Source organism: Coffea eugenioides, chromosome 4 (genome assembly GCF_003713205.1).
Source record: "Coffea eugenioides isolate CCC68of chromosome 4, Ceug_1.0, whole genome shotgun sequence".
NCBI lineage: Eukaryota > Viridiplantae > Streptophyta > Magnoliopsida > Gentianales > Rubiaceae > Coffea > Coffea eugenioides.
In genome coordinates, this window is record NC_040038.1 from 1,057,280 (window position 1) to 1,196,180 (window position 138,901).

Genomic DNA, 138,901 nt, shown 5'->3' on the forward strand with positions numbered 1-138,901 from the left:
CTGGTCCTCGCAACAGTAACCAATCAGCTTCACTAGATGGGGATGTCTCAATTGCCCAAGGAAGATGACTTCAGTCTATACATGAAAGATTCAGACAAGGGAGTCATGAGAAAACTTTCATGGTGATCAATAAATTATAGCCGAAGACAACAATCGTGAAGATAATCACAGCATTGCTAAGAAAGAACGGGACGGGAGTACAAAACTTCATCAACACTTACCAGCCATTCTCTATAGCCCTGAGTGCCTTCCAAATCCAGCAACTTGACAGCAACTGGTTGAGCCTTAAGCCCAGGTCTAGTCCTGTCATCCACGAAACCCTTATACACGGGTCCAAAACCGCCTTCACCAAGAAAATTACTTGACGAGAAATCGTGAGTAATCACTCTGAGCTCTGCCAGTGTGAAAATATGAAGATTTGATCCAATGAGAGAATTAGAGATGTCATCCGCAGAGAGTGGAGAACCAGGGTCACTTATATCAGAGAGTGATAACCTTTGAGCGGAGGAATGTTGGTTGGGAACATGCTTTTTGGACTCTAAGGGATGGCTTTTGGACATGAAACAACTAGGCAATATAGCTCTCAATTTCTTTTTGAGAGCCATTTTCTTTCTGTTGTTGAATGATAGCTTCTTCTAGTAAGCCTTGTATGGTTCTTTCTTCTTGAAGTTTATGGGCAGGAGTACAAACCACAAAAAATAAATCAATAAATAATGTGTATAGGCTATAAATAATCAGTAATATATCAATATATATATGTATGTATGACTCTGTTGTTTCTTGGAAGACCTAGCCCTTAGTTGTATGGAACAGACTGATGAAGAAAACAAGGGAGATTAGTGCTATTATATATGGAGATGAGCGGGGCGAAGGTTCATGTCCAAGCCCTTCATGATTACGAACCACCCCACTTCCTTCGCTTCAAAATATTAAAAAAGTAGGTGCGACGTGGAAATCTTCAAGCTCCAGAAAGATGATTCACATTCTGTTGCTTTAGTTCTATTCTATGTATAGCGTCCGCTTTCTTTGTGTAGACACGAGACAAATAGTTTATGGAGTCTTTTGGTCTCTCCCCAAGTTACAAGCGAACAGGGAAGTCCGTGTCTTGACTTTGAAAAGGCTAAGTAGAAATTATATAATCCCCCAAAAAGTAAGGTTGGTAACTGTGGAATATCAGGCTCCTCATTTTGGGACTGGAGTCTGTTTCCTTTTTCTTTTTCTTTTTTTTTTTGGATAATGGGGTCTGTACTTTCGTGACAGTTTCTTGTGACACGGATAAGACACTGAAAATGAAGGTGGGGGTGTAGAACCCTTCTTATCTCAAGTCGTAGCAGAAAAGCTAATTGATCAAATTCTGAAATATAGAGGCAAGAGTCATGCCTACTTAGTAGTACTAAAGCATCTCTCGCACTCTTGCTTTCTTTCCTACGATAGATATTTACGTAATGGGTTTTTTTTTTTTTTTGGGGTCAATTGATCACTTGTTTATCCTATACCTAGTCTAATTCATTTTAGGGTTAAATGCAAAAAATCCCCACAAACTATATACCCAGTTGCAGTTTACCCCCTAAACTATAATAATAGGCATTTTGCCCCTTTGAATGATATGTTTGGACAAATCTACCCCTTTTATTTTAAGCATTGTTATTTTTCTTTTTGCCTATCATTTTCTTTTTAAATTCTTCCTTTTTTTTCTTTAAGCATTGTTTAAATAAGTAGACTAGATTAGTCAAAATTTGTTTATTTCTTAATTTCGTATGTCAATATTTTATATATAAAAAAAATCTTTTACAATATTAAAATAACGGCAGTTGGTTTCCATGTTTAGTGTCGTTTTTTTCCTTGAGAACAGCTTTTACCACTAAACAACAAATTATTGATTTCTTTTTTTCGTCATTGGTCCAAAATATATAAAAAGTCACCAATAGACATTTGCCACATAGCCTACTAGCAGCATTATTTTTAAAATACCAGTAATAGATACGCCGACAATATATATATTCGAAATCATTTTCTTATCACAGTAATAGAAAAGAGAGAAAATTAAACATCAACAAGTTTATCGTTGATGATGCAATTAAATCTCTTAACCTTTTGAATAAAATTTGTTGCAAATATTATTATCTATGTACTCAATAAGAATCTAAATGCCATGTCATCATAAATTTCTCTAATTTTTTTCCAATGGAACTATTTCTTTAGGTTTTATAGCCATTCAAGAAATATGTTATTGTATTTCACACTTTCTTTGATTTATACATTTCAGCTATAAGCATCGTACAGCTTTAGGAAGCACCTTTATAAGATAAGGAAAAAAAAATATTATAATATCAAACTAATATATATATAACGTGATAGGTGATTTTTTATTCAATTCAATCTACCCCCTAATCTATCCTTACGAAACGTTTTGTCCCACCCAAATTCTGAATATATACACATCTTGCCCTTCTGAATATTTTGTAATAACAAAGAGTTTATGACAAATTATTAAGAATGAATTTAACAAATAAACAAATTAAAAAAGCAGTTTAAAAATGTTAAAATTTTTGATGTAAGTCTTTTCACATTGGAGAAAGACGTTGGCTAGTTCCATGAGAGAAGGAGAACAAAAAGAAAATAAAAGGAAAAAATGAAAAAAGCTAATAGAGAAAAAAAAGAAGAAAGGATTTAAGATAGTAGGGGTAGTATTGTCCAAACATATTATTCAAGGGGGCAAAATGCCTATTATTATAATTTAGGGGGTAAACTGCAACTGGTTATATAGTTTGTGGGGTTTTTTGCATTTAACCCTTCATTTTATAATGGGTTTGGTTTACATCAAAACTTTAAGGTGATTTTTTTTTTTTTTTGCAGTCATTGGTTGAATTGATTGAACAAAAAGTATGTCTGCCCGGCGGTCAACAGCACAAACAAATTGAAGTAGGAAGTAGAAAGAAACAATCAACAACCACCCACAAAGCCACAAAGCCACAAAGCAAAGGCAGTAAATAGTCGGAATTCACTGCCTGGCTTGAAATGAACTTAGATTTAGAATTGACTGCACTACTCCATACAATTGGACCAGTTAATTTGTAGTAGGACGTAATGCACAACAACCTCAGAAAAAAGTGGAAAATCTGTGGGGGATGCTCCAGAGACTTGAGGGGCTGCAGCCAGGAAAAAAATGGTCCTGATACTCGATTCAGGATGTAATGGCATGTGAGAAATTAGAGAAAATTTTCCCATTCCATTTCCAAAGTTTCAAATGTAAATGGACCCCGGCGCCTAATAATTACCAAGACTTGGTGAAATGTGACAGCTTACAATAGCTGCGCCAACCCTTTCTTCTTCGCTACAATCCTACTCTGATTGTATATTTTTCTTGCGTCATGTGGAATGGATTAGCAAGCAAGAAATCGATTGAAGTTGAAACAGGCGAAGAACGAAAAATTCCCCTGTTTCTTTTGTCATTTGTCAAATTTCCAGAATCCTATGCGTGTCTAATTTCCTTCAGTTCTTGCACCAGCATATCCTGATCAAGGATTCTCAAATGCGACCAAAAAAAATTAAAAAATAGAGGTTTCACACAGTGTCCCTGTAGCTTTAACCGTCTGTCATCTTCTTAATGAGCGACTAAGCATGAGTTCATTAAACCTCACAGGGTGCAAGATAAAATGCTTCATATGTTTCACTTTTTCAAAGCTTTGTCAAGTATCTTGATTCTGCATGATATCTTCAAAGATTTCATTATGAAGACGTATTCAGAATTTACTTTCACAGTTAAAAATTTCAGGTGCGCACGGCAGATACTTCTGACTAGATTGTTTAGCCCAGGTACAAAACCAAGACAAGAGAAAGCATCATGATTAATTTAGACATTGACCTTTTTTTGAAGATGATTCTTCTCCCTGTCTCACATGTAGACCTTCATGCATAATATATTCCCAAAATCCATTCCATTCCTCCGCTTTTTTTCCTGTATGTTCTTACTATGTCTCAAGATGGATGCATGTATGTTCCTCCCTCTGGTTGTACGTACATATATATATATATACTCTGCCTATGTTTTTGTCTACTGGTATTAGGTTCAAATTATTCTTTGCCTTTCCGGACAGGAGGCCATAGTTGTCAAACTTCCAATCATTATACCAAGATTTTAAGACGAAATCTGTTGCGTTGCATGGTCTGGTGGGTTGGTTGGTCTGTCGGTCGGAGGGAAATTGGCAATCAACAGACTTTGGCACCTGTAATATTATTCCCCATATCTTTTACAGCAATCTGAAGCTGCAATACTTTGCTTTTCGACCTTCCTCTATCACTTCCCAAAAAAAAAAAAAAAATTTATTCAAGTGCTGAATTGGGGTGGTGGAGGAAAGATTTAGCTATTTTATTAAAGATTTTTTCTCGTGAAGCCATTAACCACACAAGTAGAGTTCTAAGTTCTGACGGGGAATCTCTTCAGGTTGACAAAAGTAAATAGGATCATCTATTAAAGAAAGAAAAGATAAAAATTAATACTTATGGAATATTTTTATTTTAAAAAAAAAAAAAACTCGTACAGCAGCATGAAAGAATGTTATACAGTAAGTAAGGTACAATTTTTAGAATAAACTAAAGATGGCCAGAAATCGATCTTGAATTTTGTAGATGGCGACATGATACAGTAGTTCAATTTTAAACACGAACGTGGTCCTTCGCTTTGGCTGCAAGCTGATATAGTACTATAAATTATTAAGCTAATAATAGAGAGTAACTAAACCTACAAAAATTTACACGACGTCAACTCAACAGGAGAGGACACTGCAGCTTTCGACTTTTCGTTCTGTGCACCGCTAGGGGTGCAAACGAGCCAAACTCGAGTCGAGCCAAACTCGAGTCGAGCTTTGGCTAATCGAGCCGAGTTCGAGTTAATTTTGTGAAACTCGAACTCGAACTCGACGAACTCAAAATATCAAGTTCGAGCTCGAGCTTAAAAAAAAAATAAAAATAAAAATATTTTTATTTTTAAAAAATAAATATAATTATTTATTTTTAAAAATGAATAAAATAATAATTTTTTAACAAATAATAAAATATTAGGGATATATATATGTAATTTTACTATTAAAATAAAAAATATATATATAATTGAGCTCGCGAGCTAACGAGTTTAATGTTTTTGAGCTCGAGCTCGTGAGCGGCTCGATTCGCCAAACACCCCTATGCACCGCCCACCGGCCACCATGTCTATTTTTAATCTTTCCCATCTATAGGACATTAACAACATTTTTTACGAGAAATGAGTCAGTGCGGTTGGGTTTCATATACTTTTTTATACTATTTAGTGTATAACTATATTACATTATTGTACTCGTGAAAAAAAATGACGTGTATGAATGAAACATTTATTAGTTTATATTCAATACAATATGTAGTTGTACATCACAAATCTAAATGTGTACAACAACTCACTAAACTATATAAATCACAGCCTCTAGTCCGTTTTTCACCACCCTTCTGGCAACATTTTGTTTCTTTTTTTTTTTTTTTTGGAGGTTAGCAAATCCTTCTTGCAACTCGTATTCTCTCACCACCTTGTCCTCCAATATTTGTCTTCAACCAAATTTGAAAATCATAGGTGATATTTCTTCCTTCATCCAAATCAACCGTTGCTTTTCCCTTGGAGAAAACCCCAGGTCTAAGCAGAGCATGTTTGAATAAAATTCAAGGATACATCCTTGGGAGTCCATTTTTCAGGTGGGGCCAACAAATAGTTTTCGCAGGAAACACAACCGCAGTTCGGCAAATATCCATTAATGGTTGTTTTGTACACGCTACGCTGCAAACCTTTCGCAGAAAACAATTCCTACTCCCACCAGTGAATATTTCTTCCCCTCCCTTGAGAAGTTGGGTAACCATTTCAAACTGTTTTTGCCAGGATCAACTTTGGCATGAAGAATAAATGCATTTTTCTCATCAAATACATCATTTAGACCCAGGCTAACTAATTTCATTTTATAAAATAAAAAATGCATCTGGGCATGCTACATGCCATGATGAAATAGATCTTATACTAACTCAAGGCAGAAAGAGCAACCGAACACGCCAATAGACATCTCAAATATGTACTGTGAGAATCACCTGCAAATCCAAAAGTCGGAGGCTAATCCATTGACCAACAAATGTGAATCCCTTAACATCCCTCCCCAATGCTCCAAAAAAAAAAAAACAACAACAAAAAATTTCTCTTTCTATACCACAATTTAGTTTCTTTTACATCTTAGAGCAGCTGCAAAAATCCTTCAGATGTAAACACCCGGGGCAAGTCTCTCGATCTTATCAGGGAACTGTCAAAACTGATGCACAAACAAAATACTGCTGCTGACTGTTGCTTCATACACTCAGCACTGGGAAGCAATAATAACGTTTCTCTCTCTCTCCTCAAAATTTACACCTATTTACCATATGCAACAAAAATTTATTAGCCACTTTGAAGGAGGCACAAACTCATACTCCATTAGGTATGTTATTAGACCAAATTCTCAAGAGCTCGTACCTCGCGTTTTATGAACGGCAAACAAATCATATTTACAACAAAAGAACCCTGCAATATGCATTGACACAAACAAGTCAATAGAAAGGGGAGAATAAGGCTCCAGTGCAAATCAACATTAGTAAAACTGCAGCAAGGATGCAAAATCATCATGTACCTCTGGTCGGTTATCTTGGACCAGAAGTACTGCATCCAACAATAGGAAGCGTGTAGTGAGGATACGCCGATAGATTTGTAATTTGATGGCAATGTTATCTAAAGACCAAGCTGCCATTATGTTGGACTCTCAAATTCTCAATCACTGTCTGGTAAAATGATTTCAGAGCCTTGATGTCATTACCCTGACCCAAAAAAAAAAAAGGATGAGCAAGGAGAAAGTTGAAATTATACTACCAAGGATAACAGAAACAGCAAATCAGCTTTTTCCAATTTCAAATAAGCTGCTTGTAGCTTAACTAAGAACCAGCCCAAAACACTAAAGACCACAAATGCTCTATAGATATAACATGAGGTTACCCCATTTATGGAACTAATTTGATATCTGTGTCAATATTTTATTTTAACTACAAATCCATCTGCAGAAAATTTCGAAGCTGAATAAATCCACGAGACTGCATTGAGGTTCAGTTCCTATTCACTTGCTTGTCATTTAGTCCACAAGCGACCTCAATCTACATTTGCTACAGAACCAGAAGGCCCCATGGGACTAGCAAATCCCTGACCAAATTAAGCTAATAATCCTGTGATTTTATACCTGCAACTTTTGACAATACTGCTGAGCCAAATCTTGAGGGCAATGGGCAGCTGGGAACCCTTTTGATACAAAATGGACAAGGAAATCATTGCCATATTTCTCATACATAACCTTCTGAGCCAATACTATCTCACCAAAAAGAATAAGCTGCCAAAGGAACGAAGTAAAGAGCTTCAAGTTGGTAAGAGATCATTATAATAATAGAAAGCTTCTATTGAGCAAATTTATTTCCTGAGAAAATGTAAATTCTTCCACATTACAGCATCTCATCATTAAGAAGCAGAAGAAGAAAAAGACAAGGTTTGGTGGATAAGCCATAAAATTCTTTATATAGTATCCAAAAGGAAGCTATGCATTTACTTGTCCTTTTCAGGGGTGACTGTGAGTGAGATAAACATTGTAGATCTTAAGTGTTATAAAAAACATCTAAAGAAATCCAAAAAACACTAAAGTCTAGTAATATGAAAGCAAGAATGTTAATGACCGCAGCTTACATCATATCCATATGCAATACAAACATAATTGTGCTGGTCAAAACAATACTTCCATTTCAAGTGCATTAACTTACAGTATTTGCATCACGGAACTCAAAGGATTTGTCAAGCACACTGTACAAACAACAGTTTATTGCAAATGCCTCAATTACAAACTTCTTGAAACCAGGTACCTACAAAAGAATTGTACCTCAGCACAAGAAAATAATTCTAAAGGCTGCAATAATACTTTCAGGGCAATGTTACCTTTTCTTCACCATATGGTCTGGCACTCCAATCTTTAATTAGTCTGATAAATATTTGCACACATGCCTGAATAAGAGGAAATGCAACCAAGTAAGCATATCTTGGAGGAAAACAGACCTTCAAATTGACGGTTTAATCAGCACAAACCTTTCTGACAAGGATATCCTTGTGGCCACACGAGGTAGATAATAGCAATTGCATCATTGGGTCCAGATAGACCCTACTTTTAGGGGAAAGGAACACTGATGATAGATCATGTGTAGCAATCACGTGAAGCAATGTATAAAATGTTCGCTGAAGCTCCTGTAATTCACGGATTTCCTGGACATTCAAAAGCGAAACTTATCATCTTGAATGCACTTGGGAAGGTAACAGTGGGGGTACTTGACTAAGCACTCTTTCAACTAAAACATCCAAAGCTGATACCAATAAGGGAGGAGCCCAATATTGATTTAACTGCAGGCCATTTCTAATACCAGGCCAGAGCAAACTCTAAATGAATGAATAAATCTTGTCATTAAGCAACAATTAGCTTCATCTCCAGCAGTTGTTCTTCCCAGTTCCCTAGGTTAAATCCACACACCCCCACCCCCCCCCCCCACCCCCAAAAAAAAAAACATCTAACAAATGAAAAAGTTGATCTGGCCCCTATAAGTTATTCTTAATGTGTAGTACACGTAACCTACCACCAACCCCAAACCCCTAAACCTCCCTGGCTGAATTTGATCATACTCCAGAAAAGACACAAAAAACTTTGAAAGGTTCAAGTACCTCATTATTTCCACCAGGTCCTAATGAAAGGGGCTCCCTTGGAAGAATATTAAACACCCTACCAGCAATAGCAGGGTAAACTTCATCCATTATGTCCCCAACTGCAGTGTTGAATTTGCATATGAGCTGATTCAGCAAAAGCATAAAGCCTAAAAGTTCTTTTGGCTGCAAGGCAAGCATGAGGAGAATCATGAAAGTTGGTCATGCTACAAACAAAAAACGGTATCATAGATACTAAACTTCACAGAAAGACCCGAGGAGGACAATATCAATGCCATCACAACTGTCAACGAGGCAAATGATAAATTTCTCCAGCAATAATCTAAAAAAGGACTATGGGAATGTCAAGTGCAAGAAGTATTCACCATTCACATATAATTATGTTACAATTAGGAAAGCTAAGTTTGGGTCTGATAGCTACAGCTTCATATTCAATTCCACTCAGTCACAAAGATAAATTAGCACAATCAGGTATCACACAATTCAATTAAGTAACAACATAATACTCATGTATCAACATAGCAAAAATAGTGTGGCAACACAAACTTTTTTGACGTCTCAACAGGTGAAATTTAGTAGGCATCCTATACCTCGCTTTCAGCAAGCAACTGTTCCAAAGCCTTTGGAAGATAAGGGAATACAGATGATCCTAAGGTGTCCACCATGCGATGAATGAATGATGTAACCTGACAAAGAGCTGGATTAGCAAAGGAAAATATAATTCAGCAATAAAGCAAGCGCTCCAAATCAAACCTTGCTCCGCAGGGGCTCTGTTTTTGGAAATACAACAAGAATTTGCAGAAGAACATCCAAAGTCTGAAGAAAACAGAAATACAACAAAAAATCAGTGCAGTTAAGAAAACCAAACACATTACTGCCAAAATGCAAAAGAATTTGATTGCATTATCACGACCAATAAATACCATCACCGAGTTGGGCATAATCAGAATGCTCACTGTACTACAAATCTTAACTAAAGCAGAAGCAAATTTATAATGACAAGCTTCTCCTATGAAAATGAAAAATTTTTGTACCAAAAGAAATAAGAACAAACTTCTCCTAAGAAAATGAAAATTTTGTGCACCAAAGAAATAAGAAAACAGGAGGAACAAAAGGAAGAAAGATAAAGATGAACATATTCAAAGCACAGTCAAATAACAGCAAAACCCCAACTGGAGGAACTAAAAATGGTTGTTCACCAATCGGTGACCCAGACCAGCAGGTAACATACAGCCACAATCCATCAGTACTTTTTAGCTAAATAATTTTAGATAGCTGGAAACAGAAGCTTTTACTTTTGGCATAGGTATGCAGACACAGAAGTACACTAGATAGATGTAGAGCAGACAGAAACATAAAGGTCATCAATCAAACACTGGCCTATCAGCTTCTTAGATATCTACTATAAAAGTTGAGCATAACAAAAGGTTCAAAAGCACAACTGAATCATAATTAGAAAGTGATTATTTGCGTTAAAAATTGGTTCAAAATTGACTTAGAGAATAAACCTGCTTGAACATTGCGCCAATCCCAGGGCGACTAGCAGTTACAAGACGCTCGCTGAAGCCCTGAAACCCAAAGACACCACAAATGACCAACTATTGCATATAACCTCAATCATTAGCAGATCATGAAGATGAACCTTAGCAAGAAGCCTAGGATGGCAAGCAAGTTAGATAAAACCACAAGAAGAATTTTGTTTTTGTGTTTTTTGTGTGTGTGTGTGTGTGGGGGGGGGGGGGGGAGTGAATCTCGCAAGCAGCAGCTTCTAAGTTCCACCCAAGAAACAACAAACTGAAGTCAAAATGTAACTGCTGACCCACAGAAAAAGATGGAACAGAAAGAAGCAGTAAAATACATAAACACTAACTCAAAAGCAGAAAAGGTAAATGCAAATAGCACATAAATTCAAACCACAAAGACAATTCAGATGATAAATGAATACCTTGCTGAGGGCATTAATGGCCATAATTATCTGTTGAATAATTGCAATCTTCGTCGGAGATTCTTCTTCATTTCGAACTTTAGCATTCAAGAGAGCCTCCTCTACCTGCTCAAAATGCATCACTTTCAGTTACTGAAGTCTTAAAAAGGAAATGATGCTTCATGCCAATCTTATACCAGACAAAAATAACACAGAATAGTCGAGATAGGGAACTAATTTATAGTTTCCATAAAGGGCAAAACACAGTCGCTCTGACCCCATTTTGTTCTATAATACTAGTGTAGCCTTGACCCTGCAACATTGTGAAATTTTCTGCCCATTGAAACCCATGTAGGCCATAATAAATCAAGTTTATGATTGGACCAACAAATGTCTGTGTAGAGCACATGTGTGAGGAACAAAACAAAAAAGCATGGGAACTATATAATTAACATCCTTAAAACAACGTGAAAACCTCACCTGGTGACAAAGAGGAGTGAGCAAAGCAGAAAGATAGTCAGATTGCTTTCCCAATGGTACTTCTTCCATTCCGATTAATAAGCCGATTGCCTGCAAAGAGTTGAGGAAAGAAATCAGAATGGCAAAACACAGCTTTTTCAAACAGAAAAAGAAGTATGAACCGTCACTAAGGTAACAAATCTCTAGCGCAGATCAGACAAAGAATTTACCTCAAAAATGTGACTTCCATCTTCACATGATGAGAGTTCTGTGGATGCAAAGCCCATGCTCGTAAACTGAGCAACTTTGTCTTGCAGACTCTGTAATGTGTGTAAAATTATTACAGAAAGCAAATTAAATAAATTCCAAATAAAAATGAGAATGATTTATAAAGGTGAGAAGCATGATTTTCAATCATCAAATGCCAAATAAGAATGGCAGATGACCTATAAGGATCAGATGCTCGAGAACTATCAAATTTGAAATACCTGCAATATTGTCTCAATGTAGGGCAAAAGTTTTGCTTTCAGCAATTTCACAACCCTCATGAAAAGGTAACTAGCCCTGCGACCTACATTTATATTTGGATGGTGTATGCCTCTTTCATCAAGAAAGGCACCCAACACCAAAGGTATATACTGTGTATTTTCCTGAACAAACTTCAAATACCTAGTTATGGTTTCCAAATACACAAGGGCGACAAGCCGATTAGAATGGCAAGGAAACCTTGTAGATAAAAGCATCGGCACCAGTTCTCTCAAAAGACCACTTCCAGTTCTGATCATCTCATCAGTCAATGATTCACCTAGAGCATAAAACAGTGAAAGTGCAGCTTCTACCTCTTCAACATTTCTTTCGTCAGGAGATGCAACAGCACCAGCAATTGAGTTCCTAATAAAAACCTGAGTCACATCAGGTGCTACACGTCCTATACTACGCAGCAGCACAAGTAGATCTTTTCTAAATTCCATCATCCTGTCTTCCTCTTCCCTCCCAATTTTGTCCCATATATCAAGATTATTACGATAAACAGGATCAAAACACATATGAACACGAATTACTTCCAGCATCTGACCCACATGAAGAAGCTGAGCGTTTGTCAGCAAAGATAGGTTCTTCATTGTGCCAACATAGCCAGAAAGAAACTGCAGGATGCTGAAAGTTGCATCTACCTCACAATTCTGCATTACATAGAAAACAGAAGGCATAACCTCATTTAAAATCTCCACTGAGATGCCCTTACCATCCTCAGAGTTCAACCGCTTAGAACATTCCAAGACCTCAGTGGCATACCCGGTCAGCAAAGAAGCAACTCTAGAAACCAAATCAGAGTCATTATCCTCTGTAGCTACCAAACCAAAAACCCTACTCATGTGTAAGCTCTGCAAAAGGTTAAGCTTGGATTTTGGATCCATACGCTTAGAAACAACTGCAATAACACAAGAGGCAGAAGCTCCACGGACTTGATCCGACAATCCATTAGACAGAATTAATTCAAACAACAATTGAAGAAAGGCATCATTTGCTATCAGCCCGATGTCAATCCAAGTAACATATCTCCGAATACAATCTAAAGCGCTAATACACAAGTCAGGATCCGAAGCCCTGTACATTGACACAATGTCATACCACACCCTAACAATCTGCGGTATACACTGCTGCCTCATGGCATCCTTGATACGCCCCGCAACAGCCACCTCATCCGAACTACGCGGATAGTCCATACTAATTAATTCATCATCCAGTGCATTTAAAACGCGACAAAACATATCAATAACCACTGGCCCTTTCCTAAGATTTGGCAAATAATCGATAAATACTGAAGCCCAAATCAAGGGGTACTCGAAATAAATTAGACTAACAACTACCTGAGCAAGCTTATTCTTAATAAATGCTGGACCCTCCAAAACCCTAACTGAGTTCTTATCATCAATAGTCTCATAACAAGCCATGGAAAACACCGATTTTCGAATAAAAGACTTCTCTTCAAGGCTCATTGATGAGTATCGAACCTGAAGGGCACCGTGCAGGCATTGCAAACACCAAAACTGAACTTGAACTAGTTTACTAAAACACAAACGCTCTATACATATGCTACAAAGTGAGGGGGACTCCTTAATTTGCTGACAAAAGGCAACAGCTTGTGATTTTAGCCCAGAATCAACGCTTCCAGATTCGTCAAAACTAATTAATATTGCTTTCTCGAGATCATCCATTAAGAGTCTTTAGAAACGCTAAACCCTAAACCCTAAAACTTCAGCCTTTGATCACTCGTCCCCAAAGAATTTCAATCCAAGGCTTTTAACCTTTTCTTTTCTTTATCAATCTTCCTGTTTAATGTTTGAATTTCTTTGTCCAAACCAATGCGAAAAGACAAATACAAATTGAATAGAACCCAATGCAACGAATTAGTGAAGGCTTACCTGTAAAAAGACTCTGTTTTCTGGTGAGAATGATTTGAAACGATAAGGGTTTGAGGAGATGAATGAAGAGAGTCTAGGGTTTCTGGTGTTTTTTTGTATTTATTTAATGTATATGGTCTCTCCTTTTTAATCAAATTTTATATATTTATTTGGACTGGGGCGAGGAAGTCTGTGACTTTGGTCCTCAGAGGAGAAGACTGCGAAGAAAGGGCTGTGAATGAATGTGATCGAGGAATGAAGAAAGGAGAAGACGGAAGCTTTTCAATAATTCATCTTATATAGTGCTCTAAACTAATTTTGACCTGTAGAAATAATGCTAAGGGCAAAACAAATAACTATTTTTATATGAAAGAATTTAGTGTAAAACCTTCATTTAAAAATCATCTCAATCATTAGTAGCTTTTTGAATACATTTTTCAAATTAACTTGGTGGTTTTTAATGCTTATTAGTGGTTATGCAGGTAACATGTGCTTATAAAGAAATTCGACAATTCCTTTTATGCTTTTAAAGGAACCACTCTATCAATCCAAGTCTAATACACAGGGATGGCAATGGGGGCAGGTGACCGGGGTGGGTGCGGTCACCCGCCCCGCGGGGGGCTAATGGGAAGGGGGTTGGGGCAGGGGTGGGGCGGGGACGGGGGGAAAAATTTTCCCCCCGCTTAGAAACGGGACGGGGGCGGGGCGGGGGTACATACCCCCGCCCCGCCACCCGCTTTAAAAAAATAAATATATAAAATATATATGTATATAATTATATATATAATATATAATTTAATTAGTTACAAACTTATGATAATGATATTATTAGTTATATGTATTATATAATGTCTATTAGTATATATAATATAATTGATATTATTAATTATACTAATAATTATATATGTGTACTAATACAAATTATTAATTGGTTATACTAAATTTACTAATACATTTATACTAAATCCCTAATTACACTTAATACAATAACATTTTTTTCTTAAAAAAAGCACAAGCACAATAATGAATTAGTGATTGTATTTGTGCCAAAAGTGAAAACTTGACTACTTTAGTTATATTTATTTCATCATGTTGGATTGTATTCAAATAATTTTTATTTGATTGTTTTTATAAGTTTCAATTGTAAAATTACAATGAATAATAATTTGATGATGTGTTGATATTTTAGTACTTGATTATTTGCTAAAATTTAATCATAATAAAATTATATAACAATTTGGGGCGGGGACGGGGCCGGGGGAGCGGGGGGAGTTTGTAGGCAGCGGGGCGGGGGATGGGGGAGGGGTTCCCCGCCCCAACCCCGCCCCGTTGTCATCCCTACTAATACATCATTGTCGCATCGTTTTTATATTTTTAAATAAATGAATCATTCCCTCGATGCATCGCTTAATAATTATAGAGTTTAGTACATGATAAACTTAATAATTATAGTTGTCGTCTTGACATATTCATATATTTTATGAGATATCAAATTGACAAAATCAACTACTAATTTGTATTTTCAAGAAAATATTATACTTTTTAATACCATGATACCTCTCAATACAGAGGGAAGTACTACAAGAGATCCATACAAGACTTATTATCTCATTTGCAAAATAATACAAGCAACTTTATATACTTAAAATGAAATTTAGTTGTGATTTTGTTTGTTGACAATATGGGCTCATGGATAGTTACATGATTAAATTAGAAAGATAAGATTGAGTTTTATTGCGATAATAAAATTGGACATTTAAAAAAGTGACAAAAAAGTTTACGCCAAAATTCATGACTCTTGTTTCATGTATAGCAACATATAATTTTAAAAAAAATTGCAAGATGCAGTAAAACACATCCAAAGTGAAATCATTCTTCTCAACGAATCACTAGTCTATCATTGTCAGTTGTAATGATGATACCCATGCATGATGGGTCGCGGTTTAGTAATTGTGATGTAGATATGGTTCCGTTTGGCAAACAAATTTTTTAAGTGTTTGTTTAAAATTTTATTATAACTTATTATAGACATTTTTTTTCCTTTTTCTTTCTTTCTTTTTCTTTTTCTTTCCTCTTCACTTCTTCTCCCTCACCTCACCACTTGCCAACGGCTGCAGAAGTTTTTTTTTTCTTCTCCATTTCCCTCTCCTCCTTCCTCTTCTCTCCTTCTCTCTTCCCCTCTTCCCCCTAACTCTCCCTCCCCGGCACACTGGCTATGTGACCAGATTTGGTCGCACAATCTAGGAGAGGGTGGCAAGGAAGAGGGGAGAGAGGAGAAAGAAGGAGAGAGAGAAGAGAAAAAAAAAAACTTTTGTCAGTGCTGGTGCCGACGCCGACAAGAAATGACCGGCGCCAAATGTGACGATGGATTTGATATGGTGGAGAAAGAAGAAAAAAGGAAATAACGATTTTTTTTTTGTATTTTTTAATATTTTTGAAATGTGTATTTTAAAAGTTTTACGAATTTTTTTGAGATTAATGTAATTAAAATTATTAAAAAACTTGTAAGACAAAAACTTGTCTTGCCAAATAGCACAATGGTTATGGAATATACCCTACACAGTATAAAGAAAGGTACAAGAAGGGGTGTAAGATATAGAATCTTTATTGGAGCTCTTAAAAACCTTCACTAATTGCAAAATATAACATTCTTTGGAAATATCGTTCAAAACATCACTTACATTTTACAAAATAAATTTTTTTATTTCTCACTTTTAAAAGTGTAATTTTACGTCATTTACAAATTTATATTGGTCAAATTTGATTCTTATCTAAGTTTTCGATTAGTTTTTGGTTGAAATCCACCGAGTGTTTTGCACGTGATCATTTTTAAGGGCAAAATTGTCAAATCAAATTTTATATAATCCGATTCATAGTTTCTCACAATTTCACAAATGAGTTTTTTCGTCCCTCGCATTTTATAAAATGAATTTTTTCATTATTCACATTTTTCAAAATGAATTTTTTATCGCTCACTGATTATGTGTGTGAATAATTTTTTAAAATCCATGTATATATCCATTTGATTTCAGGTGAAATTAAATACAGATATATTACATGCTATTTGTACTGTCCAATTGAAATCAAATAGATATATACATAGATTTTAAAAAATTGTTAGTTTTTTACTCATATTTATTTTCTTTTACTCAAAAATTGAAAACAAATAAGACATTTAATCGTAAACATTATCTAATATTTATATCAAATTAAATTTGGATAAAAAATAAACAAAGAAAAAGTATGACAAAAATGAGTAAGTAATTGACACTTTCAAATTGAAGATAATCATAAGACAAATAATTTAACTGTTAGTCTTAAAAGTGACGAGTAGAAATTTTAAATTTAAATTATAATTTGTTAGTACAACTATAGAATTCGAATTATAACCCATTAATTATATGGTCTTATTATACAATTCAATAAATAAATTATTATCAAAAGAGAAAGTCACAAAATATTGAATAGATTCATATGGTGAAATTATATAGATATATACATGGGGTTAAAATAAAATTATTAGTTTTAAACCCCTGTTTATATCTATTGAATAGCATGTGTATAATTACGATTAGCTTGTTTAGGTGAAATCAAATAGATATATATTACGTGCTATTTGTACTATTCAGGTAAAATCAAATAGATATATACATGGATTTAAAGAAAAAAAATTATTCATACACATGATCAACGAGGGATGAAAAATCCATAGTGAAAAATACGAGAGATGCAACAATTTATTTTATAAAATGTTAGGAACGAAAAAATTCATTTTGTGAAATGTGAGAAACTATAAATCGGATTATGTAATATTTGATTTGATAATTTTGCTCTTAAAAAATAATCACGTGCAAGGCACATGGTAGATTTCGATCAAAAACTAATCGAAAATTTAGATAAGAATCAAATTTGAAGGGAAAAATATAGGATTGGACACGTGTTCATCCATTGTGAGCAAAGAAGGGAAAAAGATATATACCTGACACCTTTTGGCTTCAATGTATTGGTTTCGAACAGGATAAAAGTAGCACGGGAAAGCGGAAAATAGAATAGAAGACAAACCATCCATATTAGATAACTAGGAGAGGATCACCGCGCTATGCGCGGTGTTTAATTGCAGAGTCTGCTCGATGATGCCCAGTAGTGTATAATGAAAGATAAATAACAAAATAAATAACAGAAAAGTCACATTGAAATTGGCTCTATGAATGTAAATTTCAATCTTGTCCAAAGGAAATAAGATATAGAACTAAAGTTATATTGATCCAAAAGTACATTAGTAATGTAAATTTCAATCATGTTTGGAGGAAACAAGATATACAATAAAAGTTACATTGATCCAAAAGTACTCTATTACCTATACTTTGAACAGCTAACTATACTCTTGTTCCGTAGTGCTTTTTGGACACCTCAAATTCTCAAATAACTTCTTCTGCCAGAAGGTTTTCGCCACAAAATACTCCAATATCAACATGCAATCAACAATACTCCAATGAAACTAAGAGACTAAACTTCGCCTGTAATCCTTAGTTCTGATCAAGTCAGATACAAGAAGAAAAAGAACTTCCAGAGAACATTGTGCAAGTTTCTAGTCTGGGGAATTGAAAAGTTAAAACATATATGAAATAAATGTAGAAAGCAATTACGGAGAACCAGAAACAAAAAATCCCAGGGGAAAAAGGAACAGTTAAAATTCATTAAAAAAAAAACAGCTGACAAAACCAGAAAAAAAGGGAAAGGGAAAAGAATTTAGATTTTCATCAAAGCAAAATTATTATCAAAATCTGCTGATGGCAGTCAAGCATTATCCTACATCCATGATAATCCCATCAAATGAGAACTTATTAAAACAAACCACTATGATTGCATACTCTATCCAAACAAATTGCCATTTAGGCATTTTATTTGTCTCCAACAATTTCAGCCACATGGTTAATAATCTTCTATGCCATGTATGCCTTGAATATCAAGAAATTGACTGGCAAAGCATGAGACAACGAATTCAGAAAATGTGAAAGAAAAGAAAAAATGAACTACATGAAGAAGATTTTTCACATTTAGCTATTTATGAAAGAACAAAAAAATTTGAAAGAAAGGAAAAATCTGCTTTCACTGTGTATGTTGACAAAATTATATATCTTAGATTAAACAATCAAATCTAAACATGTTACCTCTTGCTGTTCAATTCGAACCCATTTTGAGTGGCGTAAATAAATCTTAAAGTTTCTAGCAGAATTACCATCACCAATGCTTCAAGCTTCATCACGATCCATTTCGATTAACCTAAAAGGGAATAATATTAAATAGGTTAGTCGAGCAAAAACACAACTTGAAAACAAAAACAAAACCATTTCTTATACAGATACATAAATATAAAAGGTTATTTAAAGTTTTTAAACAAAATGACAATTCACTCCCCAATTCTAAAATGTGCTCAGAATCTAGTAGCCAAGACGTCTTATTCTTGGGCAAACGTCTTTTTACCTAGAAAAACTAAAACCATTTAAATTAAGGACCATTATGTAACGTTCATGTTCTTCAATTGGTGTTCTTTCACATAAATAGAATGAAACACTTGTTCTATTTTTTCGTTATGAAAGAAACAGAAATGATACATAGATATAGTTTTAAGAATAATTAAACATAAACATTTTTTATTGCATAAAACATTTTGCTCTTGTTTAAAAAAAATTTTCTTCCATCCCTCCCAAATTAACATTCTTCGCTCTCTCCTACCTTCCTTGAAGAAAAACTCAATTAACTGAATGCTTATCAGTGAATACTGAATTACCACAATAAATATAACACTTCAGTACTACTATCACTCATTATATCCACCTACTATCAATATCACCAATTTATTAAAAATTTCTCTAGACTAACACATCAGCACTACTACCACTCATTATATCCACCTATTATCAATATCACCAATTTATTAAAAATTTCTCTAGACTGAGCACTGAAATTAATGCAATTAATCGAATAATTAACCAAAACTCAGCTACTCTATCTACCAAATTTAAACATTTCAACGGGTGAAAAATAATAACTTCTATCAATAGAGATAGACAGAAAACTTCAAGCATTCTAAATATAAGGACTGTAACCTCATGGAATATAGCATTTTGAAACCAAAAGGATAAGAAGATGCCTTAGAAGAAACAACACAACCAATATAATAGAATATCCTGCAAAGCAAGTTCATGCATCAAACATCCAAAAAAAAAAATCAAAGAACCGTTAGAAGCAACCCAAAATAAGGATCCATAGTAACTGCGAATAAGGGGGGAAAATATCATCAACTTAACATAAAAACTTAAAAGGACTCGGAAAGAAATATAGACATTAACATTTGAAAAAGAACCAAAGAATCCATACCTTTACATTTCGTTGTAACTCTCAACTCTGGAATCCAAGGCAGAATAATCCGAGAAAATGAACAAAATTAAATCAAATAGACAAAAACACCAAGGGTGTAACACTCGAAAAGGAAAACTAACAAAGAACAGTATAAGGAAAATATAGTCAATATTTTAGGCACAAAGTTTTGTACAATTGTAAAATCCGAATGTTTGGTTATTGGTTTTGCGGGACAAGAGATATACAAAGGACAAATTATTGCTGACGATGACAAGAAAATAAGGAGCTGAACAAGGGGAAAAAACCCACAATAATAAACTGAAAAATAAACATTTGAAAAAAATACAGCATCTATGGAAGTGCATAATTGAGCTTTCTCTTCGTCATTTTACTTTATTCACCTCTTCTTGGTTCTAACGAGAAGAGTTTTGAGAGAATTATCGGTGGAGAATGGAAGAGGAGCAGTCCTGATCAGAGAAGAAAAAAGAAAGGAAGTGATCATAGCCTCATAGGACTCCTCGAGCCACTCGATTGATAAGAGTAGATAGGTGAGCTGTCGATTTCTAATGGAAGCAGCAGGACAACAGATGACATAAGCAGCAGCAACTCTTGTATTACTTTCCCAGTAGTCCCCGAGAAATGATGTTGGGGGTCGAAAAAAACCAAAAGAAACAAAGCAAAGCCAACCAAAGCCACGTGGGACCAGAATTTAGCTGCAGACTTCCAAGCCAGACGTCCAAGCAAAACAAAGAAAAAAAGAAACAATCGGCTGGATGACAACCAATTCACGCGAGCGAATTCACACGAAGCAGACGACCATCAATTGGCCAATGGAAGCCTGCCACGTCAGCAATCAGAACTCAATTGAAAAGCTCCCCATTCCCGCATAGACTAGATATAGATATGTTAATGATGAGAGAATGTCATAATGACGGGAACAATTATCATATCATATTAGATTATTACCTTTTCTGCTCGTATACCACATATTTTTCTTTTCTTTTCTTTTTTCGGGATAACATCTGATTTGCATGCAACTAGGTTTATGGATTAGCATCTACTGTACATTATTTAATAAAAATTGTTTAAAACATGTCTTACAGTAATTTTTTCATCATTCAATCTTAAAATACTCCCTCCCTTTTTTTATAACTGTCGTTTAAGGAATTTGCTCTTAAGTACTTTTATCTGTCGTTTTACTATCCCCATGCAGCATTTATTATTTTTTCACAATTTTACCCTTTTATCTCTCTTACAGGATTCTTAATTACTACTCCTAGTAATTATTGCTTCCAATTCCTTAAAAAAGGGAATGGGGAGTAGTATTTTTGTGTCTTTAATAAGGTCAAGTCGGTAAAATTTTATTTTAACCTAAATTTTCGACAACCTTTTATCACGAATTCAATAACTGATCCACACATGATCATTTTTACATGGACAAAATGGTTAAATCCCATTTATAGTTAAACAAATAACTTGATCTACATCCATTTTTTGCCTTTAAAAATGTAAAATATAACTCGAGCTATTTTTCCCTTAAAAAAAAGGAATTGGACACAATCCATCTTCATTTTTGCTACCAAAAAAAGGTAGAAAGTGACCTTTTTTACGCAAAAATAACTGGACGTGGGCCATGCGATGATTTCTAGAAGTGGTTAAAAACTTATGTTGAAACCAAATTTTAGTAAATTAAATTTATAAAAGACGTAAAATTAATATTTTAAAAATAAATAATAAAAATTTCATTTAATAAAACAATAGATATTTTGAACGATTTTCTTCGTGTTTTACAAGTATAAGAGGAGTGACAGTGAACTTGTAAAGTTTTTAAAAGGCCTGCTTGAAGTTGAACTCTGGCTTGAGGCCCAATAGTGGAATAGTGCAACTGGTCGAACGTTTCAGCTGAAAGACCAATATTTCTTCCATTATCCACGAACCCCGCAAAAAAGGATAGCAGTCATCAGGATTGTATGCCAAAAAATAAGGAAATACATGGGAACATGTGATAAGAGGCTACTTATAGTTACTTGACCTACCAATGTATCATTAACTTCCATTAGTTGACTACTTCGATGGATGTTGTTCGTGCAGAAATATTGCAGAACAAATTCTTTACGATGGACTTGTTACTAGTATGAGATGAAACGGAAAACATGATGATTTTGTGAAATGAAATTATGTCTCGGAAGATTTATTCTAATAAGCAACTATTTCTGCAGACTCATATTAATACCGACGAACTAAATCTTGAATCCTGAGAACTAACATTAAGGAGCGTCAAATATTTGTCAAAAACAAACCCATTTTACAAGTTTCCTAATGGTGATTGCCCGAGCCGTACTTACCACTTCCTCCGTCCCACTTTGATAGTACTGTTTCTTTTTTCACACAGTTTAATAAAAAGTAGTTAACTTTGTTGGAACAATCAATTTAGGTAACTATTTTCCTAAAATACCCTCACATTAATTAGAGTACAACTTTATGGGAACTTGAATTGATGGTAAAAAAAGAATCAACTCTCATTAAATGACGGTATTTACTAAAATTTTTGAATAATGAAGTTTTGATTACTCATCTATCAATAGTATGTTTCGTGAATTATGCAGATTAATGAAGTTTTGATTACTCATCTATCAATAGTATGTTTCGTGAATTATGCAGATTCTTAGATCCGATAGAATTAACGGTGAAATCAGACGCAATAACCCAATACATACACTTTTCATATTTTAGCGGGTAAAAACTTACTAGCATTTTAGTTAACTTGTACGGTGGTAAGCAGTAGAAATGCATAGGGCTTATGTTTTGATTGTGGTAGTAAAGCTACTAGAATATGTTTTGGGTCATTTCAACTATATGTCGATAGTAAAGCTACTCGATTCTTCCTTCAAAAAAAAAAATAAAAAAAGCTACTAGATTATCAAAATTTGTAAAATGTTATTATTCTATATTTGTAAAATTTGTAATATTTTTTTAAAATGTGATGTTTGTAAAATAAAAAATTATTTATAAATTATGTTTGTGATGCAAGTGAAATATTATTGAGGATAGATAAAAATGCCATTTAAACGCATTACTTACTGCTTTAAAAAAAAAATGTCAATGTTCAAATGCGTTCAAACTTGAATTCAATTTTTAACCCGAGATGATCGGTCTTAACTACATAAAAATGGATTGGTTTTGTCGAATTATTCGTGTTCTGATAACGAGGCATTGGTTTATACTACTTTATACTGGTGGAGGGGAGAGTTGCGTGGCAGAGAAGCTTAGGCCTGCCCAGGTCCCCGGACGGACTCCACACACATGGTAAATAGCTTGCACGTTTTGCAACCATTGGGTCTACGCAACGCAATTGGATCTCCACACGCATTCACGTGGACTTTGGCATCATCCATCATTTTCCAAATACGATCTAAAACCTCATATACCCAAAAAAAAAAATGTAAAACGAGAAATTTAGGCTAAGTTTGGGAGTTTAGGATAGAAAAGAAAAGAAGGGAAAACTTAAGTTATGAGAGAAGAGAAGAGAAACGAAACGGGGTGAGTTAGAAGCTCAATGAGGTACCAAAAATATAACAGTAGAAATCATGAGAAAACATTTATAGGACACATATCCGCATCAAGTAAAAGAAATGAACGAACATCACAATTTAAAGGATACAGGTGGCTCTCAGGAGCCAAATCCCCGTTGCAATACTTGATCCAGCCTTGTTGACCCTCCGTCAACGTTCAAATAAAGGAACCAGTCCAGTAGATCACCACCTTAATGCCAAGATCCCGTTCACCAAACATACCCCTTACCGGGCTCGAACGCCAAACAGGAACAGGAATGGTAATACTCGAGTATACCGGAATCAAGAGTCTCAATACCCAAAGATTCCCCCAGCAGCAGGCACCCATGGAATGTCAATTATCTTGACCAAGCCCTCGCTGGCTCGATTTAATTAACTCCCCATGAGGTTGAGCTCAGGTTTAACAGGAAGGTCGTTGGATACTCTTCCAAACGACATCATAACAAGTGCAAGTAACAAGTTCAAGTACAAGTAATAGATTCCAGTTTGTTCAGTACGAGTGTGATAAAGTACACCCTCGTCTCATACAAGATAAATAGTTGGGCATATGTGTATTAAATGAATTATTAACACATGTCCAAATGTAAATAGTTGGGCATATGTGTATTAAATCTTGTATTTATTATTTCAAATTATTTTTAAACAAGTTGGGTATTGGGTACCCAAATAAAAAACCCAACCCGCCCAATGAATAAGTTGGGTTGTTCTTACCCAACCCAATAAAACCCATAACCCAATTGACCCAACCCATCCCTTAAAATTAATGGGCGGGTTGGGCGGGTTGTTGGGTTTTGGGCTTTTTTGCCAGCTCTATGGCCAGCCGTTAATTGCGTGTGATGACGGAACATTCCTCCCCCGCCCGGCTTCCTTTAGTCATCATGTAGGACACGCCGACACGGTCAGCGAAAAAAGGCGCTTAGAGTCCATTGTCAATTTAATCATGGAATCTGTATCGTTGATCTGCTACCGTTGGTTTCCACTTTGTACGTACACCAAAAGTTTAAAAGAAAAAACAAGGCATGGCGCGACTCAAGGAAAGTAGGCAACCAATCTACTAGTTTTTGGTTCTTGCCCTTGTCTAATGCACTAATATATCGAGGAAAAAAAAAGAAACCCCAAAAGCCTTTTTTTTTTTTTGACATGAGAAACTCCAAAAGTCTACAATGTCAGGATGAGTAAGTCAATTAGCAGTAGGATTTATAGATTTAGCAGTAGGTTAAGCAACTTTTGTTAGTACCTTCCAGTCCAGTAAGACGCATGCTTAGATCCATTAGATGTGATGTGCTTAGATACATATGATTCGATGGTGATTAATTTCTCATCGATTTTCTGTGATTCTATTGGATCACCTCCCTCTAATATAAGCAAAATTAGGAGTACGAGTAGAAATAGATATAGAATGACGAAAATAGATAAAAAAAAAAAAAAAAAAAAAGTGTATCAAGACTCAAGAGAAGTCCCTCCGGTAGCTCAGATTAGATTCCTATGCGTGCGGTCCCCCGCCCTCGCCCCCACATCACTGTCAAGTGCCATCCGTTAACATACAAAATAGCAGTACAGCAAAGGAGCGGAACATTTGTTTGCCGCCAAAGCTGACCACGTAGTACGCCACGTGCTTCCTTCAACTGCGAAATTCCCGCAATGCCACGAAACCCAATTAGTACTTGTATAATCGAAGTAGTAGTAGTAAAAATAGTACTGGTACAATTGCCCCAAGCGCCGGCCAATGGAGCCGTGCCCGGGCGAAGTCTCCTTGTACAAGAAAAATAAGTACCGTTTTCGTAGCATTAAGAAGTAGTGCAATTAAAGAAACGAGACGTCGATGTTCATGCTAGTAATAACCCTCACGAATCTGCTCTCTGGCCTTAGTGCCTTTGCTTCAAATTCTCTCAGATTCCAGCCAACCCTTTTCTTCCTTATTCTGTTTTCTAATAAAAAAGGATTCTCGCAAATCTTAACTTGTAATGGGAGGGAGGGAGGGAACAAATATATCAATTATGCAGACCCTCAAAGCCAGCTTGGGAGCTTCAAACATGAAACGTTCAACTCCAATGCTTCGTGGACAGGACTGATGCGATTAACAATTGTCTAAGCTTTCCAAATAATATCAAATTTGAAGATTACATAATTCCCCTTATACACGAGTTACGTTGATTAATTTTTTTTTTTAACGGTTGTTAATTTGAGGGTCTAATATATGAATATATTTTTTTTATATATACTGTCAGTATATAATTTTTTTTTACACTAACAAATTTATATCATATTACATAATATAAATTCAAATTATACATACGTGATATGTATTTAAAATTGTCAGTGTAAAAAATTTATTATATTATTAATACATAAAAAATTAATCCCTTACATATATATATATATGTATATATGTTAGGTCTAATGTTGTTACGTTACATCCACCTATTCAATAATTTTATTTTGTTGTCGCGGTTCGTCATTCACATTTTCGCAAATAACAGCCATATTCCACTCAGGCATTAAATTATGCAATTCCAGTCACACCCAAGTCATATTATAATGCTCCATCCTTATCCAAATCGCTACTGTTTTAATTATTATTATTTTTCTATCCATTTCAATGTACATTATTCAATCATTACTGCCACTGCTTCGACGAAGGCAGAAACGCTGCTGCACTGTAGACTTGATCGGGATCGAAGGTTCGATGAATTATTTATTGTCAACCACTACAAAAAAGCGTCAAGGTAAGTAACCTTTTTGTCATACATTTTAATCATGATAAAATTTGAAATTTACTTCGACAAAAAAGAAACCTAAGACTAATTAACTCTTAGAACACACACATATATATACATAAATTAAAAAAATCTTTATGAACATCGAGAACATTTTTTAGAATAAAGGCACGAGTTCATAATAATAATCGTAATTCTAATAACATTAATCAATTGTGTGATATACATTTAAATGTATAGATTTAGTATATAATAATTTAATAGATTTAAATTTCAACTTTTAATTTTTAAATGCATCCGCTCTTATGAATTTTTGTTTGATTTTGTCAAAAATACTACAAAAAATAGAATTACATGCAGTAAAATGATACGTAAAATGTCTTTTTTAATTTAGTGATTAAAGCAGAGACATCATGAATTAAAGGTCCCGGCTCCTCAAATATCATCTCCTCCTAAAAGGGGGAAAAGAAAAGAAAAGAAAAGAAAAGAAAAAGGTGATACTTAAAGATGCCAAGATTAACGAGATTGCGTTCCATTCGGCCAGCACTTGCAGAAAATTTCCCACGCATCGGAGTGTCATCAACCGCGGCAAAATTCAGTTATTATTTCGGGTATTCCTGAAGGCTATTCTCGTCCTTCCACAAAGCATTTCCCCCGGTCAGAGACCCAGAAAAGACAATACCGAATTTTCCAATTTCCCCGAATTAAATCACGTTACAAAAAATCATCCCGTCCGTCACAGTCGAACGAGAAGGAGAAGAAGAAGAAGAGAAACAGAAACTACGCGAGAGTCGAGAAGCGAGAGGAATCACGCCCCACCCCCCACCAACCCAAAAACGTCTCCGACTTTCTTTCTTCGCCAAACGAAATTAGGGTTCCGAATTCCTCTTTGAAACTTCCAAACTTCGCTATCTTGACTCTTGTTTTGTTCCATTCCAGCCCGCCCTTCAATCAACAGATCTCTATAAAATTGCTTGTAAATACTGTATAATCGACTCACAATCTCTCCAATTACATTTATTAGGCTCTTTTTCTATCTTCTTTTCTTTTTTTAATTGCATTAGTCGTTTGTAGATTTGACGATTCTTTTATTTATTTAAATAAATAAGAAGCTGAAAAAATTACAGTAAATAAATTCTAGGGTTAGTATTAGGAGATTTGAAATTAAGCTTCAATTATGCCTGTTCCGACAATTGCTCTGTACGCAAGTCCACCCAGCAGTGTCTGCTCGACGCCACATCCTTGCCAGATCAACTCGCATGCCTCCTATGAGTTTGATTTGAACAGTCGATCATCTCCGCCGCCGTCGTCCACGGCGTCTCCGTCGCCGTCGCAGAAGCCGATCGTCGGAGGACTTTCCCTGCTGCTATCGTCTCAACCGGCGGTAAAACACGCGACTTATTCGACTACTGCGGACGAATTGTCGTCCTCCTTGTGGCATGATAGAGGGGGTGAAGAGTTGAGCTGCGGTTCATTTCGGTACTCGTCGTTGAGCTCGTCCATGAAGCGAGATCAGTGTTATCAGAGCCCTGTGTCCGTGCTTCAGGGTCCCGTCTCTTGCTGTAGTAGTGGCAGTGGAATTGGGTCCGCTTCGACGTCAAGGAGTCCTCCCATGAGAATGGGGGATAATATGAGCTCCATTCGATCCGGTAGTGGGGGTTTGTTTCATCGGTTTGTCCGGCATGCTTTAGGGTCCTGCGTCGATTATGATTCGCCGTCTTTTCAACTTCATGACAGCGTTGGTTCTACATCATCTGGTTTGGTAGATGAGCTGACATTTAATATGGAGGATAATTTCACAGAATCTAGTGTAGATCCTCGTGCTAAAGATATGCTTTTGAACGCACAGTACAGGCATAAGATATTTTATGACGATTTCGTCGTAAACGCTTTTTATGAAGCTGAGAAAGCTCATAGAGGACAGGTATATACATTACATGTGAATACTAGATTCGGTAGTCGAAAAAATGCTTTCTTTATGGAATCACTGGATTGAGAAACTGTGTCTCTGATTTTGCAGGTGCGGGCAAGTGGAGATCCTTATTTACAGCATTGTGTGGAAACGGCGGTTTTGCTGGCAATGATTGGTGCTAATTCCACAGTTGTTGCTGCAGGGTTGCTGCATGACACACTTGATGATGCTTTTGTCACGTATGAGTATATTTTCCAGACATTTGGTGCTGGGGTGGCAGATTTAGTTGAAGGGGTATGAACTTTTCTTTTTTATGGACTTCTTGCTATTGAAATGCTTATCAAATCGCTACACCTCTTGGATTGCGATTTTCCTCAGAAAAAATATTTCGTTTTCATGAACACATTTCCGTATCACCTTTTTACCTCACATATATCAAATCGCTATAGTAATTTTTCTACAGAAAATCCAAAAAAATGCAATCCAAACGGGGCCTATTCTTTTGGTTCCCTCAAATTTTGCTTTCCCAATGAGTAGTGCATGTTTCTTTACCATTCTACTGGTAATGTTTACAAAATGACAACTTCTCTTGGAAGGTTTCTTTGCTTGGGACGCTTTGAATAGATTTATGGACCCAGGGTTGTTGTTGAATTCCACTTCAACCTCTATGAATTTCCAGGTAGCCACAGTCCTTAGGTTCTGTTGTCATTGGTTATGAAATGAGTGTCACCATCTATTAGCAGTCAAAGAAAATGTTTTGAGGTGAATAAGAAAAATGGAAGGAGCTTTCTTAAACGCTAACTACATGCTGATCAACTCAAGTTAATGCAGGAATTTTGTAGTTCTAGAAATTTAAGTTTATCATGTATGAGGCAAAATTAATAGTTTCATAAGGTAGTCGGTGTCTGTTTCTTTGTTGTCTTGGGAATTATGCAGAATGATGCTAGATATTGACTTTATATTAGATATTTTTGGCTTGCGCACTCATCTAGCTTTGGTCTCTTATAGGTGTCTAAACTGAGCCAATTGAGCAAGCTCGCACGTGAGAACAATACTGCTTGTAAAACTGTTGAGGCTGATCGATTGCATACAATGTTCCTTGCAATGGCAGATGCTAGGGCTGTTCTCATTAAATTGGCTGATCGGTTGCATAATATGATGACGTTGAATGTGTTACCTTTAGTTAAGCAGCAGAGATTTGCTAAGGAAACCTTGGAAATATTTGTTCCTCTGGCGAACCGTTTAGGAATCTCTACATGGAAAGAGCAGCTAGAGAACCTTTGTTTTAAGTACTTATATCCAGATCACCACAAAGAATTGTCCTCTAGACTTTTGAAGACCTTTGACGAGGCAATGATAGCCTCCAATGTGGAGAAATTGGAGCAAGCTCTTAAGGAGGGAGCCATTTCTTTTCATGATCTATCCGGGAGGCATAAAAGCTTGTATAGCATCTATTCCAAAATGCTAAAGTATGCTCTCTCTCTGTCTTTCTATCTCGCACACACACGTATTCCCCTTATATTCAATGTTTTGGCATATTGTTGTTCATATCATTTAATACATGGTGATGATATAACTATGTCCAGGAAAAAGCTAAATATGGATGAAATTCATGACATTCATGGTTTAAGGTTAATTGTGGAGGATAAAGATGAGTGTTATAAAGCTTTGGATATTGTTCACCAACTATGGCATGAAGTACCTGGAAGGTTCAAGGACTACATAGCCCACCCGAAGTTTAATGGGTAATTTGATTTGGTGATGAGATGTCACTTTTTTAAGTTTTTTCATGGTGCATGTGCTAACCTGGATTATGATTTGTAGGTATCAATCCCTGCACACTGTAGTTATTGGTGAGGGAATGGTTCCTCTGGAAGTTCAGATTAGAACAAAGGAAATGCACTTGCAGGCTGAGTACGGGTTTGCTGCTCACTGGAGATACAAGGAAGGAGATTGTAAACTCTCTTCCTTTGTTCTTCAGATGGTTGAGTGGGCACGCTGGGTTGTTGCTTGGCAGTGTGAGACAATGAGCAAGGACTGCTCCTCCATTGGTTACGCTGATTCTTTGAAGCCACCTTGCAAATTTCCTTCTCATTCAGAAGATTGCCCTTACTCTTGCAGACCTTATTGTGGCCCAGATGGACCTGTTTTTGTGATTATGATTGAGAATGATAAGGTTCATTGTTGATGCTTTCAGTAGTTTGTATATCTAATTTAGTTGTCAATGATTGCAAAAGAATTAATTTAGAAGCAAAGGATTTAGGTGGCTAATTTCTGGTGTTTTAGTGGCATTTTTGGGTGATTTAGCTTTTCCTAGAATTTATTCGTATCTTTCATCCTTTGGCCCCCTCTTTGGTTGCTGTTTAGGTGTTTCACTTAGGAAACTTTGGTTTTGAAATTTTAGTCCTACTCCTGTGATGGTACAAATGTCATGACTAATCTGGTTTTGGGTGTTACAGATGTCGGTACAGGAGTTTTCAGCGAACTCGACCATCAAGGACATGCTTGAGAGAACAGGTTGGGGGAGCTCTAGATGGACGCACTGTGGATTTCCTCTGAAGGAGGAGCTTAGGCCCCGGTTGAACCATGCAACTATCAGTGACCCCATGTGCAAGCTAAAAATGGGAGACGTTGTGGAATTAACTCCAGCAATACCAGATAAATCATTGATGGAGTACAGAGAGGAGATTCAGCGCATGTACGACAGGGGGCTCCCCGTATCAAGTACGGTGTCTTCTGGTAGTTCAATGATTGGCTTGAGAAGCTGACCCGTTCTGGTACTTTGCCCGTAGTAATAGGGTACCATGGACAAATTGCTCATTCTTGTATATGAACCATAACATTTGTACAGAACCGCTTCAGATAAATGGCTAACTGAATTTGATGGAACGTGCTGCCTTGTCTTTTAGATACCAGCATTAGTTGCTAATCATGGTGCCTTCCAGTTTTGTTAGTCGACACGACTTGTTAAACCAAATGCCAAACTTGTTAACCAATAACCAAAACTAATAAGAAGATGATGCGACTTTTGCAAACATTCACATGTATCATGTATGTAGACAAACAAGGTAAAGATTATTTATCCTGTAAGAATTCTCTGGTTCTGTTTGGGCTCAGGGTGGCCATAGGAAAATTTTTTGCAGCACATGGATTAAAAGGAAAATCAGCACTAGCCGGTAATTTGTTATCTCCTGATAAGTCTCGCATGCGGCCAGCGTTGTGATGGTTGAAGTTGCTTGATATGGAACTGTGAAATTACCATAGCCATGCGGTGGTTGAAGTTACTTGAAATGGAGCTGTGAAATTACCACAGCTGGGTTTTCCATCCCAAGGGAAGGCAGCTGCGGTGGTTGAAGTTAGGCAGCCACCCGTTTGCAATGGAACATGGATGTAGCAACTTCGAGGTGTGAGGCAGCTCTTGTCGCTGCTCGAGACCAAAATTGGTACGACCGTGGCCGTGAGCGCCTTCTCACATATTGGTTTCCACTTGTATCCTGGCTTGAATTTCCCATGGAACTTTTTCATTTTGCCAGGGACTCTTTTAAACTTGAAAACCACCATAGAAATCATCATTTCTAGTCAAATATAGAGCTTGTCAAAACTAAAGCAGAGTCAACCAATCAGCCCAAAGCAGTGCCGATGATTAAGAACACAAATTCTGGAAATTGTTTGGACAGCAATTTTTCAAAAAAAAAAAAAATTGTTACGTTTTGCATAAACACATTTTCCATTCACCTTTTTACCTCACATATATTTTTTTACCTTACAAATATTAAATCGCTACAGTATTTTTTTTACAAAAAATCCAGAAAAATACAATCCAAACAAGGATGCAAGCAAGTTCACTAGTGTTAATAACGTTAAAAGCATATCATTTAACAAATACAAGGAAACAATCCTGCATCCGGGATACATAGAATTCTCCAGTTGACTTTTCCAAGTACCGAGTACATTTTGGAGTCTCAATTCAGGGATGAATTTTACAGGTCAATACTCCCCCCAGATTGCATCAACAACGGTCAGCCACTCAAGCCCAGCTTACAGGAAAGGAGTCAAGAGATAGACATGACAAATGTTAATCTTCCTGGGAACTTTTGTGGTGGGAAGAAAAATATATACACCCCAACACACAATGGGGTACCGTGTGATTTTTAGCAACCGCTATTGAGACTGAAAAGCTCATCTTGATCGTTTAGGTCCAATTGGAAAAGACACACCCTGAGGAGCGCCTTGTGAAGCATCTATCCTTTGCTCTTGAGAAGGGTTTGGATTAAGATCAGCAGCCTCTTCATCATCCTCTGCTTCCTCAATTGCTTGCTTGCTTTGTTTCTTTGTAATAGCAAATTGGTAGTTGGGATTGATCAGGGTATCCTGTTCAGGAGGAAGTGGAATTCCAGGCCTGGTAATTGATTTTGGTAAAGGGATCTTGTTTCTATTCCTAGCTAACTCTAGTAGGACCTGAACAGTAACCAATACAAATATGTCATAAGTACACTGCAAGGACACAAGATTGGTACAATGACATATTATTTGCATGTCAGTTGGAAGAGGAGTTTTCCTAATATTACAATTTTAAATACTGCAACTTCACTTCAAAACTCACATGTCATCTTCCAGGTTCCATAAAGAGAATAAATTGCTAATGACAACAACAACAACCACCAAATAAAAGAAAAATTCAGACGAATTAACAACTCAAACAAGTAGAGCTGGTAAAAGCAGCAAATCCCAAGAAATTGATATTGTTCCTTCGGCAGTGTGGTGCTATATAAATTCCTCAGGCAGTGTGGTGCTTCTGAATAATAGTTAGGTTGGAATCAGGAGGATTTCAAGCTTGTTTTTTCATTTTTCAATTTAAATTTAACTCTAATTTTCAGTAACAAACTTGAATTGTGCTTGATCTTATTCAATCTGAGCTCCAATCAGCATTGATCGAGTGGCTTAACAAGCACAGAACTTGAATTCTCAGCAATCAATTAAAATCCTCACACAAGAAAAAGAGGAGAGAAAATTACTGCAGCTGCTACTAGTACTAATAGTTATTATGATGCTGACCGAGTTGTGGACTAACTTAATGAATATACCTCACGTGGAGGAGGTTGTGAGAAGCTGAAATTGACTTTGGACTGAATGGCAAGCTTGACATCATCGGAATCGATCACAGATTTGTCAGCGTGGTCTGAGTAAATCTGCGCATCCGTCAGCACATCCACCGCGTACCTGTACCAAAGTTCCAAGAATTGGTGGATAACACGGGGCTCATAGTCTTCCACACCCATTGATTTCAGCAGAGATTTCACGATCTTTGCATCTCTCGGCATGTCCTCCTCTCCTGCTCCCTCTCCCATTTTCTGCAATCAAACTAAAACCTCTGCTCAAGCCTACCTTAGTATTACTGTCGTCAGAATTTGGCTTTCCAACCTTATAAAGTTGCAATGGAGAATTATATAGAGCTTAAGTTTCTTCTATCCTAGCTGACCGTTCGACTCTTAAATATTAAAGAAGCTGTAATTCGTTAAAACTTTTGGGGACATAACAACCAAATTATGAAAGTCTAGATCACATTCTAAATATATCAGCTTTATGAAATAGCTTTTACAGGGGCATAACAACTGCATAATGAAACTGTAGCAATTTTTTACTAGCTAAGCTGTCCAATGGGAATTGGGAAATATTTAGCAGCTGCAGTTCCCAATTTCCTCTAGAAAATGAAAGGAACCTACGTATTCTTTAAACCTCAGATTTAGCAACTAATGTCATCAACTGAAGAGCCATACCTTAAACCTAAACCTATCTCAAAAGACAAATTTTTTTTTTTTTTTTTTTTGTTGGGGTGGGGGAGATTACAACAACAACCCTGATCAAGTGGAAGAAACGATTGCATAAAATTATTTCAAAACCCACATAATCCTTTAAATGAGAAAACATGTGGAGTTCCACTTCTTTGAATAAGGACATTAAAAGGCCTAACAAGCTTTTAAGTCCCAAAATAAGCATACACCTTTTAGCAAGCTAAACATTCTCTACGCATTTAGCAATTCAAAACGCCCCCAAAGTATCGCAATTAAGGCAAGTCCTAATATACAACTACTAACATACCTCCGCGAACCTGGATTGCGAACTTATTGAATTGCGCTACGTCTTATAGTCCCTTTCTTCCTCCTGCAAATGAAGGGAGAGCGACAAATATTTTCAGCGACGGGGACAGAATGGGGCCGAAGGCGGTGGTTTGCGAGGCGGTGGTCGAGGTGCGAATCGACGACGGGGACAGAATTTCTCGAGTTCCTTGAAAGATTTATTTGGGTTTGTGGGAATAAGGCGGTGGGCTTTCTTGATGTGCCGCGGCTTTTGGGCCGACTGGTAGCGGGAAGCTTGTTAGACGCAGTTAGTTTGGAGAAATTGTGATAGAACCTGGTCTCTTTGTGGACCACAACCCTTTTCTTTGTTTGACTTTTAGATGGTGAATAAAATTCTCCATTACATAGTGAATTAAGTGTTTTTTTTTTTTATAAAATTTTTTTTTTTAAAGATTGTTAGAGTTTTAGTCATTTAGAATATAGACCATTGTCATCATTGAGTATACAAATCGGATTATCTAAAAAGACCATAAAAATTTTAAAAAAGTTTTTTAAAAATTATTTTGAAATTGGGTACTGACACTAAAAGGTTCAAGCCCTCCAACATAATCGGTTGGATTTGACCAAGCCTAAATACGTGATTTAGTTAACTTATTTGGGCCCCGAGACGACAGGGAATTGTTAAACATGCTTCCTCTTGCATTCAAGGCGGAGTACAATTATGATTTGACATACATTAACTTGTATTATTAGGTAACTAGTTACAGAGATTCAAGGGGCAGAACCAGCTGAAAAAGAAGCAAAATAACGACCAAATATAACAGCTGGACGAATTCTTCGAGTCCTCTATCTCCAGAAGAAATGTTGCACCGAGGATTGCCATGATAGAACGAGCATTAGCATGACCAAAATGCCAGCAAGTCCCCAAGAGGAACTCCCAATTTTGAGCACAGACGAAGGCTCTGAAGACGGAAACAACGGAGCTGATCTTGTCCCTCCCCGTGAAGTTGAAGTAGATGATGATGCGGTAGTCTTAATGGCGACAATTAATCCTGCAACAACCACAGGCAACACAAACCCTGAACTCCATTTCGTTTCATATCGGTATTCACTTCCTCTTCGATCGATGTACAATGGCGAAAGCACGATTGCAGATACCAAAGCCAATACCATTGCTACTGCTCTTTGAGAAGATGAATTATGGAATGCATAAGCATTTGATGTTGCCATTGGACTCGATCGCAAGTTAATATAACGAGTATCAGAGGTTGGTTTCTTGATATAAGAGAACCAACTTGATACGAAAGATTCGCGTTTTACTCTAGGTTGTCACGAGGGATCTGATCAATTTATGGTGACGAGAAAATGGTGGTGGTAAAGGAATCTATAGGTGGAAAGTTTGACAGATTGGGTGGAAAAAAGAAGACAGATAGCCGTCCAAAAAGCAAAAGGGATTAGCTGATGATGAAAGCTTATAGAAGATAGGGAAAAGAAAGGAAAGAAAGAAGGAAAGTTATTATGACATCCAGACGTGGGAAGTAAGGTATTTCTTTACTTTTACGTGGGTTCATACTTAACCCTTGACCTCAAGAATCTATTTTTGTTTTTTTTTTTTTAGACTTTTTCTAACGGGTGCTTTTTGAGGTTTAGTGTCAAGTGTGCTTCGATCGAATTTTACGCGGATCACAGCTTGAAAGTTGAATCTCACAAGTGCGTGTTTGCATGCGGGAAGACGTAAAAGTAGCTCAAACTTAAATTTATGGAGCATTGTCTTCGGTTTTCCTCTGTGGCCCATATCGTTCATATAAACATCCAGAAGATGCAGATGCAAGGACAAGAGACTCTTGTAATCTTAGATCACCATCATCAATATTACGGGCAATGGCAATCATTGGAACTAAAATTTATGGGCAAAATAGTTAACAAAGTCTGAATAGCCAACATAAAAGACGACGTCGTCTCACAAAACGATTAAGGAGATGTCTGAATTTTTCGCAGGTCAACAATATCTGACGAATGGTCTATCCCAACCCTCTGGAGAGGTCTGACGGGACGGCGAGTAAACTTCTCCCACGGGGGAATAAGAACCGGTCCAGGAGGAAAACAGCAAAGCAAGTTGGCTTCAAAGTGAAGAGAAATAGTTAAAAATGTGGTCTAATACGAGCCCAGTCGAGAACGCACGAGCTCCCCCGCCAAAAATTAAGTAGCTGGGGTCTTGTTCTCCAATCTCACTCCGATACTTAACTTAAGCTAGTTATGGTTCGGGAGTTTAATATGCAAGTTGGATTGTCTCCTTATTTTGAGAATATTAGATGAGTATTTATAATACTTGTACCTAAGGAAGGACTGATGAGGTCTACTTTCTATATGACATCAAAATGTAGCCTATGACGGTGGTGTCAGATATAAGTCTGATTAGTAGAGTGACTGGCAGTCAAATCGCTCCATCAATTATCAGTTAATCAAATGGTCGAGGTGTTGGTAGTCCTGAGCAAGGGAGTAGACGAGGTGGGACGCCTCTCCAGTGTAACCTCGTTGATCACCTTGTTTGGGGTGATTACGAGATGAGGTGTCCGTTGTCGACAGGGAGTGAACGGGCTAATGGAGGACTCAAGCAGACCGAGGTATCCACATGGTCCAAGATGATGGCCCATTGCAACAGCCTAAAGAAGGCAAGCTCGATCCGTGTGGAGGTTCAATTCACTGACTGGCGCTGTTAGGACTATTATCAATAGGCCCTGCAAATTGAGAAATAGTTCTTATAAATCAGATCAAGTTAAAGAGGCTATTAGTCAGTCTAACTGCAATTCATGTTCTTCGAGAATCTTTGATGGAGCATAATGTTCATGAAGTTGAAGTGATGATTTAGCTTAATTTGGAAACCGAAAGAGCTTACAAAAGAGATTGATTCAGCCACTAAGATGATAGGAGCGGGGACGGAAATTATGCAATGAGAGAAGAAATCCAGATGACAAGCGTAACCGCCAGCTAGCAAAGGAGTCAGCAATGATGGCAGCAGCAATTTGAAGTATTATTGTGGTGCAACCATTAACAGCATTGAAAATGTTTAGCTGCACCAATTAATGCTTCTAATGTTGAATTCTTGAATAAGAATTCAAGAGCAAGTGCTATAGCTGCCGCGGTAGCTGCGGCATGGAAACGGCTCTGTGTTAGTAGGTGTACACAATAAATTATGCTACTAGTGAGGTTGTACTAATATGCATTACTAGTCTTCCACACGATCGCAACTTCTATGTTCCTGTGATATATTTGGAAGTATATAGCAACTTCGAAATAGTTTTCTGGAGATCAATCTTTAGCTTAACACTGGTGAATTGATATGTGCATCATGGGCAATTTCTCAGCACAGCATAGCATAGCTTCTATGTTGTTTAAGTTGGAGTTTCTCCAGGTACACGTTTAGCAGGCAACGAAAGTAGCCGCCCATAAGTCACAAAATTCAGGAAATTGAAAACCAGGAAAGGCAGCAAGGTTATACCATCTATCTTGTTCTTGTGCATTGTGATCCTCCTGATTTTATTCTTCCTGTGAATGAGGCGCATTATGATCCTCAAAACTGTCTACAATTGTGTAGTCTGTGGCTGAGTTTCTAATCATGGATCTTCAGTCTACTATTAATGTTAGGATCCAAGTGCGGAATAAACAATTATTGAGATATCAAGTGCACAACAATTTAATGAGGAACAAGCCACAAGCATGAAAGATAGACGACACACAATATTTAACGTGGTTCGGCTCCACCATTGAGCCTACGTCCACGGAGAGAAAACCCCTTTCTTTATTATGAGAGGAAAACCCTATACAAGAATACAACTTGAACCCAAACCCAACCCTTGTATACCATCTCTCATCTCCCAAGAACTCTCTCTCACACCCCATGTATAAGACTACATGATGCCCTTGTGTATCTCTTGTGTGTCTCTTGTGTAGTTTGCCAACCCACCTATTTATAGAGAACATTACTGTCAAAAAACCAAATAACAATTGGAAACCAATATTATTTCCTAAACACATATAGAAATAGCATCTAATTCCTGCTAAATAGGGCTTTACTTGACTACTATTTCAAGTAACTAAATCCAATTAGGAAACTAGTTACTTCCCACACCAAATAAAAAACTTAACTAAAAAAAATTAAACCAATTTTCTAACAATTAATGACGCTAGCATACTTCAGTTTCGCAAGTAGTCGATTAGTAGTGTATATAATCTTTCAGCCAAATAAGAAGGGGGAGGGGCCACTGGCCATTTGGTCCAGTGGTCATCACCCTCTTTGGTGGTGCTGGAAGTCAGAGGTTCAACCCCTGCCTCCTTTAAATTTGTCACAATATGTGGCTGGTCTTAGTTGACCATCTCCCCTTGCCCCTTTCCCTTAGATTAGGCTAATTTAGGTTATAGGACATTTATCGTTGCAGATAAAAAATAAGAAGGGCCGGGGGGGTTTAAGTCTGATTAGTTGGGAGATTGGGATCAAAAAACACAGTAGCATGCACATGGTGGGGGCGTCCCGTTTGTGGTCGTACTTTGTCTTTGAGAGACAATGACAAGCCATTGCAAATTCAGATTTGTTGTTTTGAATGAATGTGGTATTTTTTTAAACGATTCCGGCCAGCCAAAACAATCAAACGATTGGTCGTTGATTCTTGCAGAGTTGGATGCCGTTAAGCAAAGGGTGTCGTACTTGATTTATGTTGGTTCAAACTCTTTTTCCTAGAGTTGGCTAAGCACGTTGCTTAGCCTACTCTTCCTCCCTTGCCGTCCTTGAAAATTTTCGACCAAATATATAAAGCACGCATCTCTTATTCGAACCTAAACACGTGGGGTTTAGTTCATTTATGTGATCACGAGGCATGTAGGATATAAAATTACTAATAGAACTAAATCAAACACAATAATAAAACCACAGCATAATCTGATGTGACAATAGATTTTGTCAGCAAAATATGGCTTTGTTTGGATAGAGTATTATTCCAAATAATTATTTGGAATGGTTACTGTAGTACTTTTTTGTGATTTGATGTATGTGAGATAAAAAGGTGGTTGGAAATATAAAAAGATAGATTGGGAAATGTGTTTATGATGCAAGCGAAATTTTTTTTTGAAAAAATTATCTATCCAAACTTTCTCTATATTATTTTGACTATATTATTCTGACGTGACAAATTATAGTTTTTTTAAACACGAAGAGTATATATTTTCATTAAAGAACTATATCGATCAATTTATAAAATTTAAGTAATAATTTTGGTGTATTATGACAATTAAGAAATCATAAGAAAAGGACAAATTTGAAATGAAATTATTGTATTCTTTCTCCCAAAATGAGATTTTTAATATTATATTTTGAAATGGATTTTAAATATTACAAAAAGTTTAAAGTAGGAGAATGCTAAGTGACATTTTTTTAAATTTGAGAATGCTAAGTGAAAATTATCCTATAAAAATTTCCAGCTTTGACCATTTGGTATTGAAAGCAAGGTAATTGTACTTTTGGGGGCAGCAGAATGTTAGGAAGGTTTCTGATTGGTTTCCGGAATTAGTGTGGTCGGCAGCCCCACAATTTAATTTAATTTTTTTTTTTCAAGCGGCTATAAACAATGAAATTAGCCCTACTACTGCAACTGCACCAGAGGATTAATAATAATTTTATGAGCTTAATATTCCATCTTAATTTACGTCTGATGAAAATAGGAGGCTGCACTGCATGGGTTTGGATTGTTGGGCCACAAAGGCTCGAAGTACAATGTCGCGCACCTTTCGAGAAAGACTCGACAACGGCTCGAATGTCCCGCACCATTCGTTTCGACACCAAACGCAACATTGGAAAAAGACAAAAATTGAAAAACGTGGTGTTACTATTTATTGAGCGCCGTTTGCTTCCGAATCCGGAATGCCCTCATAAAATTAAATGATAAAACCTCTCGGTCTCGGCCAATTGTTCTGTTCTCCTCAAGCACCGACTGTCAAAGCATAAACCACCCCTTTTATCGCCATGGAGAACTTATTGGGTTGTTGGTTTCACCAGCTCCTCTCCTTCTACATATCCATCAACGCCACCATTCTTCGAAACATTTTTAACCCCCTCATCCACTTCAAATGGCAACCAATCTTCGTCCCCTTGCTCGATTCAATCTTATCCGTCTATTTTCGCTATTGCCATCTCCAACCCTGCACCCTGGACCTGGATATGCAAACCACCCTGCACTTTTGGACCCCTGCTCACCGGAAAATCAACAAGCCCAATCTGGTTTTAGTCCACGGCTTCGGGGGCAACTCAAAGTTTCAGTTCCTATTCCAAATCGGCACATTGGCCCGATCCTTCAACCTCTACATACCCGACCTCCTGTTCTTCGGGAAATCCTACACCCGCAGCCCCGACCGGACGGACGCTTTCCAGGCGAAGTGCTTAAGTGAAGGCTTGAGAAGATTGGGTGTGGACAGGTACTCCATTTACGGGATCAGTTACGGGGGCTATGTGGCTTATCGGACGGCTGCCATGTCTTCTGAAGCTGTGGATAAAGTCGTTATACTGAGCAGCGGAATCGGGATGACGGAAGATCAAAAGGAGGAGCATCTCAGGAATATAGGAAGGAATGCTGTGGACATACTCCTGCCTCGGAAACCGGCGGATCTACGGTTGTTAGTGACTCTGTCTTTATGCAACTGCAATTTTATCAACTGGGTCCCAGATTATTTCCTCCGGGAGTTCATCACCGTAAGTTCAGCACTAGCCCATGCTTCTTCTTTATTCTTTTTAATTAATAATTAATGATGCTTCATCGGTTGCCGTGATAGCAAGAGTTAAAATAAAATGTCGAATTTGGAAGTTTTACTGACTAGTAGTGTCATTAATTAATTAATTAAGTACCCGTTCCTTCCCACCCCCACACCAACAACAACGACAACAACAAAAAAAAAAAAAAAGAAAGAAAACTCATTTCTTCTGCAAATCCTGTCACCATTCCAGACCGCAAGCTAGCTTGTAGCCGAAGCAATTGGACGGACAAGTTGATAAAAAGTTCCACGTTTCTGGCGTGTGTTCTTCTGGATAACGCTGCTAGCTAATAGTCTAATAGCCTGATACATGCGAAAATCCAGTTCCGTCCAATGTGCGGTTACGTAGCAGTCATAAATTGTAAAATCATGCTTCCACTGGGTCCACCACTTTGTCACTTAATTTTCGATATCAACTTAAAAGTAACATACAATAAAATTGTACTAGTACCATAAAAAAAAAATAAAAATAAGGCGAGCCATTCTTGTGGATCCATCTGTTTTCTTAAAAGGAAAGAAAACGCCTTCTTAAGAATCAAGATACCCATTTCTTCAAGATTTGTTAATATGAGAGATGATCATCTTAATTTCCATCCTCCTCTTGTAAGGTGATGTGCAACACCATCAGGAAAGAGAAAAGTGAGCTAGTGGAACACTTGTTAGCAAAGAAAGCAGATAGCAGTCTTCCAATTTTAGATCAGGTGAGTAATGTTGCATTCATTCATGCTGGCAGATAACAGTAGTGGATTCTGATATCTCTCACTCCCACTATATATATATCTCAGATTAGGTGTGTGTGTGTTTCCAGAGAAATTAAGAACAGTGATATATCCGCTAGCTTGTCAAGCATGCATTACATTTTAGGATGAGAGGCGATCACATATGATATGATCTCTTTCTTCGTGATTAAGGGAACATTGCTTATCTGGGGTGACAAGGACATGGTTTTCCCTCTTGTTTGCGGACGTGAATTGCATAGGTACCCTTATATTTGCTCCTTAATTTTCCTGACCTACAACCTTGGTACGATTCATCGATCCAAGGACCGTGACTATATATATATATATATGTATCGACAATTTTGGATTAATTTTGCAGACATTTGGGGTCAAAGGCAAAGATGGAAATACTTGAGAACGCCGGGCATGCAGCAAACCTGGAATCCTCGTACTTGGTGAATGAATCCATCAAAGCATTTCTATTGAATTGCTCCGCAAAACGAGGAGGTTGTACGCTAGTAGAAAGACAGAGATCCTCGACGAATGGCTTGCATTTACTAAATGCACATTTCACGGGTGCATAGTACAGTATTAAATTTGACAGAGATCACAGAACAAGTGCCTTATTTATTGGAGTAGCATATATATAGTCAGTAGTGATTGTCGCTGCGAAGTACCCTTTCCCTTTGGCTGGCCAATTACTCAGGTTCAATCAAGGATTTAAACTGTAACACTAGTACTATTCAGCTCATCGTTGTGTCACAACCCCCCAATGAAACTCATTACTATTTGCGTTTCTTACAAGACTATATATGTTAAATGCCGCATATCGGGGAGATTATAGATATTTCTATTATAACTGGTATGATCAGCAGCTTATACACGAGATTGGGAGTAAATGATCTTCTGATCAGATTGAGAGACATGCATGCATGTCCCAGATAGAGTCGAACGCTATATATATCAATATTGTACGCACAAAAGATGCATTGTTGCTCCGCCAACTTACCTCACAACATAATCTTCCAACCACAAAATAAAGAAGTCTCTCTGAGTAAAATAGAGTTGATCATTGTTTGGCAAAATTTCCACAAAACTGACTATTGTAATTGTTATGTGGCAATTAGATCTCTCTTTATGGTCTGTAAGAGAGACACGGTCTAACAGTAGCGCAGATGCACTTTGTTGGTAAATGCTTAGTGTAAAGAAAAAGTTTGTTTGACATTTTGAACAACATAAAGAAAAAAAAGGAACAACAGAGAAAAGGACAATCCCTTATCCCAAAAAAAAACAAGAAAAAAAAAAGTGGTGCTTCCTGCGGTCGTTCGAGTTGAGTGCTTTTGCAAAATTTGCAATGGTTCACAAGCAAAAGCAACCTCAGCCTTGATCTTCTTCCGACTGGCCGCTTCCCTCTGTTCCCTAGAGTGCACAACTTAAGGTCTAGGGTTCAGCCCAACTGCTTTTGCTTTATTCTGATAGTAGCTAGACTCAAAGATGTGACCGATTCAGTGGGGGGTTTTTGGTTCAACCACTAATTGAGCAGTTCAATCACGGGTTGGGCAATAGCTATATTATATGATATAACGATATATTTTAAATTATAAAGTTAATAAAATTTTTAAGTCAGCAGTTCAATAGGCAGTTTTTTCTAATCCGCTGATTGAATCGTCGGATTATTGACTGGTTAATGAGTTTGTTACTTGTCCGATCTAATTGGTGACATAGTTCGGTCCTATAGCCGATTCACTGGTTTGACTAGCTCAACCGCTAGGTCGAGCCGAATTTTATAACTATGCATGCTAAACCTACTCACAAAATGCAACTTTCATCCTCTTACCTTTGGTTCAATCTTATCCCTTGAATTATCACTCTCTCTAATTGCATTAGTATTACACTGCAAGCCACAATAATTAAACTAGTGTTAAGAGCGTACCCAATGTATGTACAATTAGAGAATAATTAAAATAAACAAAATTTGTATAAATTGTGTTTGTTACATACAAAAAATTTATATAAAATTTTCATGAAAAAACTTTTGTTTATATGATTATGGTAATTTGATAGTTATAATATTTTTCGGTACTTATGAGTGCTTATATTGGCAAAATGTAATTAAATGACTAGGATAAAAATTAATTTTAATAAAGATAAAATTGTAAGTTCAAAAGATGGCAAAAGGTATTTATACTAACGACACATTTTTGTATATTGTAACAAGCCCAATTCCAAATAAACCGCTTGGCCCAAACCCTCAATGAGTGCTTACCGATCCCTTGTTTTTTCCCGGAAATCCAACTATCACGGGCTACGGCCCCTCTTAAATAAACTGCAAAAAGAAAACAAGTTGGTTCAAATTTTGCATGACTTTTTTTTTTTTTTTTGGCATGATTATTAGATAGTAATCAAACTAAAACAGCCAATATGTATAACTGAGTTCAAGTAACTTGATCTACACGTATCTCAAACTTTTATTTAATTATTATTGTTGATTCAAACTGCTAAAATTTAACTTATTTATCGTGAATCTCATTCTAATTAGGACATTAGCTAGTTGCTCAAGCCCTTGTCGCTGTAAGTCTTTAAAGGTTGTTTTCAAACCCAAAAAGCTGTTAATATTTGGTGTAAAGTTAAAAAAAAAAAAAATTTTAATCTAATAGGGGAGTCCAAAACCTTCTAGAATCTCATGTTGATAAACTGAAACATCCCAAAAAAAAAAAGAGAAAGAAAAAACTTCCCTAATTTGCCCAGAATACCCTCATCTAATTCCTTTTATTAACCTTAATAAATCATTAACGACCTCCTCCCTTCCTTCTTTGATTCTTCCGTCATTTGCTCAATTGGATGGGAAAAAGAAAATACTTAAATCCTCACGGAACGTAAGCTTGATTTAAAAGAAAAAGGGGGCAAAAAAAAAAAAAGGGGATCAGACGATGATGAACCACTTCTGAATTTTACGGCCATGTCCGTACACGACCAGGCGGCAGCTGCGGTGCTGTCGCAGCTCGCTTTGGCGGCTGACGGTGCGGTGCTAGGATTAGGCCTAGCATACGTTGCGGTGCGGAGTATTCTCAAATTCACCTCGAATTCCTCTGCCCTACGCAAAATTGAGCAGGCACCTTCAATTCGCGTCTCCGATCTCCGCTCCGTCCTCACTTTACCCTCAGATAACGATGATAGTGCTAACGAACAATCCGAGAGCGGAAAGCTCGTGATCGTCCGCGGCTGCGTCGAGGCAAAATCGGCTCTTGATACCAACTGGAAGAGCCTTAGGCCCACACCCTCCGGTGTCCTCGTCTCTCAGGAGTCTGGCGATAAAGGCGTTATTTTGCAGCGAACTCAAACGGTAAAATTTGTTCAATCATGAGATTTCATGCCACTGTTCCTTTCTGAGTTTGTGTGTGTTACTGTTGAATGTTGAGGTTAGCATCTGATAAGCCCTATTTATTAATTGGACGAGATTAGGTTTATAATGTATAATCTTCATGAGGAGACTTGGTTAACTTTAAATTTGAGTTACGTATCTGAGAAGAAGATATTGGAAGTACATAATTTAGTGATAGATATAGTGGATTAAAGAGAACTTATCTCTGTGTGTGTATTTATATATATATATATATATATATATATTGTGGTAAAGAGTTTAATTCATGATTAACCAGAGCTTTTCTTCAAGTTGCTAATCTGTTTTTTTTTTTGGCAGTACTGGTTATAACTTGAGTTTTATTTGCACTGCAGTGTATATACAATGAGTGGAGGGGATTTTTTGGATGGACTTCTGACTTACGCTCTTTATTTGTTAGATCATGGAAAGAGCAAGAGTCATCGACAGTTAGAATGGTATCATCATTAGTAATTTTATTTCCCCTTTTGATTTTTTTTTTTAAGTCAGTCATGTGCTTCGGTCATGTTACATGCTGCGTTTTTTTATGTTATCAGATTTTGTACAGAGAGTACTTATTCGTTGTCAATGTATAGTTTCCAATATGATAATGCTAGTAATAATTGATCTAGACACTTCTTTTTTGCTCTCATTCAAAGCCCTAAGCTATGCGTATTGCATCTCACAAACAATACATAATACGTAAATGCATTTGATGATTCAATATTGGTATTGGTCAGACTCTTTTTGTTTTAAAGCTCTATCATCAAAGTTCGTTTCTGAATATTTAGTTTTAGATTGATTGTGAGCAAAACTGGTTCAAGGAACTATCAGCATTTGGAGCTACCTTGTACATTCTCGATGGCAATTATTTGACTCTCACTTGTATTTACCAATACAAGCACTTCCATGTACAGGGATAATAATGGTAGATGTTTGGAGATAATAATGGACTTAGGTTTGAATTTCCCAAGACTAATGGGATTGACCTTGAAGTATGACGTTTAACCAAGGAGATAAGTTGGATAGAATCCAAGCTACCTGTTCAAATTCAGAAGTTCTGAAATGGCAAAAAAAGTTTTGAAAAAGGTTGTTTATTTATCCGTATATTTGAAGAGTTTCCTGATTCAGTACACCAAGGAGATAGAGATATATAGTGTCCTTGTAATTGATCGAAAACTCGAATTTGTTCCCTCTTAACTTCCAAAGGAACCCAGCCATAGTGTCCTTGCACTAAGTAGTTGTATAATCTCATTTTCCTGCCACTTTACTTTTGGAGATCCAAGTACCCTGGAGTTGAATTATGTAAGAAAGCTCCAGATACTTGCTCATGGGGTTAAAAGTTGCTATATGGTTGATATTCTGCTCACTGCAAGTTTATTTGCTGGAATTTGTAACCTTAATAACGATTTCTTGCTTATTTACTTGTGAAGTTCAGCATATTCATTATGTTGGTTTACATTACATCTTCTGATCAGGTGCCTTTTATTCTTGTTGAAACTGGAAGGTGGCCTCAATCTGATTATGTCGTCGTGAACATGGAAGGATCAAGACATCCACTACCTCTTACAACAGTTTATCACCGCTTGCAGCCCATCCATGCTTCTCCTTATACTTTTCTCCAGGCACTTTTTGGCCATGAATATCCTGTAAGTACAATATAAAGAAGTATGGAGGGCTTCTGATTGGTTTTGATGGGAAAAATCCATCTTGTAATGCTTTAATTTCAATTTTAAATGCAATTTTTTTAAAGAGTTATTTTTAATGTTTTTAATCTTGAAGGTTGGTCTGCTTGATGAAGAGAAACTTCTCCCAACTGGAAAGGAAATAACTGCAGTTGGCATTTGCAGTTTGAAAGATGGAAGTCCTGTAATTAAATCATACAAGGATCTTCCTTTTTTCTTGTAAGAAAACCAGTATAAATAGCATATTCAATTGCTGGTAGACAACCTGATTAGCTTTCCTTGTATTTAAAATTACTTGATTTGCTTACCTTGTGAGTCCTTTTCTTTATGTTCTTCTTATTCCAGGTATTAGTTGTGTGTTTTAGTTTTACATAAAAAGGAAAAAAATGTTGAGTAAACTGTGTGTTGTTTAGGTAGGATAGATGAGTCACCATATTAATTGTTCCAGGCGGGCTGACAACCTTGTGTTGGACTTATTAGTTTTTGATCGACAGGTAGGGTGTACTGGCCAAACGTGTGGTGCAATTATTTGGCACAGCATTGAGAAGTTTTTGAGATGCTCTGTCTTCTATTCCCCTTGGAAAATTTCTCTCGTAAACTGCTTTCACTGGGTGGACCTGTCTGACGTTTCATTTAGTAGCCAATTTTACTTTCTGACCGCTGTGCATAAACAGGAACAGAAAATAATGCTAATACATAGCTGCTGGTTCTCTTTAAGGTTGGTTTATTTCAAATCATTGAAGGGGTGATAGTGAATTAGCCATTGGTAATCTGGCAGCAGTCACAATAACAATTTGGTGTTATATTTTTGGAAGAGTAACATTATCTTCAAGATGGAAGATCATTCTATCGGAGGGTTTAAGAAATGATAATTTTTACCTCTTTGGATGCAAAATGGGCCGTAGGGCCTACTTGTGGGTTTCTGGAATGTGCTTTGTTGGCGAAAACTGCGAATTTTTATCTTTGCTAACTTATGTTACATCGATTGATCGCTTTGAAAGTTATTCTTCAGTCTGAATCTGCATCTCTTTTGCAGGTCTGACTTGACTAAGGATCAGATACTGGTGGATCTTGACTTCAAGACCAAAGTTCTATTCTGGAGTGGGGTTGTGCTTGGTTCACTGGCAGTTGGTATCCTTGGTTATGCTGTAGTAAGGTACTAGACCTTTTGAGACTGCGACGGCTTGTTTCTGTGCTTAATTGAGTGTCGAATGACAATATAACACGCAATCAATTCTTTTCTGTGATCTTGTATTTCTTGTTCCCCCCATTAATATGTCATGAATAGAAAGGTATGATACTTTTACCATTGTTTATATCGGATCAACTTTGGTGTGTATTTTCCAGGAACTGGAACAGATGGAAAGAGTGGAGACAGCAGAGACGGGACCAGCAACAAAGCTCCGCTCGTAGCAATCAGGCGAATGATCAGGGTGCATCTGATGAGGAGCATGGAGATGTTCCAGATGGAGAATTGTGTGTGATATGCCTAATGAGAAGGCGGCGATCTGCATTTGTCCCATGTGGACATCTTGTCTGTTGCCAAAGCTGTGCTTTATCAGTTGAACGTGATTTATCACCGAAGTGCCCTGTATGTAGGCAGACAATCCGGAATTCAGTGAGGATTTACGACTCATGATCAACTGATAATTTTATTTCCGGAACCGCACAAAGCGATCTGGCTTTCTTATTTTTAGAAACTTCATTTGTGTGATGGTAGTACTGGATGACCGAATCACCTTTTCTCAAATAGCAATGAAGTGACTAAACTGAACCGATTTGTAGGGTGAATGGTCTGCCTTTACTGATGTAATAGGAAACATTTTGTTCCTGGGGACAGGACCCGTTCTACTGTAAATATGATTTATTTTTGTCTAGCTGGTTTGAAGTCCGAAACATGAGTGGCAAAAAAAAATAAATAAATAAAAATACAGTGATTCAGTTAATGCTAAACCATTGTGGCTATGTAGTACATGATCGGTGTCGAATGTTCAAACATTTTCGGCCCCTTGATTATGGTTCAAATTGATGCTACGAGATTTTCTTTTTCTGTGTTTGCCTTGCGACCAGAAGCAAGAGGTGTTAGGTGGGATTTTTTCAAACTAATATCGTCTCCCGGTGGCTTTTTGTTCCAAAGGGAAGAAAAATGATAAGAGAAGAAATGCAGAAATCTGTTGCGGTGCTCGTTAGCTAAACTATTGGCTTGGTTAATGGCAAATGCTGAAGATGTAACGCGCATTTGCGTAATTTCTCTTTTGAATTTAGTTGATGAAAGATGAATAAAATGGGTATGTATAAGATTGATGAGTTTGCTCATATGTTTGTTAACTTTGACAAAATTATATTACAGAGGATCCCGGAATCTACTACTAATCACTTGATCTACGAAATGCCTGCGTTTGTTTCGCTCCTTCCTATTCTTTAACTAGAGAGAGAGCTTCACATTCGATCATGGTAGTGTTGGGTAGCTGGTTAAAGATAGAAGGATGGCACTGAAGCTGGCGACAAGATAAGAAGCTGAAAGATTTCACTTAGTACAATTCCTTCACAGATGAGACTGAACAACAATGAGAAACCCACTGGATCAGTCTTGTCTCTATTTGGTATCTGGAGCTATTTTCCACAATGAGCAAAAAGATACAGGCTGCCCTTTCCACCACAAACCCACGCAGCCATCTCTGTCTTCTACTCTGATCTCCCAATTACTGTCGTATTTCCTCAATAATGCCCGAGCGCCGTCAACTGCGTCCTCTCCAAACACCTGCCTGCTGAAACCAACACTGGCCATTCTCTCATACCATTTCTCCTTCCTCTCGTTCATCTCTCCTGCATTCGTCAAAGCCTTCGCAGCCTCTCCTTCCATCATCCTTCTTTCGTCGCTCTCACGTCCTTTATATGCAACGCTTGCCGAGTCCAGGAATCTCCACAAGTACTCCACTCTTCTAGAGAACCCTGTTGCAAAGTCTACGCAGTTGTGACAGCTGCAGTCCGCGTTATTCTCAGTAAGAACTACTCCTTTAGGTTCCATACTCCTCAATACTTTCAAGAAGTACGTTCTGTCATCTGGGTTGTTGTGGTTGAGATTATGGAGCCTAAACTGGGTGCAAATGATCAAGGTCTCATCTGGGGACGACTTTATGACCTGAGAATTGAGATTCTGCAACGGGAAGTTGTCGAGTCTGTTGATCTGAAGATTGATGTTTATTTTTTTAGCAAAACCCAGGAGTTGTGATGAGCAATTGTATCCCGAGGGGCTTGCGGCGAATGGTGTGTTCCGTGATTGTTCTTCGTGATTGGTTCGAGTGATTAACGTAATACGAACCAAAGGAGGCGGTCCACCTGATCGACGCGTCAATTCTTCGAGGAGAGTTGGCCACTGAATGCCATGAGAGACTCCAACGTCGACAATGTGAAGATTTCGAGGTTGATTCTGTTCCTGGAGAATTTGCAGGATGGAGGAGTTGGCTATGCTGTTGGGGATGCGGAACCAGGGATTGATGTCGCTAAAATTGATAAGAGACTCAGTAAAGAACTTTGGGTTGGTAGAAGCGAAAGTAGTACTTCCGGCTGAAGTGACCGATGAGCCAGGGGAAGCCAGGTGATGCTTCAGCGCCCGGAGCCCATGAGCAGCTAACCGGTGGTTGGCATCACCGGTTAAGGAGGCGAGCTCGTTGATGACGTACAAGAGGTGTTGAACCCGGCTTGGATTTGAGGCTGTAATGGCAGCCGCACAAGGGTTGAGCAGCTGCTCTGCCCACCTACCGTCTTTGTTGTTACAGGTATTGCCTCCGGACTTGGCTGCGGCCTTTTTACTCCCAGAAGACTTCCTGGCTGGAACGAGGCCTTGTTCCACAATCGTTTCCCCCTCATCACCCTCGTTGTTGTTCCGACGATTCTGACTCTTTCGGGAGATTTGGGATGTCTTGGGAGCATGATCGTCGGACGCTTTCCGTTTCTTGGAAGAATCCGACGGCCGTGGATGGTCGGAGGGAATGGCAGGAGGTTCAGGGAGGGTAGCGCTCGTCGCGGCGGTAACAGTAGAGACGTTGCTGTTGAAAGAAGTCGAGCAGCGGTTAATCTGTTCCTGGTCCGGAGCTGGAGCAGGAAGCGGCCACCAGGAATCATAAGGATCATCGAAGATTGGAGGGAGGAAAGGCAAGGAGCCCTCTATCCACTCCAAAATGTTGTGATCGGACATGGGGTTGGGGTCTGGTTCTTCGTTTATCATCTTGGAGGAATCGAGGATGGGCTGGGAGAGAGAGGAGGAAGGGTGGGAGAGTAATTGTTGATGATGGTACTTGGTCATTTGATCTAGAGGAGGAGGAGCATGCAAAATAGGAAGACTTTTTTTTTGTTTTTAAGAGAGGTTGATTAATGTGGAGTGGAGTTTATGAAAGTTAATAGTGCTACTAGTATTCAAGAGTTAAAATAATGAAATGGGACAGTGGCGTTGTTGGCTTTGGAAAAGACACAGAAGCGCATATTTGATAATACTGTTGGCGTGCTGGTGTTTTGGAAGTTATGACGTTTTTATTTGAGGTTTTCTAAAGACGGAGGAGTCTGGGTATTCTGTAAGAAGAAGAAGAAGAAAAAGAAGAAGAATAGGCATATGATGATGATATGCCTGTGATTCGTTTGATTACTGACTTATTCTCTTCTTCTTGTGTCACGTACGTAGGCATGCGATGATGATGATGCTGCTTTTGTTTAATTGCAGCCCGCCTTTAGACCCCACAAACGGCTGACTTTGGCCCCTTTGGAACGGGATAATACTAGCACCGGCTATGGTATACTAGTACTATCTTAAAGCATTGGAGACGGACGGCAATGGGATTGGAGTTTTGAATTTTCTTGCGACGGCAAACTCCTCTGTCCCTTTCCGCTGAATGGCACGGCAGCTTTTAACAATGTTTTGTCAGCTTTCCAGACTGCTACGCTATTGGGTAGAAAGTTTTTCTTTTTTTTTTAATGCGTCGTAGTTTCTGGTGGGTTTAAGGTCGATAGGAGCACCTTCCTGTCACCAATTGGCTGGACGGGTGTTTCTTGTATATCCTCCTTAGATTGCTTTCGGGCCGATTTGCTGTTGTTTGCTGCGTGTCAATTCATTGTTTGTGTGTGTGTGTGTGTTCTATTCCATTGCGGAAAAAAAATACTACTCACCGAGTGGTGCTGCGTGCGTGGGATGGGGTTGGGTCACCATCTCACATCGATTGATCGTGGGGTATTTACTCTGGATTTAAGGTCTATAGGAGCACCTTCCTATCACCAATTGACTGGATGGATGTTTCTTATGAGTCCCCCTTAGATTGCTTTCGGGTCGATTTGCAGATGCCTGCTGCGTGTCAAATCATTGTTTTTTTTTTTTTTTTTTGTCAACTTCAAGAAACCTGACTATTGACTTTACAAACCTAAGTCCACAGTACACCTCAAAAGCCATGGTAACTAGTGAGGGTACTGAGGAGACTTATAAACCCAACACCCAAACCCCCCCAAGCGATGTGGGATAGAAACCCCACAGGTCAAATCATTGTTTGTGTGTGTTTCTATTCCGTTGCAAAAAAAAAAAAAAAAAGCGTAGTAGTGATATATATACAGTACATAACAGTGCATGATTGTACGAGAGGAGTAAAAGATGGAACCAGATTCGGATGGATGGTCTGATTCTTTTGTCAATACAACTTGATTTGCGAATGACGTGCCAATTGCAATGAATACATTTGTCCCCTGAATTCAGCTGTCAGGTAGTCAACGTCATACAACTACTGGACCAGTAGTGGTAGTTGCAGTAATGAGTAAGTAAAGCATACCAACTGTGCTCTTCCCTCCCCAGTCAATTCTGGACACGCAGTTGATGTATGTATCCAAGGCTAAGCTGATTCAGTCAAATTTGCACGTCGCCAAATTGACAAATTTATACAAATTGATATGCATGCACACATCACCACGGCGTGCTGTTTGTTTTTCTTTTCTTTTCTTGAATACTAATATATATATATATATATTTGTGTGTGTGTGTGTGTGTGAAATTTTGATAGGTAACGCAATCCATCGTGCTGGAAGGTTATTATGATGGATTGTCTACAAAACTGACCTTCCTTGGTAATTAACTCCAAGCAGAGGAAGGTGGGTCGGTAAAACTAGTACCAGAGTGAGGTTGGAAGCTTTCTACGAAGAAAAGTATTGGAAATGCAAGTTTTTCCTTTTTGCTTGTGTGTGTGATGTACTAATATTATTATTGACTATTGATTATTGAAGGAAGAGTGGAGTTGCTCTTGAGAAAAGCAGGAGCTGGTAGGTGAAATTTCAAAACGAAAATGCCACTTTGATCAAACATAACTACAGACAATTACCAGTCTACTATGAAGCCCTCGTCCAACATCAGAAAACCAATGAGTAATTATTATTGTTATATACCCCCGGGTTGGCTCGGCTGGTGGTGGGGTGCTTCCTTAGGTCCTGGCATCGTGTGGTCGTGATTCGATCCCTGTTATCGTCTTGTGTCATCTGGGGGTGAAGGCACAAGCGGAGTGGGAATAGTCGAGCCCGGAAATATAATCCGTCGAATCCCGGATGCCCACTATGTCAGAAAAAAAATATTATTATTGTTATATGGTTGTCGTCGCAGTCAGCTATTGTGCTTTCCTTAGGCCTACCAACCACGTAAACATCTCTAATAGTTGGTATTATTATTAGACAAAGGGTAGCAGGGATGTTTGTGTCACGTACGGATCCAGGCGCAATGAAATATGAATCTGTCCCCAGCCATTCGTTCCACCGATTTTCAATCAATACTACGTATATTGTTTAGCTTACAACTTGGAAATGTTTGCACTCGTCATTTCAGAATACTACAGGAAATTATTATGATATAGATGGGCTAAAATAATGACTGAATGAAAACCACGTTGCTGGGCACAAAGGAGAAGAACTGAATGTGGGAAAGCAATGGCATAATTTTTTTGGATTAGCCGTACACAGAGAACAGCTTTAAGCTTCTTAACTGTGATGCAGCAGATCCAGGAACGTCGACTTCGTGACCAGTTCGAAGGCAAGTCGCTTTCCAAAGAAGGGGCGCCGGGTGTCTGTAATTTGGAGGCCGGGCATGGGGCTTCATACTGAAACTCAAGATAAGCAATGGCAGGCATGACCCACGGCATTTAAATCTGGAAATGCAGCAGGCCTTGGCGGGGTATACCATAATTAATCGGCCTTTTTTCTTCAGCGTTTTCCAAGTACACCTTTTTGGCTGAAGATGATGAATTGCAGTTTTGGATGGAAATCCTGAGCACAAACACGTCAGCTCGGTTGCCTGCCAGGGTGGGTGTGCAGCTGGTATCAAAGCCACCAGGCCGCTAAATCCAATCGCGGCCATTGGATACTCCTAGGCCATTTACGCCTGGGAATTGAGCTGGCAAAATGCTTTGGAGTTACGGCAGCTTTGATGATGTTTGTATGGTGTTTCCGGGCAGCTTCCCAGGCCCGTAACGTTAAAATCATCACTGTGGCGTTAGCAGGCTTTCTTTGCAAGAGTAACCTGCAGGCCTTCTGGGCATTAAAGGTCCTCCTACACGTCAGAAGTCTTGAACCCGATTTGCTTCAAGAAGAAAGAGCAAGGAAAAAGAATAGAAAGAAATAATTGAGGCATTCTTTTCCTCTGCTTTCAAGTTTGTTTGCAGCGGATTGAGCCTGGAGGGCTGGAATCAGAATGTAATATAGTAGTCATAGGCTTGAGAACCACTTGTCCCCCATTGAGTTGGGGCAAGGCAAACCGCTTGAAGGCTCGTGGGGCAATGAGAGCCAAGCAACTACAAGCCGTTAGGTGCCTGAAGCAATCCATGCATGCGATTTTGCCGGTATTGAAGGAATCGATGAAATCGACTTCTCTATTTGTGGCGGATGGAGGCATACAGACAGCAAAGTTTTGCTGGAAGTAATTGATTATAGGTGGTTGAAATTGATTTATACAGGCTAGAAATCCCGATGGTTGCCTGGGATTATGCTCGTCAGCCTGGCGATAAGTGATCACTCAATCACTTGGATGGTCTGAGATTTCCAGAATGTTTTTAAGTAATCTAATAATGCTTCTTCAAATTGTTATACTATACTAGCATATATGTTAAGAAGTTTCCCACCCACTAATTTCATCAATAATATGACAATGGTTAAGACCTGTCTCATACAAGAAGTGAAGAAGCCTATTTTCGCTTCTTAATTCCGATTAACACAAATTTAAAGTTTGTGATATTATAGCTTGGTAAATGGGGTCCCAAGGGCACATGGCAGTAGCATACGAGGATAAGAAGGCCAACCTCTCAAGTCTCCCAAAAGGCACCAAATTTCCGCCGTTTGATTGATCTAAGCTCGTTGCAACACTGAAAAAGAACTTGTGGGTTTTCAATATTCACTTTGGGCTGAGGTTTTTGTTAAGGTATATGACTGAGTTGATTAGCTATGAAGTCGGCCATTCTCAGTCCAATGTGACACTTGCAGGATTCTTGCACGAGCATCCTGCAGTGTCTTCTGGGGCTGTGATCTTGAACAGATGCTTCAAAAGCTAAGACAAGGAAAAAGAGTAGAACGACCAATGGAGATAGGCAGCTGTGGTTTTTTTTTTTTCTTTTTAATAAAAAAAAATTATGCATGGATGACTATTAGCTGGTAAATAAATGAAAAGTCTTGAGGCCGCTTGAACATTACTGCACTCTGGCACCACTTGAAAAGGGAAAATTATACTATTTAGAATCACAGGCCCTACCAATGCCCGCCTTTAAGCAATTACGTTGAACATTTAAGAATCGATTGTAAGTGACTTGAAGCAGACGGATCTTTCTGCTGGAAGTAATTGACTGATAGGTGACTGAATATGAAGATGATAAGGCAACCTCTCCAGCATTCACATGGAAGCATTTTATGGCACACACCTATCCATAGAAATCACTGACTAAATTCCTCAACCAGAACAATCTAGCTAAATGCAAGCAGAGGGAGATCTAGAATCCTTGGAAGGCATTTTACCAGCTGCCAATAAGAAGTAACCCTATTCATCTGGGAAGGGCCAGCAAAATTCCCATAGCCAAGATCCTCTAACAGGAACTAAAATCAGGCTATCCGAGACCCGCAGACACTATCATACCTTCCCATGAATTTGGTACTTGTACATACATCTGACAAAGTCTCAAGACATAATTTCAGCAAATCCCACCTAGATTTCCTCTGCTGTAAAACTTACCATACTGCTCAAGATGATTGCATTCAGGGGATGCACAAACGAGAACAGATATGTATTGCTATGGTCAACCACCACTCAAAATATTCAGGCTCCATATGGATAGCCAGTTTTTTTTTTTTTTAGTCTACAGTAACTTAGTTTCGTCCAAGTCCTTTTTCCTTCTTGTTAGTGTAGACACTAAAGTGACGACTTCCGCCTCAGCAAATTTTAGCGTTCAGAGCACTCAACAAATCTTAAGCCTTTTCTACTCTGCTTTTCATTAGTCAAATTTTAACAACAAATCCTATCTTTGAAAATCTAAAACAAAACAAAACTTAACACCTATTAAGCGACTAAGATTTCTCGACAACAATTACTCCAGAAAAGTCTAGTGCCTTTTTCATTCATACATTTTGCCAACTAAGCCCCGCAATCTTTGTTTACATATCCCCATCCAAATACCAAGCCTGCAGCATATGTGCTCATGCATTTGCAATCCAAATGTCATAGCACAAGACAGAATTAAATATCATATACTTTCATTATTTTTTTATATATTTATTTATTTACGAACAGACAAAATGAAAAGGTTATATATAGGACCGCATGTTACAATAGTAGCAACCACAAATCACGCCTCGAAAATCAGTAGGCTGATATTCCTATTGAGTTTTCATCCAGACTAACTTAAGGCAATTTTTATCTCCATCCACACAAGTCATGTCAAATTGAGAACCAGAGGCAGGATATCATCTAGAAACGTTTGTTTCTTCTATCACCTACAATACAAAAATGAAGAACATGAGTTGGCACGCCTATGACAATTGACCTAATATCACGAGTATAAAGCAACATTAAGTTCAGTGCGGTCACAATGATTATCAAGGTGGAAGAGAAAGATCAATCCAAGTCGAGTTCATATCACAAAGTCATGCAAACATCTGCCAGAATTCAACAGCATTTCTTGGTTTGTACCACATGTACAGCTACAGAAAAGATTTCGTTTTGTAAGTCCATTTTCTCTCCTGTAACTCATGAAAAGATACAAAAATAATAATAATAATATTGCCCTCCACTATTCGCTGATATCATTTTTCAATTTCACCAGCAAAGGACATGCTAAAAGTAAATTTATAAAGATGATTTACATGAAACAACAATTGACAGCATAATTCCTATACAAGGGGAAAAAAATGGGCAGAGGTGCTTGGTCCTTAAGATGCTTCTTAGGATGATTGCTAGTCCATTCAGCAATATATAAAGCACTGGAGATTCAGGTGCCTACTACCACTTTCTAAACCACCAGTTGCGCAGGCAATGCAGTTTCTTATGCATCCATCAGGAAACAAAGCAATAGGTTATAATAGTCCCTAGCTTCTTGCTGCATGCCTGGTGGGTGAGGCAGGAAGGCGAGCAACCAAAAAGTTGAAAAGTATAATCATTCTTTAGCATGTTTTACAGTAGTCCGTTTAGATGCTCAATACTTAACATATTTACTTTTGCCTATTAAATCCTAGTTCTTTGGTTAGCCTCTGAGAAAAATTGTGCATCCTCTGGTTTGAAGTGTACTATGAGCACTCCTATCTTTTTGTAATCGTGATCCATGCACATTGTATACATTAAACATCAATTTCCTCATTCAACCTTTAATATATCATCCTTCCAAAAAAAAAAAAAAAGCCTTTAATATATCATTCTTTTAAATCGCGATCGTGTTGTTATACTCACGTACCAACAAGTTCTAAGAGTTAGTCACTTCCCACTCTTTACTTCTCCAACCTCACAGCAGCACAAGCATTCTAGTCAAATTCACAAAAATCATCATCCAAAATTAAGGCAACCAACATAAGAAACTTCCATTTCACATCCTCAACAAGCAAACCAATTCAAACAAGCTAGACATGAGAAGTTTAAATTTGGCAGAAGCAAAAAATGTTCTGACGAGTGTCTCGTCGATATTCACAATACGTGGTCAGGTTAAAAAAATAAATAACAAAGAAACAAAATTGCCACCTAGTTTAATTAATTTACCTGGTAAAGAAATAAGGAGAGAAAAAAAAAAAGGAAATGGAAAAAGAACGCCAATCGAGAATTACCAATTTACAAGAGCAATAATGATATGCCGAGACCGATGCTCAGAAAATCCTTCAATCCGAATCCATATATGAATCCATCATCTGTCCGCTGAATGAATAAAATGCCTATCCTCCAGCAAAGACTCTACTTCCGTATTGTATGCATGCTCGATCAAAGAGAAAGAGAAAACGAGAGAAAAAAGGATAAATGAATTTGGCCCTTTTTTTAAAATCTGCTTTCTGCCCTTAAGAGTTGTTTTCTTTTGAATACCAAGAACGTCACCACGCACACCTGCAAGATTGTTGCAATACCGATGAAAAATAGTCCGATTTTCTTGCCAAAATTGAGCCTTTTCTCTTTTGGTGGTGGTGGTGGTGCTGGTGGCGGTCTTTTCTCTTTCCGCGGTGGTGGGTTTAGTTTAGCATGGGGCTTCTCATGTTTGGTATGATTTCTATCTGAGTTATTATTCTTTGGAGGAGCTGGAGGGAGGCCCTTTTGCGGTGGTGGAGGAGAGTGTGGATGAGGTGACGGAGGTGGATGAAAGGGAGGAGGTGGAGGTGGGGCCGATGGCGGGGGTGGAGATAGCGGAGGCGGTGGAGGTGGAGGTGGAGGTGGAGGAGATGGCGGAGGCGGTGGAGACGGAGGTGGTGCTACAGTATCTACATTTTGGGATTCAACAACAAATAAAGAAAACAAGACGCCAAAAGTGATACCGACCCAAGTAACCAAAGGGGATTCCATGTAACAATCCAACAGCAAATCGGTCCCTCCAAGCCTCCGCGCATCTGATATTTTCTAATATTAACACCAAACTCCCAGATTTTTCATCCCGATTGAAGAAGAACAGAGGATCTTTTGATGGATAGGTGAGAAGTAGGAAATTGACAATATGGAAATCGGAATTGAGTAGATTTTATTTTATTTTTTTTAAAAAAAAAAATCGACAGAAATGGTCCAAACGTAATAACTCCAAAAAATTAGAAGAACTTCTGAGATGAAAATGAATTTTATTTTAGAGGAAAGATAATTTTGACAGTCATAGCATTTCTACGTCATCCCCCACCACCCAGAGACAATGAAAAAGGAAGAGAAATGGGGGACAACAAAGAGACTGCAAGAGCAGCAGCAAGGAAAGAAAGGGAGGGCGCGGGGAGGGAAATGAGAGAGGAAATGGCAGAGGGATGGATGCGGCCTTGAATCATTCAATCCAACCACTAATTCAATAATCACCCGCGTGGGCGCGCGTCTAATTTGGTGATTTTCCAACTCGTTTAAGTTGTATTCCTAGTACATCCTGTCATTCTTGCTTCCTACCTCGCCGCCACTACTACTACTACTAGTCAATATTGAGTTTAAGTACGTACGTACTATGCATATGCATGTGACAGTACATACTAGTCATTTACAGCATGAATCAGAATTAGAATCAGAACTAGAGCGAAGTTGAATCAATATATCAAGCTCCAACATTTACATTTTGTTTTGCAGCAGTATCCGCAAAGTTCAAATCTAATTCTTGGACTTAAGTGCAAAATTGTTGGAATTAATAAACAGGCACTATATATATAAAAAAAAAAAATGTAAAGCAATGATGAGTATGAGAATTGAGACGATTATTGTAGCAGAGCAGACTGGAGGATTTAAGTTCATTTGTTAGAAGATTATCCATAATACAAACTAGTCTTTTTTTATCCTCACCTGAAGATTAAAACAATGGAAATGAAGCCAGGAGGAGCCTTCACTCAAATGGCATAAATAATTAGTTGTTGTCGAGGAGCAGGCGGCGGAATTGGAACATAGGATCCCCCAAGACAAAACAAAGACGATAATGTGCCGATTGCCGCCGACCCACGGCCCCCTCTCTCATTACTCATTTTTAGTATTTCCAAACGGCATCTCAATTGCAGCACTTTTATTTTGTAGATTTACCTCTATATATTCTTTTAGTTTAAGCAAATGCTCCAGAAAAAAGTCAAAACCTGCTCCTGATCCGCCATGGAATCCAAAGATTTTTTTTTTTTTTTAAGTACTAGCAGAGCAGAGCAGTAGCAGTAGCAGTAGCTTTTTTGGGGTTAGAAAGAAAAGAATGAGATCTATGCTTGGCTCAGTCGCCGAGAGCGAGCTTAGAATCATGAAAACGAAAATGAATCCTAATGTCACTTTTTGTAAATGGATTTCCATCGGAAAGTGAACAGGTAGGCCCTGAATAAGTATACGAGATAGTTGGGCCCAAGAAGTCGCCTTTCCTTGGACTTGAATACACACTGGAAACTTAGATTGAGAGATAAGTATTAAGTAAGGTAAGGAGGCTTAATGGACTTATGGCCCATCAAAACTCCTTTGCGTGGAGTTGAGATGTTTGGACCACTTTGGTGTTCGGTCAACAAGTCTATTTCTTCGAGTTCGTGCTCAATATTTTACTTTTCCGGTATTCTTGTTTTCTTATTCAAAATTCTCGTTCTCAAACGTGAGATTTCTTCTTTTTTTTTTTTCTCTCATACGTGAGAAAAAAAAAACTAGGCCATAATTCATAATTTATATTTCATAGAACCCTGAAAAATCGAAGTAGTGCAAAGAAATAAAGAGGAGCAGTTGCCGAAATTCAATTTCGGAGGCCAACCTCAAGAAAAAAAAAAATAGCAATAATAGTGCAAACAAAGCACGCATTTACAGGGGAAGAACAAAAGGGGGGAACAAGCGCGATATTATAGCTATGTAAGTACGTAACCAAGTTCAATCAATCAAATACCAATTATCTCAAAAACTGTAGAATATACTTGGTTTATATGAATTTTACGCAAGAAATTATCAAGCTAAGCCAACCCTTTTTTTTTAAAAAAAAAAAAAAAAAAAAAGGAAGTGGAATAAGAAGAATGCTATGAAGATTCTACTCCTACAGTCCTACTGCATGAAAGGAAATGTTGGAATCTGGTGATCCGGCGTGTGCAACCAGACATAAAATGTTGGAATTGCTGAGACAAATAATAAAAACAAAAAAAAAATAATGGACACTGGTCACTAGTAGTAGCATAAAAATATAAAGGAGGGAGATGGGGGCCATGCATATTAATTGACGTGTTCCGTATGAGTTGAAATTCGGGATGACTATTGACTTGCAGAATAATGCACCGCGCCAATGCCGATGCCATGCGTTTAGGCTTTGGAAATTGTTGCCTTCCTTCCAATAATTTATTTGTCGACCAGATCCCCCAACCCATCCCCAACTCTCTGCAATTCCATGCACTCCGCCACGCGCAAATATACTTATACGACTGTTTGCCGTTTGGACAGTGAAATTATCTCAAATAATATCATATTTTGCTTATATCATAAACACATTTTTCTATTCATATTTTTATATTTTTAACTATTTTTTTATCTCATATACATCAAATCATAAAAAATGCTACAGTTATTATTTCAAATAATATTTTAAATAATACTCTATCCAAACAAACCAATATCACCACATTTCCTAGTAATTACAGGAGCACTTTCTTTTCCTTTTTTCTTCGTTTTCTTTTCTTTTACTCCCTCCGTCCCACTTTGACAGTTCTGGTTCTTTTTTCACACAGTTTAATAAAAAATAGTTAACTTTGTTGGAATAATCAATTTAGGTAGCTATTTTCCTAAAATACCTTCACATTAATTAGAGTACAACTTTATGGGAACTTGAATTGATGGTAAAAAAAGAATTAACTCTCATTAAATGGAGTAGGTTTATAGTAACAATAACTTACATTCAATAAGGATATTTTAGGAATATTAAAATATAACTATATTTTTCAATTGAAAAGTGGACTACAATTTAGGACAGATGAAAAAGAAAAACAGGACTATCAAAGTGGGACGAAGGAAGTATCTTTTAGCTCGGTGGAGCCGGGATGATGGGATTCCTTCTCCATGCACCGTTGGAACCGAGCACCTTTTGTACTTGAACGTGAATTCATCCATCTTGCTGGCCTTTGGTGATGGACAACTCGTAAATACTGTGTCTAACAAATGGTGCAAAAGTATGCAACTATTGCAGCGAAAGAGAAATGTCTCTGGTCCTTTTTTCTGTCCATCTCCCGTTTGCTTGCGTATATTCACATGGCCCCTCTCCCATAACCATTGCTGCTTTTCTTTGGTACGCAGACTCTTTTTTCTTTTCCTCCCTACTGGGATTTCCATTATCCCCACCAAAGCGTCATCAGAAACTCTCAGACTGCGAATCTATCTCTAAAATTTTCTTCACTCAATCGCTGTTCATCCTTCCGTGCTTGTCCTCTCCCCCACAACCCATTCATAACATAAATAAATGCCTAGAAATCACTACTAATTGACTAAGACAAGAAGCCCATTTTTTGTGGGTCATCATTCATCTGCTCAATCCTTCTCCATACTCAATATAAATACTTCAGCAATTCCTTTTCATTTCATTAAACTCCTAACACTGCTGTTGCTACTTGCTACTCTAATATTGTACTGCAATCTGCACTCTAAAACTCTTTCACTATTGTCAAAAAAAAAATAAACATATGATCTAAGTACTACTACTAAGTACTAAGTAGTAGTAATTGCTAGTAGTTTTAAAACGCAGACACAGAGAGAGAATTTGCGGGAAGGACCCCAAAATTCAGTGAAGTCTGAAACAAACTAGAGCAGCCTAGTGGCCTATTGCAGACTTTTTGCCAGTTTCAGTGAGGAAGCGAGAGATGGCACACAACTTAAGGTATCAGTTGGCCTAGCCACCACTACTCTAGTAGTAGGAGGACATTACTGATTACTCCGTAGGATGCTGCTAGCTAGGTGAGGTGAAAGAGAATGGAGTTTGGACGTATTGGACATTTTGTCCTCCATTAGTCAAAGGGAGGTTCCCACTGTCTCTGACCCTCTTCATATTGACTCAATTGACAGGATGTTCCTCTGATCGCTTGACAATTAATTAAGGAAAAGCGTATTGGAGCAATTGAGAAAGGGTTTTGGCCAGCCTTGTGTGTTTTTGTATATTATTTGAAATATTATTTAAAATAATTATTATAAATTTTTTTTATGATATGTTATATATGAAATAAAAAATAGTTAAAAATATAAAAAAAATTAAAAAATATGTTTATGATACAAGCAAAATATTATTTGGGATAATTCAATAATCCAAACACACTTATTTATTTTTCTTTTTACAAGAAAGGGTTTTGGACCTCTTGTCACGTTCCATCTCCGAAATTGGATTTAATCACGCGGTGTATAAATATTTAGTTCTATACAAGTTGCAATACCAGTTGTTGACAAATTTTAATTAATCAAATAAATTCTACTTATTAAATGTCACATTAGCATTAACGTCATGATATTCTTTTCACAGTACACGTTTTCATTGATACGGTGCAAAAATATTGAAAAATACAACAGGTGGAATTCGAATATTTTATACTAGCATTTACCACGGGTTTATAAAATATTTTTTTAATTAAATATTCAATCTAAGAATTTTTTCTTAAACACTCCTAAAGATGACCATCTAAACACATCTCTATTGATTTAAATCCATATTTCAATTCTCTTTAAGTGCCTTTTTGATGTATATATGTTGTAGAAAAAATTATCTAGATACTTACTTGCACAACAGATCAATATAGAATTTATTCTAAGTGCAAGAGAAATGTCAAATTTATAATTTATGTACTCCAAATTTAATGTCAAAGTTTAAAAATCCAACATTAAAATTATAAAATATTTGAAAAAAAACATATTTGATAAAGTATAACATTCAAGAAATATAAATTTTAGGGAAAAACCTACTAAAATGTCCTAAGCTCACTAAATGCCAAAAAAAATTGAATAAAAGAAATTTTATTAATTAACTTATAATAGTGTTACTAGCTGCTATTATTCACCATTAAAATGTATGTAAGAAATTTCAGATTCCATCGAAATTTGAATCTTCATATAGACATTCGATGAGTTAATAAGTTTTTCCAAAGAGAAAAAAAATTTACATACTTGAGTCAAAATTAAATTTAGTGTTGCTAAATTAATTAATTTTGTTATTTCGTTTTTTTGTTATAGTCATTTATATCCTTTTTGAATTATAGTCATCTATAAGATTGGTAAGTTTTCAATTTGAAGTGATGTGCTAGGTTTTTTTAATTAGTGGACTTTAGGAAATGCTGCTAATTGATAGCTTCAACATCGTAATTACATGATCCAGTTAAATCAGAATTCCCAGAAAAAGGATGGAAGATTTAGAGCTCTTTAAGTGGTGCAATTTGGAAAGTTATCTTCAAATACATATGAGAGAGAGAATAATTACTCCAACTATCACATTTCCGCAGGCTTTTTCCATTGGTTGTAAATGCAGCAGACCAAATCTAATTTCCACGGCAATTTTTGCATAAAATACCAAATTAAGTTTTATCATTTTAAACTATTTTGAAGTCGAAATATACTCTTTCTGGACTTGGAAGGAATAGTTTTAGCATTTTAACAAATTTTGCTGTGGAAAAAAAAAAAAATTGAGCCCTGGACATATCATTTGCCTTCCTAAAAAAAAAATAAAAATCATCTGCCTTTACCGTTGGATAAACTGTTCTCCATCGATCACCTATCATGTCAAGAATCAAGATAGAAGGTAGGTGGGATTATAGGAATAGGATCAGAGAGACTAAGAAACACGTCTAATCAGGACTCTTTTCGGAAGTCCAAGTGCGAATGGGCATCATTGGAGAATCACCAAATGAAGAAACCACACCAGGCATGGCTGCTTGTCCAATTAAGGAAAAACAAGAAGATATACTCTATAACTCTACCAGACTGGAAACATGCATAAATTTGTCCATTTTCACCCAAAGTCATTTCCATTTGATGTAAGCTAATTTAATCGATAATCCCGTCTCTGCATCTTCGCTGAGTTTCTTTCTCGACGGAAGGCCAATGAAACCCCCAGTCTATTCAAGTTTTCTCCAGCGTTCGACTTTAACTCTATCTATCCCCGGCTAACTAAAAATTTGAATCCTCCAAAGCCGCTCACTCATATGCTACTATTCCACAATGTAAACATGGGGACCGGATGAACCGAACCCGTATTAGCCAATCGGTTACTGCTCGTATCACGATCCTCACTTCCATTATTGTTACCATCTCCGTATTTGGGCTTTGAGTTTGGCCCCTCCAACGAAAAGTATAGCTGAGAATAATCTCCTTCAACTCCAAATTCGCCTCCATTTTTCCCCGGTGAGCCGGTTGAACCTACAGGATCCTTTGGGCTTTGTGGGGTGGAGGAGCACCTGCTGCCTGAGGCTGAAAATTGTAGCATATCATTGCTGTTGGTTTCATGATCCTGCAGACGCTGATCATGATCTGTGCTGGAACTCCATACCATTACGTTCCAGCCATGCTGAGATGCCTCCCGGTTTGTGATGGCAACAAGGGGTTGAGGCGAAGCTGAGGATGCACAAGAATTGTTGCCATCGACTACTGAAGATGGACGAGAGTTCCTGGGGGATCGCTTGGCTTTGGCTAGGTCCCCAGCGATGAGGGTTGAGCTAGAGCATATTCTTCTGACGTCATATCTGCTTATGTCGAAATTGGTCACAGCACTCGTACCCCTGAATTTAATTGCCGCAATATCATAGGCTTCTGCAGCTTCCTCTTGTGTACCTTAGATGAATACAAGGTAATTATTAATCATGACTCGTTGCATGCATGGAGCTAGTAATCCAATTCTACAATATCCGTCCCCATTGACAGATGAACTGAGTTTCGATCTGCATTAGGTTGGATCCATCTATTAACTCTCGTTTTGCTTAAAAATCCATGCTCTATTAAAATGTAAACAGAAGCCAGCACTAGGATCGTTTGTTGAACAACAGGGTAAACATGTTTATGCATACGTGCTGCTATCCTCACGTTTTGCAAACACTTTCAGGAGGTGAATCGAGTTTTCCCAACAGGCTATTAATCGAATGTATTATTTTTAATTTTGTCAGAGGTGAACTACACGAACAATAAAATCATAGGTCCCAGTCCCACCTCTGATCTCCATCCGCCAAATCCAACGTAGAATATTCTAGGGATGTTCCTTCTCTTCTTTCACCCCGCCCCCAACAAAAAAAAAAAGGGTAAAAGAAGATAGAATAGCAATTTCCAAGCATGCATGAGTAAATTCCCTTGGAAGAAAGAGGACGGGTAAACGTACTGAAAGTACCAAGGTACAAGTCCTTATTGCCTGCAACTCTTCCAATTCGAGCTTGCCACCTTCCATGTTGATGATGCCTGCCAATGTTGAGCGCAAACCAATTAAAAAGATGAAAGCAAAGCCACAATGACATTATGATGGGTTGGCCAGGCCTTAATTGCTTTGCTTTGCTACTACACATTCGTACAAAGGTTCGTGTCATATCATGCACATGCATCATGATGTTCCCTATCCGCATTATACGATTGATGCCGATCGATTATTGCAAAAGCTGCAGTGAATTAATAATATGAAAACTACTCCATACCTCGTCACTCCTCTGTACATGGATGCCCCCCTTGAGAACCCACTGCTCTTCCTGTTAAACATAATAAAGATCGTTTTTTTTTTAAATTTAATTTAATTTCCGCAAATCAAGACTCTTACTACTGATATAGCCAGTCTCATTTCTCAAAAAGAAAAAAGAAGATTACCTTCTTAGGTGCGCAACAAATTCTTGTCTAGTCATGGCCTTCATATCTTCCAGCTCTTTTCCATACGAACATAACTGTTATGTTGCACATTAGTCGTAAATTAATAATACTGTAGTAATTAAGTTCAGTGTTTTTCCCCATCCTCGCGAATATACGTATTTTAATACCGCAATCAGTAAAAACACTTACGGGGAAATTGATGTGAGTAGTAGGACCCCAGTACTTTAAAGCAGCCAAATCATAAGCCCTCGCTGCTTTCTCTTCCTTGTCGTAACCACCTAAACAAAATTTTATAAAGGTAAAAGCAGCATTAATTTTTTTTTTTTTTTTTTAAGTTCAAAAGACTTAACAAATCAAACTAGACATGGCTAAAGAACTCGTACCTAGATAAACTGAGTTGATTTGGATATAGTGACAGCACAATGCACCAAAACCCATAATAATATGCAACAAAAGGGAAAAAAATTAGCCTTAGCCAAACAAAGAAAACGAAATACTCCTACTACTAGGTTTTATTAAATTTTTTTTTAAAAAAAAAAGAGTATTTGGTGGGACCGTCATATATATGTGTATACATACCTTGCCTTCCTTTCCTTGTTTGGCCTTCCTTTCTGCAGCTATTATCCCATAAATGAGCCTCATACCTTCCCGTCCATCGATGCCTAACACGTTCCACTATCATCATTACTCCATTAAAGTTGAACCAACATTATTGTATGCAATATGTATTGATTGGAGTAATTTATAACTAAAAAATGCTTAAAATAAATAAACTAGCAAAAAGTGTCTCAATCATACGAGTACCTCGTAACTCCGCGATACTGAGAGGTTCTCTGCCCAAAAGTATCAATAGATTTACGTGGTGCTGCAGAATCTTTGGCACTAGATTTATTAGCCATGGAGTTGTCGCGCTTTTTGTTTGTATCAGCCACCTGCAACACTAGAGACGAAGTTCCGGGCTGATCAGCCGCGCCTGGGTTGATGCCCAGAGAAAGGGCTTCAAAATTATTCTGGTTGCTTTCTTGAACTGAAAATTCGTTAGTATCAGCGGGAGAAGGGGTTTGGCGCAGCCACGACTTGAATCCGGAAACCGTAGTTGCACCGTCGAACGGTACGTGGTACAACATGCCGTTCATGTTAGAGTTTGGGTCGCAACGATTAGAAATCGTATCTTGGGAATACATATGATAACTGAAGGGATAAGAAGGATGGATTAGCCTAGACGACGATGGGGTGGCGGTGGTGGTGATAAGATGTTCTCTTCTTTCAATCTCCATCTCCCAATCGTTGCAATGCGGTGGAATATTCACGTTGATTTCCCCTTGCTGCTGCTGAGGTAACTGACAATAAACTCTGCGCTCAATGTTGCTACTAGGATCAGGAGGAGGAGAATTTGTGGTGTAACAACGTCCCATAAAATCCTCAAGCTTTGGACCTTCTCCGTTTCGTAGATTAGTCGCATCATCCAAGGCATTTTCATATCTCCTCCAATCTAGGATTTTTTTTTGTAAGACGAAAGAAAAGGAAAAGAAAGAAAATCTGCTGAGCTGACTATGTATTAAAAGTATTAGTAATATTCTTGCTTCAAAAAAAAAAATAGTAGCATTCTTAAAAAAAAAGAAAAGAAAAAGGGATTTGGTGGCCATGCAGAGAAGGGTGGAGGAGGGGAGGTTGTATACAATACCTTCTTGGTGAGCAGCACCGCTCGAGGGGAGCCCGAAAGTGTCCATCATACAAAGAGAACCATCAGAACGCAAAGCCATGGCCACCGACGTAGGAGGAGTAGAGCCGCCGCCGCGCTGTTGGTTTTGATCGGCTCCTCCTCCTCCAGTAATAGTAGGACCAGGAATACCAGCATTTTGTTGTTGTTCTTTACATCTTTCTTGTTCCACTTCTTCTCCACTTTGCCCTCCAAAATCATTCTGTTCATCATCATCATCATGGATCCTCAGGTGAGGAGTCAGAGAAAACCCCAGCCAGTTACTCATACTGCTACTAGTTACTTTATTGTCGTACGACTATTAGTACTGGTTGAGTTACCCAACATTGAACCCACAATAGATCTCTCGAAGAATTCACGCCACAAACTCAGATGGTGGGATCTCTCTCTAGAACACTGTGTTTGTCCCTCCCCTCTCCTCTCCTCTCCTGTGTGGGGGGACTTGGGAGTTGTCCGTCGTCTCCTTCCTATGTATGTATATATGTGGGTGGGGTTTCAGCTCAAACTTCTAAGCTAGCACCAGACCGGTACTTCTACTTTACTACTCCCTCCCTTTTTTTATAACTGACGTTTAAGGTTTTGCACACCAATTAAGAAAAGTTTTTCATTGTTTAAATCTATACACTACTTTCCTTTTGTACCCTCATTAATTGTCCAATTCACCCATGTTTTCTCTCACTAGAGTACTAAATGGTGCTGTTTTACTAGGCCAAAAGCAATGCAAACTAACTAGGAGTAGTAATTAAGAACCCTGTATTGGAAAAGAGAGATAAAAGGGTAAAATTGTGAAAAAATAATTAATGCTGCATGGGGATAGTAAAACGACAGATAAAAGTACTTAAGAGCAAATTTCTTAAACGTCAGTTATAAAAAAAGGGAGGGAGTAGTAGTTGTTATTTGTAGACTCGTGCGTACAAAAGGAGCATATAGGAGTGTGTTGGTTATGCTCTCAGCCCAAGTAAAATAAGATACACCTGCGTCGTATTTGTGTAAATCTACCCGCAGATATACTATGATTCTTGGACACCGCCTGATGATATGTTATTTTGTGTAAAACTTTCGCATTCTGCGTTGTTTTAACTTGTAATTATTTGTCTCATGCTTGTGATTCAAATGATGACGAGGTGATTTTCGGACGGACGAGTCGAGTCGACAGTACGAATTCACATGTCCAGATATAGAAATATCAAGGGTCTTATCTCCCGTCCCACTTCGATGCTGAAATCAATTACAGGTCGAAAGTTATCTGTAAAACTAATTGGATTGGGGTTCGCATACCTTTTTCACAAATAGTATAAGGATATTTTTAGTAGACAGATCTATAGGAGAAATGATGAATTCTACTCCCTATCAACTACAGTACGACAGTCTAAGACAACGGTGTCAAAGGTAGGTCGGGAGAGGAGGGTGACGGTAATCATATCAACCTACCAGGTATTAATCAACTTTACCTGTAGATGTCAAACGTCAAGGCAGATGATCATGCTTGAGGGCGAAACCGAATCAATAAATCGAGACAATACTCATCTCAGGAAGGCAAAGATGAGATGCGTGTTAGTGTTAAGGAGTCGAGATAATCACCTCAACATTGAAGATCAGAGAAGACCAAGGTGAGCACCCACAAATGACAAAGGAAAAAAAGCTTCCAAACTCTTGACAAGAATAATAGTTAGGTGACTGTGCAATTTTTTGTTCAAGATCCTCACCTCTCTATCTTTTATCTTGTGAAATTTGAAGTCTTTTTCTTGAATAAGAATGACAATAAGAAAAAAGGGTAGTACATGCGTGGTAAAAAATATCGAATAAAATTGCATTACTGTCCAAAACAATTTAATGGTAAAATACCAGGGGTTTTAGTTTTAAATTATGGAGTAAGAGCGATTGGGAGATGGGCTGGTAATTTACTGACTTTCTCTAGTTTAAAAATTAAGAAAATGCTATGATTCCTTTCATAATTCATCCGCTTATATCTTGCTACATCATTTCGTGCTTTAAACTTTTAAAATAATTTAAGAATTGATAATTGTACGCTCTCTCTTCTCCGATCAATAATATAACTTAAAAGAGCACGCAGAGCTCCCCGAAAAATTATACTAGTACGTTCTTTCAAGAGTCGGGGGAAGTAAATCTATAAAATTACGAACATTAATGTTGTTGTTGAGTCCACCAGGAGAATTATGATGACAAAAATTTCCAATTTTCGATGTATGAGTATGGTGGCATTGAGGTTGAGGAATCGGCTCTGAGAGTCTCTCTGTTTCTGGGTGTTTTGGCATATGTCTAGATTTTCGTTCCTACCCTTTCATTCATTTAGACATTTCCTTCTCGCATCAGTTGTGTTGCAGGGACTGAACGCGACAGCGTCAAGGACAGGAGGCAGGGTTTGGCTGTGGTGGTATTAGGGTTTTGCATGAACAACTACAAACTTGTCGTGGAATCTGGATCCTTCATCCTGATATTTGTGATTGAAATCCAACAAGTGCCTTGTGGACACGTGGTCAGATACTTGGAAAGACTTTCATGGCCACCATGATGACAAATGGGTCTCGCTCAATGCTGTCGCCCTTCTGCTTCTGAAAAGCAGCTGAAACAATCCTGATACTTGGCCAATCCATTATCAAATCGATCTTCCCAATAGAGAGGGGTCTTGTAACCAATGGCCTTTGGGCGGTAAGTCACCACCAACACTTTTTAAGTTTCAATATCAATGTGCTATTATATGTCACTTTTTTTAAATTCGTACAGGTGAGTAGTGCACCCTTCTAATTTGACATTTGACAGTGAAATCTTATACTATTGCTAGTTTTCTATATTATATTTAGACCTGACAATTATGTCCAAAATCCAATAATACACTAATTTGAGAGGTTGGGTTGGGTAAGTTGAGTATTGAGTCAATTTTGGGCTGAGTAATAAAAATTCATACATATTTTGGACAGTTTGGATATTTATGTTGAGCACTTATTACACAACTTAAATTAAAAAAATAATTAAACAATTTAAACACAAAACGCACGATCACGCACGCAGGAGTTGATCTATTAAGTCATCGATTTTCCCAATATGTGGGGCCCCACAGATCGTATAATCATGTGTAACCCCAGTGCACGATAACTTGCCTAAATCTTGATCATCCAAACAAGATCATATCCGCAAGTCGGCTTTTAGCAAGCGGGAATCTCATGTGGCTACTAAATTCTTGTAACGGCTCGATGGGATGCAACCTAATGACTATTAAATGTTGGTGTTTGTGAGTTGTGAGCACTGGGAACATAAAGATTATAACGGTGTCCAATTGCTACACAATACAAATCCAATGGCAGCCCAAGGTGAGTACACGCGCCGTAATGTGTGCATTGTTTAGATGTTTCTAATTTCTCAATTTTACAACGGCTTAGATGTGTTATCATGCATAATTCTTTTGTGTTTATTTTATGGGTCAAAATTTCGGTTTATAACTTTCTTTAAAGTGTGATTGGATCCAAGTAGTTTAACAGTTAGTATGTGTGTGTATTTGTGAAAGTATATTAATGTGTATTTTAGTGTGTTTGTATATGTAAAAATACTGTATTTCAAAAGAACTTAAAAAATGAGTGTGTGTTTGTATTTGTCAGTGTTTTAATGTGTGAAAATATATCTATCTATGTGAAAATGTATTTATGTGTGTGATTTTTTTTTTTTTTTGTATGTGAAAATATATTTGAAAGAGTTTATGTATCAAACTCTATTATTTAATATATTGGGTCATGGGTTTGAGATAACCCAATATGACCCAACCAAAATTAACCCAATCTAAAGTTGAGCGAGTTGGATGTAATCCATTTAAATGAAAATTCAATATCAACCCACCCAAAACCCGCCCAATTGCCAGGTATAGTTGTATTACAACACATATGGAGTTAATTAATAGACGTCTAATATGTAGGGGTGAGCAATTACGGTAATTACCGAATTACCGATTGAATTCGATTTGAATTTGGTAATTCGAATTCGGTAATTAGGTAATTCGGTCGGTAAATCGGTGATATCGAATTAATTAAAATCGAATTAGAATCGAAAATGGTTTTATAGTTTTTGAATTCGGATTTACCGAATTCGAATTTATTTTGGTAAAACGGTAAATTATTACCATTTTCAATTTCAAAATTCCGAATTAAGTTAAATAGGGGATAATATGTCCGGATGTTCCAACTTCCAATTTCAGACTTTCAGTACCCTAAAATTTAGCATTTGTTCTAATTTCACTATTTCTGCTCTCCTCTTCCTCTCGTTTCTTTGCGCCGCCGCGGCGCCGCCCACTGAACTCTTACCAAAAGCTGTTTCTGAGTTTCTCCTCTCCTCATTCTCCTGATCTCCTCTCCTCTCCTCAACTACAGAAGGCTCACCCCTAACTTTCTCCGTTTCTTTCTCTGCTTGCTTTCTCCTTCGTTCCTTTGCGCCGCCGCCTAAGCTGTTTCTGAGCTTCTCCTCTCCTCAAGGACCTCAACTGAAGACACTTTCTCAGTTTCTCCTCTCCTATGGGAGATGAAATTCAAAGAAGTCAAGAACTTCTACATGTGTGAAATTGGGAAGGACTTTACAATTGATGCAACATTTAAGGGAAATTCTTCTCGTTTTTTGAACCATGGCTGCAATCCAAATTGTTAATTAGAAAAATGGTACGTGAAATGAACTTCTAATTTTTTTGTTTATACTTTTCAGATTATTCATATTGATCGTTTTCAGATGCTACGAGTTTGTAAGTTGATCTAAATCACCTAATTATTTTGTATTAATTTTACTCTTTCTAAGAAAACACAATGAACCTTTTTAGGTTGTCTGACAATGGAAATCTAACAGCTTGCTTATCCTTGTAGTCAGTTTACTTGCCTCTCACAATATTTAGCTTGTATAGGTGGACATATGCCGGAAAATTTGATAGTCTTATAATTGCGAGGAACCAAACTTGAAGCAAAAAGATGAACACAGTTGGAACTTTTTGTGTCCATTATACTCTCCGTTGAAACAATGGCTGAAATGTTTCTGGATCAGTGTAATTTGTTTGTGGATTTGTTTATGATTTCTGGATTTCAATGATCAGTGTGATTTGTGGATTTGTGATTTCTGGAGTGATTTGTGATCAGTTACATTCAATCAGTTTGTAATTTGTGGATCAGTTTAATAGCATTGCTGTTTGCTGATGAAAAATGGTCCAAAGAAGCACTTTTCTGGAATTCGGTTAAATCGGTAAATTTTCATTTACCGAATTGAATTCGGATTGAATTCGAATTCGATATTTTCTATTTCGAATGCGAATTAGGTCGAATATTTCCAGAACCATTTACCGAAAATTACCGATTTCAACCTACCGAATTACCGAATTCGAATTCGATGCTCACCCCTACTAATATGGACTTACAAAAGTAAATGTGAGTACATGATCGTTCGCGTTCACGTACATAGTAAATTAGGTATATTTCAAGGGAACTAACAAGATAAGCATAAGATACAAAATTTTTTTTTCCTCTTTTTTCTTTTCAATTAATTTTTTCCAATCTTTATAACTTCTACAAACGGATACACAGTAATAACGATAATACTCAATTCTTGCAGAAGCTGCTACTTCCTTGATAAAGTCTCCAAGATGAGTTTTGCTTAAAAAAGTTGTTGTTTATGTTGGAGGTTGTTGTTAGTTATCTCTTAAATCAACGGATGATCCAACTAAAATTCATTTTATTTGCCAGAACTAATCAACTGGAAGGTTCTTGCTGGCTTTGTCCTGTGTGTTGTAACTTGGAAATCTGTTCTGTTGCAAATTAATTCTCCACAAATACATTAGTTTGCAATTAATTAATTAGCTTTTCCCATTGACGGGGAATAGTAGAACTTGAAGCCACTCCACAGCTTGTGCAAACTGTGAGCCCTTGAGCAGTCCAACTGCTCTAGACCCAAAAGCTTATGGGTCCGTATGTTCCAACATGTTGGGCCATCATTTAGGATTGTTGGCCTGGATCTGATGAGCACCCCAAGATCTATCTGGCTGGGTTTCCATATCCTCCCGCCCCAAATCGCACCCAACAAAATACAACACACAAAAATGCATCCCTCCGAATCCGATTGTGCGCCACAAGAGAGTAGAGAGATTCCTTTCAAGGCAAATAGTTTAAATAGTGCCTTTCAGTTTCAGGGGAGGTTTCTGGAATTAACTCAAAATATTTTATTCCCGTGGAAAGTTGGTGACAGCCGTGCGCGTGGTTCTCTTTCTAGCTATACCACAGAAACGTATCCGCGAGTCGAAGAATAAATTGATGTGGGCCTCCAATTAATTGGTGCATCAATAATTCTATACTCCTATTATCAAAAGTTAATTTTTTTTCCAACAAAGCGAAGGAACACAAGCAGTCTAAGGGGATCCATTAAAGTCAAATCTGCAGGTAATTGCTGATTAGAGGCCGGCTCAACTGACCTTAAACACTCACACTCAACTTTCTACTGGACCAATGTGAGAGAAAGGGGTGGGGGAAACACTCGACTTAAGCCAGCTATCAAAAGTGAATTGACTCACCTTTTTATAGTAAAAAATTTTTTGAATTGTGGGCCATGCACAGGTATATGTGAGGTTGGGAGGCATGAAGTTCCTGTCATGTCCCAAAGATTTTAGAAATTGTTCCAAGTCCTTTCGGGAAAAAATATTTTTTTTAAAAAAAATTAGGGTCTCATCCTATCAGACCACAACTTACAAATTAAAATTTAGGGTCTTTGCTTCAAGTATGAATCTTTACAAATTTATTTCCTCGAATTCTCAAATCGCGAATTCGTTAAAGAAAAAAAGTGTAAATGCAGTTTTAGTACCCAATTTTTTTTTTCTCGAGTGATTCTGGCACCTAAATTTGGACAAAAACAAATTAGTACCAAATGTTACAATAATTAAGCACAATTGGTTCCCTTGATGAATTTTTTTTGAAATTCTTACTGAAAAAAAAATACATGCTATCCAATGTCCAGCAATGAAATTATAAACGAATTGTGTGTGTGTGTGTTTGTACCTAATTGAAGGATCTTCAAATTGAAACTAAATTTCACAAATTTTTTTTTACTATTTAATGGTTGAATCCATAAATTCGAACCAAGAGTCTCAAAATTTTTTGTTTTTCATTAAAGGGTATGGAGAGGAGAGAAGAGGTTTTGAACGTGTAAGATTAGGTCGATTGGATATTTTCTTAGGTAAGCAATTTTGTTTTTAAACGAGCGACACCTTAAATTGTTCACCAAGTTAGTAGGTTATTTTAGTTTTTTTTTTTTGAAAATTTTTAAAAATTTTGTTACTAGGCACATGACAGCACATGGCTGTTTTTTAATAAGAATTTGAAAATACCCATTAAAGGTACCAAATATGCTTGAATGTTGTAATATTGGATGTCAAATTTGTTTTCGTCCAAAATTTAGGTACTAAAATCGCTCAAAAGATCAAAATTTGGATATCAAAACTGCATTTTACTCTAGAAAAGAACCTAAGAGAAAAATTCCAAGTGTTTGTGATCATGCAAGCAACTTTGTGTCAGCAGTACAGTTAACTGTTTGACGTCCATAAATCATTTCAACGATGTCATATCGAAATTTCTTTTCTATTTCTTTTCCCAAATGGTGGCGTAGGCACGTAAAAGAGTTTGCTGCAGATAACGTATAATATTGGGCTTGTGTCCAATGCCTTCCGCCACACAAAGTGCGGTCTCAAGTACTTGGAGATTAGGCCACTGGGCCTTTGGTCCAGTGGTCATCCCAAGCCTTCTTAGGCCTTCTTAGGCTTGGTGGTGCGGGAGGTCAAGGGTTCGAACCTTACCTCCCACAAAAATTGTCACTTTATGTGACGGTCTTCATTGATCAACTTCGATGGAGTTTCTACTCACATCGAGTCCCCTCCCCCTCCGGCCTCCCCCCTAGAATAGGCTAGTTTAGATTATAGGAATTTATCGTATCGACAAAAAAAAAAAATACTTGGAGATTAAAATTAAGAGTAGACAATCCACAATTTTTTTTATCATTATTCTTTAGCTGCTACAGCCGTATTGGTTATTCATGGCTCCAAATTGAAGAAGAGTAGCTACCTGTTTCAAGTAGTCAGGTAGCGTTTGTTACCGAATCGAAGGAAAGCCTCATGATTTGGCTTCATTCAGGCTCTTGTACGTCATAGACACTCGTCCTCTCAATCATTGCACCGCATTTTGAATTTCTTACTCCAACGAGGGCCACATCCCAAGCAAAAAATAACAACAAACTTAGAGCGTGCAGTGGTAATTACCAGTAATTTTGTCGGTCGTTTTCCCACATTTCCAGCCTTCCTTGCGTTATATATACCTCAACCTAACCCTCTAGTAGACAAATCAGACTGTGATATCCTTCCTTATGGCCTATTTCACAACACTTGCCCTTCTTTCTTTCTTGACTCATTTGGACCAAACAAATAATGTTGAAACTGTCAGTCCTCTAAATAATGACTTGCAAATCTCGTGAAACGAATTCAGAATGACTTGCAAATTGATTTGGTATTACTTTCGCATCGAAAGCCTGGAGAGAAAGAAATGGGCGTGTGCGCCTAACGAGTTAGGTGTCGATTGACCAGTGTAATTACTAATTCTGAAGTCTCACTCGAGGTGTTATTTTTTTTTTTCATTTGTTGTTGGTGGCATAGCCATTTTGGTTAGAAGAATGTCCTGAATTCCAAATTGAAGAATCAGCATGAACAGATAAGAATTCTTGTGGAGCGTGCTTATACATACAGTAGAGCCATCATCTTATGTACTCCGATCCCCCGAGTAAGTGAAAGCTTATCAGGCGGTCAGAAAATCCATTTCTCCTGGGCATATTAGATGATGAGGACCCTATACTTTTCGTACACATGCTGTTCCAAGAACTTACCCAAAAACTAAAGAGGATTTGATATTTACCCATCAAAATAGATCTTCATGCACTCAAAAGGCTAGACCCGAGTGCCATCTTTACATGCTAAGCAAGTCTGAAAAGCACAACTAGTGTTTGCAGCTCCAGGCGTACGTCCTTGCATTGCTCTTCTGGCCTCAACCTTCAATAGTCTCACGAATCTCACCCAGCAACATAGTAATCATCTGATGTGCAAAAGACCTCGATCATACTCTTCAAAGCAAAGAATTGCAGCTTCCACGTTTGATTTACAAGATTTTTAGCCAGAATTAGCCATTCCATTACTAGTGTATTACACCGGCAATAGGACTCTCATTTTCGTGTAGTTTAACACTTGTATGTTGTCAAAGCTACGCGTTGAACCTACACCTTTTTTTTTTTTTTTGAAAGAGGAAAAACCTATCTGTCCAATAAAGAACTTTTGGTCCCATATACAGCTCGCTCACTGGGCAAGGAGCATTAAGGGATTTCAGCATGCTGGTCCTGTAATGCTGTAAAGAACGTTTGTCTCATCGTTCTACCTTTTATTATTATTAATTTTTCTTTTGTTCCTATCAAAAGCTGATTTAAACGCACCATGTGTAGTATTATTGCAAACCTTTTTTTTTTGTGCTTTGGCAGCCTTTCTACGAATAGCATTGCATGTAGCATATCCAAACTTTTAAGGGCACTCAATCTTCAATCATCAAGCTTAGTGCCGTCCTCTTTGCAATACCTCCAAAAGCTGCTGATCTAACATTCCTAACCCTTCGAACGTATATATATGGACTTAAGCTTCTTGATCAACATACCCCTATTTTAATATCCTTCTCTTCAGCTAAAAACAAAATGGTCCAGAAACTAGTACATATTTAAGTATTCAACACCCCCCCCCCCCCCCCCAAAAAAAAAACACCAACAAAGTACCCCCTGCTCTTCACCTAGCTCTGATCCCTCTGTGCGTGCATGCTTACATATGAGGTTCAATGGATGATCATGAATCAGCAAAGGAGGAAGTCAATCCAGCCGTCATGTTGAAAAATCAATCGGCCGAGAAAGGAGCGAACAGAGGGTCATGGACTGATGAAGAAGATCGAAAACTGGCTGAAGCTATTGAGATCTATGGTCCAAAGAGATGGAAGACTATAGCATCCAAAGCAGGTCATGCTACTATCTTGAAGCACTCTATAAAGTCTTAGTCGCGCACATTCGGTTATCTAAATATCTCCCAAAAAAAAAAAAAGAGAAAAACTTTAAACGTTTACCAAAAATAAAACACTTTAAAGAATTTGTATGCAATTCCTCGTGGCATGATAACCAATAATCTTAAGTGCTGATTACCTGATCATCTGCAGGCCTTAAAAGGTGCGGTAAGAGTTGTAGGCTGAGATGGATGAACTATCTGAGACCACACATCAAGCGAGGAAACATATCTGATCAAGAAGAAGACTTGATTGTTAGGCTTCATAAACTTCTGGGGAACAGGTGACAATATTCGTCATGGACGTAGACTAGAAAATTGATTGGATAAGGATTTTTGTTTTAACTTTTTCCGTCGATTAATTGCAGATGGTCCTTGATAGCGGGAAGGTTGCCAGGTCGAACGGATAATGAGATCAAGAATTACTGGAATTCTCATTTGAGCAAGAAAGTTCACCAAAAGGAGAAACAAAGCAAGGGAACTGCAGAAATGGGATGCTCTAGGATTCGGAAGAAAAGGAAGGCGATGATGAATGAGGTTAAAGCGGATAGGACGAGAGAAGGGAATTCATCTTCTGGTGGTGCTCCTGGAGATTCAAAACTGAGCTTCGATGTAGACGACTTCTTTGATTTCTCCAACGAGGATCCTATGACTTTAGAGTGGATCAGCAAATTCACCGAAATGGATGATGGCTGACACCTTGATCCTCTTTCTTATTACTAGTAGAACCTATTGCCTCCAAAATTAGTGGATAACCTAACTACTATGTAAATAGGTGGGTTGCTGCTACCGCTGTCCAAGATGTCGGAACTTCCGTTATATTGCTCTACGTCCAATAAAAATCTGTAGATTACTTAAATAATTTGCAGTTTAGACAACGTATGGTTGCTCTAAATTAAACTGCACGGAATGTCAACCGTGGCGCAGTTGATTAGATGCAGTTCAAAAATAGTAACACTACTCATTCAGCGGACGCTGTATTTTTCCCATCTTTGCACTCTATTTTCTTTTTTCCAAATCTTTGTGCTCTAATTGCTCCCAGTGAATTCTTATTACTATGGAAGTAAAAGACGGTTCGAAAAGATAAATGAATATTTGCAGAACTTGATGAGGACGTAGACTCGGTCATTTTCTCCAGAACTTGAGGATCTACCCATCTTTTTTTTTGTTGGATAAGTACTACATTTGCTAACATTCAGGAAAAGAGAGCCACAATGCCGATCTATGCATAATACAGCAGCATAATTATTAATTAAACATCCTCTGAATGGTCTCTGAATCTCGATCACTTTGAAGCTCTTAATAATTCATGAACTAACCCAAGTAGGGTACTAGTAAAAAATTACAAGTACATAAATTAAGCTTAAAAAATTGCAGACCTCGCGTGCCTTAAAAAAAGATTATAATTTTGCAAACAGTAGAGGACGCACCCATCATCAAGAAAAGTATGGCTTGAAACCAAAAACATAGAGGGAACTAGAAATTATATCCCGAGGGGGCAAATTTTTAACAAATCTAAACTTAATTATATAATATAAAAAATATCTTAAAGTTGTGGTGGGACAAAAGTTTAAATTTCTAAAGAACATCCTTAGAAATCTTCAATTCTCTACGGGAGCTTTCTAAAATCAAAACAAAAAGAAAATATAACTACTAATACGGTTAGATTTGAAATTAATTTTAATCAAACATGTACAGCTCCTTTCTGAGGGGCGGGCACAGTCAAATCTAAAAACTTTTTTTTTTTTTTTTGTGGAGTAAAAGAACAAAAGTCAGTATGTATGAATAAGTTAATCTAAAATCAAGTCCACATGTTTGTTTTTACGGGGATAAAAATAATGCAACATGCTTGATCATACTTAATAAGAAAAGTGAATTTATGGAGTCTTCTAAGAAACATATATTTAGCAATCTCATAAAGCATCCGTACAGGAAAAAAGTCGTGACAAATCTTTTGAATCCATGTACGTGACAAGTGCGCTCTGCACGAGTATGTTAGTCTATTGCAGCAGGGCATTAATTTAGTCGGTCTACAATTTCAATCTTCTTGATGACTGGAACTGGAAGGAGCGAAACGGGAAATCATGAACCCAAACTGACATAACCTCAGATCTCGAAGCACGCGACAATGGAAATGTTGCCATCGAATACGTCCATTCTGGTGCGGGAGGCAAAAGTTCGAATCTTATCTCTCACAAAAAATGTCATAATATGTGACGATCTTTATTGACCAGATTCGATGGAGTTTTTATTCATATCTAATTTCTTCTTTTTTTTTTTAAATAGGTCAGTTTAAATTATAAAAATTCTATCGTCTCGATAAAAAAATATAAAAATACGTCCATTCATTCGGAGGTGGATCTTTGCACCTAATGTGCGAACCCCAGAAGACAACAAATAACTTTTTTTAAAAAATTATGACCAACTTGCGTGAAATGCTTTTGATCCTCTCTTTGATTGGACTATAGTATTATTCTTGATGGACCCCCACACACACATGTTTTTCGTTGTTTTTGGTTCTTAAGCAAACTGAGACGACAGTTAGATAGGCAACGTGATTGCCATTCCTCACCAAACCGCCACCGGACAGTTAGATAGCCTTTTTGTTAACTGTTTCTCTCTAATTGCTACTAATTGGCATCATTAATACATCGAAAAATAAAAATAATTTTTGGAAAATAGGAGTGTTAAAAACTTACAACTACCGTTGGCTTCTGAAATTCCACGTCTGTCTAACATTATCCGCATAATATATCTCCTTATCCGCATAATATTTCTACACTTGAATCTTAGACATTTTCGCTAAATGAAAGCTACTCAAATATTGATTGAAAGATGTTAATTAATATTATATGTTCGTAACTTTTAAAATTATAACGTCTGTGATGCTTCTATAATTCATAAAAAAAAAAAAAAAATTTATGAATTAAGTGAGCATGCTTTCTAAGCCTTGAAATTAAAAGAGTAGAATCAAAATATCAAATATATTTTGCCTAATCCATACATAGGGAACCAGGGTTCTGAATTGAATGAGAAATTCCGCCATGCATCAAAGTCAAGGCTTCTATGAGGGAGTATTTGTTGTGTCTTGTTACTCGCAATTTCTTTTCGTTCTTTGACGACCGTCGTTAGCGGTTCAATGAGAATTTTATTTGGAGATACTTATTCAGCGAACATAATTAAGACAAACATATAATTAAATCAAGATGACCTCTATATATATATATATATGTATAAACTGGACGTACGGCTCTCTTTCTGGGATAACTAGTGGGTCTGTTTGGATTCAAGAGTTTTTCAAAAATTAGTTTTTTAATTACTATTAAAATTTTTAAAAAATATTCTAAAAGGTACTCTAAAAAATAGTCCAATTTTTTTTTTAAAATATTTAAAAAGTATCTCAAAATATACTATAAAAACTCTTATACTCTTAAATATCTCAAAATATACTATAAAAATTTTATTACAGTAAAAAACATCGCAAAAATAGGAGATCTAAACGGAGACAGGGTTGTCATTCGTGTCACTGTACCAGGCCCATATGTATGTTTGCTGAAAGAGGCAGGTTGACTAATATGACAAGGTTGGGGACCGACAGTATCTTACCTCTGGGCATGTTTAGGATCCTTTGTGGGAACTTGAATACTCCGATAAAAATTTCATGAGAAAATAAGATACTACTACTAGAATTAGAATTAGGGAACCATCTGCTGGGGGACTTGCAATCGCAGTCCTTTTATGTTTTTTTGTCATTAACCAATATTGCTGATATGAATTGACGGACTGCTGACATGGGCATGCTGTATCAAATAAATATGCTGGACCACCCATTTCCCTTCCGAAAAATGCAAACTTGCAAATGCGTCTTTAATTAATGAACGCTACACGAAGGTTATATATGCACCATTTTCGGCAAGTTTTCCTTTTTGTGTCGGTGCCTGGGAAGATGAAAGGAGCCTGGTAATAATTGTGCTGCTTGGTTAGCCAAGCGCAGCATAAACAGCAGGTACCTCTAAGAAGGCTTCTCGGAGCAGGTACCACATTACAGTTTCTGAATTTTCCACGCAATTACCACCTTCTGAATTTTAGACAGCAGGTTATTTTGTTCCTCTTTTGAGCGTGATGAAATATGAACTTGAGATCCTTCCCAACGCCCGAGTAGAAATGTACGGTGGTTTTGTATTCTTATAAGGATTTGGCATGCCAAGGAATATTAGGTTTGTTCATGTGTGATGAGGTGAACAAGTTCTTGGTTTAGGGTGTGTTTTGTTCGAGTGTGAGATATTTTCCATGCAAATTAAATAATCGCTTTTCTTTTCGTGTTTGGTTGAGTTAATTTGGTTTCCTCAAGAGCCGCATACTCACTGAACCCCAATTTTCCAACCCAGCATGCTGTGACTGTGAGGGCCACAGCATTTAATTAAGAGGAGAAATTGAAAAATCACGTGACGACCGACACATTTAATTAGCATATGATATGATGAAAGTTTTTCCAACAATAGGTTCCAAATAATTAAGTAATATACAGCTAGCTGACGCTCCAGAAAAGGCGGAATAACAAGAAGAAAGTAATAGTAGAAATAAAAGACAACCATGCATACAGCTGCCTCCTTGACTCCTAAAGCGACGTGAAAGCTGTAAACATCTTCCTCTAGCAACAAATTACTTATCAAACTTCCAACGTCCATTTTATCAATAATCACAGAGATAATATACACCCAACAAAAAAATAATAATAAAAAAAAAAAACGTACAAGCGCACTTATTCTCTGGTACAATGAGACGCTAACTTCGTAGCTATTAATTTACTGATAAGGCTATAATTGCGAATCTACAAACCCACAAAGAAAAGGAAAAAAAATAACTTGCTTTACTGGACTTCATGAAGCCAGGTCACAGCAGTATCAAGAAGATCTGTAATAGAACCAAGATCCGCATGATCATTCCGATCATCATGGGAAAGCGCTCTTGGACAACAGTTGAAAGAGAAATCATTGGCCTCAATATTATCAATACCTTGTGCTACTACCTCGGGAAAATCTCGTTCGAATTCCATGTTGAGAAAATCAGAAAGGAAGTCGTTGTCCATTTCAAAATCCATCATGAAGCCCGAAGAGTAGCCTTCTTCTCCTGAAAAAGTTGGGGGCGATTCGGTTACCCCACCTGAAGCTGGGACGGGGCCGACTTTTTCGCTATTGTCAGCAGTACGAGTTTCGTTGGAGTCGTCTTTGGCCTGATCAGCCCCAGACGGCACTGGACATTTCACCGCCAAAATACCGGGTTGTTGTGCAGAGGAAGTTTGTAAGTCAGCGTTGATGAAAGCTTTAGTGCACCTTCTAGCCTTTGTGCGGACCACATAAGTAGAGGATCCTTCTCGCTTTTCTGAATTTGGCGGCTGATGAGCACTGCTCGTTAGCTTATGCAGTAGTGCGGCTGGTCTGGACCTCGTTGTTGATGACGGGTTGCGTTTTGTGCAGGAGGAGCTGGCGGCTAAGCGTTCACCGCTTTGATACTTCTTGGCGAGGTTGGTGTTCCAATAGTTCTTGATTTCATTGTCTGTTCGCCCCGGAAGCCTTCCAGCTATCAAGGACCACCTGCAGGACGCACATACACACGCACATATATGGCCCGATCGATGATCAGTTACTCGACAGATTTACAAATTCGAAAATGTAATAGTAGAAAATAGTAACGTGCCGACAATATAAAACATGCATGTGGATTGAATGCATGCGGAATTAATATAGTAATCAAGAATGAACAATATGAGTGAGTGTGGACTGGCCTGTTTCCAAGGAGCTTGTGCAGCCTGATTATGAGGTCCTCTTCGTCATCAGTTATGTTTCCTCTCTTGATATCAGGTCTTAGATAGTTCAACCAACGAAGTCTGCAACTCTTTCCGCATCTTTTGAGGCCTAGGTTTTGCCAGTTTATAATTTGACGTGACCAAATAATGCATCTTCAGTTTTAACATTAAAAAAAAAAAAAAACCCTTATCTAGCATGCACATTGTTAATAAGTAGTACTATGCATTTAATCCTGATAAAACAAGCTAACTGACCTGCTCGTTTGGGAAGACTTCTCCATTTTCCTTCGCCGTGGGACTTGATGTAGTCTGTCAGCAATCTATCTTCCGAAGGAGTCCAAGCCCCTCTGTTTAAGCCTTCCTTAGCACAGCACGGGCTTCTCCCCATCTTTCTTGCTTCGTTTGTCTCTTCTTTTTCTTATGCGTGAAATGCAAAAAGTTTGACTCTTACTCTCCTGTAGTGTCCCTTCAGGCTTTAGCTAACTGTACTCGTTGTTGCGCCCAAATGGTAGAGGAATGCGTGCATATATTTATATTCTTGTTTTGGAGGTTACCTGTTAGGTTAGGGGCATGAGATCCTGTGAGGTCCCCTATGATTTCAATCAACATCGTACATCCCTAAACTTCAACAAGCTTTCTGGTGTCCATGCGTGATGGGGGCCGGGGAGAACATGTGCTTGCCTAACTCTTGCTATTTAAAACACCATCAAGACTTGTTTAATTAATCATATTTTGTCAACAGAAACTTTTGAACACGATTAGATGGGACTGATTGCACGTAAAGTAGTTCATCGCTGTGAAATTTACGCCGGGTCATTTCAATGAACGCATGATTTTGCATGCTTACCAAATTTCAAATAATTTACAAAAAAAAAAAACTTTTCCTAGAAGTCTTTCGACACGCTTGTGATTCCTATCTTTCTCAATGTCTGACTTGCTAAAATTCAGCAAGCTACTTGGTTCTCAACATGATATATTGTCGGACCAAAAAGATTTTACAAAACTAGCATATTTTATTTTATCAGAAGTAATTGGGTGCGGTAACTTGTAAGACAGACATATTTATTCTCAGGGTTGTGTAACCATATTGCATATTCGCTGGATCAGAACATTCTTACTGTACTTGGTACTCAGAAGAAAATAAGTGTTTCTTTTCAATTTATTCCTTTAGTTCTTTCTTAATATTTATACCTAGTTGATTAACCTGAGGCTTGCATTTTGAGATTTTAAAGTAATTTACTCTCCGCAAATATTGGGGGTGGAAATTATTAAAATCAAGGATGTTCAAGATATATTTTTTTTAACTTGTATTAATTCTATGTAAATCAAGGATGATTACAAGAACTTTGGTAGACTCACTCGAAACAAAACTATACAGCGACAGGTGATTGATTACAGTAGCAAAAGCATCATTTTAAGAGCATTTTTTTTAGAAAATGAACAAAAAAAAAAAAAGAGGAAAACTAAAGAATTTTACATGCAGTTGAATATATGAGGATATGTAATTTAACAAAAGAAAATCCAGATTCATCATCTTAGAACATTCTCCCATCATTTGCACTTTTTATTTTATTTTTTTAAAATTGCACTCTCACTACTGTTATTTTTATCATATCATATGGAGTAATTTTTATTTATTAGACTATATGATAAAATAAATGGTGAAATATATATATATATATATATATATATATATATATATATATATGGCGGACGTATGACAAGACCTGGGTAGGTGTATTCTTGTCTCGGTGGGTCTTCCTCTTTACTGGGTTTTTTTTTGAGTGTTAAAACAATAGATTTTGCGCTTGCCAAACAATTGGATCTGTTCCCATTTGATCAAATAACGGGATTCTTGACTAGAGAATGCTTCTGTGATATGGACGAGTGGAAGCCTCCTCACGGGCCAAACAAGAAGAGGTTTAGCCCCCAGCTAGCTCAGACCAACTCGGTCGATCTAAACTTTGAAAAGTCTCTCTGTCTTTAATTAAGTGGGGCTCCATAATGTCTGTTTGGTTTCTCCGACAAATGAAATGAACGAAAGTAGATAATTCTTTCAAGTTTTAACTTTTAACTTGGTTACGGCATTAGGACCGTCAAAGACTCAACTTGTTTTAATCCGGAATGCATGGACACAAGTCTTATCATCTTCTCGAACGTATTTCTTCTAAGTTTTACATTTTTTGGTACATCTTCTAAGATCTTTAATGATGTAATATAAAATGACAAGTTTTTTTTTTTTCATGCAATCGTCTATTTCAAGCTGGAAAAATTTTATTCCATATTTTCAATTTTCAAAATGAAAAACAAAAAAAGAGAGAAAAGAATATTAATGAGTGTGTTTGGATAGCCAAATAATGGCAAAAAATTATTTGCTTACATCACTAATACAATTTCCAACACACATTTTTATCTTTCCAATTATCATTTTATCTCGCATACATCACATCACAAAAAGTGTTACAGTAATTATATCAAATAATCTCCTATCCAAAAGCGGTTTTACGTCAAGCATTGCACTACGTACGTAATGTCTCCGGTAGCCCGTAATAGAATCTCTTCCGATGGCCTTCACCGGACTCTCTAATCTAGACTTCATTATTTTTGTGTTTTCAGATGAGAAATGGGCTAATATTTGGTAAGGAAGAGGATATTTTCTGGCTTTCACATGACTGTTGTCTTACGTATTTAAAATTCGTGATAAAGTGACTGATAAAGAAAGCGATAGGAGGAAAAAAAAAGGTGATAAGTTCGCTTGCCATGGAATTAAAGATTGAAACATGAATCTCGCTCGAAATTTAACAATTACTTGAAAAATGTAAAGATTGCCAGAAAGGTGAACTCTGTTTAATCCAGGGACAGTGATGCTTAGAATATTTTAAATGGACGATGTAGATTGAACCGAGATCGATGGATCGATCCGGACCGTGGACTCTGACACCGGCGCGAGCGAGTAATGCGTCATTAAACTTACCGGTCCTTCCAGTTCTCCCGAAGGCGGCGGCTAACCTTCTCAGCATGTCTTGAACATTAGTTGAAACTTGAAAGCAAAGCAACGATGACAATCCAGTAACAGTAACCCCCAACAAGACATCTCCCACGTGAACGGAAGTGGTCAAATTCTGAATTTAACGTTGATATTCTTTTGCCAATCATTGTCAAAATTGTGAATATTACCCTCCACCAATTATTCTTAGTCGTTAGCTAAGGTTGTACGAAGAGGCCTCATAAATTGTTACGTGTGCAGTCCTGCGCCCTTTAAGCCAAGAGATACGCTGCTTGCTAGTCACCACTCACCATTGTGCTGCTAACCAACAAGTCTTCGAGTCACCCGGGGTTGGTGTGGTACAAGAATTTGCCAGAAATGGTTTGAATTGCAATTATTGGAGAAAACCTTTTTGGAGTTTCTGAGAAGAAATATTTGCTAACACATTTCTCAACAAGCTTTAAGCTCAGGTACATTTCATCTCCCCCCAAAAAAAAAATTGTGTGTTACACTATTATTTTTCTGCAAAAACCCTAAAAACAAAATGCAATCCAATCATAACTCTGGGAAGTGATTAAGAATCATAGCGGTTTTTAGCATAACTTGGGATATATATGTAGCTACTCCATCCATATATCTCTAAGCCTGCGCTGCTTGACCGGACACCAGTATATGGGAAGCGTACGGCCGCTAATTCGATGCGTTTGTTACAATAGCCTCTGAGAAGTGTTTCTATCTATAGAAATTACTTTTAATGGATACCATCGGATCAATCTGAAGCTGCCAACTTGTCAAAGGCAATTCTCTTCGTGCGCTGATGAAGTAGGGACATTGAATACTAGTCATAAAAAGTCTTTTTTTTTTTTTTTTAAAGTTTTCAAGTACTGCAAAATTGAAGAAGAAAAATGGGTGCAGAGGATGGATGCAGTTGCAGTCATTTTGGAGAAAGACCACATCTACAGGTGACATTAATAGCTACGCTGGTTTTAAATTTTATTCCTATGCTACTTTGACTAAGGATTGATGCATGCAGCTTTGACGCAACGTAGAAAGTAGAAACTAGAAAGCAATTGGGATTGAGAAATAAACTAGAAAGTACTGGGCTGCTGCTTCTGCTGTCGCCGTTAGGGGCGGCTACGTTATTTTATGGCTCAAGTGACGAGTGCGGTTTGAAATGAGCTTAACAAACATGCAAAATGGATATGTTAATAACAAGGGTCAGTCTTCTTCTGTACGCAGATAATTTATGCACTATCATCGTTAAATATATGATAATTAATTTAAAATCTAAAATTTTATATATGTATCATATGTTATGCATTTAACTATAATAGAGTCACTAATTTTTCTTTTATATATATATGTGCGTGTATATATATATATATATATATATATTTTTTTTTTTCTTCGGTCTCTACCAAATAGTCACCATTACAAGTGGCACTCTTGAGATAAAATTTGGTAGAGAATTAAGAGGTGGATTAATTGGGATCTAGAGCTAGCTATATATGAAAAATTCATGAAGTGCACGCCCTTGACCATCAAATAATTAAAAGGATACTGGAATAGTCCATTGTTTCCGTCCAGTCACTCACTTGCGTAACTGCAATAATCTTCTCCAAATTCACAGTAACTTGTAAGATACTTACAAGACCGAGAGGGACAAGCTGCCTTAAGATTTTGATGCAGTTGTGTTGTATTTTTTTTTTTTTTTTTACACAATTTAGTATATTATCATATAATTGTTTTGTACGCATAAAATTTATTTTTGTACACCAAATCAACATATAAATATAATTTTATCCATAATTATACACTACAATTTGAATAATAAGAATGATTATAAAGGTCACGGCTTGAAAGAAAAATGGAATACGAGATCGATAAATCATACTATATGAAGTGAAGGTCAACAACCAACAAGGTGCACTGCAGACCAATTATTACGAACTTGAAAGCGACTCTCGTACATAATCACCAACTACTCTTCTATGTATTATTATATCATCCATCCCTCCAAAGGAAAAGTCTACAAACTGCTCTTCTTATTTTCTTCCCTATTGCAAAACCTTTCTCCGTCCTTGCAATCATAAGAAGGAAGGAAAATCCGGTCGACATTGAACAAAAACCCAAAAAAGAAAAGCTGAAAAACCATTACTCTTCCACTGGAAAAATAAAAGATGCATTAAAATAAACAAATAAGGGTCAACTAGAAACTCAAAGAAGCAGGACGAGGGATTGGTGTTAGAGCATTCGACAAAGTAATTAACAAAGTTCAATACTGTATATTGAAGTTGGAGTGCAGCACTGTATAGGAAGCGTGGCCAACGTTCTTTTTATTTCTTATGTGTTATCCTACATTCCAAAATGACTGAAGGAGACAGCTAATCTCTTTTTGCTTTGAGAATAGGGGGAAAAAAATAGGAAAGGAAAGGGAAGTTGTTTTGCTTTCCAGTTAACCTAAATCGTTGAGTTCTGATTTGAGGTGGGAGAGATGGACGATGTGTACTCGGGCAAGAAATCGGTGATTGCGACCAAATGTTGATTATTTAGCTACTTGACCCTATCATTTTTAATTTACTTTTGTGGTTCAAAGAGCAAATGCACAGGCGACGGGCCATAGTTCTTAAAAAGTCCGGCACAGGTCCACCCAACAGGCCGAGATTCTCCAAACAAATCAGATGGGTTCCTTTCCATTTTATTTATTTTTGCTCCAAGGTGGGCCTAAGGCCCAATTATAAAGAGACCAAGGGTTAGACATTGCCCAAACATCTTGTACGCTCTTCTGTCATATGCCCGTTTATTTCCCAATCAGACATGGCGAGTCATGAAGGTCCTCAGGAGGAGTATCATTGTGTATTAGCTTAACCAATACAAGTTGACTCGATTGATAAAAACAGTCACTTTTTCACCAAAATTGGGGTGTTTGATTGAAGTTGGTTCCTGACGTGGATGTTGTGTTAATGGATCATCTGTAAAAACCTCGTAATTCACATATGGCCTTTTCACCCAAAGCTTTTCTTGCCAAAATTTTTTTAAAAAAAAAAAAAAAAAACGTGTATTAAGTTAAACACGGGCCCTTCATCCTGTCTGGCCAACTAAGGCATTAAAATCAAGTAGCATATGGTGTATGCAATTCAACAATCAATCATCTTCCGTGCAACCATGGGCTTAGCTTACCCATTATCATAGAGGACTTGGGATGATAGATCCAATCTTCTTGAACGGATCGTCTACGGAAGGTCAACGAACTTTGCAGGCAAAACAAGTCTACCATTGGCGACTAATGCTTGCAGGTTAAACGCAATATGTGTAACGCCCAAACTCATCAAGCTGCATAACTTAATGAAACATTAACATGAGATCTCTACAGAACGCCAAAACAGCCAAAAAAACAGTAGTACTACTTGCTTTTTAATATGGTCCAATATGTTGCAAAAACAGTACTACTTGCAAATTCCAATTTATTATTTATCTCGTGATGTCTTCCTAAGAATAAAATAAGAAATCGGGATGGGAAGGGGAAAAGGCAAAAGAATTGAAGCTTAAAAAAAATGGTATTTTGGGGAAAGATTTTGAATATTTTGTGATCATTTGAAGAGAAGATAGATCTCTGCAATTATTCTTTTTCTAGTTTCAATCACTGAAATAAAATTCTTATGGGAAAAAAAAAAAGAAGAAGTAAGAAAAGAAAAAATAGACAAAGAAAATAGAGGGAAAAAGAGGGAAGAAAAAAAAGAAATCAGAATAATGGAGGCATAAGTTTATCCAATAGGGGATAAAGTGAGACAAAAGAAAAGGTCAGGGAATAAAATGAGAAAGAGGATATACCTTAAGAGAATTAATTGTGATTAACCCTGCCCATATATACGACTTCATGACCGTAGTTAGATATTCTGTTAGCTCAATCCTTTTTTGAATTTATTATAGATTTTTCTTACACATGTTTATTGGACATCCATCATTATAATTATATTACACGTAACTTATCATGTGAATATGTATTATCATAATTATTACTTTTTTACATTTAGATATTTTCTCAAATTAACTATACTTTTTTAAAAAAGAAAAAAACTAAAACTTGTAACCTCTCTTAATAAGCATAAGATAGCCAAATCATTTTATTTATTTTGTCATGAAAAAAATAAATAAAAGAAAAGAAAAGATAAATGGATTTTTTTTTTTAAAAAAAAAAAAGAAAGGAGAAAGTGAGGTTACATCGCGTCTGACTTAATAAATATGGACGGCCACGATTAATGCGTCATGCGTAGCACAAATCAGCAGTTGAAGAGTTGAAAGGAAAGTACTTGCGAGTCTTTTGTCGAATCTTACACACACCAAAGATCTTCTTCATACCTAAACACACTTCTGACTGACCGGAGAATCCCGCAGGTGAAGCAACCCCCACCCAATCCAATCCCAAACCAAAACCAGATAAAATATCTTCTCCTATTATCCCCCTTCTCGAAACACAATCCAACCCATTTTGTGTCCTCCTCTTCTTCCGTACTCTCTTTTCTCTTTCATGATTCCAGGGCCTTGGTTCAATCCAGGCTACATCTGATTGGATTGATTCCACCGCCGACATTTTTTCACAAATTTTTTTCCACAGTTCCTTGGACATAAAAATGTCCCAGAAATTCCAGGTATCTTAGGACGAGCTATTTCTGGCAAGTTTTTCTTTTCTTTGTGACGTATGTTTTAATTCTTCTTCTGATCTTTTCTGAAATCATGGATGTATGTTTTAGTAGTCTATACTCTATAGTTCTTGAATATTCCAGTGTGTGTATATATATATATATATCCTCGTACCTTTGAATTTTCCAGCTAGCACTTAGTCCTTGGGCATAGGTACTGTAATTTTTTGTCCGAGTATCTCTGTCGGTTTGTAATGCTAATCGTCATCATAGATTCCATAGGCTTCCGACTTTTGGCCTATTCATTATTTTTCCATCTGCACTTTATTCCTTGATCTCTTTCTTCGTGGTTGTCTTCCCCTTGTCTCATCTTTTCAACAGATTTTTCATCAGCTGGGCTTCAATTTTTTCAGTAGTTACATTTTTTCCCCTCATTCAACTTTAAGAACAGCAATTCCTTCAATAAAAAGAAAAATTAAGGACAGCAAGATTGGATTGTTTTGCAGGATAGTTATTCCTTTGACTTTTTGCTTGCTATATTTTACGGTTCTTTCATGTGGTATGTGGATTTTGTGGTCAATCGGAGTTTTTAAGATTCACATTCAAAAGTCAAAGGAATATCTTTGCTTTGTATTTGCAGAACCCAGAAAGTGAAAAAAGGATGCTCTTTTATGGCACATGAAGATATCAATCTTTTTGCGTCACAACAGAGCAAGTGATTGAAGTTTCTGCAGTTTCTTTCTGGATTGTTGTCTCAGATTTTCTTAGAATCGACATCTTCTTGTTGGGTTCTGAGAAAGATTGGATTTTTTATCGCAGTGCTGGTGGTAAATTGTGATTCATTTGTTTAATTACACAGATGGAAGATGATGATATATTTTCTGGGATTGGTATTGGAGCGCAAGTCGATGGCAAAGTAGTTCAAACATTTCAGAAGAGCTTCTTGCAAGTGCAAAATATTCTGGACCAAAACAGGCTGCTTATCAATGAGATCAATCAGAATCATGAATCTAAGATCCCAGATCACTTGACCAGAAATGTGGGCCTAATTAGAGAGCTCAATAACAACATTAGGAGGGTGGTTGATCTTTATGCTGATCTTTCGAATTCTTTTGCCAAAACCATGGAGGTGTCTTCAGAAGACTCAGCTGGGACTACTAAATCGGATGGAAGAGGAGGCCAGAAGAGATTTAAATCCAGCTAACTCGATTCCAATTCATGAAAATCAAGAGGGGATCTTCAATCCCTCTCCTTTCCACTCTACTTCTTAAATTTGACCCCCTATCTTGCTGGAAAAAAAAAATCAAAACAAAGGGGATCTTCAATCTTTTTTTTATTTTATTATTATTGTTTTTTTTCCTGAGCTTGCCATAATTTCATCAGATATATCTCTAATTCACTTTAGTGGATCTTCATTTTTCTTTTCATATCTTTCTTTATTTTTTTTTTGGGTGGTTCTGCAGATTTGTGGATTTTGTTGACCTTGACTTTTTTCTTTCCAACTCCCAGATAAAAAAAAAAAAAAAAAAAAAAAAACTACAACTAATACCGTCGTGAGACGTACTGGTTAACCACCAAATCTTTCATAAAGTTGTCAACTTTTTGGATAATCCTCAGTCTGATTTCTCAAATGCTACAAATTGGAGTCATCACTTTGTCAAATGAGTTTTTTTTGAATGTTTATTTAAAATTTTACTGTTATTTTATGAAAAAAAAAATTGTAAAAAAATTTTTAAAATGAAAAATATTTTTTTTCTTTTTTCCTTCTTTTTCTTTCTTTCTTTCTTTTCCTTCCCCTGCCACCTCTCCCTCCTTCCAGAAAAAGTTGTAGCAGCAGAAACAATTTTTTTTCTTTGCTTTTTTATCTCCCTCTCCCCTCTCAGTGTGATCTGGTCACATGACCAGATCGGATAGAAGGGGGGGGGAGGAGGAGAGGAAGAGAGGAAGAAAAAGAAAAAAAAAAAGTGGTCGGCGGCAGAGGTAGTGGTGGGTTTTGGCCGGTAGTGGAGGTAGTGGTGAGTTGAGGTGAAAGAAGAAAGGAGGAAGAAAATTTGTTTTTTTTGTATTTTAAGTATTTTAAAATATGTAGTTTAAAAATTTTGAAAATTTTTTTGAAATTATTATAGATAAAATTATTTAAAAACTATTAGAAAACAAATTTGACAAAAATTCACTTTGCTAAATAGGGCCTATGTTCTCCAACTTTCCCCCTTTGGGATTTGAAACTGTAATTGGAGGAAGGTTTTGGTTTGATCCCACTTTCCACCGTACAAGGTTTCTTGTGGAAGGGTTCTTGCATCACCATCTTTATGAATCATCGAATCTTTAGTTTCATGCGCACAGAGAAAAACTTCCAAGGGCCCTCCTTAGTACTTTGTCTTTATTCTTCCTGATGTCTGTCTAAAGATATTCCTATCGGAGACACCTTTTTCAAAATCTTTTCCAAAATCTCCTGTACTTATGTCATTCTATTCTATTTTTTTCGCTTAAGATTATTCCGACCTTTCAATTAGATTTATCCCTTAAAATCTTCTTGTAGAGTCTTATTGAAAAGATATACAGCGAGGTAGTGTTGGTTCTGAGTTAAAATAATCATATAATTAACAATAATTTCTCTAATTAAATTTAACAAAGAAATTCACAAAAATCTCATACATCAATATTGCATTAATAAATGTAGATAATTTGTATCATCATAAGTTAATTTAGCGTGGGTTGAGATGCGGATTAGGTCTTAAAATTATTAGAGGAAAGTACACGAACAACTTCTGATCTTCAAACTAATCACCTTGAATTTGACAGTTACTAAGAAATTCAGTAGGGTTGAGGCGTACAGAATGCTCTTTTTCCAAGATACAAACCCAATTCTATAGTTGTTGCTTCACTTTGATCTGTACAATCAAGAAAACCAGAAACTTTCTAATATCTTACTTTGCCCAAAGAAAATTAGAATAAGGGAGAAAGAAATGAGTATAGGGAAAAATAGTATTTAGAATAATCTTTTGTTGAGAGAAGTGTATATATAAAAAATTTTCTCCAGAAATTTCACTATTTATAGGCTATACAAACCTTTAGAAAATAGGTTGAATGTCCAATTTCAATGTATAACGGTTTTTGCATACTAAATTGTAGTTAATTTGTAGGATTTGTAACCTAAAAATTGATTCTTTTTTGAATGTTTTATAAAGACTCAACAATTCTTTATATAACCAAATAATTCATTTGTAACTCTTATTCAAATAATTGTATAATAACTCCATTTAAAATGTATTGTAACTCCTAACATTATAATTTCCTTAACTCCAAAATAAATTATTATAACTCCTTGTAAAGTTTTGGTCAAGGAAAATTTAAGATTTTATTAAAATATACAAACAGGCACATGAGGTCGATCACAGGACCTACTAATAAAGACATCATGCCTAATTTGCTCTTCTGACTTTATTTTGTGACCCATTATACATGAGATAAACGGGATACCAAGAATTTATAAAACATCTTTTCTCTTTGTTTGTATTGCAAGATTTCAGACTAGGAGAGGAATATGTTTGGAATTTAAACAGCATTTTTGGCTAAACAGACTGAAATTCGTGTTTTGATTAAAAAAAAACAAATAAAAAATATTTTGTCCAGACTCAATTGTATCTAACGTTCACGCTCCTAAGGGCATGATAGAGTTTATTATTCATGAAGTCAAAATGTTTTTTTTGGCTCTTTGATCTCAACTCTTAGCCTTCCTCCAAGTACAAAATACAAATTACTGCTGTTATCTTACATCGCCAGTCGCATAATTGGATCCTTCCTTTCCTCCCAACTCACATGATCTCTACTTCCTCTCTTGAACGATGCTAAATACTACTGTATCCCATGATCCTCTTTACTATTGGTAGGTAAATCATAAAATCTACCGTGTTAAAACTAGTAGCATCTTCATTTCGGTCACTTTTTTTTTTTTTTTTGGAAGCAAGAACTGGTACTTTTTAAGTTGGAAAGCATTTACAAAACGAAAGGATCGCGTTGGGTGATTTGAGCATTACATTTATTGTTAATAGCCAACTTTATTTGGTTGTCCTTCCCGGTTGACCAAAAAACCTAAAAGCAGCTTTGGTTCTCGCCAACCACAAGACTACAGTTTAATTAGCCTTTTTGGCTTGACTCCTGTTTTGTCCCAACTAATGGGCATCTTTTTAGATCGAGCTGTTATCTTGTAATTCTCAGGAACGTCCATTAACAAGATTCCAGACAAAAGTTGTTTGGATTGGATACATTAGGATAGTTTAAAAGTTAATGCAGGTGTGATGTTTTAACCAGACAGAAAAGAGTAGATTATGCATCTGGTAATCAATATTGGAATCATTCTCCCCCAAATTTCTTTTCACCTCCCGCAGGTACTTGCTTGTAAGACCAAGAAATGCCAGTGCGCTTCACTATTGTACCTTACGGTTAAAACCTTCCTTAACCTTAATCAGAGCCAGAAGCAAGAAGTGCCACTTTTTTTGGCCCCATAAACTTTTTTGTAAAATAATTACGACCCAAGACTATTAAGGTCTCTCTCTAAAGGTCACAGGTGATTTCAAATTATCAGTTCCACTGAAGCCTGTATATGTGCTTGTGTATTTCTTCATAATGTATGTTTCAGTCGTGGAAAGAAGGCGTGCATGAGCAGAACGCCAGCAAAATCTAAAGAACTCCCTGGACCACAGAAGTTTGCAAGAGTTTTAAATCCACAACGAGAAGTTTAGCAATAAATGGAAATCGTGATCTTGAAGTAGCAATAACTTTCCTGATGCCTGTATTTGCTCATTGTATGGCTAAACACCTGTTGCTTACCACGATGAAGAGGAAGTCTCACCAAACATCTTGATGGACCAATCTAAGATCCTGATTTCTCCATCAATGCAGCAAAGCGCTTTTTCCAATCTGAGACAGCCTCTTCACCATTAACCACCTGTTGCAAAACAAAGTGAAAGCAACAGGTGACTTGACAGTTTGACCATACGATAAAGTGAGATTAAGAAAAAACAGTCATTAGCTACCCAAGAATTTGCAAACACTTGGGATGCTAAGATTCTACTGAGTAGGTGCCGATACTATGCGGTACTTATAGCTGTTTTCACGTTTTCTGTACGCCGCGACATCTCAATTTACCCTAAAAGGCTAAAACATTCAATCCCTAGAGTATTTTCAAGTAGTAATAGCTAACCAACCTCATATATCAGTCCTGTTCTCCGATTCCCTTGAAACAGATAGGTATTGGACAGATAATGCTACAGACTCTAAATGGATTCCTTTTGCTGGATGTAGGTTGAAGCATCACGTAGCATACCCTTACTAACCACGCGCTAGTTACTCTTTCCTTAAAGCTCCTAGCCTCAGTTCTACAAATTTTGATCGGAAGTGGGATTATTTATATATCGACAGACAAGAGCTTACTATTGTACAACCCCTAAACCACTTTTATTCAAAATAAAATAACTTTGCCAAACCTCAAATATGAATCCTTTCCCTGGGACTGCATCAAGAGCTTCTGCACAGATGAAGGCAGCATCCTCCTTGCTAAGGCTTCCTTGCGTTGCACAACCCTGCCATGAATCCCATTTAAAGACCCTAGTAGAAATCCCATTGAGGTTTAAGACAATCACACCGAGACAGTTCGACCAGAGAGTCACACAACAAACAACAGGGGACAATTTTCTGCTGTAAAGTGCATATTGTCTGCAATCAAGTGAAATATTTTTATTTACTTCACGAAGAATACACCTGAATCCTTCTCCTCAATCAGAATGGATATAAATCAAAAGGTTTTAGAAAAATTCTGCATTAGTCAAAATGTAATGTACAGCTAGAGAATCATCCTACAACCAGGATTCAACAGGCTAAACAAGTTAAGGAAATGAGTGTAGTAACATTTAGCTACAGTATACAATGACAATGAGGATCCCCTAAAACTTAGTAATACCTTTTCAAAGCTGAAACGCTGCCTTCCGGGTGTGTTCTTCAGCAAACCAGCTCTGATAATGGTGTAGGGCACTCTTGATGCCATTAGTGCAGATTCATCTTGCTCTGCAAGTCTTCTTGCATTGCTATTCATCATTGCTTGAATCCCACTATTGCCTCTATAAACAGACAACTGCAACCTTATCACATATCAATAACAAAACAAGTTTTGGCAATGCTCACACGTGCAAGAGAGGAAAAATGTACCTGAGATAATAGGATCACATGCTCCAATCCTTTCCAGCCCTCAACATTAGATACAAAACCATCCTACAGAAAAGCACATGATAGCCAAAATAAACAAGTCAAAGAAATAATTTGCTGAGACAACATAGTATCTAAATGGATACCAGGAGATAAATTTATTGAAAGTGAGAAAACAGCATCTCATAGAAAACCTTCAGGAACCTTGCAATCAGGAGTTGATTACAAACAAAATGAATTTACACTACTGTTTCAAATACACTACATAAGTCACAGGACATGAAAGCAATATAATAGAGTTACTTTGAGAGCGTGAATATTTGTGTACTGTTAGTAGCACGTATGTAACTGACAAACTGAAAGACTTGACACTTGCCGAAATACTAGAACTTTATAAAGGAAACCAAGATAATTTGGATGAACCTACATTTGCACATATAACTGCACGAACACCCCTGAGAGCCTTCTTCACGGATGTGCTATCATTTGAAGCACCAGCAATTGACTTCAACAAAAGAGTAAATCAAACAAGAATCAGCAGTATTACTAAGGAATAGCAAGCAAAATACACATGTAATTGTTGTCCTGAAATCCTGAAAAAAGACAGCCGTGACAGTCCACCAACCTCAACATAAGTGCCAAAGGCTTCCATAGCAGCCCGCTTATCCTTCACTAGTGCTTTAACTCGAATTCGTTTGACGATCAGCGACAATATCACCATCTAGACAACATAAGGTTCATGAACTTTAACATATCTGCTCTAAGATGATTTGCCTTGTACCAAACCAGAAGACCACTTAAGCAGAAGCCACATGGAGAAACTATGAAGCTTGTTATCAGTTTTTCCCAATTACACATGTTACAGTAAACAACTGTCAGATTATGTCCAACACGGAGAAATACCAAGATAGTAGCATGAGAATCAAGGAAAGAGAGTTAACTTAACCCACCTGGCCAATCTCACTATCTCCATCTGTTACTAAAACTGCATCCCTGACTTCTTCCTCCTCTATTTTCCAATAATATAATCAAATATTGACACTAAAATCAGGGGGGGAAAGTTTACCGAAAAAATGCTGTATCAAACTACCTGTAATTTCATCTAATTTTTCAGTGGATCCATCTTTTGGAAGGAGATCAGGAGCTCCATACCATCTCCTCAACTTTGGACCACCTGGAATGGACAGAGAGACACAGAATCATTACATCAAGAATGTAGGACTATCCGGTAAGATTGTTTCAGCTATAATTACGGACCAACTAGATACTTCCTATATTGTCTACCAACAGCAGTTTGGCATCCGAGACAATGTAGTCGGACAAATTGAAGCCTTAAGGCTGTGCAAACTAAGGGGGAAGGCTGTGCAACTAAGGGAGAGTTTTAACCACCAATCGCAGATGTTTTGACAAGGTAAGTGATCGGTGAGTTTAGGGAGACGATGGAAATATCCAAATTTAAGACGAACTCCCGGCAGTTTCAATTCATAATACAACAGTTGTTTGTAGATACCTAAGAATTTAAGAAAATTCCAATTAAAATTTTGTAAATTTTATACGGCACATTAGCCTTTAGTTAATTGAACAAAAGATGGGATGAAATACTTATTACACATGAAACACAGGAAAGCTTCATTGCAGCAAGTATCATATCCAGGTACTTTTTTTCCCCTCTTTTTTAGCCAAAAAGTTGCAGTCTTTGCAGTATGAAGTCTTGTCCTTTATCCCATTAATCATAACTGTGAAAATTTCGCCATGTCAAGCTGCTTCGAGCTGAAACACGGTGCTAAAATTTCAACACGGCCCGATTGTTGTGATCAACAGATCATCCAAAAACAGTGTTAAAAAGGGTAAAAGGACAAGGGTATCTTGCCTTCAATGTAATCAAGAATTTGGTCCATGAAGCCAAGTTTCTTCTTGGATGAGAAACAAGCAATGTGACCCTTTTCCTTGTCCATTCCTAGAAGAGGGGACCAATTGGTCTTCATTTTCCAAGCCCTGTTGCTGCAACACATGCATAGGGAGATCTGAAGAGGATAAAAGGGGAAGAGAATTGTGGAAGCTGAGCCCACCATTGCTATAGTGTTCAGAGGACCGAGGCTGGGGAGGACGAATGCTAACGGTGGTGGGGAGGCCAATGAGATTGGTTTCCCACCACACCTGCAAGAGCTATCAACTGAAGAAGAAAGCGCCCTTCAACTCAACGACTTTAAAAATTCGCGTTACCCCAACTTGGAAGAGCTGAAAGCATGGAAACATTTTTGTCATACATGCAGCGAACACATGACCATGTATGAGCAGCTACCCTTGTATGAGCAGGGTTTGGTGTTAAAAATAAAAGGTATGTCATCTTTGACTTACAATTAATTTTACTCTTATTAGTAAGGGCGAAATAATCATGATATAGTTATAATTGCAAACTTAAAACAGCTAGTGTGTTTGGATGGGAGATTATTTGAAATATCTTGAATTGTGTGAGATAAAAATGTTGTTGAGAAGATAAGAAGTTGATTGGAAAATGTAACTATGATGCAAATAAACTAATTTTTGTGAAATGTTCGGGCACACGCTATTATCCATCCTGACTCAAAGATACAGTGAAATGTTTGGTACTTAAAAGAGAAAATTTTACTTATGATTCAATTATGATCCAACAAAAGGAAAAAAAAATCCTTCAATTTATAATGCTACCTTTTTTGGGTTACAATGCCACTGTAGGTCGAGATTGTGAGAGGTTTCGTTGATTATTTAATTCAAAATTTCATTTGTAATTATGATTCTAATTGTATTCCAAAGAAAAAATAAAACTTATATATATATATTAACTTTTTATGCACTGATAATGTAATGATCTTTTTACACTAATAGTTATATATGTATGCTACATTTGCATGATTTGAATTCATATTATGTGGCAATGATTTAAATATGTCGCTTTGTGCGTGCATGTCTAGACTATACGCATACATATGGGTACTTTATCAATATTTTCTTAAAGTTTGGTGTTATTTTTCAATTAAGTCCATAATTTTAATTCTAAACTTGTTAATGCTCATTAAATAATATAAATTGCTATTTGATTGTTCTAATTTCTTTGTATTTTCTTGTTAAATATATTTGAAACATCAAATATATATGAATATACCTTTATTAATATTAATATGTTATTAGGTATTTTATATATAATATTTTAATTTTTAAATAATTTTTATTTATACTTTATACAAGAGTATGTGTGAGAATGTGTTATATGTATGATCACTTTAGAAAATTCAATAAAAAATTTTCACTTAAAATTTGTTTACAATTTAAGCAGTGCTTAATATATTAAATGGTAAGACATTTCTACCGTAATTATACCAAATTCAAAATATTTTGAATGAATTAATTTTTAGTTTCAAGCAGAATTAGGAAACATATCCTAGAACTTACAAGAGACTGAGGGAGGTGCATAGTACTAACTAATAGCGAAGTAAAGAAATTCGAGCTTCTTTCGCGTTAATTGTTCGGCAACCTTGGTTGGGCTTTATGGGTGCGTGATATGAGACTGGCCCAAATTGGACTCACCAAAAAAGGTCCGATAGAAAAAGAAGAAAAAACAAATGCCAAAACCCTAGATCAACGAGGCACGTATATATGGCATAGGTAGATAAGGGGTTTCTCTTTCTCATTGTTCTCTTTACTCACTCTGGCGCAGCCTATAGACCAACAAAACTCTCTGAAGCGGCCCCGAATTCATCGAAAATGGCAACCCAAATGAGCAAGAAGCGAAAGGTTCTCATTCACTAACCATCTGTCGATCTCTATTTCGATCGATGCACTTATTTACTTATCCAACGATCTATTGATTTCTGTCGCTGTTTTTTGGATGTGAAAATATCTCAGTTTGTAGCTGATGGAGTGTTCTTCGCTGAATTGAATGAGGTTTTGACGAGAGAGCTAGCCGAGGATGGCTACTCTGGAGTTGAAGTTAGGGTTACTCCTATGCGTACTGAGATCATCATTAGGGCTACTCGCACCCAAAATGTTCTTGGTATATATTCATTGATTTTCCCTTCTTCATGTGTCCTGTACATACATACATCCTGTCCGTTGGTGTATATTTTTGGGATCTCTTGTCAGTAATTTCCTTTTTTTCACAAAACAATTGGATTTGCTGTTCTTTGAATGATATTATTGCATAATTTAGTTATTTTTTGTTGCGGAAGCAAAAGTTAGAAAATCATTTGTCACAAATTTATTTTGAGTTTTATACCGTAGGATTGCAATTTTCCAATTGAGACTTGGTGAAGGAAAACATTTATTTGAAATTCTACTGGAATTATAGTTTTTGAATTTGATGTTGGATTTAACTATCCAACGGAACTGAAGGATTTTGGATTGAAACTTCTGCAGAAAACCATCTTTTAAAGTTTGTAGAGATATGATTGTTATATTTTGCAATTGAATATGCATAGAAAGTGAACATTTCAGTTGGAACTTGGGGCAAGATTTAAAGGTTCAGTCTTTCCTGATGGCTGGAGACTGATGATGCATATCTTTCCACCTGATTGATTACTTTCTCAGTTTTGCTGGTTAACATTTCCAGGTTGCAGTTATTTTTTTCAATTCTGCATCTGATCTCGGTGTGCATTTATTTAGGTGAGAAGGGGAGGAGAATTAGGGAGCTGACATCCATTGTTCAGAAAAGGTTCAAGTTCCCAGAGAACAGCGTGGAGCTTTATGCCGAGCGAGTTAATAACAGGGGTCTCTGTGCTGTGGCTCAGGCTGAGTCATTGCGCTATAAACTTCTTGGAGGACTAGCTGTCCGCAGGTTTGCCTCTTTGATATATAGTTACTGTAGCATAGCTTGTTTCTTGTAAATCAGTCGCCAAACCTTCTTACGGTGGTCATGTTACTAAATCATCATTTTTTTTAATCGAGTTTTTGATTATTGCTCACCATCATTTGATTCCATCTGTTGCTTCTTTTGGTGTTGGGCTGATAATTGAGATTATCTGTTAGTAGCATTTTTTAGTCCTTTCAAAGCATCATGGAGTCACTAGATATTGTGTAAGGTCAGTAGGCTACTTGATTTGTTCCATAGCTCTAGATATCATGTTCAATATCACAAGGCAGCTTGAGTTGTTCCATGACTCTGGGACACTGGGCTCCTAATCTACTTATCCACTCCTGGATCTAAAGGGCACGTTACCACTATTCAAGAATGAACCTATCTTGTCACGTGACAACATGTGTAATTTTGAGATTACCTTAGTTTGGACGTGCTTATAGCATTGATTGTGATGCACTCTTTATTATACTACTGCTAAAGAGATCTTCAATCAATGCTTATATTGAAAGTGGAGTTTGGTTGGCCCCTTGACATGTTACTACGGATTGGGGTTTTTTTAAATTGACCAACATTAGAAATTGAAGCTTTGTTGTTTGCTTTCCATCACTTAAAATTATATTTTTGTTCCTTTGGCTCCTCGTTTCCTTTATTCTGATTATTAGCTAGTTGTTTTTGAATGTGATTATTTGAATGAACCGTTGATTTTATTTTTTAAGAGAGCATTGATTTAACTCTTAGAACTTCATTCACTTGTGTCAAAGGGCTTATCAATGTCAATGTCTAACTATTGGGTCAGTCTGGCCTTCAACTGTTTCACGCATTTTGGATTTAGAAAGTGCTCCAGCATAATTATGTAATATCCTTGGGGTGTCTATTTCCCCATATACTTGTTTGTTTGTCTGTTTTGGGTACTTGAAGCATAAGTTTGAGTCAACAATTGATCAACACTCTGACCATGAACAAGAAGCTGAGCTCATTTGGTATTTTGTATAGGGTTTTGCAGTTCTTTATGCTCCTTCAGCTCATTTTCTGGAATTCCATAAATGTTCCTTTTTTTTTAGGTCAAGGCTGTACCTGGCCATGTTCTACGTTATTTGTCCTTTATGATTTCTTGTAGTTCCTTTTTGTTTTCTCTTTTTTTTTTTTTTGGAAAAGTTGCCCTATGTTGCATCTTGTAGGTTGTGTGGCCGCTTGTTTAGCATTGCTTTCATGTCCTCTTTCTCTTTCTCCTGAATGTGGGTTGAAGAGGCTTAAAGTGAATGCTTAAAGTGAATATTTGGAGTTTGTCAGGCTCTTCAAACTGTTTTGTGTTAGTGGAGTTTGGAATATTCTCCGATATCATTTTCTTTAATGTTCTTAGTAACTCATTGGATTTGAAGATGCTGGCTATGCAAACTTTTTCATGCTGTTCATTTTGTGTCCATTTACTTTCCCTTTGTATATTTTCCCAGTTCATTGACTTTTTAGTTGAAGTGCTGTCCTAGTTTTCTCTGCATAGAACGTCATGCTAGTTGATGCAACCTGATTGATTCTCCTCTTGGCATTCTGCAGCTAGTGCTTTTCACTAAGACGACCTTACTTTGTATTTAAGAAAATGATATAGAAATGTCGGGGTGCTTCTTCAATGATTTATACAACTTAATTTGTTTCTGTGCATTATTTTTCTGAAAGAGTAAGACTGTAAGAGATGTGCACACCTGTAAGTTTGATTTTTGGCTCATTGGAATTTTGTTCCACTTGTTTTAGGGCTTGCTATGGTGTTCTTCGATTTGTTATGGAGCAAGGTGCAAAAGGGTGTGAGGTGAGGGGGAGTTTTGTCAGTTTCCCAGGGTTAGTTGTTTGTCTATTTTATTTGCAATTATTTCTGATTTATACAATAAAAAACCTATAGGTGATTGTAAGTGGAAAGCTAAGGGCTCAGCGAGCTAAATCAATGAAGTTCAAGGATGGCTACATGATTTCTTCTGGCCAGCCGGTTAAGGAATATATCGACTCTGCTGTAAGACATGTTCTTCTTCGACAGGTTAGTAACTTAATACATCAATTCTCTGTACATGCGCTTTTTGCTTGATTGTATGGATCGATGGGATAGGTCAGGATTTATTTAGTACACAGGTAAGTGGGGTTATTTAAATGGTGCAGGGTGTTCTTGGTATTAAAGTGAAGATCATGCTTGCCTGGGATCCAAAGGGTAAGGTGGGCCCTGTGACACCTCTACCGGATCTTGTTACAATCCATCAACCGAAGGAGGAAGATGAATATCCCAGGCCACTGGCTGCTGTTACTGATATCGATGTTGGAGCAGCTTAAGAAAAACTTGCTAGGGAAACCTGGCAAAGGCAGGAGAAAGAGCAGGAGTAGCTGCGCGTTTGTAGTTGCAAAATAGGATGCCCTTTATTCAGGATGACATTATTGTTAAATAGGTTAATTGTGTTTTCCTTTTCTTGGCTTGACAATTATAACAGTTTGGCTTTAAATTTTGTCTTCTCTGCTTGATGAATAGCGAGTTCATACTACTCGTTTAATATGTGCCATTATGCTGGCGTGGAGAGCTGGAAATTGATTGGCCTTCTCTTGGTGCTTTAAGGTGCTTTTTTTTTTTTATTGGTTCATTTCGATTCCAGTCAAAAATAATTTAAATCAACTCCTAGGAATTAATATTTGATTTCGTATTGTTTCAATCCGGCAGTAAGAAGCGTGTTCATAAAAAAATTATCACCATCATCGTTGAGTCTTCCGAGGAAGATATCTCAATCTTTTACTGTTTATAAAACCTTTTTGTTACTTGGAAAACAAGACGCCTTGAATTTCTTCTATTATTAATTCATCCAGGAATTGAGTTACTACTTGTGGTCGAGGGTGCGTTAGAATTTTTTTTTCCACCATTAGCGGGAGTGGCATGTGCAAAACTTGAAGGTCGTTTAAATTTGCTATTAAATCTACTGATGTGTGGAAGTATGAAATTCATTGTCCTGTCGGGCCTTCAAGTACACCGACGGACGGGTTTAAGTGAAATGCACTCGTAGGTAAACAAACAACTTTGGTGGTGAAATGCACTCGTAGGTAAACAGTTAATGCGCATAGCCCTGTTAATGTATAGGGTCTGGAAAATTTCGATCTGTAAACAATTTGTGGGATTAGGCATGTCATACTCTGGTGAAATGCACTAGTGGGTAAATAATTTATGCGAATAGGCGTGTTAATGAATAGGATTTAAGTAAAATGCAAAAGTCATTCTGCTGACTAGAAAAAAAAGACAAACTGTCCGCTTGGGGTGTGCGTTTCTCTTTAGTGCGTGTGAGCTCTGAGTGCTTAGGTTTGTCCCACATCGAACTTGGGAGGGGGATTTGGGTAGTTTATTAGGCTCCTCAGGAACCACAAAAGTTGCCGGCTTTTGTGGTTTCCTGTGGATTAAGTTTAGTAAAATGCAAAAGTCATTCTGCTGACTAGAAAAAAAAAAAAAAAAAAAGAATAGGATTTAAGTTATTTTTTTTTATTCAAATTTAGATTTATGTGAATAGACATGTCAATGATTAGGTCTGAATTATTTCTTTGATCCAAATTTAGATATATTAAACTCAGACCTTTTTGGGTCTAAAATGATAAATTCAGAAGTTTTGGATATTCATTCAATGAGTATTTGTGAATATATTTTTTAATATACAATGCAGGGTTAAAGTAAAATTATTTTTTAAAAATATAATAAAGAATTCGACGGCAATATAAATAAATATATCATAAAATACTAAGGAATGCAGCTGATGGAGTCAATGGGACCCGGAGGGGAGATTGGGGAGAAATATGTAACAGTACATACATGTCAACAGTCTGGAGAGGTGGGGACGTGGACTTCACCTGCGGCGCTGCTCACTTTTACCCGCGGGAGGTTGTTCCGCAGACGATCCGAATCCAACTATCACATTCCAATCAAGTTTAATAGCAGCATTTCAGTTCCGGAAAGCGTGTTTGTTGCTTTGTGAGTGAGCTCCTGGGCTTACTGGGGAAAAACAGAAACATAAAGAGCAAACCTCAGCCTGAATACTAAATTCCAATTCCCCGTCAGAACCTCATCTAACAATCCTTTTTTTTTTTTTTAAATTTCTTTCCGTCTTTTCTCTCTTTCTTCACGATCAAGATATATATAGTTTCTCCGATATTTATACATCCAACAGTGGAAGAAGGTAAATCTTTTTCTCTCTGTCATGATTTTAATTTTATGACCCTATACACCCACAACTATCAAAACATCCCCGCCAATTTTTTTTTAATCGGGAAGATTAAAGATAAACCTTTTCGCTTTATCTTCTTTTTGGGATTGAGAAGAGGAATTTTGCGCACAAATTTGCGGCACCAGAATTGGGGAGTCTGATCGGTCGCTGTTAACTCAATTCTATGGTAAGATTCAATCTTTAGTTTTTTATTCGAATTTAAGTCCATGCAGTTATGAAAATATTGTTTTGCCACACTTAAATTTTCTTGTGATTCTCTTGATCATTGTTTGAAAATTGAGGTCCCTAGTGTTGTGTAGTTGGAAAATTTGACGGGAGTTTGGGTCTTATTTTACTGTTTATTTACAGTAATATTGATGTTATTACTCTAAATTGCAAAGTATTTGACAGTTTTATTAGGTTTCCGTAAATGTTGATACTTTTGGTCTATGTTAACATGGTTTTAGCTGTTTCAGACCTTGCTTGAGATGCTTCAATTTGCACTTGAGGACACCTGATAAATGGGACTGTGATTGGAAAGTTAAATGCGAATTATGGGTTCCTGCATAAAATGTTGATTTTTATTAAGTTTTTCTGCTGTATGAATTTGTGCATGGTGCATGTGTCAGTTTGCATTCTAGAGGCTTGATCAGAAGGCTAACTTTGTTTCTGGAATTTTGTCTGTGGCCAATTACAGCTTGTGCTTTTGAGTTTGATTTGGTGGATTTTCAATGGAGACAGTGGTTAGCATGGAGGTTAATGAAGAAGCAAAGGTTGAGGATGGTATCGCCAAGGAAACAGGGTCTGAGCCCGTATCTCTAAAGCACATTTCTGATCCTGATCCTGATCCTGAGCCTGATCCTGTTGTCTATAAACTTGTTCGGGTACATGCCCAGGACATGTGTAGATGATTAAGTTGGTTCATTTTTTAATAAAATGGAATTACTTCATTTTACAAACACTTTTCATGCTATATAGTAATGAAAATGGCTATTTTGAACCTTAATATTTTGGAAAATTTCACTTACCAACTCTGTTTTGAAGGATTGTCTTGAATTAGCTCAGTGCTTTCGTATTTATGCCTTTAGTACTATGGCGGCTTTTGAAGTTAGTTTTATGAAGATATTTAATTCATATTTTGAGAATGAGTTTTGGGTGCAAGGATTTAAATTTTGGAGACTTAGTTTGTGGTGCTGAATTTGGTCATTAGACAATGAGAAGTCTAAATCTTCTTTTTAGTATTATGGTTGTGAATTGCAAAGATTGCTTCTATTTTGCTTTCCTATGCATCTATGGGCATATATGTGCTTATGACTGTTACTATAATCTGGTATGCAACTCTAATGGATTTGGGAGGTGGCTTATTGATCTGATGAAGCTCATTTTCATCTTCTACTGTTCCTCCTCTGCCCCTCTTGGAACCTGCTGTCATGTTTGCCTCTTGGAACCTGCTGTCATGTTTGCCTTCGGGTGAATTGATGATTTAAGATGTCATAACTCTGGAAAATACCTACTAGTACAATTGGATAGGTAACAGAGATTCATAATAGCTCAATTTGAAATGGTCAGGAAATTTAGGTAATATTAGGTCCACTGCATCCTGTAACAAAGTAGCATCTGTGAGGGGCATCTACTGGGGCTCAATATTCATGAAGTGCATTTTAAACATGTTATTCTTTTAGTTGTCCATCATTAAACTCTTTATTTGTTCTGCCTCTTGGTGTTCACTTTAGTGGAAAGTCATTTGTCATTGCTCATTTAACATTTAGGTTGATGGTGAGGGGAGGTTAGTTCCGGCAACAGATGAAGAAGTTTTGGTGGTTGAGGACTTGCTAGAAGATGAAAAGCCTGAACATTGTGCTGCAGAATGTGAGCAGCCAATAGAATGCATCAAAACTGAAGGATGTCCCTTGCAGAAAAATCATGTTCAATCCTCAGAAGGTCAACAAGAATGCTAGCAAGCAGTACTGTATTTCATAATTGAATATTCTGCCCGTGCAGGCAATATGACTTTTTAAACATGCACATTTATATCAAACTTCTGTGCTTGTTTAATTTGAAGGTTTCCTTGTAATTTGTTAACGCACTTGATTTGATGAGATTATGCATTCTGAAATTGTAAAATGTTATTTTTTAAGTTTGACATCTGATCAGAATGTGTTTTAACTTTTACTGGCTTAATCTCTGATATTATGTCTAAGCTTTTGTATTTGGTACTTTTTTTCATGCTCATCTTTGTTGCTTTGAAAGGAGAAAAGTTTGGCAGGTATATTTTGCAATCTGAAAACCTTGAGGTTGGTGCAGGTATTTCAAGTGTTCAACTTGATGCTGCAGTTGATCTGGGGAAGAAAATCATCCAGCCAGAGGTACCTTTGATGCTGTTATTTCTTTATGGTCATTCTTTACACATTGTTTTGTGAATTACAATGGTGATTATTTTAGTGGTTAATGTAAGGTTTTCTATCTTATCCACATGTTCTTGATGCTGAATTGATTCATGGTCATGACTTGGAACATTCTGTTTATCATTTTTCTTCTGTTTTCTCCTTTACTGTAAATGCCAAAACGGCATTGCACTGATAATGTCACCAGGCTTTTAATTATTATTTCCAAGATATACATGTCCAGGATTGGCGTTTGGCAATAAAAGAACCTCACTCTTGCTTTTTCTGGTAATGTTTCTCTTGGACTGGTTAGAAGACCTTATGTTAAGTTATTTGTAGGAAATTCCCTGCCAAATGGCTTCAGCATCAGCTGGAAACAGTATTAGTCAGCCTATGAGTGCTGTGGGATGTCCAGGGTCAGAAGGTGGATTGGTTGAAAATTGGTCTTCGAGAACTGATCTTGCTACTATAGGGAAGCCTGACTTTTCGAAGTTAAAAGGAGAGATATGCTTGGATAATCTGACGGTCAAGGAACTCCAAGAAACTTTCAGAGCAACATTTGGAAGAGAAACATTTGTCAAAGATAAACGGTGGCTTAAGAGGAGGATCTCCATGGGATTGACTAATTCATGTGATTTTTCAACTACAGCTTTTATGATCAAAGATAATGAAGTGTTAAAGAAAGATAAAAAAGAAAACCGCAAGAAAAGTGCTGTGTATAAGGATCTTGTGGTTGGAGTGGCAAGTGAGACCGCTGGAGGTCCAACCAATGGACTCAATAGGCTAGTAGATAGCAACCCAAATTTTGATGACAGAAAAACAGAGTCTCTTCTACTGGAACATGATTCTGTTAGAGAAGATCCTAGCTTGGAACAAAGAACAGCCAAAAGGGTCCGGAAGCCCACAAAGAGATACATCGAAGAAATGTCTGAGGAGGAATCTAGGGGCTCTAGTGGAAGGTTAGTCTCTGTTGTTAAGAGTTTTGAACATAGGCAGTCATGTTCAAAAGCTTGTACAATGCCTGTTCAGAATGTTCGGTTGGCCGGGAGACCTATGGTTACAAGGCAAGATTCACTGGGAGGTTCTGGGGTTCAAGTTCCATATGTTTCTCGAGTTCGAAAAGGGCGTCCAAGGGAGAATTTCATGCCTTTCATGGTAAGGTGATAGGATGTCTTTGAGGCAAAACATGTCTTATTTCTGTGGAAGATTTTGTTTGTTTCCTTTAAACCCTATAGTTTAAAGATTGTGTTTGTTTCCTTTAAACCCTATAGTTTAAAGATTTTGTTTATTTCTTCATGAATTTGATCAAAGATGAACTTCATCTAGTTTAAGTTATTTGGCGGAATCTCTGGGTTTACGTTGCACCTTTACGTTCTTGTCAATAAGTGAACAGTGCTCACAAACTATTTCCTCCAACATTCTTCGTGAGAAAAAGGGGGAACATCAGTAATTGGCTTTGGCCTGTAATGTTGCTTAGCTGAGAATGGTTAACATGGTTTTAGCTGAATATCCAATTTGTTGTGGTTCTATTAAACTCTTTTTAGGAAGAGGCTTGCATTGTTGAAATGGTTAATTGTTATTCATGCTGGTGAACCAAAATACTTTTGGAGTTTCCTTCCAGAAACCTCAGCCCACAGTTGAAGTTACTAGTTATTCGTTATATTCAGTTGCTAATGCTTTGGAAGTCCCAAATTTTAGAAACTTTATGACATCTTATTACTCGTTATCATACTTTTCTGTTGGCTAGTTAATACTGTTGAAGTTACCATTGTTGAAACTTAAGCAAATGGTTGAACATTGCAACTTATTAATTTGCAAACATTATCCTGTCTCTAATTCTTTTTAAGTTGCAAATGTAAAAACTTCAGCCTAGTGGCATTGGTCTCGCCACTAGAATGGTAAGGAGGGCCCTTGGCGAACCTGGACCAGCACCACAGGATGAAATGCAAAATGAAGTCCTGAAATCGAGTTTGTCCCCTGGATGGAATCAACAGCCTGTGAGTGAATTCTATACGGCATGAAGATTATGTTGATTGCTTCTATTGGCTTCTGACTCCTAAGTCACGAAGTTTGATTCATTTTGGCCATGGCACTCGTGGATTTGTAAGATTTGATCTTGGACCATTTGGAAGAAATAAAGAAATCTAGGCCTTTATATTTGAACTTGGAGCAATTGATGATTGATGATAGTTTATAAAAATTGACTGACTTAAGAATTCAAATATACTGCATGTGGACCTTTATGGGAGGAATAAACATTTAACACCATTTAATTCTCTGTTTTAGGATGTTTTAGAGCTATTTTCGGTTTAGTTATATTTGGAAAATTTTGAGCTAATTTAAGATTTTGAGTCATCATGGTCAATTTTGTAACTTGACACGTAAGGGTTAGGTGCTTCTAACATGTCTTATTCTTTCATATTATAATCTATTTAACTTCCTAGATTGCTGCTGCTTCTGAGAATGATAACCATCACCTGGAAAGGAAGGAGGTGGAGCTGGAGAAATATGTAGAGCTAAAAAGAATGGACTCCTTTGAGGATAATTCAGATGATAATATGGGTACTGTACCGGCATCTTCAGGGGGAATGAGGAGGAAGCATCATAGGCCTTGGTCTCTAACTGAGGTTGTTAAGCTAGTTGAGGGTGTAGCTAGATATGGTGCTGGTAGGTGGTCTGAAATTAAACGGCTTGCTTTTGCATCATATTCTTACAGAACTTCAGTTGATCTAAAGGTAGGTGATGTGAATGTCTCATCAAGCGGAAGCAATTTTAGAAATTGCTGATTTGTTGAGATGGGTATCAGTTTGAAGTCAACTGCTGTACTAAATTTAGTTGCCATGGTGCAGGACAAGTGGAGGAATCTCTTGAGAGCTAGCTTTTCACAATTGCCTGCAGAAAAAGGGGTGAGCCCATGTTTAACTCCTATTTTTGATAGTTTGATTAAGATAAGATGCTGGCGCTATGAGTATGAGAGGTGGTTTTTAATTTTTGACCTCTTACGAGGTCGTCTGTTGTGGGTTTGTGTACATTTTTCACTTCTACATGCAAAAATACTTCAGCCTTCTGCCTTTGTATCCATGGTAATTCAAAATTGATTGCTTCCCTTTTACGGAATTCTTTCGGTAAATATGCAGATGCACAATGCCCGGAAACATGCTTCAATTCCAATTCCAGCTCCAATTCTCTTACGAGTGAGAGAGCTAGCTGAAATGCAAGCACAAGTTCCAGCAAATTTCAGCTCAAGCAAGTTCACTGGACAAAGTGGTGGTAGTGATAGAAGTGTACATGAGACTAGATCGGGTTACTTGTAGCACTGTAAATAAGTAGTAGCTTAAAAGGTTTCTATTAAGTCAATAGTCAGGCACTGCTTTGAATTATGTACTGAGTTTGATTCTTTATTGAGCCTCTTCTCTGTTAGAAGCTCAAGCCTTTCGCCTCCCCCATAAGACCCCTCTTTCTCTTTCCCCCTCGGAAAAGAGAGAAAAGAAGAAAGGGAAAATGTTTTCTTTCATGTGAACGGCCCTCTGCCTCACTCGTTCATTTGGCTGCTCCAGTTTGTTTAGTTTCCCACTTGTGTTGCTGCTTATTTATCTGTAATGGGGATAGCGATCGTGCATGCTGACATGCCAGCGCCCCGCAGTCGTGGTCTGGGCGGTTTATGGAGTACTTTTGATTGATGACCCGCGTGTTAGAGACCCGATAACACTTCGGTTAGTCTTTACAGAGGCTTTATTGGATTTAGATCCACCGAAGTGGGTAGCCTTGAGCGGATGTGTTTCGTATGAGCACTTGCAGAGGCTTTTACCGCATGACTTTAACAATTGTTATGTACTCCGGTTAGTCTAGATCAATTTTGCTGAAAGACCACGCCCAAACCCAAACTCAAACTTTGGCATTACTTTTTTTCGGAAACAACAACTGTTGTATCACTTAATCTATTTTACGTTAGGGGGAGGAGGCGGATCTAAGGAGGCTTAGGAATAATTCGGAGGGAACTGAACCATCACCGGACCAAACTTTGGCATTACGTTCTACAATTTTTTAGTGTTTTTTTTTTTTGCCCTTTTTGGCGTAAATGTGGTTTGAAACTACTTTTACTATGGTAATCAGAAATTAAAATTACATAGCAATATTTACATGCACAGAAATTCACGTAAAAATACTTTGATAAACAATGGCTATTTTTGTGTGCGTGTATTCAAGCAAGTACACAGTTATCCATGTGCATGTGACGTAATATAAACTAAGCATTATTGATTTCTTTTACAACTCAATTATAACTTGGAGCAAAACACCAAGGTAGTTCATAATCTACTTTGCTAAAATCAAAGTAGGCCTTAAGCTTTATTATGAACCGGTTTAGTCCATCATCAATTATGTTAATAAAGTGGAAATAGCCCTTAAACTTTTATCATCATCCAATTTAGTCCCTTAACTATTTTACTTAAATAGAAATAGTTCCTTGGCTATATTTGTATGGTCAGTTTGATCCTTATTTGACTGATGTACCTAATTTATCTTTTTTTGGCACCTAGAACTGAGGGTAAAATAGAAAATGTAGCTATAATCCTTATTAAAGTGATAGGAAAACAAATATTTGTTGAGAATTTGACAACAAAATTGGATCATATTGAAAGCCAAAAAAAAAAAATTGATCTCTTTTCTTAAAAGGGTAATATTGGCACCCTCTTTTCTTCTAGTTTTTTGCATACTCCTGTTATGTTGTTTTCCCTTTTCTCCATTTAATGAAGTGAGTTAGATCCAAGTGAAATTTTTTTGGGGTCATCAACTCTATTTTTCTTTCCCTAAGAAGCTCTATTTTCCTTTTCCCCATGTGATTCAATTTCTTTGTTGATTTTTGAACAAATATGTGTTTTTCTATTGTTTCAATAAGGGCAATGATCAAATTTTATATTTTACTCCTTATTGTTGGTGTACAAAGTTGGAAAATTGAGTGGATCTGCCAAATAAGAATTAAATTGGCTACATAAATATAGTTAAAGGACTATTTCAGCTTAAGTAAGGTAGTTGAGGAAAAATTAGCTCATAATAAAATTTAAGGACTATTTCGGCTTTATTAAAATACTTGAGGGACTAAACTGCCTCATAATAAAGTTTTCAGACTATATATATTGACTTTAGTAAACTAGTTTAGGGACTAAATTACTATTTTGCTTTCTAAATCGCACGGGTCTGATTAAACAAAAATAATAGGTCTTCTTGATAACAACTTAGATAGTTTTTTTTTTTTTGATAATGACAACTTAGATAGTTAGATACCGCGAAATAACAGGATTTTATATAACTGCCCAAAAAGATTAATATTATTCTTCAAAATTCAATGTCAATTTAAGTCTAGTTTGCCTTTGCATTCGCTGAATGTGGCTTTAGAAAAAAAAAAAAAAAGAAATAGGAAAATAAGCATTAATCCAACAAACCTGATCCCTTGGATATTTTTAATACACATGGCTCGCGTGATCCCAAACTGAAGATCTGCAATGTATATTTTAATTTGGACTTTAATTATCGGGTTTTTTTTTTTTTTGTCAACACAGGGGTGTCCGGGTCAATCCTTACGGGGCCCGACTAATCCCCTGCGCCTGAAGTACCCCGCCCCCCACCCCCCAACTTTAATTATCGGGTTTGTTGTTGTGCTTTTGCTTTAGTCGAATTGTGTGCTTAACGAAATCTTTTGAAGTTAGCTCTCAATTTTCATATATCTGTCTGGAAAATTATTTTCTATGGACGATTTTAGTGAAATTTTATCGCAGAACTTTTGTTTATTTACTCTTTTTTTAAAAATAAGATTATTACGTAGTGGTAGTATAATAAAAAACTATTTGAAAATTTATTTTTTTCAAAAAAAATTTATATTTTTAAATTATTTTTTATCTCATATATATTAAATCATCACAGTATATTTTTCTATAAAAACTACAAAAAATGGCAATCTAGACAAGCCATAACTTATAGTCAAGCAAAATCTCTGAATTATGGATCCTAACCTTTACCACTAAATGAATGGCTCAATAGCTTATTCCACTCTATGGTAAGAACACCTGCGATATAGAAGTTAATTGAAAAATGTGTTTAAATTTTAGAACAAGCACCTTCATTTTATAGTGTACAAGCGAAAAATGGCCCGTTCCATCAGAGTAGCATGGACCGGTCGTATGATTGGACTTTAGGCCTGCCAGTGGAGGTTTAGCGTTTTCTCTTCGAAGCCCGGCCCGTGTAGTCACAAGGCACAACCCCTTCGTCTCAGTCTCCGAGTGGTGTCTACTCTGGTCATCTTGCATAGCATATTCATAATTTTTTGCAGCCCCCAAACGACACCCTATATACGTTTCGTCCTCGACCCACTTTCTAGCTTGCAACCTCCATCGTAAGCTAGTAAGTTCCATTTATGGATAGTGTTGTTGAACGCTTGAGAATTGAGAAACATACATATGAAATAATTGTGTATTGAAAAAGATGTTGTTAGAAGCAGCTGATTGATTTAAGATCTTTATGCGTATGTTCCTTCATTTAAATCTGGGGTCATTTCCTTTTTACGAAATTAACTATCTTTTTCTGCTATTTCACTTGACAGGTAATATTTAGCAACCATGGGGATCATAGAAAAGATTAAAGAAATTGAGGCCGAGATGGCCCGAACCCAGAAAAATAAAGCTACAGGTTCGTGTTCTTGAATCATGTTATGTTAATACTTTTTCGGGGATTGATGCTTTTACTTCTTCAATTTGCAGAATTCTTTTTTCCGTCCCCTGGAGTGTTTTCTAAGCAGATTGAGTGCATAATTTTTCCCCTTTTCTTTGTGTTGCTTGCAATAATACAGAATATCATCTGGGTCAGCTCAAGGCCAAGATAGCAAAGCTAAGGACACAACTGTTGGAGCCTCCAAAAGTATGAAGTCTTAGTTATCTTACTCATTTTATGTCTTCAATTACGAATAATAAGTTGCCATTTTTATAGTGATTTTATTTTAGTGCGGCTTGATTGTAGTGGAGTTGTTTTTCTTGAATTCTTTTTAATGACTACCAGGGTTCTAGCGGAGCTGGAGACGGTTTTGAAGTCACAAAATATGGCCATGGACGTGTAGCCCTTATAGGATTTCCAAGGTTTGCTATTTTTGTTTATCTGAAATCAAGCTGAATTATTTATGGAACTTTATCTTCGATGCAAAGCTTCCATATTTTGATTAATTTATTAGTTAGAATATCAAATTGGCTTGATTTTTTTTTTTATCATTTTAGTTTGTTTTTGGGTGTGTTCTGTAGAAACTAGCTCTTGCTGTTTTGCGCCTTGGAGCCTTTTTACTTCTGTTGTGATTGCCAGTGTAGGAAAATCTACGCTGCTAACAATGTTAACGGGAACTCATTCTGAGGCTGCATCATACGAGTTTACCACTCTTACCTGCATACCTGGCATTATCCACTATAATGACACTAAAATTCAGCTACTTGATCTCCCTGGAATTATTGAAGGTGCATCTGAAGGCAAGGGGCGTGGTAGGCAGGTAAGGGCCATTATCTGTATTTAGTCAAATATTGAGATTTCTAGTTCATCATTTTGAGGCTATTTAAATTTGACATTTTTTGTTGGTATCTATAGTTCTTGTCAAGCAAAGATCTTCAACTTTTTCCTTTGACTTCTTTGTCGTGTCGTGTACAAGAGTATTGTGGATAATATAATAATCTGGGGAGCAAATTATCCAGGTAGCTGTTGAACTTTTTGAATAGTCAAGATTTGGCCACTCAACTATCAATAGTAAGTTTTTACACACTGAACTATCAAAAGTGTAAATTTTGGGCTATTCCGTCTGATTCCACATTGACTCTGGCAGATCTAACTATTAATAGTGTATGCCTTGTATATTGTATGGACCCTTAAATCTGGCAGAGTTAACGGCGGAATCAGACGGAATGGTCCAAAATTTACACTTTTAATAGTTCAGTGGGTAAAAACATATTATTAATAATTGAGTGACCAAAACTCAACTATTCGAAAAGTTCAGTGGCTACTCAAGTAATTTGCTCTAATCTGGCATAAAATCTGATGTTTTTGAACTTTGAATCCCAGGTTATTGCAGTTTCAAAATCCTCGGACCTTGTCCTCATGGTCCTTGATGCTTCAAAAGTAAGTTTTGATCTCTTTCATCGTAATTATATCATGATAAGGTTTAGTAGTGTGAAAATGTTGTTTCAGTTTCTACGTCTTCTTAAATCAATACTGTAGTTCCTCAAGTGTCCTACTAATCACCAGGTCTATAGATGCTAGTTGACTGCCTCAGACTGCATATCTGAAGTGTGTAATTATGTTTTTTATGTGTCTGTTGCATTGCTTTTTTCATTCTCTCGGAATATAGAATGGAAGCTTAATTGGGAACTGAATCCCTTAATTTCTTCTAGGACTTCGGCATGAAGCTTTATTTTATTTAAAAAAAAAACTTTGTTTCCTCCCACTCTTTTGGAGCTTCTTCTCTCCTTTAATTAATTGGTAACCCACTCGTGTTGTACAGACATGTTTTAAAGGAATAACCTCGTGATAGCCTACTCTAAAGATGTTTCCTTATGTCAGCTGAATGGTTGTTCATGACTTAATCTTTCTACTGCTGTTATCTGCTTGGATTTTTGCAGCATATCATGTTGTTCATAGAACTCCAGTCTGGTCATGCTGTGTAGCATCTTATTAATGAAGACTGGAAAGCTGCCTCATTTGCTTAACCTTTGATTGTGGAGTTTTTTCTTTCCCACTCCCACACCCTTTCATCTTTGGTTTGGTGACAGGGAGAGAAGTTGTTAAGGACACTAATCCTTCATGCGATGTAGATTACATATGCACTTGTATTTTGCATTCATTGAAAGACTGGTTAACCTTTGTCTGATTTTTGAAGTTTTTTGAAATTTTGTAGTTGCTTCTTCACTCCTGTAAGTAGTGGAGCAATTTATCCTTGTTACGTGAAATGTTATCTCCTGTATGTGTATTGTTTGAGTGTTGCTTATCTGGAATGTCAAATAATTGTTTGAATGTTAGAGTGAAGGGCATAGGCAAATCTTAACGAAGGAGCTGGAAGCTGTGGGCTTGCGCTTGAACAAGAGACCTCCTCAAGTAATGTATTGCTTTTTCTGGCCACAATTTGCTGATCGTCTTTTTTTCTTGTCTTTTTCTTTGGGTTTGATATGCTATTTGAACAAAACGGAGAACTATCCCTTGGTAGCAAGTCTAAAATAATTATAGTTTTGCATACTTTATAAGACTTAAAGCATCACCTGCTTTCTGCTTTTAAATTTTCCAAAATATGTTAGCATGTGTCCTGGATCTTCTTAGCCTTGATGTTTGGTTTGGTTCTTGACAGATATACTTCAAAAAGAAAAAGACTGGTGGAATTTCATTCAACAGCACTGTGCCTTTGACTCATGTTGATGAGAAGCTGTGTTATCAAATTTTGCATGAATACAAGATACACAATGCAGAGGTATTTTGTCTTAGTATATTATTCACTATGTAGCTAGGATCAATCATAGTACCGAATGTGTACAAAAGCATGTTGTCTTGACTCTTGGGTACATGAATTTTGAAGTTGTAGGACAAGTCATTGTATGCTTTTGTTTATATCCACGACTCAAAAGAAGTTGGAACAGTTTCTCAGGCGCAGGGAAATTGTCAGCAAACCATTACATTATGTGTTTGTGTGCTTTTGTTCTTTATGCAGTGTTGCTTCTTTGTTGACTTCCAGATGAGTGCTCATCTGCTGCCTTGCCATATTTTGTTTGCTTAAGTTTGATACCATGTGTTGCCCTCTGCTCGAGTTTTCTCTGTTTAAAATCATCTGTCTTTGTGTCCTGTTCTTTTGCCAGTCTTGAGTGATCTATATACCCAGTGGCTATGGGTGTGCAATTCTTTGGAACTTAACTTTAATTACTTCATCATTTCACATTCTATGTGGTAACAAAATTTAACGTCATCTCGCTTCACTGCCCCCTAGTGAAATGAGTAGAATAACATAAAAAAGCAACTAAGATAAGAACAATTTGGTTTTGACAAACTATGAAAGTGTTGTAGAGCAGCTAACTTTGTTATAGGGGCATGTTTCATTTGAGAAAAATTGTTGTTGGAGTTAAACAACAATCTGCATCGGATGTGAGGACAGTATCAAAATGAAAGTTTTATTGTGTAACCTCTGTACCTATTTTTGCAGTTTTTTCTGAGATAAATACCAACCCTATTAAACTATGTAGCAGAAGATTCTTTCACATCACTTTGTCATACTTTAAGCCATCATATAAGCTATTACCTGACATTTTTTTCTTGGTAAGGTCTTGTTTCGTGAAGATGCCACTGTGGATGATCTGATAGATGTCATCGAGGGAAACCGCAAATACATAAAATGTGTATACGTCTACAATAAAATTGATGTTGTTGGTATTGACGACGTGGACAGATTAGCACGACAACCAAATTCCATTGTGATTAGCTGTAATTTGAAGGTATGCGTAATGCTTCTAAATTTGCTTTCCTGATATGAAGCATGACTACCAAAGTTGTTGAAGTGGTCTAGTACTAGAAAATTATTGATCTTTGTTTCTATCATTTTTATTTTTTATTGAGCAGCTCAATCTGGACAGAGTGCTTGCTAGAATGTGGGACGAGATGGGTCTTGTGAGGGTTTATACAAAGCCCCAAGGCCAGCAACCAGATTTCACTGATCCTGTTGTTCTTTCTTCTGTAAGTCAGAGGTGTCCCAATCTATTATTTGTGGGTCCCGGACAATTGTTGTGGGGATGGATTCTAATATGCCATAGGTCTGGGTTGTGTTGGCTTGATTCAGGATAGAGGGGGCTGTACAGTTGAGGACTTTTGTGATCATATACATCGGAGCCTAGTGAAGGACGTGAAGTATGTCTTGGTGTGGGGCACAAGCGCAAGGCACTACCCACAGCACTGTGGCCTCGGTCATGTTCTTCAGGACGAGGATGTTGTACAGATCGTTAAGAAAAAGGTATATTAGCTGTTCTGTTCTTAGCGTATGACCTTCAAGATAAAGTTGATAGCTTAAATGGTGGAAGGAGGCAGGACAATAAGTTTGACTACTGAATTATTTTGTTTTTGGAAACAACATAAGATGTCATGAAAGCTCCAAATGATTTTCTCTGCTGAGGAAAGCAACATAAACTAGAACCTACCTGTTACTTTTTACTGGTAATTGGATTTTTCAAAGCTGCTTCTAGATTTAGACATAGTACTGTCATAGAGAGGCTTCTTCAGATGTAGTTGCCAAAAAAAGAAAAAAAGACCCCACAATATTGCATTGAGTTTCCATTTGAATTGGCTGAAGAGTACGAGTTACTTATCCAGGTAGTTGGTCATTCATTTGGTATCATTCTCGCGTGTTAGTTGACATTCAGCGTTCTAGAATCACCTGCCTTGTTTCTAAAGCACGATGGAACACCAGGAGCATTAACCGAAGATTGGACTTGAATTTGTGCAGGAGAGGGAAGATGGTGGAAGAGGTCGCTTTAAATCACATTCCAATGCTCCTGCTAGAATATCTGACAGAGAAAAGAAGGCTCCCCTGAAGACATAATTGAGTGCCTTTTGGAGCCTGTCCTGTCCTACTTAGCAGCACATCTTGGAACTTCTTCTTTGGACATCATGGATGATAGGCGGTCAAACTTAATGATCTGCGAGATGGATCGGGTTCACAGGATAACAAAGTATTCTGGCAGGCATTCTTATATTTAGTGTTGTATGACGAGTAATTTGATTTTCAAGATTTTGGTCGATTGAGGAAGGGTTATAAAACCTGGGCGAAATTTGATAGTGTAAAAAGTTAAAGAGATTACTTATTTGGTGCTCCAGCAATTGACTTCGCAAAAATAATGCTTAGTTGTAACACATGTACTAGGACCTGCCTTTTTTCTTTATTATTATTATGCTCAATATTCTTAGTTCTATACCATATAAAAAGTTTTAAGCATCAAATTAAGCAAACGGAAGGCGAATAATGCCTCCCACTGCATTAATCAATTCCCATAGCTTGATGGTAATAGACTTGCAGAGTCACGAGAGCATCCGGAAGTCTGAAAATTTTAGGCATGCTTTGATAAACTTCCGAGAAGGGAAGGAAAAACTTAAGACACAATGATGAAAGGATATTTTTGTCTTTAACTAACTGAGCATCGAAGCATCCATCCAGTGTGTCATAACAGTTAACGTCGAAAGTTCCATCCGTCTGTGAAATGGAATCTCCACAGGCCATTCTGCAGTTTCTGGAGGCTGCTCCAGAAAGGTTTCTGGAAACCTTTAATCCTCTGACTCTGCTCAATTATTCTTGTCAACTTCCGTACTGTCCGTTGAAGCCAATTCACTCTCGTACAGAAAAGCACTTCGTTAGTGCATTTTGATTGAATAAGCATCATCATTACCGTACCCAAATGATCCCCCACTAATTGAAAACATCTGCTTAACCCCCACAACTAATCCCATTGAAATCCCCTCATAGGAAACATAGGAAAGTAAGCATGCATAGAGCGTGTGATAGGGAACCTGAAGGATTGGAAGGATGTGTCAAGAAATGGTCATCTTCACCAGACACTAATGAGAACACTGTCTTGCAGATGCACTTGTTTGATATGAATGCGCCTGGAGAGAATTCCTTTAATTAAGGAGTCAGATACCTTTACTGCAGGAGAGGAACCAACTGTAGTTGACACAAGTACACCTTTTTTCTTAGTTGTTAATGCTCCAATTATGTTTTGCATCTGTTGTTTGGTGGCCAAATGATTGTCGTCGACTGTCATCTTTGGAATTAAGCTTATTGAAATTTTAGTCCAGTTTAGTTTTGTCGAACTATACATTGTTGTCGTTTGGAGCGAGCTTCAGTCAGTGGCTAACCGACTTGGTTTTTCCCTTTCAAATTCAGATGTTGGCCGTATTGGAATAGGAATATGTCATGACATTCGCTTCCTGGAACTCACAATGTTGTATATAGCGAGAGGTTTCTTAATTTGCTCGGTTTCTTTTTTCTTTTTTTTTTCCTTCTTCTTCTGTGCAGTTGTACTTTTCCTTGCGCATGTTTTTCTTTGTTCGCATATTCTGTGATTTGAGCATCATCTAATATGCTGCCCTGGGGCCTTCAACATGATGAGAGTACAGGAGAAATGTTGTGGGAATTGGAGCAAAGAGCTAGGGAAGTATCTGTCTTTATCAACGTGCAAAGTTAATTTTTACAGGACAACCATTTAATGAACACTGGCAAAATTTAACAGTAGATGATGATGGTCTTTTCACTAAAAGGAGGTGCACTTGCCCAGTTTTGAGAACTTTGAGAAACATTTGCCGCCGCGCCGGGGGGGGGGGGGGGGGGCAACCCCAATAATGATCCCAACTAGAGCATTCATTCGTTGCGTTTTGTGCTCCTCCCTAAACTGTACTTGTTCTTCATTTCACTGAAATGGCTCAGGTGCCTCCTTCATCGTCTGAAGTGACAAAGAGGAAGCAGTCATTTGGTTCATGTTGGTAAAATGCTGAAAGGTTGACTTCTTTGGAAGAAAAAGAATTGAAAGTTGCAGTTATGTGAAAGCGTGCTTTATATTCCAGTGGTCGTCAGCATTTCAAGATGATTTTATAATAAAAACTGTACTGCCTATGGAAAAAAAAAAAACTGTATAGCCTCTGGAAATTCGACACTGTTGGTTCAATTTTGTAGTGGTCAATAAGTAATTGTTGGTGATGCATGGGAATTTTCTTGATTAGAAGTGTTCAAATGACTTGGCATGCACTTTCTTTGCTTTGAAGATAATAAAGAACTGAAATTCATGATTTCATGTTTTCTCCGGTGCCATTCTTTTCATCTGTCACCCCATTATTTTTTTTTTTCAAATTTCTGAAAGCTTTCTACCTGAATTTTACAGGGCAGCTGATAACCAGGTATTTGATGTGCCTCTCTTGCAATAATCTATTCCTCATCGCCAGAAACAAGACCAGGCCTTTATTATCTTATTGGGTTATGAATTATGATGGCTGCAAGAAGTAAATTTTTGAAGGAACACAATAATATCATTGACAAATGCGTGTGACTGGTTATTCTTATTCTCTTCGTTCCGCTTTGATGAGCAGTCCGGTGAAATTATTGCAACATCTGGCTCTGGGCATGAGGGGACCATGCTGATTGCTGAAATTGATTTTTCTACAATTGCCGTACTCTGGATGAAAAACTCTTGAAGATTTGCGGGAAAACAATGACGCGAGTAGAGAGAACTATATAACCACCGAGCTAAGCTCAGTGGCCACCAGGGACTTAAGTCCCTCCTTGGGCTGCTGCAGCAAAAAAAATCTAGAGGTAGTGACATAGCACTCTCTTGGTCTAATTGGATCTGTATATTCATTAGCCCCTAACACAAGTTTCCTTAAGCTCCCCCTCTTCTTAGATTAGCATAGAGTAAGTTATATAATGTATCGTTGCTGGCAAAAAAAAAAAATATAGAGAGAACTATACTAGGATCGATATAGAACGCAGGTTTGGAGAAAGAAAGAAACGGGACCCAAAAGAAAAAAGAAAAAAGATAAGGGCAAGTGCTAATGCAAGAACTCCACTAAAGAAAAAAAAAGTCAGTTTTTGATCCAGTGCTGTTGTTTTAGGTTTTAGGCTAATTGCTTAGAATATATGTAAAAAAAAAAAACATCGCACAAATGTATCTCTGACACACACCATTTCTCATTTTATACCTACCGTGCTGATTGGGCACGGCCGTAGAACGAATTGTCAGAAACTCTGCAAAAATGTCAGTGGATCAGCGGCCCACAATTTTTTTTAATTAGCCTGTCCCCAGCCGTGCTGACTGGGCACAGCTGGGACAGGCGGCAAAAAAAAAAAGGGCCAGCAAATGGGATGTATTTGGGAACATGAATTTTGTAGCAAAAGTGAAATGAAAGGCCCACAAAATTCACTGCACTAGCTGCCCTCTTTCTTTCTTTCACTCTTTTCTTTACTCTTTATTTCTTGGAAGAGATATCTAAATGATTTTATTGCACTAATCCTAATAAAAGATTTTGGTTTTATAACTTAAAGATTTTGTTGTGGAGTCTTATAACACTTAAGTTAGGAAGATCAAATTTTCAAAGTGGAAATGGAAGATTATTATATTTTTCAAACTGCAAATTAGTATAATTCTATGTACAATGAAAATTCAATGCTTGCTCAAATTTTTTGACGAACAACATGTGTAAGCTAATATATGAATATTTATATGTAAATTAAATGCAGTTTATACGCGACAAAATTCATGAATAAGAATCCATATATGTAAAATTAATATACATTTTTTAATTTTTGCTAGTAATTAGATACATTTGTGACTAACTGGTATTCAAAGCTAATTGTGTGTCAGAGATACATTTGTTCGATGTTTTTTCTTTTTTTTTACATATATTCTAAGCAATTAGCCTAGGTTTTAGGGATGTCTAGGAATCATGTTAGCTGCTAGCTAGAAGTGGCAAGTAATTATGACTAGGTCAGGCTCATCTCCGTTAATTGGAGAGGATTTTCTCTTCATTACACTTGAATAAACATAATTATAATATTATTTTTAAAAAATAAAAAACATATATATTATATTCCGCCAATTGTTTAAAGTTTATACAAAAATTGAAATTAAATTGATTAAATTTTATTGGTGAATCAAACTTCACCACTTTCATTATAATTTTGACCCACATCAATGTGTTTTTTGCAAATTGAATGGCAAAACATTTATAGATGAGCTCGATTTTTTAGTATGTTAATCCACGTATGAAAATAAAATTATTGACACAAACTGATTGCTTTGTTTGGAAAGCAATTTTTCTAAAATAAATTATTACTTTTTCGTTAACACATTTTTAATCATTCTTTTATCTTACATATATCAAATTATTACAGTAATTTTTCTAAAAAAAAAATTCAGAAAAAACGCATTCTAAACAAAGCTATATAAAATAAAATAATGGATTGTGAATGATTGAGACTTGTTATTATTATCCTATTTAAGAATTGTAGCAAGTCAAGGAAGGGTTGCAAGTAATATCCGCCGCCTCCTTTTATGGTAATCGTACACTGATGCAATCCGAAACCAGCAGCACTGCACTGGTGCCGCATCTATTGATTTGAGACTGACGTGCGCGCATGGACGATTGGTAAGTGGGTCTATGCTCGCCGGAGAAGATCACTTTTTGTAGTAATTCTCTATTCTCATGAGAAAAATATGCACCTATGACCCAACCTACTCCACTTAATTCTTTCTGTTCTCAGTGAAATTAAACGCTCTTAGCTACTTTGTGAAACGTGATGATTCTAATAAGAACAGAGCCTGACCATGACGGTTGATGATGTAGAATATGCTGTAATAATAGACTGCAATTTCGGCAAGTGGGTAGTGTGCTCTAGGTGTATGAGAATGGTGGCGCCGCCTTTATGGTGTCCGATTCCTAAATTAAATCTGTTACCATCGTCCTCAATTATCTCCTCACCTGCTAACTCACATCTTTCAAGCTTTCAGTGCCGAAAATCGTCAACATTCATTCATAACCTTCTCTCACGCTTTTGCTTTCACCATCAAATCATCGCTACTTTTATTCATCTTGGGACGAGATGAACCCCATGCACTCCCTCCATTTGCTGTTACAATCCAAATGTAACGTGTTTATGATATAAATGAAATATTTCGTTTATATTTCGTTTATAAACCATCAATATTATTTTGAATCATCAATAAAGTGAAAATATAACATTAACAATGTGATGAAAGAGTATTATCTTTCTAACTTTCTCTATATAGTATACTATATCAGAGAACGAAATTTTGTTGATGTACGTACGTATTACTGGATCGAACCAAATAAAACCAATTAATTACGGACATCTCCGCAAAAGATTATTACTCCCCCCGTCCCACTTTGATAATCTTGTTTTTCTTGTTCGTATGTCCCAAATTGTAGTCCACTTTCCAATTGAAAAATATAGTTGTATTTTAATTTTCCTAAAATACCCTTATTCAATGTAAGTTGTTGTTATTATAAACCTACCCCATTTAATGAGAGTTGATTCTTTTTTTTACCATCAATTCAAGTTCCCATAAAGTTGTACTCTAATTAATGTGAGGGTATTTTAGGAAAATAGCTACCTAAATTGATTGTTCCAACAAAATTAACTACTTTTTATTAAACTGTGTGAAAAAAGAACCAGGACTATCAAAGTGGGACGGAGGGAGTACTATGTTCTTTCTACGATATGCTATTTGTCTTCATCCACTCATTCAATTCTCAATTGTCATACCCAAAAAAAAAAAAAAATACTGATGGGGATCCTTTTTCTACAAATATAATTATAGAATGAAGTACCAAGTAAGACGTGAAAAGCAAATAAAGTGTATAAACTTTCCTAGATCCCTAACGTTTCAAATTTGCAAACATGCCAATCTTAATAACGTGGTGAACGCTCAATTCCAACACACCCCCCCTCCAAAACAGCTCCAATAGAGAAAGCGCATAATTCTTCTTACACGCTCAAGACCTTTATGTGGCCGTCCAAAACAAGATGCCTTCACATTTGAAGCGATTTTGTTTTCTGGGATAGATATGCGCCTCTGCAAGACTTCAAATTTGCGTGTACTTCCCTTAGAAAAATTTTAAAATTCCACCTCGATACTTAAGAAAAATAATTTTTTAAAAAAATCCCTTAATCTCATGTTATCCGCTCCAAACATCCATAAATTTGATGTTTGCGTCCTCAGGCCACAGATCAAATTCTAAAGGCAAAACACAGCTCATTGGAATCTTTTGCAAAAGATTTTAGCTCTACGACAAGTGCGGTAATTGAAAAATCAATAAGAGGAATTCACATATATGTGAAATATATATGAACTTGCTCTTACATTTTTATAAAAAAACCCCAAAGCCACCAAACGTGTGTGTGGCTCCTACTAAATGCTAATTTACCTTCGAAACACCTTTGGGAGGCAGCTCCAAATGATGCCATAAGAACATTTGTGTATGATAGCATCGTCATGACAAATCATTAATTACGTGTTACAAATGCTCCTTTGTTAATTATTTGCCTAAGTAGGTAACCTTGCCTTTAGCTAATTAACTTGTTTCCAAAAGCAATTAACATGCAAGTCCAATCTCTCACTGTTTATTGTTTGACGGGAGGTTTAGAGGCGACAATCAAGACAACAAAAAACATGGGAAAAACAAAAAAAGAAAAGGACTCTTGGTTTTCATTAGTCTTCTCCCTTGCAAATTGAAACACCAACCACAGGAATGTGCCAACGATTTTAGCATATTACGTACAAATCTTTTTTTCCCTGTCGGTTATCGACAACATTTGTTATATATATATATATATCAAGTGTCTATGAGTTTGACATCATTTAATTAGATAAGGTTTTGATTTTAAATGTTTTGTAGATTAAAAAATCAACGTTGAGACAGTCATCTCCAAAAGAAGATTTGGCCAATACTTAAATTAGTCGGGGCAATGTGATGATCATCACGTATCAAAAATTTTTACATTAAAAAAAAAACAAAGAGGGAAAACCCTTCTCTCTTCCATGGAACAAAAAAGTAAAGAACAACGATAAAGAAAAAGAGAAAGGATAGCAAACAATCATCTTGGGATCACCAAAAATTCTCGACAACTTTTTCTCTTTTCTTTTTCTTTTTTTTTTTGGTGTGTTTTATTTTACAATTGCTATCCTCCACCACAACAGCTAGAATCTTTTCTCACTTTTACTAAAGCTGACTGTATCCTTGCTTTCTTTCTTTCATTCTCGCATTAAATTTACCTTTATTAGTTTCCGATCTTACCTTCTCGCGTTGTGGGGGCCCCGATTTGCCCATTTCCGAACGACAACTCAGTGATCAGAGACCGAAAAGTGACGCAAGCACACGTGTGGGTTGGACACGTGTCGAACAACTGAGTGGTGCAGAAGTTGCCAGGCAGATTTGGGGCAGGGTTAAGCAGGGGCATGCGGGACCCGGTTGGGTAGGTAACCGAGTGAGCGCGACGAGCGGGGATGGATGGATGGAAACTGAATGGGGTTACGCACGTGTGCCTCCGCGACAGGGCTTGAACACGCTGGCCACCCCATCACGTGCGCTGCCAAACTCAGACTCCTGCTCAGCCTCCAATAGCATTTCAGTTCCATGTGGGGCCCAGTTCCAGGTAAACCTGCAATTACCACTAAAATATTCCTTTTTTTTTTTTTTTAATCTGAAATTCAATCAATAAAAGGAAAGGAAAAGCACACCATCATTTTACATTTTTTTTTTCCAGCGGGAAGAGGAGATTGTCTATCTGAGGAACACACACATATGACATAACATAGCCCATTTGTCTTGAGGGTAACCATTTTTTCTATTGAATTTTCAATAGAAACGCACGTATAAGGAATACTTTTAATATGTCTAAATTACACCTGATACGAATACATTTATTCACGTTTGCTATTTCCTTTGAACAAATTTCTTGCTTGTGCGGAATGACATGAGAGGGTGTTATCACAAAAGGAACAATAAATATGCATGTTGGACAAGGTTGGGATATGATATTTGATCGTCAAATGATCCATGTTCCTTGGTCAATGACGAAGGTGAAAAGGCAAGAATATCAACCATAAGCCGATATGACAAGAAGTCCACCTCAATAATATCATTGCATCCAGTAATTAATAAAGACAGATCAAGACAATTATGGTTTACATATGATCAGTAGGAAACAAAGATGAAGATGGAAGATTAGCAAGCAAGGGCAGATATATAACCGAGAGGCTGTGGTTTTGATGTGAATAGAGTATCTTAAGACAGACAACAACTGAACACGGATTATTGTCTGGTGTGTCACCCCGGCATGCACCCTTGTAAAATGACAACTGAGGGCTGTGACACCATCAAAAAAACCATATATATATATATATTTCTATTTGTGGCAGGCTTCTTCAAACTGATGAATTCATCCAGCACCCGATATATATATATATATATATATATATATATGTATGTATGTATGATTCAAGTTTGCTGAATAATATTAATATGTTTTCGCCTGGATGCTATTTGTGCCAGTGACTTGTGCACGGTTGGTATGTAACAAGCCCAACCAAGGATTGCCCACAAACACACAATCATATTTTCATTGATCGTAACAACTCCTTCTGGATTAGGAGGATTTTGGAACACGAATTTTGATCTAATTTATTCCTGATGGGGGCCTCTAATGCTTGTCGTTCATGAGTTGGTGGTAGTGTACTTGTTGACAGTAGATGATTGCTTTCTTCTTCAATTCCCCCCCAACTCCAAAAAAAAAAAAAAAAAACACCTTTTTCTGCAATATATATAAACGAGTATATTGAAAATGGATCTCAGGGGTGGAGAAAAATATGTTCTAAATGAGACGTGAATTTGATCAATCTACATTATTAGTATATAGTGCTAGCGATCAAGTGCAACGAAAGAAAGTAATCGTACATAGGAGGATAAGCGGACCAAAAAAGTTTCAAAATTGTTTGTGAATCCTTAAGGGATATTGTCATCTTTTCCCTTTTCATTGATTGATATGTCAAGGACAATCTTGTGTTGTATAATACACTAAAATCTTCCATCTGTATTACTTTAATTGAGTGAATAGTCTGAATTATGCTTAACATACTTTCGAACTCCAATTAGTAGCACTCTCAATTTCCATTAGACTTGAAATGGAGTGAGCACATATAAAGTTTCACCGCAGATTAAAAAACAAAAAAAAAAAAAAAAAGAGAATATACCAAAAAAAGAAAGAGAGCAGCCATCACGTACGTAGTGCGTCAAAGCTTTTTAAAGTGTGGATCAGAAGATTATGGTGATGATTAGGGAGGTGTTGAAGGCTTAAGCTAAGCGAGCGGTCAACACAATGCAGCATATATATTTATATATACGGGTTGGTGCTCTTCTGTTCTTCCCTTAATCACATCATTATTGCGGTTCAAGTTCTCCACTTCACCAACCATACTGATCAGGGCTTTATTTAGTTCGGAATGTGTAGGATGTATGGCCATATCAGATGATTACTTTTTTTTTTTTTTTTTTTTCAAAGTATGCGATTGCCATGGAGTAATAGTAGTATAGGAGTCTATATGGGTTGTATAGTCTATGCTAATGGTCTTATCAACTAGCAAATCAACCTAGCTACCTACGTGCAATAGCCTTTAAGGGAAATGATAATATGCCTATTATCACTAGGAAGAGAATTTTCCAAATTCCTCCTCCTCCACCGAGTACGGAATACGCTTTATTTCGATATATTCTAGTATTACTTTCCTAATTATTCATTATGCAGCATGGTAGATGACAAAGTACGACAGATCGAGGATAAAATAATTGTCAAGGAGGAAACTTTATAGGCGTGCACGACCTAGCTCGAAAGGGTGGCTAAAAGTATAACTAAATAGTGGTCTATTTCTTAAGTGTATGTATATGTATATATATATGTGGACTCTGATTTTAGTATATTAGTAATATACTTTCAATAATTAGGTATGAATTAGGGCATCTAGCTAGGTTGGGGCCTAGGTTACATAGGGCTTGGGAGTGAGGCCATGCCTCTATGTTCGCATGGAAACAACGATAATTAATAGGTGACCAATTTTTGTTGTGTTAAGAATGCTGTTAACTGGGGTCCTAATTACATCCTCTCCCCAAAGTCTCAAGTCTCATCATCCACAAGATATGCTAATATATACTCACTTAGTTTAATATTACTGAGGAAAAAAGTTCGAGAAATGTGGGACAGGCATATGATTAGTAAAGATAGCCTTTTCTTTTCCTGCAGTTGAAGCTTCTTAACTGTTCAAAGTTTGTTGGATTATATATTAACCATGAATCTGATAATTAACGTATCGCACTCTTGGGTTGATTCAGTTTTAGTGGTCCTCGAAAGTCCGTCCGTCGTACTACAAGTTACAAAATCTTTGATTGTGTATGGGAGGAAAATAAGCGGGTGTAATATTTGTACACGACTCAAATTATGTATTTGTGAGTTTTAGATAAATGAATTTTTTTTTATATATAGATTTCTCAATAATTACGTGTCTACTTTACATATATATATATATCACGATCACAATCTGAAAAGTGTTAAGGTATTTTTTGTTCCCTCCAGAAAATGCAATCTAATTAAACATCCTCTAAAGGTACATAAATAAGACCCTTTTTTTTTTTTTTTTGGTATTGTATTGGGTTTCTTGTTTGATAGTAAATTACAGGCAAGAAAGACTAATGAAGGATTGGGGCCGATCATCATATAAAAAAGCGGAACAAAGGAATAATGAAAAAGAAAAAGGGGGAAATGATATGACAGAAGAGTGATAGGTCTCCGGTGCAACCGTGGTCGTCCGTGGGAGGGCACATTGAGATATAGCCTATGATTTAGAAGTTCGTGCATTTTGTGGACCACGACGCCCCCGCAACTTATAAAACCTTGATTACTCCTATTTTTATTATTAAGGTAGAAGATTAACAAAAGCTGAAGCTAAGAAGACAAGTCAAAAGTACAGAGTCTACTCTACAGGCGAATTTGTATGGTCCGTATTCTATACCTCCTGTGCACGAGAAAACCAAGAGAGTACATTTACAATAATAGATGTCTGCTGGTAAATGGTAAAGATGCATCGAAGTCAACACATTTTTCATCAGATGTCAACTTCTTGCGAGTGTTTAAACTTCTTGCTATATTCTCGTATCAGCCTTAATTCTCTTGCTAGATCCGGGCACCATAAAAAACAGAGAGAGAAGCATGTTTTGTTTAATTGAGGCTGTCCTGCTTGGCATTGGCAAATTGGCAGCAATTTGACATCATTCATTCAGGCAAATTAAAGCTCTTAAGTCGCACATTTGGAATTAATTGGCATGACAAATCAGTCCACCAAACAAAGATCTGACATTAGATTTTGTGTCCTGAGCTTTTGGAGACCGCCATCCATCCTCACCTCCCCCTATTCCCTCTCTTTTTCACTTTCTTCATCATCTCTCCTCCTCTATGCTTATATGCTTATGCTCATCTTTTACCATCCATCATCCAACGCGCATTCACTCCTTCACGGATTTTACCATCCCTCCAAAATTGCGCTAAACCTACAAACAAAAATGGCAATCTACCTCTTACATGCTGCGTGATATTGTTACAGTAGTATACTCCCTCCGTTCCACTTTGATAGTCTTATATTCCTTTTTCATCTGTCCCAAATTGTAGTCCACTTTCCAATTGAAGAATGTAGTTATATTTTAATTTTCCTAAAATATCCTTATTCAATGTAAGTAGTTGTTACTATAAACCTACCCCATTTAATGAGAGTTGATTCAAGTTCCCATAAAGTTGTACCATATTTAATATGAGGGTATTTTAGGAAAATAGCAATCTAAATTTACTTTTCCAACAAAGTTAACTACTTTTTCTTAAACTGTGTGAAAAAAGAAACAGGACTATCAAAGTGGGACAGAGGGAATATATGCTTTTATATACAAAAAGATTTCAAATGCTTGCAATTCAAGCCGACTCGATTTTTTTAAGTTTTAACTTCGATTTCAAGTCAATCCTGAAAGATTGAAGGTCTCAAATTCAAATCTTTCATTTCGCTCGCCACTTCTTAAATCCCAACCCTCGTTGTTCTCTACTGCTGGAAATTTTTATTTTTATTTTTTGAAAAAAAAAAAATTCAATTTCAGGGTGGGTGGGCGGGCATGCGTAACAGACTCCTTTTGCTCATGCTGTAGCTAGCGCCATGTTGAAGCAAAAGAGAGACCCCACGCAGACAAGGAAAAAGCAAAAGCCCTAAATAAAACTATCTACTTCTACTGTTTGTGCATTATAGGTTAGTAGTATATGTTATGATGGATTGTATCTATCTAATCTAGCCCATGATCCCGCGTGTGAACGCGATCTCAGAATCTGTGATGAGTTTCTACCTATTTCACTTACTTTTACTGTACAACTCGCTTTTTCATTCTCACTAATCACTACTTAATTACTTGTCACTCCCACATGCTCTCATGACTTCACTCATGGGCATTCCAGTGACTTGTATGTAGCAACTCCTTTTGATTTTGCGATTTTTCTGAGATGAATTTGCACTTTGGTTCAATCAATTTACCTTCGGAGCTCATCAAATCTTGTCCCAAAACCATGAACAACAACTTTTTTTTGATGAATTTGGCAATTAACTCTTATTCAAGGAGAGTACAATTAGGGATTAGTAAAAAAAAAAAAAATTTAGGGGAGTAAAGGAGCAAGACAAAGAGCAACTTATATTAGAAAGAGAAATAAATTTCATTTCTCTTTGATGTAAACCCCCAAACCAATAAATAAACATAGTAAGTACTACTAGACTCGCTGCTGCTACTACTACTTCTACTACCTTCTCTTTTCTTTTCTTTTCTTTTTTTTTCTCCTTATGAAATTTTTGCTGATTTACAAAATCAAGCCACTGGCAATGGCTCTGTTGGTGCCCAGATTAGTAGTTTCGTAGACAGGCAATTCTTCGCGATACCTCTCCATCCCGATAGCAGAAAGGTTATCAAGCTCAAAAAGATCAGAACTTGCATAACTTGCAGCATCATCATCAAGATCATCATCTTCTTCTTCGTCTTCATCATCGACGACATGATCATCAAACACTTGGGATTCAATCCCTGCATTTCTCCTGTCAAACTGCTCACGCTCGACCTTCTTCTGGAAATTCCTTAATAAATCTCTAGCAGCTTCCTCCACTTTACGATTCTTTTCCATAACGTGAAACTTCAGCTCCTCTGCTATCGAACTCCTAATACTATTCTTAACTGCGTCCAAATCCATGCTCGGCTTATCGTCGTACAAAGATTTCTGCCCACATGGTTGACAATCCTCGTCCACGATGACACTAACCGGACAGAACCTGACAGATCTTTTCATACCATTGCTGGATTTTCCTCTACAAGATGGAGTCTTGCTTAAGCATGACCTTGAAAATGAAGAAGCTGACGAACATGTCGATGCATTGGCAGACTTCACCTTTCTTTCGGAAGTTGCGTCATCATATACTCCAATTCCAATATTGTTGGAGGACGAAATCTTGGCTTTCTTAGCATTACCCGCAGTGAATATAGAGTTCAAGAAACTGGCCAGTCGACCACCAGGGGAGATTGGCTGCTTCACTTTTTTCAAATCACCATAGATCTTTAAAGCCCTGGATTTTGTTTTAACAAAGGCCCCACCTTCTTGCTTAGGTTTGGGCTGGTGATTATGACCTCCATCTTCATACATGTTGCAGTTGAAATCTTTGTTACGCTTGTTGAGTTTTTCAGGCTGATGAGCTGAAACGCTTGTCCTTATTGGCTTGGGCTTGTGCAAGCCATATCCGTAGCAAGATGATGATCTTGCTGAAGCCCCGTAGACAGATTCAGCTTCTGAAGATGAAAAGCCTCCACCAGAACTGGAATCCGAGGAGCTGGAGCTGGAGTTGAAAAAAGCAGCAGCATCCTCATTTCTCGACTTTCTTTCAAAATCGGCTGCAGATTTCCTTCGCACAACAACCTTTTTCTCCATCCACTTCTCAATCAAGCAAGCCCTTTGAAAATTAGCCATGTCTATCTCATCTTTAAAGCCAGCATGATCAGCTCTGAAGTTGCTCAGGTTGCTGCTATGCTTCTTCCTCATGGTTTCCTTATACAGGACCAACTCGTCTTGCCCTTCCTGAGGGTGCTCAGTTTCGTCAATTGAACGGTAAATTGCGTCAAGAAGGGTGGAAGAGAATGAAGGGCTGGAGTTTTCTCTCTCTTTTCGATAACAATACTTGTGATGATTATCCATGGTTCGGCTGGATGACAAATAAATATACCCTGGGGAAACAGAGAAAGAGACAAGAGGACTGAGGTAGAGTGTAAAAAAAACAGTTCCAAGTATTTTGAGGAACACAAGAAGGGGTTGGGAATGATATTAGAAGGGCTTTATTGTCTGCTATGTAAGAGTCAAAAGCTGCAAAAAAGGAAGGTTGATGGAGGCAAACAATATCATGTGAAAGCCAACTAACTAGAACAACTAAACAAGACACAGGTTTCCAGAGAGCAGAGGGAAATTGCAGGTGTGGGATGGCTATGAGTGAATGCAAAATGGGGGCATGGAGACAATGGAGACAAGAGTCATTGATGCGCTATGTTTGATGGATTACAGATAGGGAGAGAGAAGAGTAGTAGTACTGGAAGTAATGAAAGCCAGAAGACACGCCTGACTCAAGCGTCCTCCTCTGAGAAGTGAGAAGGTGGGGAGAGAGAGAGAGAGGCTTTCCTTCTTCTGTTTCTGTGCAATTTTTCTTTTTGGTTGGTGTTTATATACATAGTCCTGGGGTCATGGCATGGAATTATTGATGGGCTTGGGCTGGATCAGAGCCCGGCTCTTGATCCAGGGTTTAGGTCCACGCTGGAGGGGTTGCCAGGTTGGCATTGCTGATGTGGAGTGCATTCATTAACTATATTTATGATTGCCGTCCACGTGAGATTCTTCGTGCCACTTCTCAGTACACTTTTATATTTATGTCAAATGTGCTTATTGTTTAAATTATCATGTGCTGTTTATTTAAATTTTCTTTATCTTTACGTGATAAGTGAGATTGACATTGAATTTGATATTGAATAGTGACACAGAGGATTCCAACTGTGTACGTACTTGTTTCCACTTTAGAGTTGGTAGGATCAATCCACATTATTATCCACGAATCGGCATCTAATTTGGCTTTGTCATCAGTTCTAAAATAATAACAATAATAATAATAATAATTTTGAAGTGCATCCATTTTTGTGATGTAGACAATTGTGAGGAACTTGCAGAGAAGAGAATTGCAGAATACCGAGTATTTATTAGAAGAACTTGCGCATTCAAAATCTGGAGACTGAAATACGTATGACCACTCATTACACTATGATAAAGCAATTTCTTCTCTAATCCAATATTAGGTCAATAAGAATGGTTTTTGTCCTTAAAGAAGTAGATTCTACTGAACCCTTTCATTCCCTCTTTTCTGTAAATCCTTTTGCATCACAAGAAGAAACAAGGAACCCAAAGGAGGAAAAAAAAGGGAGGGGGACAAAACTAGATGGCTTTTCCAGAACAAATGGTATGTTGTTCCATGAGTTATATACTAATAAGCAAGTACCAAATTTCAGTTAACTATGTTACGGCTTCTTGACACTTGCAGCAGTCTTGCAGCATGGCTTTTGATTGAGTAGCTATATAAATCCTCCCCAGTTTCGTGGGGGTGTGAACGGCTGTGGTTTTACACATGAACAACAACGCTTCTTCCGGGCAGACATTCTTATGGCAATATTCTCCTTCACTAAAACTATAAAAAATATTGTTCGACATGAGATGGAAGAAATCCCATAGATTCATTTAACATGAGGTGCAAGTCTCCAACACAACTTTTAATAAATCTGATTCTTCTGGTGCCGCTCAAGTATCAGTTAAGTTAGGAAAGCTATTAATGGTCAGGACATCAATGCTTAGTTTCTCTAACTAAACATAAAGATAATGGTGGCAACTGGCTAGGCATGTATAACTTCCTTTTCTCGCCAGTCGCCACCCCTGAAAAGATTACACTATGCAATAAAGTGTAATAATATTCATGTCACGCATTCTTTAATTTGTTGACACCTATCCTTTATGAATTATTATTATTATTATACCCCTAATTAAGTTGAACTCTTACGAAGCATACATATCTTGAGAAAATTGTATATATGCATGTGTCTATGTCGTCAGATAGAGAGGGGGGGGGGGGGAATATAAGTAATTAAATATATAGAGAGTGAGGAGGTAGCGAGGAAGTTGATCAGATCATATATGGGCAATGATTGCACTCGTGGCTTCTGAGTTCAATCCACGGACTAAGTGAATAAAACAAAGTAAAGTAGCCCAGATTTTGATAAAGAAAGGATCAACATGAAAGATAAAAGAAAGGATTACGAGGACAAGTAATCAGAATTATACTAAATAAGGGACTAATCTTGGACATGAGCTAAAGCCTGAATAAAGCAACGCCTCCGCAGCACATACGCTTTAGTATTCCTTTCTTAATCACATGCACTTCTTCTTTACCAAACTCCTCAATTTCCCCAATCCCCACATGCCATTCTTCGCACATTCTTTACAGTACGGTACCAAGCAACACTTAGTTTATACGTGCAACCTGGATGCTAGAAAATGGTTTGAGCTGTGTTGAGTCATTACTAATGAGTAGTCCTATAAATTTCAGGGAGGTTATTTTGAGTTCTTTTTTCTCTGTACCGGCTATCATGTCATAGAGTTGAAATCTGTAATATCTTTATTCTCTCACAACGAATCATACTACTGATTTTGATAATCCAAACCCTTAGCCCGAAATTAACATGAGCATTTGAAAATTTTGTAAACAAACTTACTATAATGATTTAGATTTCATATATGTGAGGTAAAAAGTAATTTAAAAATGCATTCATGAAAAACATAGAAATTTTGTGGGGGGGAAAAAATGGCAATACGAGAGATAGATTCCATTCAGCTCATGTATAGTGCAAAACGGTACGAGAGATTCCATTTGTGATCATGGGATTAACATTGACCTTAGCTAGTTGGCTACCAAATTATGTCAGACTAGATGTTTACATGACGTGCCATGATAACGAAGAAAAAAGCTTCTTTATAAAAAAATTTTCCCCATGCAAATCACCCCACCAAAGAATTGGATGGACTGGAGTCGACTGCTGGCTGCTATTGTCTCCACCATCCCCATGAGAATTGACGCATCAATATCGCGCAGTGGCATTCTGCTTTCCTTAATGTCTGATCTTTTATGGAATTATCCCCCACTGGCCACTACCACCCCTCATCTCCCCAAGCCAAAGAAAAAGAGAGAGAGACGTTTGCTTCAACGTCCAATTACCTTGATCGCCTGCGTCCAAACAAAGCTTTGAATTGAAAAGACAGCTTTTTATCATTTCGGGACTGTTAGTAGGAAACTAAACTCTGTTTTCTTAAGTCTTAACTACCACTACCACTCTATGAATTTCTTTTTGAGGGTCTTTTGCAGGTAGATGGAGGATTGAAAAAAAAAAACAGAACGAAAATGTCCGCATTAATTCTTGATGATAATTTAGCGTCAGTTCATCTGCGGAGGGTTCTCCTACTATATATCAAGCAATGTGAGAATTCCAGAATTCCAATTAGTGAGCAGATAAATGTGTGATGTGTCATTCACTCATGTTCGGTGGCAATAACACATCTGCCCCTTC

General features: G+C 37.1%; 17 protein-coding genes and 1 long non-coding RNA gene across 24 annotated transcripts in view; 8 read left to right on the forward strand and 10 right to left on the reverse strand.

Annotated features, from left to right (window-relative positions):
- Positions 1-788, reverse strand: part of LOC113768308 (serine/threonine-protein kinase RIPK-like) — a 2,350-nt gene extending 1,562 nt beyond the window's left edge. Inside the window, exons 1-2 of the mRNA XM_027312603.1 lie at positions 222-788; positions 1-75 (exon numbers count right to left, since the gene is read on the reverse strand). The exon at positions 1-75 is cut by the window's left edge and continues 61 nt beyond it. Of these exons, the coding sequence (XP_027168404.1) occupies positions 1-75; positions 222-605 (459 nt within the window). The 5' untranslated portion in view covers positions 606-788. The remainder of the gene's footprint in view (positions 76-221) is intronic.
- Positions 789-6,035: 5,247 nt separating this feature from the next.
- LOC113769602 (exportin-T) lies at positions 6,036-13,787 on the reverse strand. Its single transcript, XM_027314111.1, has 15 exons — positions 11,651-13,787; positions 11,393-11,482; positions 11,184-11,273; positions 10,725-10,829; positions 10,288-10,347; positions 9,533-9,595; positions 9,370-9,465; positions 8,780-8,944; positions 8,156-8,329; positions 8,009-8,074; positions 7,837-7,935; positions 7,269-7,415; positions 6,672-6,855; positions 6,518-6,565; positions 6,036-6,415 (listed from the first exon to the last, which is right to left on the reverse strand). The coding sequence occupies exons 1-13, from the start codon at positions 13,376-13,378 to the stop codon at positions 6,766-6,768; spliced, it is 2,973 nt and encodes a 990-aa protein (XP_027169912.1). The 5' UTR covers positions 13,379-13,787; the 3' UTR covers positions 6,036-6,415; positions 6,518-6,565; positions 6,672-6,765.
- A 4,021-nt stretch (positions 13,788-17,808) lies between these two features.
- LOC113768385 lies at positions 17,809-20,539 on the reverse strand. The gene is made up of 3 exons (XR_003468067.1): positions 19,946-20,539; positions 18,736-18,847; positions 17,809-18,542 (listed from the first exon to the last, which is right to left on the reverse strand). It is a non-coding gene; the product is annotated as an uncharacterized LOC113768385 (long non-coding RNA).
- Positions 20,540-26,967: 6,428 nt separating this feature from the next.
- Positions 26,968-31,036, forward strand: LOC113767882 (probable GTP diphosphokinase RSH2, chloroplastic). Its single transcript, XM_027312085.1, has 6 exons — positions 26,968-28,140; positions 28,237-28,422; positions 29,137-29,597; positions 29,715-29,873; positions 29,953-30,304; positions 30,588-31,036. Exons 1-6 carry the CDS (start codon positions 27,394-27,396, stop codon positions 30,894-30,896), a joined length of 2,214 nt encoding a protein of 737 aa, XP_027167886.1. The 5' UTR covers positions 26,968-27,393; the 3' UTR covers positions 30,897-31,036.
- Positions 31,037-31,937: 901 nt separating this feature from the next.
- On the reverse strand, positions 31,938-34,490 carry LOC113768165 (transcription initiation factor TFIID subunit 9). Of its 2 annotated transcripts, none has more exons than XM_027312420.1 (3): positions 34,228-34,490; positions 33,213-33,490; positions 31,938-32,586 (listed from the first exon to the last, which is right to left on the reverse strand). In XM_027312420.1, exons 2-3 carry the CDS (start codon positions 33,474-33,476, stop codon positions 32,308-32,310), a joined length of 543 nt encoding a protein of 180 aa, XP_027168221.1. In that variant the 5' UTR covers positions 33,477-33,490; positions 34,228-34,490; the 3' UTR covers positions 31,938-32,307. The 2 variants fall into 2 exon arrangements, with proteins under 2 accessions (XP_027168221.1, XP_027168220.1); XM_027312419.1 differs by having other exon boundaries at positions 33,213-33,479; positions 34,228-34,489.
- A 5,645-nt stretch (positions 34,491-40,135) lies between these two features.
- On the forward strand, positions 40,136-42,566 carry LOC113768094 (lipase 1). Its single transcript, XM_027312331.1, has 4 exons — positions 40,136-40,941; positions 41,609-41,701; positions 41,912-41,979; positions 42,099-42,566. Exons 1-4 carry the CDS (start codon positions 40,219-40,221, stop codon positions 42,301-42,303), a joined length of 1,089 nt encoding a protein of 362 aa, XP_027168132.1. The 5' UTR covers positions 40,136-40,218; the 3' UTR covers positions 42,304-42,566.
- Positions 42,567-44,532: 1,966 nt separating this feature from the next.
- On the forward strand, positions 44,533-48,660 carry LOC113768557 (E3 ubiquitin-protein ligase SPL2). The gene is made up of 6 exons (XM_027312964.1): positions 44,533-45,062; positions 45,455-45,556; positions 46,577-46,747; positions 46,881-47,002; positions 47,820-47,939; positions 48,131-48,660. The coding sequence occupies exons 1-6, from the start codon at positions 44,679-44,681 to the stop codon at positions 48,420-48,422; spliced, it is 1,191 nt and encodes a 396-aa protein (XP_027168765.1). The 5' UTR covers positions 44,533-44,678; the 3' UTR covers positions 48,423-48,660.
- A 392-nt stretch (positions 48,661-49,052) lies between these two features.
- Positions 49,053-51,587, reverse strand: LOC113767427 (nodulation-signaling pathway 1 protein). The gene has a single exon (XM_027311523.1). The coding sequence runs from the start codon at positions 51,087-51,089 to the stop codon at positions 49,380-49,382; it is 1,710 nt and encodes a 569-aa protein (XP_027167324.1). The 5' UTR covers positions 51,090-51,587; the 3' UTR covers positions 49,053-49,379.
- Positions 51,588-56,364: 4,777 nt separating this feature from the next.
- LOC113767465 (leucine-rich repeat extensin-like protein 3) lies at positions 56,365-59,286 on the reverse strand. Its single transcript, XM_027311572.1, has 2 exons — positions 58,088-59,286; positions 56,365-56,770 (listed from the first exon to the last, which is right to left on the reverse strand). The coding sequence occupies exon 1, from the start codon at positions 58,806-58,808 to the stop codon at positions 58,293-58,295; it is 516 nt and encodes a 171-aa protein (XP_027167373.1). The 5' UTR covers positions 58,809-59,286; the 3' UTR covers positions 56,365-56,770; positions 58,088-58,292.
- A 5,793-nt stretch (positions 59,287-65,079) lies between these two features.
- On the reverse strand, positions 65,080-68,707 carry LOC113767844 (AP2-like ethylene-responsive transcription factor AIL1). The gene is made up of 8 exons (XM_027312047.1): positions 68,404-68,707; positions 67,524-68,211; positions 67,299-67,381; positions 66,909-66,997; positions 66,720-66,793; positions 66,554-66,604; positions 66,247-66,323; positions 65,080-65,708 (listed from the first exon to the last, which is right to left on the reverse strand). The coding sequence occupies exons 1-8, from the start codon at positions 68,705-68,707 to the stop codon at positions 65,080-65,082; spliced, it is 1,995 nt and encodes a 664-aa protein (XP_027167848.1).
- Positions 68,708-78,270: 9,563 nt separating this feature from the next.
- On the forward strand, positions 78,271-79,432 carry LOC113768713 (transcription factor WER-like). The gene is made up of 3 exons (XM_027313168.1): positions 78,271-78,495; positions 78,690-78,819; positions 78,904-79,432. Exons 1-3 carry the CDS (start codon positions 78,321-78,323, stop codon positions 79,229-79,231), a joined length of 633 nt encoding a protein of 210 aa, XP_027168969.1. The 5' UTR covers positions 78,271-78,320; the 3' UTR covers positions 79,232-79,432.
- Positions 79,433-83,197: 3,765 nt separating this feature from the next.
- On the reverse strand, positions 83,198-84,825 carry LOC113768235 (transcription factor MYB4-like). Its single transcript, XM_027312506.1, has 3 exons — positions 84,597-84,825; positions 84,321-84,450; positions 83,198-84,129 (listed from the first exon to the last, which is right to left on the reverse strand). The coding sequence occupies exons 1-3, from the start codon at positions 84,727-84,729 to the stop codon at positions 83,406-83,408; spliced, it is 987 nt and encodes a 328-aa protein (XP_027168307.1). The 5' UTR covers positions 84,730-84,825; the 3' UTR covers positions 83,198-83,405.
- A 6,812-nt stretch (positions 84,826-91,637) lies between these two features.
- On the forward strand, positions 91,638-93,394 carry LOC113767788 (protein ELF4-LIKE 3-like). 4 transcript variants are annotated; one of them, XM_027311981.1, is made up of 3 exons: positions 91,638-91,976; positions 92,608-92,678; positions 92,827-93,394. In XM_027311981.1, the coding sequence occupies exons 2-3, from the start codon at positions 92,646-92,648 to the stop codon at positions 93,169-93,171; spliced, it is 378 nt and encodes a 125-aa protein (XP_027167782.1). In that variant the 5' UTR covers positions 91,638-91,976; positions 92,608-92,645; the 3' UTR covers positions 93,172-93,394. The 4 variants fall into 4 exon arrangements, with proteins under 4 accessions (XP_027167782.1, XP_027167785.1, XP_027167783.1 ...); XM_027311984.1 differs by lacking the exon at positions 92,608-92,678 and having other exon boundaries at positions 91,640-92,000; XM_027311982.1 differs by lacking the exon at positions 92,608-92,678 and having other exon boundaries at positions 91,640-91,976.
- A 3,217-nt stretch (positions 93,395-96,611) lies between these two features.
- Positions 96,612-100,455, reverse strand: LOC113768213. Of its 2 annotated transcripts, XR_003468062.1 has the most exons (10): positions 100,039-100,455; positions 99,259-99,342; positions 99,119-99,177; positions 98,794-98,889; positions 98,596-98,673; positions 98,172-98,234; positions 97,927-98,097; positions 97,454-97,549; positions 97,175-97,345; positions 96,833-96,915 (listed from the first exon to the last, which is right to left on the reverse strand). XR_003468062.1 is itself a non-coding variant. In XM_027312480.1 (9 exons), the coding sequence occupies exons 1-9, from the start codon at positions 100,238-100,240 to the stop codon at positions 96,841-96,843; spliced, it is 924 nt and encodes a 307-aa protein (XP_027168281.1). In that variant the 5' UTR covers positions 100,241-100,452; the 3' UTR covers positions 96,612-96,840. The 2 variants fall into 2 exon arrangements, 1 of the variants encoding a protein (XP_027168281.1); XM_027312480.1 differs by lacking the exon at positions 97,175-97,345 and having other exon boundaries at positions 96,612-96,915; positions 100,039-100,452.
- A 1,373-nt stretch (positions 100,456-101,828) lies between these two features.
- On the forward strand, positions 101,829-105,585 carry LOC113767601 (40S ribosomal protein S3-3). The gene is made up of 6 exons (XM_027311752.1): positions 101,829-101,939; positions 102,051-102,198; positions 102,807-102,978; positions 104,746-104,800; positions 104,891-105,022; positions 105,142-105,585. Exons 1-6 carry the CDS (start codon positions 101,910-101,912, stop codon positions 105,307-105,309), a joined length of 705 nt encoding a protein of 234 aa, XP_027167553.1. The 5' UTR covers positions 101,829-101,909; the 3' UTR covers positions 105,310-105,585.
- A 1,376-nt stretch (positions 105,586-106,961) lies between these two features.
- On the forward strand, positions 106,962-113,164 carry LOC113767790. Of its 2 annotated transcripts, XM_027311986.1 has the most exons (10): positions 106,962-107,180; positions 107,323-107,394; positions 107,905-108,091; positions 108,977-109,148; positions 109,512-109,573; positions 109,931-110,746; positions 111,460-111,588; positions 112,036-112,326; positions 112,441-112,497; positions 112,729-113,164. In XM_027311986.1, exons 3-10 carry the CDS (start codon positions 107,939-107,941, stop codon positions 112,903-112,905), a joined length of 1,857 nt encoding a protein of 618 aa, XP_027167787.1. In that variant the 5' UTR covers positions 106,962-107,180; positions 107,323-107,394; positions 107,905-107,938; the 3' UTR covers positions 112,906-113,164. The 2 variants fall into 2 exon arrangements, with proteins under 2 accessions (XP_027167787.1, XP_027167788.1); XM_027311987.1 differs by lacking the exon at positions 111,460-111,588 and having other exon boundaries at positions 106,963-107,180.
- Positions 113,165-115,880: 2,716 nt separating this feature from the next.
- Positions 115,881-121,551, forward strand: LOC113768706 (developmentally-regulated G-protein 2). Its single transcript, XM_027313157.1, has 12 exons — positions 115,881-115,987; positions 116,187-116,272; positions 116,433-116,500; positions 116,639-116,715; positions 116,933-117,113; positions 117,677-117,733; positions 118,631-118,705; positions 118,953-119,072; positions 119,914-120,084; positions 120,209-120,322; positions 120,426-120,596; positions 121,086-121,551. The coding sequence occupies exons 2-12, from the start codon at positions 116,203-116,205 to the stop codon at positions 121,179-121,181; spliced, it is 1,200 nt and encodes a 399-aa protein (XP_027168958.1). The 5' UTR covers positions 115,881-115,987; positions 116,187-116,202; the 3' UTR covers positions 121,182-121,551.
- A 12,308-nt stretch (positions 121,552-133,859) lies between these two features.
- LOC113768151 (protein BIG GRAIN 1-like B) lies at positions 133,860-135,918 on the reverse strand. The gene has a single exon (XM_027312400.1). The coding sequence runs from the start codon at positions 135,447-135,449 to the stop codon at positions 134,073-134,075; it is 1,377 nt and encodes a 458-aa protein (XP_027168201.1). The 5' UTR covers positions 135,450-135,918; the 3' UTR covers positions 133,860-134,072.
- Positions 135,919-138,901: the final 2,983 nt, after the last annotated feature.

Coding starts and splice junctions, on each gene's coding strand:
- LOC113769602 (XM_027314111.1), bottom strand. CDS start 13,378: ATGGATGATCTCGAGAAAGCAATATTAATTAGTTTTGACGAATCTGGA. Junction 8,330..8,779: donor GACCTGGTGGAAATAATGAG/GTACTTGAACCT, acceptor TTGAATGTCCAG/GAAATCCGTGAATTACAGGA. Junction 7,936..8,008: donor GACCATATGGTGAAGAAAAG/GTAACATTGCCC, acceptor ATTCTTTTGTAG/GTACCTGGTTTCAAGAAGTT.
- LOC113767882 (XM_027312085.1), top strand. CDS start 27,394: ATGCCTGTTCCGACAATTGCTCTGTACGCAAGTCCACCCAGCAGTGTC. Junction 28,423..29,136: donor TGGCAGATTTAGTTGAAGGG/GTATGAACTTTT, acceptor GGTCTCTTATAG/GTGTCTAAACTGAGCCAATT. Junction 30,305..30,587: donor TTATGATTGAGAATGATAAG/GTTCATTGTTGA, acceptor TGGGTGTTACAG/ATGTCGGTACAGGAGTTTTC.
- LOC113768165 (XM_027312420.1), bottom strand. CDS start 33,476: ATGGGAGAGGGAGCAGGAGAGGAGGACATGCCGAGAGATGCAAAGATC. Junction 32,587..33,212: donor CACAACCTCCTCCACGTGAG/GTATATTCATTA, acceptor GTTACTGTTCAG/GTCCTACTAGAGTTAGCTAG.
- LOC113768094 (XM_027312331.1), top strand. CDS start 40,219: ATGGAGAACTTATTGGGTTGTTGGTTTCACCAGCTCCTCTCCTTCTAC. Junction 41,702..41,911: donor GTCTTCCAATTTTAGATCAG/GTGAGTAATGTT, acceptor TTCGTGATTAAG/GGAACATTGCTTATCTGGGG. Junction 41,980..42,098: donor TGCGGACGTGAATTGCATAG/GTACCCTTATAT, acceptor TTAATTTTGCAG/ACATTTGGGGTCAAAGGCAA.
- LOC113768557 (XM_027312964.1), top strand. CDS start 44,679: ATGTCCGTACACGACCAGGCGGCAGCTGCGGTGCTGTCGCAGCTCGCT. Junction 45,557..46,576: donor AGTCATCGACAGTTAGAATG/GTATCATCATTA, acceptor TCTTCTGATCAG/GTGCCTTTTATTCTTGTTGA. Junction 46,748..46,880: donor TTTTTGGCCATGAATATCCT/GTAAGTACAATA, acceptor TTAATCTTGAAG/GTTGGTCTGCTTGATGAAGA.
- LOC113767427 (XM_027311523.1), bottom strand. CDS start 51,089: ATGACCAAGTACCATCATCAACAATTACTCTCCCACCCTTCCTCCTCT.
- LOC113767465 (XM_027311572.1), bottom strand. CDS start 58,808: ATGGAATCCCCTTTGGTTACTTGGGTCGGTATCACTTTTGGCGTCTTG.
- LOC113767844 (XM_027312047.1), bottom strand. CDS start 68,707: ATGAGTAACTGGCTGGGGTTTTCTCTGACTCCTCACCTGAGGATCCAT. Junction 66,794..66,908: donor CTACTCACATCAATTTCCCC/GTAAGTGTTTTT, acceptor GCAACATAACAG/TTATGTTCGTATGGAAAAGA. Junction 66,324..66,553: donor ATGTACAGAGGAGTGACGAG/GTATGGAGTAGT, acceptor CAACATTGGCAG/GCATCATCAACATGGAAGGT.
- LOC113768713 (XM_027313168.1), top strand. CDS start 78,321: ATGGATGATCATGAATCAGCAAAGGAGGAAGTCAATCCAGCCGTCATG. Junction 78,496..78,689: donor GACTATAGCATCCAAAGCAG/GTCATGCTACTA, acceptor GATCATCTGCAG/GCCTTAAAAGGTGCGGTAAG. Junction 78,820..78,903: donor CATAAACTTCTGGGGAACAG/GTGACAATATTC, acceptor GATTAATTGCAG/ATGGTCCTTGATAGCGGGAA.
- LOC113768235 (XM_027312506.1), bottom strand. CDS start 84,729: ATGGGGAGAAGCCCGTGCTGTGCTAAGGAAGGCTTAAACAGAGGGGCT. Junction 84,451..84,596: donor AAGTCTTCCCAAACGAGCAG/GTCAGTTAGCTT, acceptor GGCAAAACCTAG/GCCTCAAAAGATGCGGAAAG. Junction 84,130..84,320: donor CACAAGCTCCTTGGAAACAG/GCCAGTCCACAC, acceptor TGCGTCCTGCAG/GTGGTCCTTGATAGCTGGAA.
- LOC113767788 (XM_027311981.1), top strand. CDS start 92,646: ATGAAGATATCAATCTTTTTGCGTCACAACAGA. Junction 92,679..92,826: donor TCTTTTTGCGTCACAACAGA/GCAAGTGATTGA, acceptor TTAATTACACAG/ATGGAAGATGATGATATATT.
- LOC113768213 (XM_027312480.1), bottom strand. CDS start 100,240: ATGGTGGGCTCAGCTTCCACAATTCTCTTCCCCTTTTATCCTCTTCAG. Junction 98,890..99,118: donor GAGATAGTGAGATTGGCCAG/GTGGGTTAAGTT, acceptor TATGTTGTCTAG/ATGGTGATATTGTCGCTGAT. Junction 98,674..98,793: donor CCTTTGGCACTTATGTTGAG/GTTGGTGGACTG, acceptor CTTTTGTTGAAG/TCAATTGCTGGTGCTTCAAA.
- LOC113767601 (XM_027311752.1), top strand. CDS start 101,910: ATGGCAACCCAAATGAGCAAGAAGCGAAAG. Junction 104,801..104,890: donor AAGGTGCAAAAGGGTGTGAG/GTGAGGGGGAGT, acceptor AAAAACCTATAG/GTGATTGTAAGTGGAAAGCT. Junction 105,023..105,141: donor GACATGTTCTTCTTCGACAG/GTTAGTAACTTA, acceptor TAAATGGTGCAG/GGTGTTCTTGGTATTAAAGT.
- LOC113767790 (XM_027311986.1), top strand. CDS start 107,939: ATGGAGACAGTGGTTAGCATGGAGGTTAATGAAGAAGCAAAGGTTGAG. Junction 108,092..108,976: donor TTGTCTATAAACTTGTTCGG/GTACATGCCCAG, acceptor TTTAACATTTAG/GTTGATGGTGAGGGGAGGTT. Junction 111,589..112,035: donor CTGGATGGAATCAACAGCCT/GTGAGTGAATTC, acceptor TTAACTTCCTAG/ATTGCTGCTGCTTCTGAGAA.
- LOC113768706 (XM_027313157.1), top strand. CDS start 116,203: ATGGGGATCATAGAAAAGATTAAAGAAATTGAGGCCGAGATGGCCCGA. Junction 120,323..120,425: donor ATCCTGTTGTTCTTTCTTCT/GTAAGTCAGAGG, acceptor GGCTTGATTCAG/GATAGAGGGGGCTGTACAGT. Junction 120,597..121,085: donor TACAGATCGTTAAGAAAAAG/GTATATTAGCTG, acceptor GAATTTGTGCAG/GAGAGGGAAGATGGTGGAAG.
- LOC113768151 (XM_027312400.1), bottom strand. CDS start 135,449: ATGGATAATCATCACAAGTATTGTTATCGAAAAGAGAGAGAAAACTCC.